This window comes from Apodemus sylvaticus, chromosome 1, assembly GCF_947179515.1.
Source record: "Apodemus sylvaticus chromosome 1, mApoSyl1.1, whole genome shotgun sequence".
In the NCBI taxonomy this organism is placed as follows: Eukaryota; Metazoa; Chordata; class Mammalia; order Rodentia; family Muridae; genus Apodemus; species Apodemus sylvaticus.
Window position 1 is genome coordinate 119988017 of NC_067472.1, and position 144179 is coordinate 120132195.

Here is a 144179-nt window from a genome sequence, read left to right on the forward strand (position 1 = left end):
TCTGGGATACTAATTCCCCCAGAATTTCTTTTACTGTTGAGAATAGTTTTACTTATCCTGGGTTTTTTGTTATTCCAGATAAATTTGAGAATTGCTTTTTCTCACTCTGTGAAGAACTGAGTTGGGATTTTGATGGGGATTACATTGAATCTGTATATTGCATTTGGCAAGATGGCCATTTTAACTATATTAATCCTTCCAATCTATGAGCATGGAAGATTTTTTCATTTTCTGTAGGTCTTCTTTTATTTCCTTCTTCAGAGACCTGAAGTTCTTGTTGTATAGATCTTTCACTTGTTTGATTAGAGTCACACCAAGATACATCATATTGTTTGTGGCTATTGTGAAGGGTATCATTTCCCTAACTTCATTCTCAGACTGCTTATCCTTTGAGTATAGGAATGCAACTGATTAGCTTGAGTTGATTTTATAACCTACCACTTTGCTGAAGTTGTTTATCAGCTATAGGAGTTCTCTGGTGTTTTTTTTTTTTTTTGGTCACTTAAGTATACTATCATGTCATCTGCAAATAGTAATAATTTTTCTTCTTCCTTTCCAATTTGTATCCCTTTGACCTCCTTATATTGTCTAATTGCTCTAGCTAGAACTTCAAGTACTATATTGAAAAGATATGGAGAGAAAAGGCAGCCTTGTCTAGTCCCTGATTTTAATGGGATTGCTTCAAGTTTCTCTCCTAGAAAAGAAACTGGGGAAAACCCTTGAATACATGGGAACAGGGGAAAAGTTCCTGAACAGAACACCAATAGTTTATGCTCTAAGATCAAGAATTGACAAATGGGATCTCATAAAATTACAAAGTTTCTGTAAGGCAAAGGGCACTATCAAAAGGACAAAATGGCAACCAACAAATTGGGAAAAGATCTTCATCAACTCTATATCCCATAGAGGGCTAATATCCAAAATATACAAAGAACTCAAGAAGTTAGACCCCAGGGAACCAAATACTCCTTTTAAAACTGAGGTAGAGATCTAAACAAAAAAGTTTCACCTGAAGAAATTCGGATGGCCGAGAAGCACCTTAAGAAATGCTCAACATCATTAGTTATTAGGGAAATGCAAATCAAAACAACCCTGAGATTTCACCTCACACCAGTCAGAATTGCTAAGGTTAAAAACTCAGGAGACAGAAGGTGTTGGCAAGGATGTGGAGAAAGAGGAATACTCCTTCACTGCTGGTGTGATTGTAAGTTGGTACAACCTCTATGGAAATCAGTCTGGCAGTTCCTAAGAAAACTGAACATGACACTTCTGGAGGACCCTGCTATACCTCTCCTGGGAATATACCCAGAGGATCCCCCAGTATGCAATAAGTACACATGCTCCACTATGTTCATAGCAGCCTTATTTATAATAGCAGAATCTGGAAAGAACACAGATAACCCTCAATGGAGGAATGGATACAGAAAATGTGGTATATATACACAATGGAGTACTATTCAGCAATTAAAAACAATGAATTCATGAATTTTTTAGGCAAATAGTTGGAACTGGAAAATATTATCCTAAGCGATGTAAAGCAATCACAAAAGTATATACATGGGATGCAATCATTGTTAAGTCAATATTAATTAGCCCTGAAACTATGAATACTGAAGATACAATTAGCATATCAAATGATTCTCATGAAGAAGGAAAAAGAGGGCCCTAATCCTGGAAGGGCTTGATCCAGTATTGTAGGGGAGTTCCAGGACAGAGAAAAGGGAGGGGCAATGATAGGAGAATGGATGGAGAGAAGAGGACTTATGGGACATATGTGGAGGGGGGAACTGGGAAAGGGGAAAGCTTTGGATTGTAAACAAAGAATATAGAAAAAAATATAAAACCTCTGGAGACAGCATGTGTTGGCAAGGATGTGCAGAAAGAACACTCTTCCACTGGTGGTGTGCCAGGAGCCATTTTCACTTGGATCTCAAAACCTCCTCCTTTTAGCCATCTTACATGCTCAAACCTGCCTTTATAAGGAAAAAAAATTTGCTTGGCTCCTGAGAGACTGCTCCCCAGAGACAATTTCTTTCCTTTATTGCAGTGTGTAAAACAATAAAGCTTGACAGCTTGATCAGAATACTGTCTTGCTGTCAGTCTCTTATGTCATTTGTCTCTTGTCCTCTCTTAGGTGGTCTGGGGACCCTGTTGACTGTCCTGCTGGTCAGGACACTCTGGTGCCCAACAGTGAGGATCCCATGGAGTCATCAAGGAGAGGAAGGCCATAGGACATGAAGGAAGGGCTCTTCATGCTCAGCTCCAGGAACAGATAGGTAGAGGCTTGGTTTACCTGCTGGTGTTCAGCCTGGGAATAATCTCCATGATGACTGTCTCTGAAAGTGAGACATGGTACAATCATTTACTCATCCTGTTTTAGGTCTTAAGGAATCTCTCAAGAGGCGAGGGGCTAGGGTGAAGAAAAATATCGGACAAATTTGTCACTCGTTCCCGAAGGAAGGAAATATAGATTAGAAAACATGGGCTAGAGTAGGTGATTGCTTTAGAGATTACTATTCAACTTTTGGTCCAGAAAAAATTCCAGTTACTGTCTTTAACTACTGGTCTTTGATTAATGATATTTAGAATTTCTCCTGCTTCTAGGATCTAGTTTCTGAGGGACAGTGTTCTCTGAATAAGCGCTCATCTGGGCACTGTCTCTGTGCTTTCTTACCCCTCCCACCTCTGTGGTGATTGATATGGAGGAGGGACATTTAAAATGGTCTCTGTCTATGTCTGCTTTTCCCCTAATTTCTCAAAAAGACCATGTATCAGGAAAGCCTATCCTCTACAAACTCTGAAATATAGTCATAATTCAGGAGTTGACACTATCTCCCAGGGAGGAAGCCTGCTTGTAGGAGAGAGTTGCCCACTCAGAGAGCCACTGAAGAAACTTCTTCTATCCAACAAAGGGTAGAAAGCTGCAAGGAGCAATTAGCCCTCTTAAAGGCACTATGAGATTTAGAGAGACAGATGGCCACTCTAACTTCAGGATTTAATTCAAAGACAGAAACCCAGAAAAAGCCAGAGCCAAAATCCTTGCAGAAAAGTTTAGTCCTGGCTTTCCCACTCTCTTTATGCAGCTGGTCCCTGTTCCCCATGAAGTCCCTGATGAGAAGAGTCCGGGTGAGAATGAGAGAGAGGAGGGAGAAATAGAACATCAATCTCTAGGTACTCTACTCCCACATTCACTGGATACTCTGACCCTGGATGCGGATGTGGGCAGGGACTGTCATAAATCAAGTTACTCGTATCAGCCCCTTGGATTTAAAATTTTAGAAAAAAATTAAAGTCCGTAGTCACCTCCTGTGGGACTACTGATCCTTTCACTTTGGGAGTCTTCTACCAAGGGCTGGATCACACCTAAGGAATTTATCCAGCTTGCTCGCGCCACACTCTCTTGGTGAAAATTTGTTCTCTGGAAGTCAGAGGTTGCTGAAGTGGCCAGAGAAATTCAAAGTAAAAACCACTCATGGGCAGAGTCTAAATCCTGGATTGCAAAGAAACTCTTGGGCTTTCCTCTCTTCCCACCTGTCTCCACATGATCATGGCAGCCTCAAGATCTAGGAAAAGTGGGAATAGTTAATTCTCCTTGAAACATTTCTACAATGGTGAAGATTGGGTTCAAAGTGCCTTTTCCACTTGAAATTACAAAATAAAAAGAAGAAAAATTTATTTGGTTTAAATTTATGCGATTCGTGTAATTGCTTCATCTTTATTTTTAATTGGTCTTAAAGTATAAATGTTTTACATGTCTTGACTGTAGAGTATTGGCTCATAAGTTATTGGACATGATTTAAAAGGTATAATGTTGGTAACAAAAGTAAGTTTAAAACTGACAATCCAGGGTTAGAGCTATCTTAAGCAACATGTGGCATGACACAACCCAAGAAAAACAGACCTCTAAGAAATTTAAAATTGACATAATGTTTTATGTTGTTCTTATCCTAGAAATTAGACTTATAAGAAATAAGATTTAAAATAATGTCTCTTCAATAAGTTACACTGTCATACATTCAAACACACAAGATGATAGACAAACTTTTCAATATGAAAGTAATGTGTTTGCCATTACTTTTAAGGAGAAATGATTGTTTAAAACTCTGTTTTGCTTTCAAAAACTGTAGTTATGCTTTAATATTACAGGTTCCTTTTGTTATTTGACCTTCATACAAAGGAGTCTGGTTACAGGCTACTCCTTATAGGACTGGTGTGTCTAGGTCTGGCCTTATCTTGCAGGCCTCACCTATAGAGATTCTGGCAAAAAGAATATTTTTGACAGATACATACTGATGTGACTCAAAATACAGTTCAAACTTAGATCTGAGAAAGGTAAATAAGGCTATATAAAATTATGAAGGCATTAAAATTTGGCCTGTCTATTACATAAAAAATTATTATATATTTAAAGGGTTGTTTTTCGATTTGCAAATCCTGATAATTTCAAAAGAGCATACACTAACTTTGAAAAACCAACAAAATAATTTCATTAGAAAGTTCTTCTGCAAAAAAAATGGCTAATAGCCTTACCTTATATGAAAAAAATTGTGTTTTGTCTCTTCTTCAATCCAAGAAGCTAAGATTTTAAATTTTTTAATATATATTGTTTATAGAATTTTATTACAGGCCTTTCCTCTTAACGATGGGCTTTAAAAATTTTAAGTAAATGATTTTCAAAAAGTGTTGAGATAAATTATTTGGCTAAGACACTGCTTTAAGCTTGCCACAAAAGGATTTAAGCCTCTGATCTTCTCAAGGTAAATGCAAAATAAATATTGAAAAAACATAACTTGGAGAAAGTTACTGTAAGTATGTGTCAACAGTTTATGATATACTTTCTTTCCTTGACAAAGAGAACATTAATGTAAAATCTCTTCAAATAAAGCTTTAATCCTCCATTAAATATTTGGTGTGATAATAAAGTGTTGCAAGATAAAATTATAAAAAATATTTTTTAAAGGAATATTTTAAGAGCCTGATGAAACGTTTGTTCCTTGTTTCAAACAGAAATTAAATTGATTATTATTGATTGTTAATTTATTACATGATAAGCCTTTTTGACAAAATTAATAATTATTATCCAAAAGACAAATTGTTAACATTTGATTTCATATATGCTTTTATATTTCTATATATGCATCCCATAAAAAAACACATCTACTGTAGGAATAAAGCTCATATAATTAGATCACATATTAATTCTTTTGAATTTCCCCTTGCTTCAGCACAGATAATTGAATAGGGAGCTGTAGCTTCTATTTTTAAAATGTTAAATATCAAACTTTTAATTTATATATTTATTATATATATATATCTAAGCCATATATAATCATATATCATATAATCATAAGCCATATATATATATAATCATAAGCCATATATATGGTTTATGATTGCTCAAAAATGTTTCTTTTTTAAATTCTGCTATTTCCTAAATTTTACAATTATTTATACTAATACAATTCAAGTTAAAAAATAAAATAAAAATACATTTGACTATTAACATCTTTTCAAGCATTCTAGTTACAACTGATTTATAGAAGAAGCAACTAAAAATAAAATTATATATATATATATATATATATTATATAACATAACATATATATATGTTATGTTATTTTTCTATATTGGATGTTACAACTCAGATTAAGATAAATATTATAACTGACTATTACAGTCAATCATTTGAGATGTTTTATTAACAATTTATTATTAGTCATATTACCTCAAGGACAAGATATTGTGGAACAGACCCATAGAACTTTAAAACAATATTTTTATAAATAAAAGAGGGGAGAATAATACCTCTGTATAGCACCAAAATTTAAAAATTTTAATGCTAGGGAATACTCTGAGTGTGAAGAAGTGGGCATGTTTGTGTTTTTTCTGCAGGATACCAAAGGAAGATGCAAGCTGCAAGAGTATGCTAATGCTGAGACAAAGAATGATTCTGATTATAATCATTAAAAATGGCCACAGTACTCAACATCCTTGGATGCCTCCTACTAATGCTGATATCACAGACATCTGCAGACTCAACATCCATCTTTGCACGGCGATTTTATTTAGCTGAAAATTAGACAAATTATAAATAGATTACAGGGAAGATATTGGCTACTGCTCATTGCCCCTTTTCAGGGTGTCAAAAGGCCATATATTTAAATTTTACAGATTTCAAGCATAGACCAGATAGAACATGGCCTGCCATTTGTTTCCTTTAAGACATCCACAGGATTTACTTTGGTTGTTTGGGACCCTTGGAATAGTTGCTGTTCTTCTTCTAGTGAGAAAGTAAAGCACAATTTTGCACCCCCAGCCAGTTTTCTAATAGATGATGAGTCTTGCAAGGCCTCTAATCCCTCTACAAATGGGTGTTTCTCACCTTTACAAAGTAAGTTTACCACCTATGCAAAATTTCCCAATCTAAATTGGCAAAAAGCTTATGAATGGGGTCTATGCCTCTATCAATTTGGTGTAAATGCAGGAATTATTTTCTCTATTAAGCTCCTTAAAGAGCCTTTACATCATGCCCAACCAGTCCCAATGGGGCCTAATCCTGCGTTGGTACCTCATGCTGTTCCTTCTAAAGGAATTGACCAGGACACTATCCATTCTCTTTCTCTTAAAGGTACCTCCCTACCTTCTGTATTTGCCCTCCAGCCACCAGCTAGGCCAGTAGACACTCTTCTGCCTCTACCACCCCCACAATCAGCTTCCACTAAAATTCTTGCCCTTTCTTTAGTTAATCAGATGTTTCTTACCTTAAATACAACTTCCCTTGAACTTGTTGAAGATTGCTGATTGTGCTACCATTCCAAACCACCCTGTTATGAAGGAATTGCCATTCTCAGCGATCCCCTCCATGTTGATGATCCAAGGCACTGCAGCTGGTAGAAGCGTGCTTGGCCAGGTCTTTCATTAACCCAAATATCTGGCCTGGGACTTTATGTGATCTCTAGTGGAACAAATGTCCCCTCAGTTTATGCTCATTTGTGTAATGAAACCTTTTCTTCCCCTCCTGGCAATTTTTTTATTCTCCCCCTGGACATGCCTTGATGGCATCACACCTTGCCTCTCTGTCTTGGATTTTTAAAATCGGAAGGGTGTAGAGAGCCCTGAGTTTTGCATCCTTATTAAGATGGTTGCTCCTTTAGATTATTATAATTCTGAAGAATTTTTTCACCCGTAGGATCTATCCACATTCACTAGTGGCTCCACCTCTCTGAGAAGCTCCTGCAGAGAACCTATCTCTGCTGTTAGTGTCTCTGTCCTACTTGGCCTTGGAGCTCTGGGAGCAGGGCCAGGTATTTCTTCCTTTGCTCTTTCTAACTCTCAGTACACAGAGCTATATGCCACCATCGATCAAGTTGTCCAAAGCCTTCAGCAGGGGATAATTGATCTCTCCAACTCTGTTGATTCCATAGCTAAGGTTGGCCTCCAAAATAAGCAAGGACTTGATCTCCTGTTCCTTCAACAGGATGGACTTTGTGCAACTTTAAAAGAAGAACGTTGTTTCTATACTAGTAAAACAGGACCTGTAAAAGATAGCATGGACAAACTCAGAGAAGGACTAGAAAAATGAAAGAGAGAAAGAGAACAGGCAGAAAGTTGGTATGAAAATTGGTTTTCCACCTCTCCATGGCTCACTACGCTTTTACCCAGTATCCTAGGACCCTTTGTATGCCTATTATTATTATGTTTTCTTGGATCATGGGCTTCTAAACACCTCATTGCCCTAATTTAAAAGCAGGTAGATGACTTGGCAGCCAAGCCCATTCTGGTAAATTACCATCTTTTGGCTATGGAGGATCAAGAGATGGCTACCTAACCCTCCAGGGCAGTTACAGAACAGCCCAATCAAGTGCCCACTCGAGTGCCCTGGAAGAGAGAGCATTTCTCTCACAGCCATTCCAGTGGGGACTCCAGAAGGAGCCCACAAGCTCAAGGCACCAATAACAATAACAGTGCTGAGTAATTACCGATGACAGGCATCTTCCCAGGGTCATTCCCACCTAAGACAGGAGTCCCTGGTGGCTGTCAGAGACATCCAGACATCGGAACGGGAAGATGAATGATGACTGGGTCGATTTCTAAGACAGGCGCTGCTCCATTTTTTTTTTTTTTTGGTGCCTTGTCTGCTTTCCATCAATGGCTGTCTGACCCCTGCTCTCTGTAATACAGAGAAGGAGAAGATGTCATTCTCACTTAGATCTCAAAACCTTCTCCTTTCAACCATCTTACATGCTCAAGCCTGCCTTTAAAAGGAAAAATATTAGCTTTCATGTTTGCAAATATCAAGTTGGTCAGCACATATAGAGCTCATTTTGGTTAGAACAGAGCTCAGTTAGGTTACTATAACCACTTTCCACTTCACCTCCTTATGATCATTTTGTTTGCCAGCTTCCTTGAAGCCCAAGCCAGCTTTGTCATGAGATTCTGAGAGAAAATTCTAAGAGATTACTTCCTAGAGACAGTGTTTAGAGACCGTGCATGGCCCCTGAGAGACTGTTCCCCAGAGACAATGTTTCCCTCTCATTCTGCTTCCCTACATCCTGCTTGCTTTCCTTTATATTGTGGTGTGTAAAACAATGAAGGTTGACAGCTTGATTAGAATATTTTCTTGCTGTTCATCTCTCACCTCTCTTGTCTCTTGTCCTCAGGGACCCTGCTGACTGTCCTGTAGGTTGGGACACTGGTGGGATTCCTAGCTGGTACAACCACTCTGGAAATCAGTCTGGCAGTTCCTCAGAAAACTGGGCAGGAAACTCCACTTCTGGGAATATATCCAGAAGATTCCTCAGCATGCAATAAGTACACATGCTCCACTATGTTCATAGCAGCCTTATTTATTATAGCCAGAAGATGGAAAGAACCCAGATGTCCCTCAGTGGGAGAATGGATACAGAAGATGTGGTGTATTTACACAGTGTAATACTACTCAGCAATTAAAAACAATGAATTTATGAAATTCTTAGGCAAATTGTTGGAACTGGAAAATATCACACACATGGAATTCAGTCATTGACAAGTGGATATTAGCCAAGAAGCTCAGAATACCGAAAACATAACCCACATATCAAATCATTCCCAAGAAGAAGGAACGAGAGGGCCCAGGTCCTGGAAAGGCTTGATGCAGCATTGTAGGGGATTGACAGGACAGAGGAGTGGGAGGGGGTTGATTGGAGAACTGTGTAGGAAAGAGGGCTTATGTGTCTTAGTGGGAGGGAGAACTGGGAAAGGGAAAATAATTTGGAATATAACCAAAGAATATAGAAAATAAAAACAAAACAAAACAAAATTACACAGTAATGGCACACAAACAAACATGCTGATTACGGGATTGAATGGAAACCCAAAACTAAACCTATGTACCAATGAACATTTGAATTTTGTTAAGCCAGCTGCACAATGGAAAATGAAAGCATTATCAACAAATGTTGCCAATCTTACTGGATGTCTACATGGAGAATAATGAAAATGTGTCCATTGCTTTTCATCCTTTCATAAAACTCTAAATCCAAGTAGTTCAAGGACCTCAACATAAAACGGGATAAAATAAATCTGATAAAAAAGAAAATGAGAAATAGAATGGAATACATTAGTACAAGAGAAAATTTCCTCAATGTAATATCAATGACTTTGGCTCCAAAACCAACAATTGATAAATGGGACCTCATGAAACTCAAAAGATTTTGTAAGACATTTGACATTGGCAATAGAATAAAATGGCAGCCTACTGACTGGGAAAGAATCATTAAGATCCCTATATTGGATAGGAGGCTACTATGCAAAATTTATAAAGAAATTAATTAAGACATGAACCAACCCCCCACACATAATACACATTTATAAAATGAGGCTAAGGGCTTAACAGAGAATTTTCAACAGAGGAGTCTCCAATATCCAAGAAACCGAAAAAGAAGTATTCATATTCCCTATGCTCTAGGGAAAAAGAAATCAAAACAACCAAATGTTCTATCTAACATCATTCAGTATGACTAAGATCAAAACCTCGAAAACTAACACATACCTTTAAGAATATAGAAATAGAAGAACACTCCTATATTGCTAGTGGCAGTGCAAACTTGTACAACCACTTGGGAAGACAATTTGGTGGACTCAAAAAACTTGCAATAGTTCTACCTCAAGACCCATCTACACCACTTCTAGGAATATAACAAAAGATTCTCTACCATCTCAAAAATGTCCTTGCTCAACTATGTTCACAGCAGCTTTATTCATAATATCAGAATCCTGGAAACTATCTAGATTGTCATCAACTGAAGAATGTGAAAAGAAATCTACAGTGGAATACTATTCTGCCATTAAATCAAAGACATCATGAATTTTGGATGGATGGCAAATGTAACTTGAGAATATCATCCTGAGTGTGGTAACCCAGTCCCAAAAGGACAGGAATGGTATGGACTTATTTATAAGTGGATAACAGCCAAGAAACACACAATGCATGCCCATGCTACATCCCACAGATGCAAAGAAGCTAAATAAGAAAGAAAGCACAAGCTAGAACGCTTGGATACTATCTAGAAGGGGGAATAAAACTGTCATAAATGGAAAATAGAGAGAGGAAACTGTATGTTTGATCGGACGTGGAGGTTATTTGAAGGTGTTAAAGATCAGGTGTGGGAAGAAATAGGAGATATGGACAGATGGCCAAGAGAGTGAATGGTGATATGAAATGGATAGGAGTGTGGAGGTAGAGGATAGGACATAGGAACCTGGCATTAGGGAGGTTCCCAAGAAATAATGGCAGTGATCTTAAGTATGATTCAGGGCTTTGTGGATAAGGAACATGAACAGACCACATTCAGTAGCCAGCTATAAACTACAGTGGAAAGATACAGTTACCAAACCACCTACAAAGCTTTCAACCCAAAATTTATTCTATCTGAAAGAAATGCAGAGATTGTGGATGGCCTGGGAGAATGGCCAAACAATAACTGGCCCAACTTGACACCTATACCATGGACAATCACCAGTCTCTGACAATACTAATCATAATCTGATATTCTTGCAGAGAACATGGTTCCACTTCTAGAAGCTCTAGCTAGTAGCAATTCAGATAGATTCAGGCACCCACAGCTAAACAGTTAATGGAGTTTGGAACTATTAAGGAAAAATAGTAGGAATGATTGCAGGCCCCATTGTGGATAGATGAAAAAGGAATTTTTGTGTAAATGGTATATACCTAAAAAGAGAATGTTTCATAGATTTGGGAAAACAGACAGATAAATACAATGATATTTCCACATCTTTTGTAACAATATGGGTGATTGGATAACAAATAATATAAAATATAAACAAACAAATAAACCCACTAGTTATGCTATGTGGTGAGATATGACAAGATTTGAAACCATCACTTGATAGAATAAACTGTTTAGTGCTAAGAGTTTTTTACCTACTTGCCACTTGTCGATAATGGGAAACTATGAAACAATAAAATATATAAAAGCTATTCCTTCTGGTGTTCCTTTTATGCCAGCAATAGATGGAAAAAAAACATTGTCAGGGATCATCATAAGACAAGGTAATTACAGGTGATCTTCCTGAGATGGTCTGCCTCACATTATAATACAAGACATATTTGCTACTATAGAGAATGGCCAGTTAAGAATCATGTTAGTAAAGATTCCCACTATTAATACTCTTTTTCCTATTACTATTATACATTACATGACAATCACTTGGTATTTGCCAAAGCTTTTGAGCAGATCTCTGCATATTTTTGAAGATGTACTTTCTTGTAGTGATGCTATATGTATAGATGACATCTCAATTCTTTTGATGATCTTATAAAAATTCATAAAATTAGTGAGTATTTATTAAGCTCTTTTAGTCTGGGCTGATATTAAGTTATTTTCTGATAGTCGAAACTTCAAAGAATGCTGTCTGTTTCTCATGTGTTACCCGTTAATTGCTTCTAGATAGTACATAGAGTTTCTTCTGCTAAGATTACATTGCAAGAGGTTGTAAAACCATTAACCACAGGTCATAAAAAGGGAGCTTATTTTTTATTATATATGATAGGAAAGAAGATAAAATATTGGCTGAGTATATCTAGGCAAAACTTCACAAATTAAATAGTTATGATTTTTAACATTTGATGAGCCTGTGGAGCTCTGACAATTTAATTTTTAGCATGATAAATACTTTTAATGGATATGCAAGTAAAATGTTTCTGTTGTAAACTTATATTTAAATTTAAGATTTGATTTTGGTTATAAACTTGTAATGAACCATTTACCATGTGATCATGAATTCTGAAAGATGTATAAATGATGAAGACAAGGAGATGTGTCAGAATTAAGCTGAAGAGAACTTTTTGGATGGAACACTTTCTAGTCAGATCTGAACAGAATGTTTTTATAACAGAACTGAGGAGAAGTTTTTTTAAAGAACTTTTTGTCACAGAATCTAACTCATGAAGAATGTAGAAGTACAGGTATAGCATTAGGGAAAAATGCTTTGTGAACAAGAGCATTATTATGACATCAAAACATTAGGAGGAAGCATGATTAAAAGGATAGTTCAGAGTGGAATAAATCAGAACCTACAAGGTAATATAAAAAATAATAGAGCAACATGCAAACTGTAGAGAAAAAAAAGAAAAAGAGTAGAAGCTACAGAGGGAGCAGAAAGATCAGGCAAGCTTCTCTTTATCATGCGACAGAACATGATTTTGGTTTTCGTTTTAATACCAAGGCAGGTTTAGTCTTATTAAATGGAGCAAACCTTTCTTATTACAAACTAGGATATAATTCATTTAGAATTTAAAGAGTAGAATCATTTCCTTTTTCTATGCAATGAAGATTGGAGCTCATTTTTTTAAAAAAAAGAGTGAATTCTTTCTTCACACTTACTTGATCATATGCTCAAAATGCATGTGTAAGTATGGACATTTGTACAAATATGTTATTGTGAGAATGTATGCAAAGTAGACCCAACTGGTCTGAATGAAATGCATATGTATGTATGAATTTGTGTATGAAAATATGTCAAAGTATGCATATTGTCTTATATAATTTGTTTCCATCCATCAGTGTTATTATTTTATCCTGGCTCAATAGAAGTTTATTGAGGATGCCAACAAGTGCTTGCTGACAGGAGCCTGATGTAGCTGTCTCCTGAGAGGCTCTGACAGTACCTGACAAAGAAGTGGGTGCTCTCAGACCACCATTGTACTGAGCACAACATTCCCAATGGAGGAGCTAGAGAAAGGACCAAAGGAACTGATGGAGTTTGCAGCCCCATAGGATGAACGACAATATGAACCAACCAATAACCCAAGAGCTTCCAGGGATTAAATTACCAATCAAAGAGTACACATGGAGGGACCCATAGCTCCAACTGCATATGTAGAAGAGCATGGCCTTGGACATCAAGGGTAGGAGAGGTCCTTGGTCCTAAGAAGGTTCCATGCCCCAGTATAGGGGAATGCCAGGACAGGGAAGGAGGAATGAGTGTGTTGGTGAGCAGGAGAAACAAGGATGTGTTTGGAGGCTTTTGAGGGAAACCAGGAAAGTGGATATCATGTGAAGTGTAAATAAAGAAAATATCAAATAAAAAAATCTTGCTCCAAATTCCCTCCTAGCTTTACAAACAAGAGACATCTGGACAAAATTTACAGTGCTCTAGCAATTAAACTTTACTTAGTCCTGTTGTTTTAGAATGAGATGAGAAATGCCAGAGGCTAAAATATGTCCCCAGCAGACCTTAGAAGGCAGGTCAGCCACAGTAGCAAAGTAACTTAGAAAAAGTGAACGTTTAATTATTGTTCAGCAACCCTAAATATTTACTAAGACAAAAGTTTAACCCTATGCCTATGCTCTTCCCCATCTCTTGCCTAAAGAAGAACCTCTAAGAAATAAACCCTGATATCTCTGGGCTGTTTCCCAGCAAACTATCTGTCTAAAGGTCAAGCAATTACACATTATAACTGTAAGATAGGAGGAATGTAAGTGGTGACTAGATTGAAAAAGATTATGCTGGCTTGCTTTGACATTAGGGGACGAGCATGAATGTTGCTGGTGAACTCTCTCCAACATTCTTTCTTTAATGAGCCAACATGCTAAACAGCAATTATAATAAACAGGTTTTGCCTGCTTGTGCAATAATTGGCCAGTTAATATTGATAAGAACAACTTGCTTTCAATAGAATTCAAGGCACATTGACCAAAAGGGAGTTTTGATGTAAACAAAACAAAAGGCCTGTGGTTATGGAAGCTACTTCTGTGCTTTTGTTAGTTTTTATGTGTTATCCATGTGAAACTGCTTGCACATACACTTAAGTGTCAGAGATTTTCAGAATCAACTCACAACCATTGGTGAAGACCCTGAAACAAAGTGTTTTTTTTTTTTAAACTGGGTTATGGTAGTCTATTTCTTAACAATTCATGGTTATTTAAAATTATTCCCTCCATGGCTCTGGGAATATTGAAGAAGAGGAGGAATAACAAATGTGAGAGTCAGAGGAAGGGCTGGAATATTGTCTAAGAGTTTATGTTGAGATTAAAACTTCCCACTAAGACAAAAACAAAACAAGTCAAAAAATCTCAGATGCAAGAAGTATCTCAGTGAAGAAGAGGTGCAATGAAGACTATGAAACCATGCCACATTCTTAGGAGGAGAAACATACAACTACCGGGAAGATCTTTACATCAGAGCATTTTTGGTATGAACACTTCATCTCTAACCTTGACAAAATCCTGAGATTCATGCTGTATACTCCAGATTCCCAGCTTTGTGTTGTTTCACCCATGATGGTTGGGGCATAACTAAATTAATTATGTCCCTGTAAATAACTTCTCAACCACATTCTGATAAGTGATCACAAAATACTGATTGTTTCAGCAAATAGCAATTAGATGATACAGGTACCTATTAAATTTTTGTGGGTTCTCTATATATGGATAATATATATTCATATTGAATTTCCCCAAGGAAATTTTTGTGATTCAAAAAAAAAAAAACCTCAAGAGTATATGGAACCAATCAAAGGCCAAATCACTATTCTTTACTTTATTCAATCTATACTGCAATGTATAAATGCTAAACATTTAGGTCTTTCATACAATATCTAATGTATTCATACATTCCCCAGCAATTTTTCTTAAAGAATTATTATCTCTAACATGATATCATCATGTTTGTAGTTTAACAAATAGTTATTTCTGTCACAACTTCCTTTAAGAAAATCTATGAGAAAAAAAAAATCCAAGCGGTGGTGACGCATGTCTGTAATCCCAGCACTCTGGGAGGCAGAGGCAGGAGGATTTCTGAGTTCGAGGCCAGCCTGGTCTACAGAGTGAGTTACAGGACAGCCAGGGCTATACATAGAAATCCTGTCTCAAAAAAAACAAAAACAAAAACAAAAAAACAAAAAAACAAAAAAAAAACAAATCCAAGGAAGAAAGAAAGAAAGAAAGAAAGAAAGAAAGAAAGAAAGAAAGAAAGAAAGAAAGAAAGAAAGAAAGAAAGAAAAAAAGAAAATCCATGAGCTTCCTTAAAGGACTTTGTTTCTTTAAATCTTGAATTAAGAAACTATTTGCAAGATCTTTGTAAATTGTAGATTATTCGCCACTTTAAACAGTCCATGACAACTCCATATCTTTTCCAGGAGAATGTCAAAATATTCTTATAGAATATTGGAGTTCTAGATATTTGTCCATGATACTATTGTTACTCTGATTACTCACCTCACTTGGCTACTCCAATTTTGTCCCCTCCCCTTCATTTCTGAGAAAGTAAGAATATCCCCTCCCCAGCAACTAGGGTACCAACTGACATTGAGCTATCAAGTCACTTCAGGACTTGCACAACTTCTTCCAGTGAGGACAGAGAATGTGCCCAGTCATGGAAACAGGTTGCACAGGCAAGGAAGAGTCAGAGAGAAGCCCTGCTCTAGGCGGTTGCATACCCACATTAGTTCCAAGCAACACTTCTGCTACATTTGTGCAGGCAGCTTAGGGCCAGCCCATGTATGATCATTACTTGATAGTGCATCTCTAGGAGCACCCAAAGGTCCAGGTTAATCATCTTTGTTTTTTTGACTTTTGGAGGCCAAGAGTCATTTCGAGTCTCTCAGTCCTTCTCACAATTCTTTCATAGGTTATCCTGAGTTTGTCCAATGTTTAGCTACGATTCTGTTCATCTGTTACTCTGTGTAGCTGAGTTGAGAATCTCAGAGGATAATTATGTTAGGTTTCTTATTGAAAACATAATAGGGTAGCTTAAGTCATTTCGGGGATTGGTTCTTGTCCATGGGATGACTCTTAAATGGGCCCATCCATTGCTTATTTATTTCCTCCATCATTGTCCCTGCACTTCAATGTGGAATTCAGGAATAATTCTGAGTTGAAGATTTTTTAGTTGATGTCCACTTTGAGTCCTGCTAGTCCACAGGAGCATGGCATTTCAGGATCTTAATTGTACACTGTCAGGATCTCAGATAGAACCCCTATACTATATTCCTTGGAGCCACCCCCATCCCAGATCTCTGACATATCACTGAGATGCCTTCTCTGCCTCCTATTTCCAAGTTTTGGTTACTGACCTGGCTTTCTATTCCTAGATTTCTACATCTGTCTTTACATCTGATCTTTGTAATCCTCACACCATTTCTTTCCCAACCAATTTCCTCCTCCATCTACATCCAAATATTTTCTGATTCTTAGTCTGAGTGAGGTTCAAACAACCTCATTTGAGCCTTCCTTTTTATTCTTATTATCCCAAATCCAGGGATACCACCACACATAATTATTTAAGTATGGTTTATCGATTTTCTTTTAGTTCTAGATCAATATATAGGTTTTTCTCATTAAATGCAATCTGAATATATGATCCACATTTTAATAATTTTTCTTGAAAGCTAATAATAATACCAAAATTCTTCTGGACAATATGTATCAAATGAAATAATTTGTATAAAATGGTAAAAATGTTCAGATGTAAGATAATTCAATGATAAAAATCTGATTATGTGGTAAGAACCAATAAACTGACATCCAAATCATTTGTTAGATTTTTATTGTCCATTTGGTTTTCTACATGTTTTAATGGGAGAAACCCACATATTGATATAATACATAGTAAGCAGTGTGGTGACAATGGATATACATTTGGTGTACTAAATAAAAATTGCATTCAATTAATATTTATAGCTTTAGCATATATTTTCCTGAACTCATTAAAAGAATTTATTTGTGGTCTCAACAAAATAATGTAGCACTTTGGCAAAAATATGCAAAGAAGCATTCCTGCACTGGAGGCTAAGATAGAGAAGACTTCCACAGCAACCATAGCCTTGCCCTTACTACTGTAGTAGACAGGAATGAAGGTGATCCAGACACTGCAGAAGACCAGCATGCTGAATGTCAGGAGCTTGGCTTCATTGAATGTGTCAGGCAGATTCCTAGCCAGAAAAGCTACAGTGAAACTTGTGAAAGCAAGAGAGCCCATGTATCCCAGGACACAGAAGTAGGCAATAACTGAACCTTTGTTGCAAGCAATGATGATGTGTCCATGTACCATGTGCAGATCAGAATCAACAAAAGGGGGAGAAGTTCCCAGCCAGATTACACAGATGATCACTTGGATCAGGGTGCATATGGGAATGATGTAATTAGGAGCCCCTGAAAGGAGAAGCCACCTAAGTCTTCTTCCTGGAACAGTGATCTTAAATGCTAGTACTACAGTAATTGTCTTGGCTAAGATAGTAGAGGCAGCCACAGTGAACACAATGGCAAATGTGGTCTGCTGCAGGATGCAGCTAGCCATACTCAGATGACCAATATAGAGCAAGGAACAGATAAAACACAATATGAGGGAGATGAGTAGGACGTAACTGAGAGTTTCATTATTGGCCTTGACAATTGGAGTATCTCGGTGTTTCAAGAAGACACAAAGTACACCAGCTGTGAGAACAGAGAAGCACAGAGCCACACCAGTCAGAGCCATTCCCAAGGGGTCTTCATAATCCAGAAAGGTCACAACTTTCTTGAGGCAGATAGTTTGATCTGTGTTGGCATACTCATCCTCTGGACACCTCACACATTGATCCATGTCTAGTGTAGGAAGGGTAGTATTATCAGATTTAATTTTTCTAGAATGATCACAAGATAAAGTAACACTAATTATTCTTTCATCTTGTGTTAGAAACAAACTTAAATATGGAAGCATTATAAGATATGATCTTAATTTCCAATTTTATTTGTCCATAATACTATGCCTTACATTTATCACCTACAGAATCATACAATTTTCACTTGTTATTGTGTATATTATGAAAACTATCTTACAAGGAGATGTTTCAAAAAACAGTGTGGTTGTATATATGGTCTCAAGCACATATTTTGACATATATACTCTGCCACTCTATGTCTTGGAAAGGAACTTACAGCCAATATTTTACTAAACCATTATAATCTTAACTTTTTTCTACACATTTGTTATTACACATACAAATACTTATAGTCTTTACCATTCATTATAGAAACTTACCTTTGAAAGAGATATCATTAGAGAAAATCATATTCAATAAAAACTTAGAGTTTTGCCTAATGGATACATCATAATCCCATATACCTATAAATACTTGATGTGTGACAAAGAAGCTAAAAATACAGTGAAAAAAAGAAAGCATTTCCAATAAGTGGTACTGGTCTAATTGGTGGTCTCTATATTGGAGAATAAAAATATATCTGTATTTATCATCTTGCATATAGCTTAATTCCAAGTGGATCAAGTACCTCAACTTAACACCATACATACTGAATTTAATATAATTGAAACTGGGAAACAGCCTTAAACTCATTAGCCAGGGGGGAATTTCCTGAACAGTATATCAGTGACTCAGACTCTAAGATCAAGAATTGATAAAGGGGACCTCATAAAGTTGAAATGATTCTGTAAGGCAAAAGAAACCATCAATAGTAAAAATTGAAAACCTACTGATTGGGAAAAAATCATACTAAATCTACTTCTGACAAAGGGCTAACATCAAATATATATAAACAATTCAAGAAGCTAAACTCCAAAGTATCAAAAAAAAAAAAAAAAAGAAACCAAATTAAAAAACGGGGTACATAGATTAATAAATGTTTCCCAACAACTAATATTGAATGGCTTAGAAGCACTTACAGAAATGTTAAGCATCCTTAATCATCAATGAAATGCAAATCAAAATGAACCAGAGACTCTACTTCAAACTAATGAGAATGGTTAACATCAAAAACCCAAATAACAACAAATTCTGTCAATAATGTGGAGGAGCAGGAAAACTCTTTGATTGCTTGTGGGGTTGCAAACTGGTACAAACACTCTGAAATCAATCTAGTGGTTCTCAGAAAATTGGAAATAATTTTACATGAAGATAAAACTAAACTACTCTTGGGCATATACACAAAATATGACACACCCATACTGCAAGGACATTTGTTCCACAATGTTCATAGCAGACTTATTTGTAATAGCCAGAAGCTGGAAACAACCCAGATATCCCTCAAAGAATGGATACAGAAAATGTAGTTCACTTACACAGAGGAATACTATTCACCTATTAAAAAAGAGGACATCATGAAATTTGCAGACAAATTGATGGAACTAGACATATCATCATGGGTGAGATAACTCAGACCCAAAAGAATGTGCCTGGAATGAACTCAATGATAAGTGGATAGTACACAAAAAGCAAAGACTACCTAGGAAACAACCTACAGACCTTGAGAAGTTCAATAAGCAGAAAGGACCAAGTAAGTATATTTCAATTCCACTTAGAAAGGAGAAGGAAGTAATTACAGCAGACAGAGGGAAGGCATAGTGTTAAGAGAAGAGATGGAGGAAAAGGGGGGAACAAGATTAGATATGGGGGTTCAGGAAAAAAGAACACATGACCAATTAAATGAACAGAAAATAGAGTCTGGAAAGGTGGTTGGTGGAGAACGGTTTAGAAAGTACTAGAATTCTGAAAGGTTAGCTGCTCCCAGGACTCATGGGTGGTAACTTTAGCAACAAGGCCCAATGTTGGGTAGAGGAAACTCAAAGAACCCACCTTCAGTAGATCATCATGACCTCAAATATAGAAACATGGTAACTATCCCTCAGACAATATTTCTGATCTAGAATTGTTCAGGTCTAAAATTATTTCAAGGATTATAACTGAGAAGATAATGAAGGAAAGACTATCCAATGACCAAACCAGTATGGTATCCATCTCATGGGAGAGGGGGGCACCAAGGCCTGACACTATTAGTTATGCTCTAATGTACTTATAGACTGGAGCCTGGCATGACTGTCCTCTAAGAGGACCTATAAGCAGCTGATGGAGCTAAAGACAGACTCATTCTCACCACTGTTGGGCTGAAGTCAGAAACTCCTGTGTTTGAATTAGGGGAGGGACTGAAGAAGCTGAATGGGAATGAAACTCCCAAAGAAAGACCAAAAGGACAAATTATCTCCAAGTCCAAGGAGCTGCCAGAGACTGAGTCACCAACCAGCAGCATACACAGCCCAGTGCAAGACCCTGGTGGAGGGGAGAATAATCTAGGAATCATGGAGGAATAGGAACGAATTGAGGATCGGTGGCAGGGGTATTAAGGGGGAAACAACAACAACAGAATAATTAAATAATATAAAAAATGTATTTTCAATATTGTATTGAATTCCTGGAAAAACACACACACACACACACACACACACACACACACACACACACTGCCTTTATACATTTAAGCCTTAGCCAGCATAAGACCTGGACAGCTGCCACCATTTTATGGTGTTAGAATCAAGCTACCACCACTACCTACATTTCATCCATGCTTCTCAGTAGACATTGAAGCAAGTCAAAGAATCATTGAATCTTATGTCAAAAGCCTGTGCTACATGAAATTGAATAATCTATATGTAATTGATTATTTTTTATGTATATACTTCTTACTAATGTTAAATGAAGACTAGCAAAGAATGTAAATATTCCCATAATCCCTAAGGTAATAGATGTGGCCAAAATGCTTCCCATCAATGTAAACCCATGCCCAGATGGTTCTTGCACAGAAATCTACCAGATTTTCAACATAAAGCAAATACCAATGCTCCGTGATATGTACCACAAAATTGAGACAAAAGAAATATTGCCACAGGGGAAATTTTCCTGAACAGAACACCAATGGCTTATGTGCTAAGATCAAGAATCGACAAATGGGGCCTCATAAAATTACAAAGCTTCTGTAAGGCAAAAAACACTGTCAACAGGACAAAAAAAAAAAAAAAACCATAATTGGCAAAGATCTTTACCAATCCTATATCCAACAGAGGGTAGTATCCAATATATACAAAGAACTCAAAACTTTCAGGTCTGAGAAACAAATAACCCTATTTAAAACTGGAGAAGAGAACTAAATAGAGAATTCCCAACTGAGGAAACCTTGAAATGACTAAGGAACACCTAATGAAATGTTCAATATTTTAAGTCATTAGGGAAGTGCAAATCAAAACAACTCTGAGATTCCACATTACACTAATCAGAATGGCTAAGATCAAAATGTCAGGTCACAGCAGATGCCAGCAAGAATGTGAAGAAATAAAAACATTTCTCCATTGCTGATGTTGTAAGTTGGTACAACCACTTGGGAATTCAGTCTGAAGTTTCCTCAGAAAATTGCACATAGAACTACATGAAGACTGAACTATTCCACTCCTGGTAATATACCTAGAAAAATCTCCAACATGTAATAAGAACACATGCTCCACTATGTTCATAGCAGCATCATTTATAACAGCCAGTAGCTAGAAATAACTCAGAGGAATCAACAGAGGAATGGATACAGAAAATGGCGTTCATTTATGAATTGAAGTATTAGATATTAAAAAAGAATGACTTCATGAAATTCCCAGGCAAATGGATGGAACCTGAAAATATCTACCTGAGAGAGTTAACTCAGTCACAAATGAAAACAATGATAGTTACTCATTGATAAGTGGATATTAGTCTAAAAGCTCAGAATTCCCATGATACAATTCACATACCAAATGAAGCTCAATAAGTAGTAAGACCAATGTATATATTCTTCAGTGCTTCATAGAAAGGGAAACAAACTATTCATAGTAGGAATTGTAGAGGTAAAGTGTGGAGGAGAGACAAGAGGAAAGGCCATCCAGAGGCTGCACCATGTTGTGATATATCCCATTACAGTAACAAACCTGGACACTATTAAGGATATCAGGAATTGTTTCCTGACAGGAGCCTGATAGGATTGTCTCCTGAGAGGCACTGCCAGAGTCTGAAAAATACAAAGGCAGAAGCTACTAGCCAACCATTGGACTGAATGTGGGCTCCTTGATGGAGGAGTTGGAAAAGGGACTGAAGCAGGTTAGGGGGTTTAAACATCCATAGGGGGAACAACAGTATCAGTTGGCCATAACCCCTGGAGCTTCATGAGACTAGACCACCAACCAAAGAGTACAAATGGAGAAAATCATGGCTCTGGGCACATATGTAGCAGAGAATGATCTTGTGAGGCTTAAGTGGGAGGAGCATTCCTTGGGCCTGTGAAGGTTCTATGCTCCAGTATTAGAATTAATATGGCAATTAGAGGACAGGAAGTTGGGAATGGGTTGGTGGTTGGGGGAGCACCTTCATAGAGGCAAGAGGAAGGGGAATGGGTTAGGTGGGTCTAGAGGAGAGATCTGGAAAAGGGATAATATTTGAAATGTAAAAATTGAAAATATCCAATAAAAGAAAAAAGAAACACTGCCAAATTATTTTTATGAAGTTATAGAAACCTGGATAACTAAACTACATAATAACTCAGCAAGCAAAGAGAATTTGGGACCAATTTCTTTTATGATCTTTGATGATAATAGTCTTGACTCAAAAACTGTTGTGAGTTTTGTTTTTAGGGAATCAAAATAACACATTAAAAACATCATCCATGATGATAAAGTGGCCTTCAAGTCAGAGATGTTGCATATTAAAAAATTCCATCAGCCTAATAAACCATACAAAAAAGATGAAAAAAGATTTATAGGATTAACTCATTAAACACTGAAAATTTTTGTCCCACATCTAATACACCTTCGTGATTAAATTCTTGGAGTGATAAAGAAGAAGGTGTACACACAAACAAAATAAAATCAAAATACACCGAGCCAAAGACATCACCACATTAAGTGGATAGATCTTAAAGAGATTCTGATAAAATCCCTGATGAGACATCTCTCCTGCATCTCTCCCTGTCTTGTAAACTTAGTACTTGAATTTTCAGCATGAGCAATATGACTATAGGAGATGAAGATGATACAAATTGGAATGGAATAAGTTAAAGGATTTCTATTCACAAATGATATGATAGTATACATTAGTGACTCTGTGAATTCCACCAGAGAAGTACTGCCACTGAAAAACACCTTCAGCAAAGTGACTGGATAAAATATGACCTAAAAAATTATAGTAGTCCCATTTTAAATAAACCATAAGTCAGCTGAGAAATTATGGAAACAATACATTCTATGATACTCACACAAAATAAATCACTAACGAAGCAAGAGAAAGACTTATATGACAAGAATTTAAAGTCTCTGAAGAAAAAAATTGAATAAAATATCAGAAGATGGGAAGATTGCTCATGCTCATGGATTGGTAGGATTAATAGTAAAATAGGCCATTTTGGAAAAACCAACCTATAGATTCAATGCAATTATACCATTCACATCAAAATACTAACACAATTCTTTAGAGATACCTTAAATACAATTCTTAACTTCACACAAAAAAGAAAAAAGGAAGAAGAAAAATAACCAAACAAGATAGTTAAAAAGTCCTGTTCTTGAAAGAACTTCTAGAAGCTAAAGCATCCCTCAAGCTGTTTTACAGAGTAACAGTGATTTAAACATGCATGGTATATTTGTTTTTGAGGGCAGAAGACGACAGACGATCAAGTAGTCTGTTGTGGGTTAAGAAAGGTGGGTGAAAAGTGAACTGCTCAAATTTGAAAATATTAGGATGACCATGTGGAAATGTAGTAGAGTAGAAACATTTTTGAATGTAGAATCTATGAGGATGACCATAGTAAAGACTTCTACTAAAGGAGAATACAGACGATAAACTTGCGATCTTTGGAAACTAGGAAAGTAATAGGCTGGGTTAAGATTGGTTGCGATTTTGGTTTACCAGTTGACAAGAAAAATCTTTAAACAACCCATGTTGGTGCTTGGTCTGAAGATAACCATCTGAAACCTGATAGTGTGACCCCATTCTTGATGATGAGTATGACTTTAGTTTTTGAACAAGAAAAGGTATAGTTTTTATGCACAAGAATTCTTATTCTACAGGCTAAACAAACAAACATAGACATTATACCATCCACTAAACCCTTCAAGTAAAATCTATCCAGGTTTCAAAGTGTACTGGGGCAATTGTAGCTCATAACATTTTGAAATGATGAAACAATGACTGCTTTAAGTTGACATCCACTCCACAAGAGGAATTGAACGCAAACCCTACCTGGATGGTCATAACCTAGAGAATGAATATTCCTGAGAACTAGGAAATCCCAAAAAGTACTTAACATTTCTTTTAAAATGTTAAGGAATGGCTGATGCTCTGCTCCCCTAGATGGCAGCAGACCGTGATCCCTAGTCTGAAGAGTTTGAGATCACAGAATTCACCACAACCTCAGAGTGCGAAAGATTTATATCAAAATTTGAGGAAGTCTTGAATGCCTGGAAACTCTCTGGGAGTTTCCACTGGACAACACTTCTAGTTTCTGGTTAATGACTTCATCCGGAGCTGATCCTGTGCCATAGTGTTCCTTAACCAAATACAGTCAGGTGACAGTTGGTCTCCCAGCGGTGCAGACATACCTGTGAGCACAGGTAAGAGCACCACTTCTGCTCAGAGGGTCCTGCCCAGAACCTTTAAGGAACAGGAACTAATGAGTAGACCAGGACAGGATCCTTTAAGGTTCTGTTTGCTCCTGGAGCTGATACTGTGCTTAAACATTCCATGCCGAAATACTTTCTGGAGAGAACTGGTCTTCCAGAAGTTTTGACTCACCTGTGAGCTCAGGTATAATCACTATTTCTGCTCAAATTTCCTGGTCCAAGAGGGACACACCTTTGCTATCAGGACACAAGAACCAAGGAACAGCCTTGGGACAGGATCCTTCTGGTTTCAGTCTGCATCCCAGAGCTGACTCTGAACCACAGCTCTCCATACACAAATTCTTCCCAGAGCAAACTTGTCTCCCAGGTGTTCTGGCATACAGGTTTGCAAGAGAAACAAGCCACAGTCAGAGATAGCAAGATCTACTAATACCAGAGATAACCAGGTTGTGAAGGTCAAGGGAAAGAATATAAGCAACAAAAACTAAGACTACTTGGCATCATCAGAACTCAGTTCTCCCACCACAGTGAATCCTGGATACCTCAACACACTAGAAAAATAAGACTCTGATTTAAAATCATGTCTCATTATGATCATAGAGAACTTTAAGAAATACATAAATAACTCCATTAAAGAAATACAGGAGAACACAGGTAAACTGCTTAAAATCCTTAAAGAGAAAATACAGGAATCTCTTCAACAATTATAGGAAAACACGGGCAAAAGGTGAAGGGATTGAAAAAAAATCACCTAGGATCTAAAAATGGAAAAATAAAAATAAAAAAAATCACAAAGGGAGACAACCCTGGAGATAGAAAACCTAAGAAAGAAATCAGGAGTTATAGATACAAATACCACCAATAGAATACAATAGATGTAACAGCGAATCTCAGGTGCAGAAGATACCATAGAAAACATTAACACAACAGTTAAAGTAATTGTATAATAGAAAATCCTCCTAACCTAATATATCTAGGAAATCCAGGACAAAATGAAAAGACCAAACAAAAGGATAATAGGTAATGAAGAGAGTGAAGATTCCCATTATAAACATGCAGTAAATATCATCAAAAAATTATACAAAACCTTCCCTAACCTAAAGAAAGAGATGACTATAAACATACAAGAGGCCTACAGAATTCCAAAAAGATGGGCCCAGAAAAAAATTCCTCCTGTCACATAGTAGTCCATACATCAAATGAACAAAACAAAGAATATTAAAAACAGTAAGGGAAATATGGCAAATAACATATAGAGGCAGAACCATCAGAATTGCACCAGACTTCTCACCAGAGAATAGGAAAGCGAGAAGATCCTGGGCAGATGTCATAATACCCTAAGAGAACAAAAGTGCCAGCACAGGCTACTGTACCCAGTAAAACCCCAAAATACAATAGATGGAGAAACCAAGATATTCCTTGACTAAAACAAATTTACACATTATCTTTCCACAAATCCAATCCTACAAAGTATAATAAATGGAAAAACTCCAACACAAGAAGGAAAACTATAACCTAGAAAAAGAAATAAATTAATTTTCTTTCAACAATCTCAAAAGTAGATAGTCAAACAAACATTTAAAAAGACATCAAAAATAAGAGGAAGCAACAGTCACTATTCCTTAATATCTCTTAAAATCAATGGATTCAATTCCTCACTAAAAAGACATGTGTTAACAGAATGGGTACATAAATAGGATGGAACATTTTTCTGCATACAGGATATACAATTCGGTGTCAAACAAAGATACTACATCAGATAAATGAGGAGGAAAACCATTTTCCATGCAAATGGTTCCAAGAAACAAGTTGGATTAGCCACTCTAATACTGAATAAAAGCAACTTTCAACAAAAAGCTATCAAACAGTATAAGGAAGAACACTTTTTAATCATGGAAGGAAAAATTTACCAAGAAGATATCTCAGTTCTTAACTTCTATGCTCCAAAAGCAAGGGAACCTACATTAATAAAAGAAATTTTACTAAAGCTCAAAGCACACATTGCACCTCACCCAATAATGGTGGGAGACTTCAACATCCCACTCCCATCACCAGACAGATCATGGAATCAGAAACCAAATAGAGAAACAGTGAAACTAGCAGAAGTTAAGAACCAAATGGGTATGTATAGAACATTTCATCCTAAAGCAAAAGAATATGCCTTCTTCTTAGGACCTCAGTACCTTTTCCAAAATTCACCATATAATCAGTCACAAAACAGGTCTTAACAGATACAAGAAAATTGAATTCATCCCTTGCATACTATCAGATCATCATGGATTAAGGCTTCAATTGCAACTAAAACAGCAGAAAGCCCACATACACAGGAAAGTTGAACTATGCCCTACTCAATAATATCTTGGTCAAGATAAAATAAAGAGATTAAAGAAATTAAATTTTACAATTTAATAAAAAGGAAGCCACCACATACTTTAACTTGTGGGACACAATGAGTGCAGTGATTGGTGGAAAAAAATCAGCTCTGAGTGCCTCCAAAAAGAAACTAGAGAGTGCATGCACTACTACCTTGAGGGCATATCTGAAAACTCTAGAACAAAATGAAGCAAATACACCCAAGAGGAGTAGATGTCAGGACATTATCAAACTCAGGGCTAGAATTAACCATGTAGAAACAAAAAGAACTATACAAAGTATCAACCAAACTTGGAAGTTGGTATTTGAGAAAATCAACAAGATAGGTAAACCCTTTGCCTAACTACACAGAGGGAGCAGAGACCCAAATTAACAAAATCAGAAATGAATTGGGGGATATGACAACACAAACAAGAAATCCAAAAAATCATCAAATTTTTGGTGAACAAAGGCATTAAAAGCCTATGTTCCACAAACTGGAATATTTGAATGAAATGGGCAATATTCTAAACAGATACCAAGCACCAAAGTTAAATCAGGATCTAATAAATCATCTAAACAGTCCCATAACCCCTAAAGAAATAGAAGCAGTCATTAGAAGTCTCACAACCATACTAAGTGAGGTAACCCAGTCTCAAAAGATCAATCATGGTATGCACTCACTGATAAGTGGATATTAGCATAGAAACTTGGAATACCCAAGACATAATCCACATATCAAATGATGTCCAAGAAGAACTGAGGAGTAGCCTCTGGTTCTGGAAAGGCTCAGTGCAGCAATATAGGGCAATACCAGAACAGGGATATGGGAAGGGGTGGATGGAGGAACAGGGGGACGGAAGAGGGCTTATAGGACTTTTAGGGAGTGGGGAGCCAGAAAAGGGTAAATCATTCAAAATGGAAAAAAATATATCGAATAAAATAAAAAAAGAAGTCTCACAACCACAATAACCCCAGGACCAAATGGTTTTAGTGCAGAATTCTGTCAAACATTTAAAGACCTAATGCCAATACTCTTCAAACTATTACAAAAATAGAAACAAAACGAATACTATCCCATTTGTTCTGTGAAGCCACATTTATACTGAATATTCTCCCTTGGAGATGAAAAATATTCTATCTAATTAGAAACTTGTCACAATTTCCATTCATAGAGATCATCATAAGATATTTTTTTACTTCGTTCATGTTTAATGTTCCAAATAGATTTTAAAATCTTGTTGAGTACTTATTAATTTTAGCTTCAGAAGATATCATGTACATTTAAGAGGCATTTAACTATTAAAATTATTTTGATGACTTAAAATATGTCAATACTGTGTGGTATATTTTAAATATATTTTATTAGTATAATAAGAAATAAAAAATTAAGGAATGATTACTAATTGATATTATGCTACATTGTTTATATAAATATATCAAGAATATACAAATACCAATATATATCAATATATATATCAATATATATATAAATATATATAAATATATATATATAATAGTGTGTATAAAGTACATATAGCAACAGGCATATACATATAAATAAATATATATGTATATGTATATATATGTATATATATACATATAAAAATATATATGTATATGTATATATATATGTGTGTGTATATGTATATATATATATATATGCATATATGTATATATATACATATATATATATATATATATATATATATATATATATATGTGTGTGTGTGTGTGTGTGTGTGTGTGTGTGTGTGTGTGTGTGTAGTTAGTTGTTAGATCAGTTCTGTTCTCTATCATGGAACCACTAGAGAAGATTTGTTAGGAGCAGGTATGTAGAACAATATCTAGGCATGCAGAGAGCGACTAAATTAGACATCTTCATCATATCCTCCTTTTCAGAAGAATACAGTATGAAAAAGTGAAAAATACAGAGGGAATTCAGAGTTGCATGCACAGACACATGTACACACACACACATACACACACACATACACAAACAATCTCGTGTGCCCACAAGTGCAAACATATTCTACCATTTCAACGAGGCAGAACTCTCACAAGGGAGTCAGAAAAACAAAGCATCTTGCAAGAAGCATGAGTAGGACTGCATGAGGTGCTCTTCATGGATGGTATGACTATTAGCTTGAGTTCCTGTGGGACTGCTATCCGTGGGACCAGGTATATCTCTGACTGTTTGGAGGTTCTTGAAATTCCTTTCCAATTATCGGGTTGCCCTTTCTATCCTTGGTATGATTACTCTTGGCTTGACTTATTGTATCTTCTTTTGTCCTGTTTGACTATCTTGTTTTGGAGGCCCATACTTTTTTGGACATAAAATATAGGAAGAATGGTTCTTTGAGAGAGGGATGTGGGAGGAAGCCAAGTAGAGTAGAGGAATTGGAAGTTGAGAATGCTTAAATGCTCTGTATGAAAGAAGACACTTTTTACAATAAAAAGGAAAAACATATAGGAACAAGGCAAATTTAATAAAATTTATTTTGGTGTGCTGGAGTCAACCAATGCAAAAGTCAATAAATTTAACCATTTATTTGATTAGGATATATGTGCTACAATATCCTTTGAATCAATTAAGATTTATCAATTTATTATTTATGTATTATAATAAGTAAGTGGTTTCATTTTATACTGTAGTGTCTGGGTTGTATCCTGAAATTTGGATAATACTTCATTGTATTTTTTTTTAAATGTGTACTTCATCTTCATAATCCTCACATGTAAACCATTTGCAATCATTTATATATTGCCCTGCTTCTTAAACTTTTAGTTATTTGCTTGGCTATTTCTAAGTCCTGAAACTGCAAGTAATTTTTTTTTCATCTTACTGCACTCCTACTTACAGAAATTATTTTCAAAGCTTTTACTAATCTAAATGTAAATACTGGTAACTATTTAAGTATAATATCTCTGTGGAAGCAATATATTAATCTCACCAATCCTACATCAGATAGAGGGCTAATATCCAATATATATAAAGAACTCAAGAAGTTAGACTCCAGAAAACCAAACAACCCTATTAAAAAATGGGGTACAGAGTTAAACAAAGAATTCTCACCTGAAGAATTTTGGATGGCAGAGAAACATCTTAAAAAATGCTCAACTTCATTAGTCATTAGGGAAATGCAAATCAAAACAACCTTGAGATTTCACTTTATACCAGTCAGAATGGCTAAGATTAAAAATCCAGGAGACAGCAGGTGTTGGCAAGGGTGTGGAGAAAGAGGAACACTCCTCCACTGCTCGTGGGGTTGCAAATTGGTACAACCACTCTGGAAATCAGTCTGGCAGTTCCTCCGAAAACTGGGCACCTCACTTCCAGAAGATCCTGCCATACCACTCCTGGGCATATACCCAAAAGATTCCCCAGCATGTAATAAGGATACATGTTCTACTATGTTCATAGCAGCCCTATTTATAATTGCCAGAAGTTGTAAAGAACCCAGGTATCCCTCAACAGAAGAGTGGATGCAAAAAAATGTGGTATATCTACACAATGGAGTACTATTCAGCCATTAGAAACAATGAATTCATGAAATTCTTAGGCAAATGGATGGAGCTGGAGAACATCATACTAAGTGAGGTAACCCAGACTCAAAAGATGAATCATGGTATGCACTCACTAATAACTGGATATTAACCTAGAAAACTGGAATACCCAAAATATAATCTACACATCAAATGAGGTACAAGAAGAACAGTGGCCCCTTGTTCTGGAACGACTCAGTGAAGCAGTATAGAGCAAAATCAAAACAGGGAAGTGGGAAGGGTTGGGTGAGAAAACAGGGGGAGGGAAGGGGACTGATGGGACTTTCGGGGAGTGGGGGTCCAGAAAAGGGGAAATCATTTGAAATGTAAATAAATATATCAATAAATTAAAAAAAAAGAAGTGGAGAAATTGGTAGAGTCAAGGTCATGGTGGAAATTGTGTTGTTTATTAATAAAATGGACATATTTAGATAAAAAAAGCTTTTTATTAAGCGATCCATTTATCGTTCTGAAACTCATCTGTGCACCAAAGGGCAATTGAAAATGCAAACTTCTTAACATTTTATTGATCCACCATATAAAAATAAAAAAAACCCTGCTAAAACATGATATAACATCAAGCAATATCTAGTGACTGCTGTAAAACTCAGAGAATTCAGAAAAACAAAAATACATAGCATCAATGTCTTTAAAAATGAAGTATACAATGATAAAAATGCATTAATATTTATTACTCTGAAGAAATAATTATCATTGGTTCTAGAATTATGAGAGAGAAATGAACTCCAATAAAGAGTAATTATTTCAAATCACAGTGTTATTGGGGTTAATTTTTTAACTTTCATTTGTCATTCCCTTTCCATAATGACTTTGGGAACTAGGTGCATATGGGAGATGTAAGCAATATCAGTGCTTTGAGAAAATATACCCTTACCTGTCATGTTGGAAATTTCATTTTCTGGGCAGGGATAACAATCAAAACAACAGGCAGCCTTTCCTTCGTTAAAATATTTCCTGAGTCCTGGTCTGCAAGGAATACTACATACAGAGGGTAGCATCTAAAGAAAATAAGATACTTAATAGAGAAAACAGTTTTACATATGTGGTAAATGTTGCAGTGATTCGCAATAGAAAGCCACTGAAGAACTTTTCACTCACATGTACCATATTCTAAAGCAAAATTAGACTTTTTATAGATACAACTTTTATGAACAAATGGGGATTTTTATATTGTGAAACATTTATTAAAGAGTAAGAGAGAGAGAAATAGAGATAGAGGAGAGAGAGAGAGAGAGAGAGAGAGAGAGAGAGAGAGAGAGAGAGAGAGAATGAATGAATGAATGAATCTAGGATAGGGGAATTCAGTAAATGAGGAAACGTTAAAATTTTTATCCTATAGCAAACCAACAGTACATATGATTGTAGGTAATTTTTATTCATGTAAATCATTAAAAATTAAAACCAAATTACCTCCTTGATGTCTGTAGCAAACTCGATCATTTCATTAGATATAAAGAGTTGCTGTCCGCTTGGAAGATGACCAGAAAACACTCCTATTTTCATTTTAAGTCCATATTGTTTTAGAATATCAATGATATAGAAAATATCATACTCTGTATCCAGGTTTCTATTCTGATCCATGTTTACCAGGTCTCCAGCAGGATTTACAAATTGCATGTTCTTCAGAAAAGAGAACACCTAAAACACATTTGTCAATTTACTTTTAACTATGCAGAAACATTGCAACAGAAATTATAACGTTTGGAATATCATTCATATCCATTACCCAGTCCTTAAATACTGGATTATCAGAAGTATCCAGTACTGAACAAATACAATTCATTTTTAAAAAAAAATTTATATTATTTATTTATTTATTTATTTAGTTAGTTAGTTAGTTAGTTAGTTAGTTTTTTTGAGACAGGGTTTCTCTGCGTAACCCTGGCTGTCCTTGAACTCACTCGGTAGACCAGGCTGACTTCGAACTCAGAAATCCACCTGCCTCTGCCTCACAAGTGCTGGGATTAAAAATGTGCGCCACCACCGCCTGGCAAAATTCATTTTTATACGTGTAAAATAGTTTCTCTATGCTTTACAAGTACTGTATTCTTACTAGATTTGGTGCCATAACACATGTTCACATGAATTTTCTTATTTGAGAGTAGTAATATATTATCCATTTTTCTGCTCACAATGTTATTTGCTCATAAGAATGCTAAATACACAATAGTTCAAAATATGGCAAAAGTACTTGAAGTATTTCAGATTTATTCATTATACTTTTTAGAAAAAATTTGATCAAATAAAAAAACAAGCTATTTTCTTGATTTCATTTACTAATTTTATGAGAAAAAATTCTAATGATAAAGTCATGAGATGCATGTATGATTAAAATACCAGACGACATGATATGAGAAAAATTTTGAAATGATGACTTGGGTTCCAATGCTGGTTTTCTCATTAATTATGACAATAACATGTTTTGCCTCTTATGCAGTGGCAGAGTACAAAAAGACATATACTTAGGATAAATTTTATTAATTTACATGGATTTTGTACTAAAATTTCCCTTTATGAGTGCCATCTCTTATGATATATATGTCATTTAGTCTAAGATTCATTACCTTCCAGGAGTTATAGTCCAGTACTTTCCCATCATTCACTGAGTATGTGTCCACATGTTGAAAAATCATTTCATGAAGTGAGTGAGCCACAGCATACACAGAATTGTATAAGTTGTAGCATGTTTCACTCATAGACATTCCAAGCGGTGACACAAAAAACCATCTAAATAGTGTTTTGGTTGGACATTTCTTCAGTCCTTTACAATTAGGAGGTGGCAATGAACACTTAAAGTAAGTCCACCATAGTTTAGCGAAAGACATGTCATTACTGTAATTAGATGGGTGTACTGTCTGCATAAATTGTTTAAAAGCAGACATCTCAGAATGCTGATGTGAAAAAATAAGAGTCCCATGCAAGGAATTAAGCATGAAATCTCCTATTGTTGTGATCATATCAAATTGTGAAACACTGACCCAGAGTCTCTGAATGTCTTTAGATTTCCATATTATGAAGTTAAATTGTACAGGAGATTCTTTATCCCCATAGATGATAACAACTTTTGCTGATGACATTATGATTTGGCGATAGTATTTATGAATCATTTTAAAGTATAATAACCGTTCGTATGAGATAAGAGTGACAAATGCTAAGCAGACAGTGCTTCTTTCCATTCCTGTTCTCAATTCAGAAAGGAATTCAATTCCATGCTCATCATCTGTAATTATCACTCCTACCCAGTTCCATCTGAAGTGAACTACTAGGGACACCATGGCTAGTGATAGAGATGTGTCCTTGGGAGTCATCTGGTAGAGATTAGAAAACTGTTCTTGATCATTTAGGAAATGAAAGTAACCACAGTAAATCTGAAAAATATTGAACATAAGCATCGCTATGAAGAAGATTAAATGCATAGTGCACATTCTACGTTCTACATGTGCTAGAGAACATGGTGGAAGTATGGGAAAGTGTGGATTCTTCATCTTATAATTAAAATAGTATCTAAATTCTTGTGAATTGCTATACAAATAGAGATAATTTAAGTCTTCTGGTAAATCATTTCACACTATGCTCTCTCCCACCAATTTGACATAAAATTATTGTGTTTGTGAAAGGAAGTATCTAACTTTCATGTTTAAACAATCAGAATAGATATAAATGAATTCTCTGCCTTTTAGTTATTCTTCGCACTCAGAAATCCAGACTTTAGTAACGTAATCTTTCATTAAATATAACCCTTGGTGACTTACCTCTGGTGTTCTGGAGAAGTATAGGATTGGTCCAAATTTGTATGATGTCATCCATAGAGGTCCCGTAAGTACAATTAAATACCTTCTCTGATTTTTGCAGTGGTAATTAGGAACAATTTCCTTTCTTTTCAAAGACAAACCTCCTTTCATATGATTCAGCATTAAGTTACATTCAATCTTAACTTGTAGGGAAATGTTGGGTAATATATGAATGTTCCTATTGATTTCTTCAATGGCAAAATAAACAGAGGAAATGAAGAGGATGGTCTTAGGTGTCACCCTAAAAACAGAGCACACCAATCACGGTGTATATAGGTTCTATTTATGGTAATCTTAAATAAAGCTCAATGGGCTTTAAGCATCGAATTCTTGGATTTTTGTGACACATTGATTAGGCTATCCAGTTACTTACTATGTATATATATTAGGGTGTGAGACTGGCAAAATAATTTAACAGTTTTTAAAGTTGTTTTATTAAATTAGATGAATTGAAATATATCACTTCTTTTGAACTCTTATGTTCAATATATACACATGTATTAAGCATGTACAGAGTTTGCTGTTATCTTCTATTGACTTCTTTAACTGTGTGCTGAAATTAGACACCATGCACATTTTCTTTTTCTTTTTTATAAACTTTTAAAATATTAATTTTATATTAACAGAATTCTGTCATTTACTCATACAGTTCTTATGTTTTTTGAACATGGTAAAATATCTGTTTCTTCTATGAAGAAAAAATATTTCCAAGACAACTTTTAATCTTCCAAGGCTTTCATTCTATAATTATAAAATATAACATATGTGGAAATAAATGAGAATTATCTAGTATCTGGAATGATATACTTCTTTACAATATCAGCACTAAAAATATCATGACCCTTCATAAACATATAAAGGATAGGAGGCCATATTTGTTTGTTTCAGTAGTTGCAAAAGTCCAATGAGTTCATTGGTAATGTAATGCTTATACTTTCTTTTTTCATTCCACACAGTTCATCTCTTAACATTTTCTATATGACGTTGTACAAAATTGAGTGATATAAGATTGGTTACAACTGTAATTTTCCCTGTTAGGACTATCACTGGCTATCACATAGCTTGCCTTGGGTTATATTTAGTTCAGATTTATCCAGATATACCACATATTTTAGATGTTTCCTTACAAACTTCAGTTTAGAATTACAAAAAAAAATGTATAGACAAAACAACCCTAAATAATGAAATAACTATTAGGACTGCAACCATTTGTGATCTCACATTTTACTAAACAACTCTATTAATAAAATTTGCCAAAAGGGGGTGGGAGTTGATCAATAGAATGCAACTGAAGATATAGAAATAAACATGCCTCTTTGGATGCAAAATATTTTTTATAACGACATCCAGAATACCACACTAGAATAAAAAAAGAAAGGGTGTCTTCAATAAAGTTACTGCGGAAGAAACCCCAACTATGTTTTGTATCCAGCCTTGGGATAAAAAACTCACTGGTGATGCATTTTCAAGGGAATATTGAATGTCATTTGGATAAAAAAGAGAAGATAAACACAGTGACATTTTGGAAACTCTTTATCATATTTTGCCAAGAATTTTACTTTTTAAGTTTATAATTTTTCTGTATTTATTTTATTCCTTCCACACTTTTCTTTTTATTGTCTACTTGATAGTAAGTATGTATATGTCTACTTTTCTATTTGAATACAACCATGTTGATCGTGCCTTTATTTGGCAAGAACTCCTTTTCTGTTTGTTTAATTTTTTTTGAATATCCTGACAATTTTCTTTTATCATATTATAATACTATTCTTTATATGACAAGTTTTCGTCAGTGAATACAAGGATGTGGGCCCATATTGGAGGTAATTAGAACAGGATTTCACAGAAGTTGAGGGATTAAAATTCAAAATGTGAGTATATTATACTAAAAATATATTTTATATAAATAATAAAGGGAATATAAATTTGATTTATGCTAGCCATTTAGTTGGCCTTGGAAAATAATATGCTTAGTACAACAGCATAGTAATGGATGAAGCATATAATCTCATTTATATAAAAAATACAAATGTACAAGTATGGCACAGAAAGTAGATTTAGGAATAAGGTAGGGATGAGGTTATGAAAAGATAGGATTTGAAGGAAACAGCATTCAAGATTACTAATGAAATTTTCTAGGTATTATGTGATGGATTTACACATCTATATATGTTGCAATCATACTTAAACACACAGATCACTTCTGTAAGGCAAAAGACAATATCAATAGGACAAAACAGTAACCTACAGATTGGGAAAAGATGTTTACCAACCCAACATCTATTGAGTGCTGATATCCAATATATACAAAGACCTTAAGTTAGAATCCAAGCATCCAAATACCCTATGTAAAAAGTGGGGTACAGAGCTAACCAAAAATTTCTCAACTGAGAAATCTGGAATAGCCCAGAAGCACCTAAAGAAATGTTCAACATTCCTAATCATCAGAGATATCCAAATCAAAAAACCTTAAGATTCTACCTCACCAGTCATGACATAGGTATATTAGTAATCCAGTATATTACTACAGAAATTTTACTTGCTTTATCAAATTTGATAGTGTGTTAATAATAATTATAGAAATATCTAAACACTGTTGATAAAATAATACTCAATAGCCATATAGCCATCTTAATTATGTAGACACAATATAGGAAGAGAAAAATACACTCTTGTGAAACACATTTGTTATATAATGTACAAGGCTTTATAAAAACTTAGATACAACAATGCCATTTGTAATGAACATCTGCAATGAAGAAAATAAAAAATTATGATGACTACCTAATAATATTTTGCAGCTTAGAATGTATTCATGAGTCAGTGTCTATATTAATAATTTACATTTCATTGCTAAAAATGGAAATGCAGCCGGGCGGTGGTGACACACACCTGTAATCCCAGCTCTCTGAGAGGCAGAGGCAGGCGGATTTCTGAGTTCAAGGCCAGCCTGGTCTACGGAGTGAGTTTCAGGACAGCCAGGGCTATACATAGAAATCCTGTCTCAAAAAAACCAAATCCGAAAAAAAAGAACAACAAAAAATGTAAATGCAGGCATCTTGGAAAGAACAGGGATTCAAGGCCCATACATAAACTTAGTAAAAGCAACATACAGCCAACCAGTAGCCAACATCCAACTAAATGGACAGAAACTTGAAGCAATCCCACTAAAATCAGGATCTAGACAAGGCTGTCTCCTCTATATCTCTTCAATATAGTGCTTGAAGTACTAGCTGGAGCAATTAGACAACATAAGGAGGTCAAAGGGATACAAATTAGAAAGGAAGAAGTCAAACTATCACTATTTGCAGATAATATAGTATACTTAAGTGACCCAAAAAACTTCACCAGAGAACTCTTACAGCTGATAAAAAACTTCAGCAAAGTGGCTGGTTATAAAATCAACTCAAGCAAATCAGTAGCCTTCCTATACTCAAAGGACAAGCAGCCTGAGAAAGAGGAGTTAAAACCCTTCTCTAGAACTTTCTCATTTTATACCACAAAATATGAAAGCATGCTATTGAAAGTTTCAGGAGATTCAATTTTCAGAATTTTAGCCATGAAATGAATAAAAACGAATTATAAGCACCTTCTCTTTGACATCTAAGCTAAGGATTGCCCACCATGAGTCTAGGTTGTGGGAGCAATAACACATTTATTTTAGAAGATTTCTTATTCAAACTGTTCAACTTCTCCTGAATACTTTCTCATCTACATCAGTTCATTGGGACTACTGCATCATATTCTCAATGCTATATTTTACAAGCAAGTATTTATTATTAATAAATCATTACTTTCCATATCTTATCAACCTAGCATTCTACTGCAATTTCCTATTTCTTCTAAAATTTCTGTGGTTTCAACTACTTTTGGAATTATATATATATATATATAATTTGACCTAGATCTGTTTATCTTTTCAATAAATGTAACTGAAACTCTGGCCAGATATATTGAAGTTTGATGTTCAGGTGCTAGGCATCCAAGGAGATGGAAGAAACATTAGCAAATCTATAAAAGAGCACATTCTCTTACGCTTTATGAAATAAATCAAAACCAGTGTTTTTAGTACTTTTCTCAGGAATATCACATGAAGTCCTAAGATGGAATTTGTCATATTAAGGGAATCTCTCTCAGAATAAGGTCAATAATGTGATTCATTCATTCAGCATCTACCTGGATGTTGATTCAAAAATGACAAAAAGCAAGGTACACCTTATAACCACCATAAGAAGGAAAATGACCAGCTGTAAAACATAAAATAAATTTTAGTCATGTCCTAGAGCAGGACAGCCAGAAGGCACAGAGAATCTTATTTGTCATCCAGCATCATGTTGAATGCTTTATGTGCATTTATGTATAAATGTAAGGTGCACTTACTGCTTGTCTAGATTCCCACTGTAGTAATCATTCTTTACATAACCATGCTTTGTAGAAATGAAAAAGAAACAATCAGCCTCTTTATCTCCTAGATAATTTTCATTGTCCTTTATTCTCCAAAAGCACATGGGGTCTCTCAATTGGCAAAAAAGAATGGAAAGCTTCAAAACCAAGATGAAAACAATGACAGACAGCATGCTTGCCATGTCACCAAGATAGGTGCCTGAGCAAAATGCAGTATGAAGTATCAGAGGGCAGAACCTCACGTATCAAATTTTTATGAACACATCCAGGTGTCATTTTTATTAGTGTAGTTTCTATAAAAGAACACATATACTTCTCACAGAATTTACATTTCAGTTCACTGTTTGACTCTGGGGGATTCTGAAGCACATTCTGGCCTGGGGCTCTGCATCTGAGATCCTGTGTCCAGGTGAAAATAGGGGTAATAATTTTTGTCATGATTATGCTTCTCTGTATCCCTTGTGATTACATTCATGTAAACAGACATGAGGTTTCAGATTTGATTCCATTTGGGAATATTTTCTCATAAGCCTAGTTCATCAATCTAGTTTTCTGAAATCAAGTCTAATATTTGACATTGATTACATAGGTTATTTCAATGAGTTTTGCAAGGAATTATGTCAAAGAATCCAAATGAACCCAATTGATCTTAGTAATAAAAAATAATAAAAGTAAGCAACAGCATTATACATTATATGTCTCCAACACTTGCAGACATTAATTTTATATGGTTGCTTTCTGTCTGATTCATGTGTCTTGAATCTATAATTATGATTGAATCATATTAGATCATGACAATGTAAGAATACATAATTTAAAATTAATTTTATTTAACAAATGCTGATTACATGGGAAATCCAAGGCAAGCATTTTTTTTTAATTTCATGGTTCATTAAAGGGCACGTGAAATGACAAGCAGAGAGTGTGCAGAGTGTACTATGCACTGTATTAAGTGTCCTCAAGTGTATTAACCTTAGTTGTGAGTTTTAATAAGAAATACTGTCTTTTAAATGCAAACGTGATTTCCATACAAATGCATTAGGACAATGCATAGATGTCTTGGATTATTTTCAGTTTGACTTAAAATTTAAAGTCAGTTATAACCATTCTTTATTACTTATGATATGTGGTGATTTCCTTTATGGGAAGTTTTCTGGTGGATATAGATAGATATTACAAAGCACAAATTATATCTCCCAAGAAAAATCCTCAAAGTTCATCCTATAAGGCAAAACCTAACTTCATTGTAGGTGGCATGGCATGTAATCAGTGATCATGCTTACAATTAATATCATTTGTATGAATGCATTTTGAAAAATATATATTTGTCATCTTTCATATGCTTTAGGAGTATTTTATAGTTATTGAATTATAGTGCATGGACAGGTATGTCATATGAAGAATATGTTTTATATTCTTCATTTTAGTTCTCTTATAGTCTTTAGTTTTACAAGTCATTTTGATCATAATCACACCATTCTCTAATTCTTTTATTCCTACATTCACTATCCATCCAGCTGTATGTTATTTATTCTTTTAAGCCTTTCAAGATTACTTTTTGCTGCCAAAATAATTTTGGAACAATGGATTTTCCAGTGGATTATAGTCTACTTCTCATGATCTGTGCTCTTATTAAAAATAAAGTTTTATTTTTCATTTTTCATGAGATAAAAATCTTCATTCTCTAATAATGATGTGGGAATTGTGTGTCCATTTCTCATCTTCTTATTAGGATGCAACCTCTCTTCGTCTTGCAAGGTGTTATGTTTGCTACCTCAGTCCCTGGGAGTCAGAGCCTGCTCTGCTGTGTTCAGAGCACTATGTTTCCTTCTAGTCATCTACCATTTCTGGCTGTTCAAATTAATGAAATAAATCCTTGTGCACTGAGGAACCTGTATTAAATATTGTCCCTTCAGTGTCACATATGTTGTTTGAAGTTTCTAATTATCTCTCCTTTGTCCCATGCATTTATGTGTTAATAATCATATAAAAATCTAATAATTACATAGAAAACGTTTCAAGATATGTGTTGAGAGCTCATTTGCATGATGCATATATTTTAAGAAAATTGAATATATTTAAATGTATACTGACTTAGTTGCATAATAGCTTTTGGGTTTTCTTCTACTGCCTATGCCTTTTCTAGCCTGAACCTTACTTGAATGAAGAATGAAATTCAAATATTCATTGCACATATGTATTCTCAATAATGTTCTTCTTGCCTTTAATTGTCTTCATTCTGTATAAAAAACCACCATAACTGTATCCATTCTGTGTGTTCATATATATTAGCACGTGTATGCTGAAATCAGTCATTCATATGTAATGTTTGCTTCAATTATACCCCACTATCCATTCAATGAAACTGCTTCCACAAGTGAAGTCCTCAATATTAAAAGATAAGCATCTCCATAACTGAATCATTTTCTGAGGATGTAACACTTTCGATTTTTGTTTAAGAAGCAACCTTTAATTGCAGAGGTTATATTCATACAAATAGTAATGGAATAATTTTTTGTTAGTAGATATGCTGAGGCATTTTAAATTTAAGACAAGGCCTGTAAGCATGCTGTGCTCAGAGAATGAATAAGATCACTATGATGGATCTAAAATAAACTCAATATATACTCGCTGTCACCTCTTTAAACAAATAAAGCCTCATTAATTTAGAGTTCTGAATATTTTTATGTAAGCTTAGGCCAACTCTATTATGACTACTCATGTACCTTATATAGATTTAAAATCCAAGAAAAATCTAGTGTAAAATTATTCTTTGTTAGTAGAGATATGCTGAGGCATTTTAAAATTAAAACAAGGCTTGTAAGCATGCTGTGCTCAGAGAATGAATAAGAGTATCACTATGATGGATCTTACTATGAGGAAATGTTTCATCCTATAAAGTACTTGCACACAAGCACACATATTTACAATTTTAGATACTATATAAATTAGGTAGAAGTAGAACTTCCTTTTTAGTTATAGTTAAAAATACACATACTCAAAATCAGTCAATGAGAAAAAAATAAAATACTCAAACCAGCCTCCTAAATCTCATTCAAACTACTACAAAAGTCTCAGTGATCATCATGATATAGGCATGAGATATTATATAAGAACAAATATTGTAGATGACTGCACTGAATATGGACTGTTTCAACTATGAAATCAAAGCTGTGTGACAGCTACACACAGGACCTATTCCATATAGAGCCATACAAAAATAGCTTTTAAGTTGATTAAGACACAAAGCCACCCATGATTATGAATCTTCTTGTAGTAACTACTGGACGAAGAGTCAGTTTTCTTAACTATATTTCCTTAACTATATTTCTTAACTATAACTCAATTTTACTGGAAAAATTATGTAGAGCAACATCAACACAACCTGACTATTTAAAAGAAATGATGACAGAAGATCTGTGGACATGTAAAGATGGCATAAATTGAAGGAGCTGGAGAATATTTGAATATGGCAAAAATTAATGTTTGGATTATCAAGATTTAAAATATATGTTGTAATAATTCTTTTTTTTTAATTTATTGATGTATTTATTTACATTACAAAACAATTTAATTCTTTCCCATTCCCTTTCCTTCTGACAATTACTTCTCCACATATTACTATGCTGCCTTTCATATTAATGGCATCATTTAAAAATCCTTTTAGATATTTTTATATAAATATATTCCTAAATATACCAATGCAATTTGCTCAATCCAGATATGGTATATATAGTACATATGGTTGTAGAGTTATCCATTTGATGTTAGATAAAATACCAAGAGACAAAATCTCAAAACTAACCACATGATCCTCTCATTATTACAGTCTTTCTCATCCCTCTTCTAAAAAGGTATTGCGTGTACAATAGTACATGCAAAAACTTTTCTTCTCATAAAATAGAAAAAAGTTGCAATTTGGAAACTCAAAGTATCTGTAGTATAGTGAAGAGTCACTGAGAAAGTCACTGAACATTGGCCTCTTTTCTCTACACTTATATGTAGATGTGTGAACAGGCACAAATACATAAAATATACATGCAAATACAAGTCTATTTTATTACATATAACAATGACTATTCCAGCTTGTCCTTCATCCATTTCCTTGAAAAAACTTTTTCCAGCCCTTTACTCTGAACTGTCTGTCTTTATTATCCTGTTTACATATCCATTTTTTAGTTTGTGTCCTTTTTATTAGAGAATTAAGTCCATTAATGTTGAGATATTAATGAACAGTGTTTGACATGTATGTGTATTTGTTTGCAGCTCGCTTAATTCTGCTGGTATGAGATTATCTTGTGTGTTTTCTTGCATGATTTTGGATGTTGTTATCCTCCTATAGTTGGAGTATTTATTGAATATATTCTTCATTTAAATTTCAAATATTTTACCCTTTCCTGCTTTCCCTCCTCTCAGAAAACCCTCAACAAACCCTCCCACACCCTGCCTCCTAGAAAATGCCCCTCGACACATCCCACCCCACCTACACACCCCCGTCAAGTTCCCCACACTTGGACATCTATCACACCTTCATAGAAACAAGGACCTCTCCTCCCACTGATGCCCAAAAACTAATTCTTCTGCCTCATTCCGTACTTTCTTCAGTTTACCCCTTGGTTGATGGCCTAGTCTCTGGGAGTCCTAGGGTGTCTGGTTGGCTGCATCATCTTTCTTCCCCTGGGGCTGCAAAACCTTTCAGCTCCTCCAATCCTCCCTCCAAGTACTCCATTGTGGACCCTCCACTCAGTCAAATGGTTAGCGGCTAGGATATGCCTCTATATCTGTAAAACTCTGGCAGGGTCCCTCTGTAAACAACCATAACAGGCTCCTTTTGGCACACACTTCTCATCCATAATAGTGACAGGGTTTGGTAACTGCTTATCAGATGAATCCTCAGGTATGACAGTCTCTGGGCAGCCACCTTTCAGTCTCTGCTCCACATTTTTTCTCCATAACTGCTCCTGTTAGTAGTTCCTTTTCTCAGAAAAAACAAAACACTCCAATATTGGTCTTCCTTCTTCTTGAGATTCCTGGGGTCTATGAAAATTAATTTGTTTATTTTGAGCTTATATCCACTTATCAGTGAGTCCATAACATGTGTGTCCTTTTGTGATTGTGTTACTTCACTCAGGATGACACTTTCTAGTTCGATTCATTTGTCTAAAAATTTCATGTGTTCAGTGATTAAAATAGTTGAATCGTGCTGCATTGTGTAGATATACTACATTTTCTGAAACCATTCATCTGTTGAAGGACATCTGGATTCTTTCCAGATTCTGGCTATTATAAATAAGGCTGCTATGAACACAGTAGAGAATGGCTTTATTACATGTTCGAATATCTTCTGGGTATATACCCAGAAGGAATGGTATAGATTGATTCTCATGTAGTATTTTGTCTAATTTTCTGAGGACTGCAAAACTGATATCCAGAGTGGTTTTACCAGCTCACAATCCTGCCAGCAATGGAGAAGTGTTCCTCTTTCTCCACATCCTCACCAGAAGCTCTTTCTTGAGTTTCTCAGTGGTGCGAGGTGGAATCTTAGGGAGGTTTTGGTTTGCATTTCCCTGATAACTAAGGATGCTGAACATTTATTTAGGTTCTTCACAGCCAGTTGAATTTGCATTACCTCGGTGGAATATTCTCTGTTTAACTCTGTACCCCATTTTTAATAGGGTTATTTTACTCTCAGGAGTCTAACTTCTTGAATTCTTTGTATACATTTTATATTAGCCATCTATCAGATGTAGGATTAGTAAAGATCTTTTCCCAATCTGTTGGTTGTCATTTTGTCCAATTGACGTGTTCTTTGCCTTACAGAATCATTGCAGTTTTATGAGATCCCATTTGTCAATTCTTGTTCTTAGAGCATAAGCTGTTAGTGTTTCATTTAGGAAAATTTCCCATGTGTCCATGTGTTCAAGGCTCTTCCCCACTTTCTCTTCTATACACTTCAGTGAATCTGGTTTTATGTGAAAGTCCTTGATCCACTTGGACTTGAGATTTGTACAAGGACATAAAAATTGGTTAATTTGCATTTTTCTACATGGTGATCTCCAGTTGATCCAGCACCATTTGTTAAAAATGCTGCCTTTTTTCCACTGGATGTTTTTAGCTCCTTTGTCAAATATCAAGTTACTGTAGGTGTGTGGACTCATTTCTGGGTTTTCAATTCTATTCCACTGATCTTCCTGCCTGTCTCTGTACCAATACTAAACAGTTTTAATTACTATTGCTCTGTAGTAGAGCTTAAGGTCAGGGATGGTAATTCTTTCAGTAAATCATTTGTTTTGGAGAATAGTTGTGGCTATCCTGGGATTTTGTTACTCCAAGTACATTTGCAGATTGCTCTTTCTAGCTTTATGAACAATTGATTTGGAAATTTGATGGGGTTTGCATTGAATCTGTAGGTTGCTTTGTGAAAGATGGACATTTTTAATATATTAATCGTGCCATCCCATGAGCATGTGAGATCTTTCCATCTTCTGAGTTCTTCTATTTCTTCTTCATTTGCTAGAAGTTCTTGTCAAACAGATCATTTCATTGCCTGGTTAGAGTGATACCAATGTATGTAATATTATTTGTGACTATTGTGAAGAGTGTCATTTCCCTAATTTCTTTCTCAGGTTTTTTATCCATTGAGTAGAGTGAGGCTATAATTTTTATGAGTTAATTTTATATTCAGCCATTTTGCTTTAGTTGTTTATCAGCTTTAGGAGTTCTCTGGTGGATTTTTTGGGGGTAATTTAAGTATACTATCTTATCATCTGCAAATAGTGATATTTTGACTTCTTCCTTTCCAATTTGTATACCTTTGACCTCCTTTTGTTGCCTAATTGCTCTGGCTAGGACTTCAAGTACTAGATTGAATACATAGGGATTGAGTCGGCAGTCTTGTCTGTTCCCTGATTTTAGTGGGATTGCTTCAAGTTTCTGTACATTTACTTTTATGTTGGCTACTGGTTTGCTGTATTTTGCTTTCATTATGTTTAGTTATGTGACTTGAATTCCAAATATCTACAAGATTTATATCGTGAAATGATGCTTAATTTTGTTGAAAGCCTTTTCAGCATCTAATGAAATGACCATATGGTTTATTTCTTTTTGTGTTTGTTTATGTAGTGGATTACATTGATCAATGTGCATATATTGAACCATCCCCACATCCTTGGGGCTGTGGAGATGGTTCATCCTAGTTGAATGTCGAAAATGATTATTTTAATGCATTCATGGATTTGGCTGGTCAGAATTTTATTGGTTATTTGTGCATTAATTTTCATAAGAGAAATTGGCCTGAATTTCTCTTTCCTTGTTTGGTCTTTGTTTGGTTGAGGTGCTTCTCTAGGATATATCAGGCAGTAGTGTCGTCACTGTGGCAGACCCTGCAAGATTTTGCCCAGCAGAGAGGATAGACAGCAGAATGGTGAAATTGGTTGAAGGGGAGTGGCATTCAAGAGGGGAGGGCGTTTTGGTAGTTTCTGGCTAGTGAGTCCTGCTGGACCCCCAGCAACAGCTCTGGGACTCCAGTGGTGGGAGGGGGTTCCTACCAAATGCCCTGAGTAGAGTGGGATCTCTGGGATGAATTGGGAGGTGGTATCTTCACAGTGGCAGGCATGGCAAGGGTCTGCCTCAGCAGACAGAACAGGCAAGAAAGAATGGTTAGAGTTTTTATTTTAGGATTATGTGTGGGGCTTGATTTGTTGACAGATATTGTTTGATTTTGGATCTGTCTTGAAATGTCTGGTTTTCTCCATCTCTGGTGATTGAGAGTTTTTATGAGGTTAGTAGCCTAAGTTAGCATCTGTGATTATTTTTTCAAAGATTCAAGAAATCTGAACAAGTCCTTTTAGCTTGTAGATTCTTTGCTCAAAAATCATGTGAAATTTTGACAGGTCTGCCTTTTTTTATTGCCTGGCCATTTTTCAAGGCTTATCACATTATTTATTATTTTATTCATTTGCATTTTATTTTGAAATAACTTTATTAATTATTTTATGCACTCCATATGTTATTCCCCCCTGCAAACCCCTGTCTACCCTCTGACTGTTCCACAGCCCATATGTCCTCTGTTCCCCATGTCTTCACATGGTTATCTCTACTCCTACTCTCCTGATATCTGGATTCCCTAGGGCCTCCAGTCCCTTGAGGGTTAGGTGCATTATCTCTGAATGAACACAGACCTGGCAGTCCTCTGTTGTATGTGTGGTAGGGGCCACATATCAGCTGGTGAATCCTGCCTGTTTGGTGGTCCAATGTTTGCGAAATCCTGGGAGTCCTGATTAGTTGATATTGCTGGTCCTCCTACAGCGTCACCGTCAGCTCCATTCAGTTTTCCCTAATTCAACAGTGGGGGTCAGCTGATATTCTCTTCCTGGTTACCCCTCCACAACCCCTCTCCTACCTCCACTTTGGCTACATGAGGGTGCTTTTCCATTCACCACGACCTCTCTCTTTCAACATCCTCCTATGCTGAGGCATCTAGCCTCCACAGGACAAAGGGCCTCCCTTCTCATTAATGTCACCTAAGGCTGTCTTCTGCTACATATGTACCTGGAAAGAAGGCTCAGTCTATGTATATTCCTTGGTTGGTGGATTAGTCCCTGGAAGCTCTGGGTTGTTCAGTTGGTTTATTTTATTCTTCCTATCATGCTACAATTCCATTCATCTCCTGCAGTCTGTCCCCTAGCTCTTCCATTGTAGTTCCAAGGCTCAGTCTGAGGTTTGGCTATGAGGATCAGCATCTCTATAGGCCAGGTGCTTGTAGAACATCTAAGGGAACATCCATACAAGGCTCCTGTCAACAAGCACTTCTTGGGGTCAACAATAGTGTGGATGATTGGTGTATAAGGTTAGTTTGGCACAGTCACTGGATGGCCATTTCTTCTGTCTATTCTATTTTTGACCCTTAATATGCATTGTTTTGTTCTAAATTTGGTTATTTTATTTATATAATTTCAAATATTATTTCCTTCATAATTTCCCTTCCAATCCCTACCCTTTCCCCTCTACCTCTATGAGAATATTCCCGTAACTACTGACCTACTTCTGCCTGACCACCATAGTATTTCCATATTCTGGTGCATAGAGCTTGAATAGGACAAAGAGCCTCCTCTCCCATTGATGCCAGATAAGGTTATTCTCTGCTACATTTGTGGCAGGAGTCATGTGTTCCCCATGTGTAAACTTTGGATGCTGTTTTAGACTCTGGGAGCTTTGGGGGAAATCTGGATGGTCCATATTTGTGTTCTTCCTATGGGGTTGCAAACCTTCAACTCCTTCAGTCCTTGTCCTAACTTCTTCATTGGGATCCCGAGACTCAGTCTGATGTTTGGGTATGTGCATATCCATCTATATTGGCCAGACTCTAGCAGAACCTACAGAACACCAAATAGATGGAAACAGAACATAAATTACTTCTGTCACATAATAAGTATAACACACAATGCACTTAACAAAGAAAGAATATTGAAAGCAGTAATAGAATATTATCAAGTGACATATAAAGGTAACCCCATTAGAATTACATGAGACTTCCCAAGAGAGATGCTAAAAGCCAGAGGATCTTGTGAAGATGTCACACAGACCCTAAGAAATAAAAAATGCCACCCAAGCTACTATATCCAGCAAAATTCTCAATTATCACACAGAGAGAAACCAAGATATTCCATGACAAAACCAAATTAAACCAAGATGTTTTTCCCAATCCAACTCTTTGCAGCATAATAAAAGGACAAAACTAACAAAAGAAGGAAACTACACCTAAGAAAAAGCAAGGAGTTAATGTTTTCACAACAAACCCAAAAGAAGAGAACAACACAAACATAATTTCTACTGTAACAACAAAAATGACACGAAGCAAATATCATTAGTCTTTAATATTTCTCAACATCAAGGGAATGCCATTACATTCTTTTCTCAACATCACGTAAATAAAGTTACATATACCTAGAATTTGGGGACATGATGAATTTGGTCAAAATGTGTTGTAAGAAAAATGTTTAGACTCTTGAACATATTACCTAAATCTGCAATTTTAAAAGAGGATATATTTAGCTAGAATTAAAATGTTTAAATATACTATGAAATAGATCATGAATTGGATGAATGGAACAATAATTATAGCAAAAATTGGTTAATGTAATTGATGGTATAAAATAGAATTAACACAAACCTCCATTAGACATGCCACATGCAGACTTTATCAAATTAAAGTTTAATTATATAGCATGTATTTCAACAGCCCTCATATCCAAGCTACAATATTATGAGAGAAAAAAATTCATAGTATTGTTACTTTTCTTTATTTTACCAATTAAATTTCAGGTTTTAATCAATACCTGAAGTCCAAAAGGAAACTCTTATGTACATCCAGAGGTATTTTGATCAGGTAGTACATCAAAGAGTTGGGATCTGTAAAATCTTTGTTAATTGAAACTAAGTATTCTGGCAGAGAAAAAAATCTTGGTTGAAAACATAAGAAACTACAGAGGCTCTCTTCATCAACTGAATAAACCTAATGAAAGAGAGAATCACAGACATTGAAGATACAATCAAAGAAGTGGATAAACGCATCAAAGAAGCAATTAAATTTAAAAAATTCTAATTTAAAATATCTAGAAAATCTGGGAAGTTATGAAAGAACAAACTGAAGTATAGTAGGACTATAGGAAGGAGAAGAATCCAAGTTCAATGGTCAAGAAAATATTCTCAACAGTACCATAGAAGAAAAACATCCTTACCTAAAGCAAAAGATACTCCCATGCCACCTAACAATTAAAACTAAACATAGAGAACAAAGAAAGAATATTAAAACCTGATGTGTATTAAAGCATGTAACATTTAAATACAAATTCATATTACATATGACTTCTCTGTGAATATATATATATATATATATATATATATATATATATATATGCATAATAAGTAACTTCATATGGTGGTTGTTTTTCTTTATCCAATGACAATACATGATCAAAATTATTTTTTAATTTTTTTGAGCAATGCCTGGGTAGTATCTATTAATCCTCTAAGATAATCTGGATACCTGCGATCTAAAAATCTCAAGATACTTGCATTATATTTTTGGTCTGGGTGTGTTCAGATGTGTTTCCATTACATCTCAGTGCATCCCTTGGTGATGACTCCAAACTCCATCACACATCACCTTCTCTCTTTTCCCTGGCTTGAGAAGTTCCACCCTATTATTTTTTTCTGTCCTGCCAGTGTAGGACCAGCTTTTTTTTTAATAAGGCAGAGAATAAATGGTAAGGAATATTCATACAAATTTGAGACAAGAGATTCTTGATTTAAGCATTACTTTGCTATGTCTCAATTGAAACAAGATGTAGAGGCAGAGAAATCAACATTTGAATAATACAAGGATAACTCTTACACAGCATATAAGAACATTATTCCCATACTTTCCCCTTTTCCACTTGAGAAAGTTTCTTTTACTACTAATAATAATTTATATATAAAAATAAAAATAAAAATCATGAATACTATAAGATGAGATTTATATAATAATATGTTGACCATAAATATATCGCAATTATTTTGTCTATGTTATCTTAAAAAAACTTAGACTTTGGTTTCCAAATAATTTTCTATTATAATTTGTATTAACATTAAAAGTTTCTTAGAGTTAAATACATCATCTAGACATAGAAAAGTCTTAAATCTGAAATAGCGTAAAGATTGTGAGATTATAAGTACCTAGTTTTGAACCCTATTAGACACCTGAAAAGGCATAAATATAATTTGAACATGGAAGAAGCTACCAAGTTTTTGAAATGGCAGATATACTTGGTTTTCAGAAAAAATCACAGTGAAATATATCTATAATGTTAGAATATCTATCTTCAACTCTCTGGCCCAGTATATCAGAAAGATATATTGTGAAGCGTAATTATTTTTTTTTAATTTTTATTTGATATATTTTTATTTACATTTCAAATGATTTCCCCTTTTCTAGTTCCCCACTCCCTGAAAGTCCCCTAAACCCTCTTCCCTCCCCTTGTTCACCCATCCACCCCTTCTCACTTCCTTGTTCTTGTATCTCCTTACACTGCTGCACTGAGCCTTTCCAGAACCAGGGGCTACTCTTCCGTTCCTCTTGGACTTCATTTGATATGTGGATTACGTTTTGGGTATTCCAAGTTTCTAGGTTAATATCCACTTATCAGAGAGTACATACCATGATTGATCTTTTGAGACTAGGTTACCTCACTTAGTATGATGCTCTCCAATTCCATCCATTTGTCTAAGAATTTCATGAATTCATTGTTTCTAATGGTTGAATAGTTCTCCATTGAGTATATATAACACATTTTTTGTATCCATTCCTCCATTGATGGACACCTGGGCTTTTTTCCAGCTTATAGCTATTATAAATAGGGCTGCTTTGAACTTAGTGGAGCATGTGTCCTTATTACATGTGGGGGAAATCCTCTGGTTATATGTCCAGGAGTGGTATAGCAGCATTTTCCAGAAGTGATGTGCCCAGTTTTTTGATGAACCGCCAGGCTGATTTCCAGAGTGGTAGTACCAATTTGCAACCCCATCAGCAGTGGAGGAGTGTTCTTCTTTCTTCACATCCTCACCAACACCTCCAGTCTCCTGAGTTTTTAATCTTAGCCATTCTGACTGGTGTAAGGTGAAATCTCAGGGTTGTTTTGATTTGCATTTCCCTAATGACTAATGATGGTGAGCATTTTTTAAGATGTTTCTCAGCCATCTGAAGTTCTTCAGGTGAAAATTTTTTGTTTATCTATGTACCCCCATTTTTAATAGGGTTATTTGGTTTTCTGGGGTCTAACTTCTTGAATTTTTTGTATATATTGGATATTAGCCCTTTGTCGGATGTCGAGTTGGTGAAGATCTTTTCCCAATTTGTTGGTTGATGATTTGTTCATTTGATGGTGTCCTTTGCCTTACAGAATCTTTGTAATTTTATGAGGTCCCATTTGCCAATTCTTGATCTTAGAGCATAAGCTATTCATGTTCTATTCAGGAACTGTCCTCCTGTACCAATGTCCTCAAGGGTCTTCCCCAATTTCTTTTCTATTAGCTTCAATGTTTCTGGCTTTATGTGCAGGTCCTTGATCCATTTGGAGTTGAGCTTAGTACAAGGAGATTAGGATGGATCATTTCGCATTCTTCTACATGCTGACCTCCAGTTGAACCAACACCATTTGTTGAAAACGCTATCTTTTTTCCACTGGATATTTTCAGCCCCTTTGCCAAAGATCAAGTGGCATAGGTGTGTGGGTTCATTTCTGGATCTTCAATCCTATTCCACTGATCCACCTGCCTGTCACTGTACAAATACCATGCAATTTTTTAACACTATTGCTCTGTAATATTGCTTGAAGTCAGGGATACTGATTCCCCCAGAATTTCTTTTGTTGTTGAGAATAGTTGTAGCTATCCTTGGTTTTTTGTTATTCCAGATTAATTTGAGAATTGTTCTTTCTAACTCTATGAAGAACAGAGTTGGGATTTTGATGGGTATTGTGTTGAATCTATATGTTGCTTTTGGCAAGATGGCCATTTTAACTATGTTAGTCCTGCCAATCCACAAGCATGGCAAATTTATCCTGTGTGCTATCCATACCAAACATGTAACAATTATGCTAAAAGATAATGAAATATCATGCCTCATGCAGGGAGAATGTGCTAAAGAGTGCACTATGAGAGGAAACATTTCATTCTCGAGGAAACTTTCTTCCTTTTCTTCCTGTTATTAGTAGTTCTGAATGTTAAATATTTTTCCATGGGGTCAAAGCTACCTAAGTATATGAATGCTAGTGGAAACATAGGGGACAGAATCAGGTATTGGCAGTTTTTCCACTTTCATTTGTGTGTGAATTTTTAATATAAATGCAAGATGTAAAGCATTAATAAAAGCAAAATGCTTCAGTGAACAAATTTTAACAGCTCACCTTTATAACAATTATAAATAAAACTTACTTGGAGTTCCTTAAAAATAAATTTTTAATTAATGGCAAATAATTGGTGTTTGAAGCATTTTTATCATACAATAGTTTCCATCCAGTCACTATACTTTTCTGAGTTGTCTTACATCAAAGTCCATGTTTTTAATGTTGTCTGTCTTCTGTGCTGTACATTTGCAATTAAAAGACATTAAACTATAAAAAGTGAATTTCAGGTACTTCCCGGAATAAAACTGTCACATTGTTGAAAAAATCATTTAATAATGAAATAAATTTATTTGCCTTATCCTGTGGATTTGTGCAGACTTGCCCTATGGTCTCATCCTGAGACAGGATATTCTTGCCAAAATATTTATGATACAATGTTCAGATTTAAATTCCATATAAGTGCAGAGAAGGTAGCATTTTAATAACATAAGGAAAATTTTTACACTGTGCATGAAATCATTATGACTTCATTTCTCAAAGGAGTTTTAAAGTCCAAGAGACTTTAATTGATGTAATACAGATTCTACATGAACAAAGATACAAGCTACTATTATAATATCCAGGAAAAATTTCAATAACACTTGACTCATCCATACCATTGGAAGTGGTGAGAGTTATGAAACCAGCACAGTTGCATGACACAATTCTAGCATGTCTGAGCAGATTGAGATAATTGCTGTTCTTCCATCTCTAATATTGTTTTTGGTTCATTCCTGATGTATTCTTGGTAACTTTCTGCATTATTGTTTACTTATTGTCTTTTCCCAAGGGGGAATAATAAGCCTATATACTTTTTGGAAAATCCTAAATAATCTTTATATAGCCAATGATGGAAATTTTCCTCACTAGATATCATCAAGCACAAAGAAGCACAGAGAATTCCATTAATACCAGAATGTTAGTAAACTATCTGTCTATGAGAAAATGCCAAGAGAAGAATTGGTGTAGGGTAAACAGAGAAAAGTGACAAAACTCTGACAGGTCAGGGGTATAGGTGACAAAATTAAGGTTTCTTTTTATTTTTGCTCATAGATCTCTGAAATGTAGTTTTAAAATGGGGTGTCATACAGGGTAAATCTCTGTGGTTAGGAAACTCATTAAATAAGATAGATTGAGTAATATACACCATTTTCCTCTTTCATACCATAGATCATGAAACATATAGTAAAATAAGCTAGGTACTACTATTGGATATTGATAAAAGGACTTGTTTGCATGATTTCTGTTTATCCGGTGTACTTTAAACCTGCAGACATTGCCAGTATAAAAGTAGGCTGTCAAATATTGAGTGTGTTTTCTTTGGATGAGATATTCTTTAGACTCTTAAATTGGAGGTATTGGAATAATAGTGAGAATAAAATCTGTTTCTTATGTATTTCCCCATTATACTCAACTTATAATCCTGGGCTATACTTCTGGTTTCTGTCTTTGGCTCTGGACCATCCTCTGCCACAGAGCACCATATCCAGGTGGGCCAGGTAGATAGCTGACCACCCAGGTGTGCAGAGAGGCTAGTCAGCATAGGTAGGACATCCCCTGCCTCTCAGAGGATTACATCTGGAAACCTCAGGCAGGATACTTCTGATTTCTGTCTGTGGTATGGGACCATCTTCTGCCAGGTCATGCCATATCCACATGGCACAGGGAGGTAGGTAACCACCCAGGAGTGCAGAGAGACCAGACAGCACAGGTATGACCACCCCAGATGCTCAGAAGAAACAACCTGAAACCCTGAGGTCATAATTGTCTAAAAGCAGACTGGGACAGGAGTCTTCAGATTTCCTTCCCAGGGATGATTCAGGCCAACAGACATACATACCTATATACGACCAAAAAATAACTTGTCTCACATGAGTACCTAAATACCTGTGTACACAGAAAGTTCATGTATCCCAAGAGCATGGATACAGAGTCTTGAAGGAAAAATAAGCCACAGTCAGAGACAACAACACCAGCTAAATCAGAGATACCCAAATGGCAAAAGGCAAACTCGAGAACATTACCAACAGAAAGGAAGGCATCATGGCAACATCTGAACAAAGTTCTCCCACAAAAACATGTCCTGGATACCCAAATACACCATAAAAGCCAGATCTGGATTTAAAATCATATTTCATGATGCCGATAGAGGACTTCAATCAATCAATCAATCAATCAATCAATCAATAAATAAATAAATAAGGAAATGTTAAATTTTATTCCACAAGAAAGCAAAAGTAGACAAGATTATATGTAGTTTTGTTTCAAGTAAAGCACTAAAATTAAAACTACATTACCTACTTGAATCTGTAGCCCACTCTATCATTTCTTCAGTCATAAACAATCATTGACAGTTTGGAAAATTACCAGAAATTCCTCCTATTTTCATTTTAAATCCATAGTGGCTTAGGAAATCCATGATATTGAAAAATCATACTCAATATTCAGTTTTTTATTCTGTTTCAGGTTTATTACAAATTTTATGGTATTCAGAAAAGACAACATCTAAAACACATTTGTCATTTTAGTTTCAGCTATGCATACATATTACTACAGAAGTTAAAATGTTTGGACTGTTCCTCATATCCATTACCTACTCCTAACACCCACTTTTATCAGAAGTATTTAGTGTGGAAAAAGTTAAATATATTCCAAATACATTGAAAATTACACTATGCTTTAAAAATAGAATTTTCTCACTGTATTTCATACCATGATACACACACACAAGAATTCTATGTTTTGAGGGTGATGATAAAATTATTCAGTTCTTTTGCCAAGAGTGTTATTTGATCATAAGGTAGTGAAAATAATTCTCAATTGTTCAGAATATGGGAAAAGGACTTAAAATTATTTGAGGTCTATTAATTACAATAATTGTAAACTTTGTTAAATAAAAGAAATATTCTTAATTACATGAGAAAAATTTAAAGTCATGAGATTCTAGAATGATTGACATATTGGATGGAATTTCATGACTTATTGTGAAATCCTGTCTTGATGCCATTGTTGGCTGTAACAAAATCTTAATCTTAATCTTATAAGCCTCATATACAATGGTAGAGTATAGAAATACATGCATTTAAGATGAAGGTTACTTACAGGATTTTGACTTTATAATACCCATTATGATTGCCATTTTTATCAAACACACACACACACACACACACACACACACACACACACACACATATATATATATGTCATTCAGTGTAAGAATTATTACCATCTAGGAGTTAAACTCCAGTAAGTTTCCATCATATTCTGAGCCTGTGTCTACTTATTGCTGAAGCATCTCTAGAAGTGAGTGAGTCACAGCATACACAGAATTGTATAAGAATTGTAACATGTTTCACTCATAGACATTCCAAAGGGTGGCACATAAAATATTTAAATATGGTTTTGGTTGGACAGTTCTTCAGTGTTGTACAATTAGTTGGTGGCAAAGAACACTGAACATAAGTCCATCAGAGTTTAGCAAAAGAAATGTCATTACTGTAGATATAAGGGTGCACTGTTTGTATAAATTGTTTAAAAGTAGAAATCTTTTAATAATAGACTGCTGATGTCAAAAAATAAGATTCCCATGCAAGGACTTAAGCATGAAATCTCCTATCATTGTGATTATATCACATTGTTATTTGTTCATATCAAAAAGTGATGCACACTTACCTAGAGTCTCTGAATGTTTTTAGATTTCCATAGCATGAAGCTCAATTGTAAAGGAGATTCTTTATTCCCATAGACAATCACAACTTTTGCTGATGACATTATGATTTGGTGATAATATTTGTGAATCATTTTAATGTATAACATCTTATCATATGTGATAATAGTGACAAATTCTAAGTAGACAGTTTTCTTTCCATTCCTGTTCTCAATTCAGAAAGGAATTTAATTCCATGGCCATCATATGTAATGATCATTCCTACTCAGTTTCTTCTGAAGTGAATGGCTATTGGCACAATACCTAGTGGAAGAGATGTATCTTTGGGAGTCATCTGGTAGAGATGAGGAAACTGTTCCTGTTCACTTAGATGGAGATGAAAATAACCTCAGTAAAGCTGAAAGACCTTAAACATAAGCATCACTATATAGAAATTGAATGCACAGAGCTCAGTCTAAGATATACATGTGCTAGAACTCATGCTAGAAGTATGAGAAAGTGTGGATTCTTCATCTTATTATGAAAATTATATCCAACACTTGTGAATTGCTATACAATATAGAAAAACTAAGTCCTCTGGTAAAACATTTTACATTGCAATGTGTCTCTTGCCCATTTGTCATAAAGTCATTATGATTTCTAAGAAAGCATCTAAATTTTATAGTTGATAGACCAGAATAGATATAAATAAATTATCTGCCTTTTAGTCTGCCTTGGTACTCAGAATCTCAGAATGTGGTAAGATAGTATTTCAATAAATGTAACATTCTGTGACTTAGTTCTGGAGTTCTGGAAATGTAGAGGGTTGGTCTAAGTTTTTAAGATGCTATCCATACAGGTCCAGTAAGTACAATTAAATATCTTCTCTGCTTTCTACAGTAGTAATTTGGAATCATTTCCTTTTTTTCAAGGACCAATCTCTTTTCTCATGATTCACAATTAGCCTATATTCAATCTTAACAAGTAGGAAATTATTAGGTAAAATATTGCCCAATAATAATATATTACCTAATGGTAACAGGAATTACCATTCCTATTGATTTTTTTCAATGGCAAAATATACAGAAGAAATCAAGAGGATAGTCTTACTTGTCACCCTATAAAACAGAGCACATCAGTCTTGGTGCAAATTGGTTGTGATTATGGTAATCTTAAATAAAATTCAATGTGGGTGAAGCAAAGTATTCTTGTATTTTGTGACCCATTCATATGCTGACACAGTCCTTTTTGTGAGGTATTAGGATGTGATGCTTTCAAAATTATTTAACAATCCAAATTTTTTAATTTGATGAATCAAACTTTATTTACTTTTGTTTTGGAGTCTTTAACATAATATACATAAATTTATTAAGTATTTATAGAGTTTTCTATTATCTTCTTTTGACCTTTTATTTAGCCATGTTCTGAAATTAGACATCATGTGCTTTTATTCATTTTACTTTTTAATAAAGTTTATAAAATATGAATTTTATATTAACAGGATTCTCTCATTTTTCAAATTTCCTAAAATTCTATTTTTAACACAGTGCAATATCTATTTGTCATCTGTGAATAAAAAAAGATTTGTGAGCCAACAATGAATCTTCCCCTGCCTTCATCTTATAAATCTAATATCTAACACATGGTGAAAAGTAATGAGCAATTCTACTATCTAGAAAGTTACACTTCTTGAAATGTAAAAATGTCATGACTCTTCATAATGGTGAAGAACAGGTCACTAAATTTCTCAGTGTCAACAATCACCAAAACCTAATGTGTTCATAGATAATGTAAGCACCACAATAATTCTTACATTCTTTTCTTCATTCCACACAGTTTTTCTTTTCTATTTGAGGCTGTACAAAATTTAAAATTACTTAAACTACAATATTTCTTTGTTTAGATTAAGCTCTCTCACTTCATATGTACCCCTCAGCTGCACTAATTCATTCTTTCTCTACAATCACTGGATATCACATAACTGGCCTTGGGTTCTATTTGGTTTGGTTTGTCCAGATTTCTTCTGTTTCTAATATGTTTACTTTAACATCTCTATTTTAAGAAATGTATTTTAACTGAATATATCTGCTTTTATATATTTTATAGTTTGATAATTTTATTTAACAATTATATATCATTTCTGTATATTTTACATAAGCGTTTTTGCTATTGCCTCATCTGAATTTTCTGTAATGCTTTGTAACTACAGGAAATGTTTGTGTAACTGGACTTATCTTTTGTTTCTGAAGCTAGTACCGAATAGCCTTAACATTTTTATATTCTCTATTATTTACTACTTTCTTTTTAAAACATTTTTCTAGTCTTATTCCCTTATTTATTAGATATTTTCTTTCTGAAATTGTGCCATTCTTTTTGAAGGAGATTGCTATTCTGTACTGGAAAAAGATATGCATATTGTAAAATGAGTTAACTCGAATTGATCCACTCCAATTGCTGAAGTATCAAGGTTTAATATATCAAGTAATACAGACTTTTCTTTTAAAAGTACAGTTCAGATTAAAATATAGAAAACCTAAAACAATTTTAAATAATAAAAATATAATAGGAGTATCACCATTTCTGATCTTACTTTGTACCCCACACCTCTATTACAAAATTGGCTTAATGGGGTGGTATTTGATCAATAGAATCTAACTGAAGATATATAAACAAACACACACCTTTGGGAACCTGGTGTTTCGGAAATAAATCCAGAGAACTACACTAAAATAAAGAAACTATTTTGAATAATGGTACTGGTCCTAGTCTATGTATTCATTGAGAAGAATAAAAATACAACCATGTCTATAATTTTGAAAAAATCCCAACTCTAAATTTGGTATCACCACTGGGAATACAAAAAACTCACTGGTGATGCTGTTTCAAGGGTATACTGGATATCAAGTACATGAACCAGATAAGATAAACTCAGTGTTATTTTTGAAATTCTTAGTCTTATTATATATTGTCAGCAGATTAATTTTTGAAGTTTGTAGTTTTTTTAGTTTATGTTATAGCTTCTGAACATTTTTCTTTATGAACTACTCTTTTGTAAATATACACATATCTATTTTTCTATTTTTTGCAATATATGTTTATTTACATTTCAAATGATTTCCCCTTTTCTGATTCCCCACTCCCCGAAAGTCCCATATGCCCTCTTCCCTCCCGCTATTCCCCCATCCACCCCTTCCCACTTCCCTGTTCTTATATTCCCCTATACTGTTCAATTTCCATGTGTATGTGGGTTTTCTGTTGTTTTTGTTGCTATTGAAGACCACTTTTACTCCATAGTGATCTGATAGGAGGCATGGGATTAGTTCGATCTTCTTATATTTGTTGAGGTCTGTCTTGTGACCAATTATATGGTCGATTTTGGAGAAGGTACCAATGAGGTGCTGAGAAAAAGGTATATTCCTTTGCTTTAGGATAGAATGTTCTATATATATATATCTGTTACATCTAATTGGTCCAAAGCTTCAATTAGTTTCATTGTGTCCCTGTTTAGTTTCTGTTTTCCTGATCGGTCCATTGAGGAAAGCGCAGTGTTGAAGTCACCCACAATTATTGTGTTCGGTGCAATGTGTGCTTTGAGCTTTAATAAAGTTTCTTTTATGAAAGAGGGTGCCCTTGCATTTGGAGCATAGATGTTCAGGATTGAGAGTTCTTCTTGTTGTATTTTTCCTTTGACCAGCAAGAAGTGTCCCTCAGAGTCTCTTTTGATGACTTTGGTTTGAAAGTCAATTTTATCTGATATTAAAATGGCTATTCCAGCTTGTTTCCTGAGACCATTTGCTTGTAAAATTGTCTTCCAGCCTTTTACTCTAAGGTAGTGTTTGTCTTTGACCCTTAGGTGTGTTTCCTCTAAGCAGCAAAATGTAGGGTCCTGTTTACGTATCCAGTAGGTTACTCTATGTCTTTTTATTGGGGCATTGAGTCCATTGATGTGAAGAGATATTAAGGAATAGTGATTGTTACTTCCTGTCATTTTTGACATTATTTTTATATTTGAGTGGTTATCTTCTTTTGGGTTTGATGAAAGAAGGTAACTATCTTACTTTTTCCAGGGTGTCGTTTCCCTCCTTGGATTGGAGTTTTCCTCCTATTATTCTTTGTAGAGCTGGGTTTGTAGAAAGATATTGTGTAAATTTGGTTTTGTCATGGAATATCTTGGTTTCTCCATCTATTGAGATTGAGAGTTTTGCTGGGTATAGTAGTCTTGGCTGACATTTGTGTTCTCTTAGAGTCTGCATGAGATCTGCCCAGGATCTTCTAGCCTTCATAGTCTCAGGTGAAAAGTCTGCTGTGATTCCGATAGGTCTTCCTTTATATGTTACTTGGCCTTTTTCTCTTACTGTCTTTAATATTCTTTCTTTGTTTAGTACATTTGGTGTTTTGTTTATTATGTGACGGGAGGTATTTCTGTTCTGGTCCAGTCTGTTTGGAGTTCTGTAGGCTTCTTGTATATTCATGGGCATCTCTCTCTTTTGGTTAGGGGAAGTTTTCTTCCATAATTTTATTGAAGATATTTGCTGGCCCTTTAAGTTGTATTTCTTCACTCTCATCTATGCTTATAATCCTTAGGTTTGGTCTTCTCATTGTGTCCTGGATTTCCTGGATATTTTGGGTTACAAGCTTTTTGCTTTTTGCATTTTCTTTAACTGTTGAGTCCATGGTTTCTATGGTATCTTCAGCATCTGAGATTCTTTCTTCTATCTCTTGTATTCTATTGTTGATATTTGCATCTATGGCCACTGATTTCTTCTCAAGGCTTTCTATCTCCAAAGTTGTCTCCCTTTGAGTTTTCTTAGTTGTTTCTTCTTCTGATTTTAGATCCTGGATGGTTTTGTTTAGCTCCTTCACTTGCTTGTTTGTGCTTTCCTGTAATTCTTTAAGAGATTTTTGTGTTTCCTCTTTCATGACCTCAGTCTGTTGACCAAAGTTCTCCTGTATTTCTTTAAGTGTTTTTTGTGTTTCCTCGTTATTGGCTTTTGTGTTCTCCTGGATTTCTTTCAATGATTTTTTTGTTTCCCTTGCAAGGGCTTCTAACTTTTGATCCATTTTCTCCTGAATTTCTTTAAGTATGTCCTTCATGTGTTCCTGTACCAGCATCATGACCAGTGATTTTAAATCCAAATCTTGTTTTACTGGTGTGATGGTGTATCCAGGACATGCTGGTAGAGGAGAATTGGGTTCAGATGTTGCCATATTGCCTTGATTTCTGTTAGTGACGTTCCTGCGTTTGCCTTTTGCCATCTAGTTCTCACTGGTGTTAGTTGGTCTTGTCAATGCTGGACTCACCAGTGCAAGCTGTCCCTTCACAGGTGGCCTCTGGTGCACAGCTTACCTCCTGCACTACCTGTAGACAGGGTGCTGTTGCCCAGGCTGTTCAGACCCCGAAGCAGCCACCTGAAGGCTCCTGCTGGGGCCCGCTGGATTCACTGGAACAGACTGACTTCTCCCCGCTGGCCGCCTGGAAGCCCCACTTGCCTTTTTCAGGACCTGGAGATGTGGTGTTGCCGCCCAGGCTGATCTGGATCCGGAAACGGAGAGGTCTGAGGGCTACCGCCAGAGGCCTCAGGACTGAAGCCTAAGCTCTGTGCCACAGGAACAAGCTGTGCTGTGAGCTCCCAGACTGCCTCTGGGTGCACACCAGGTCTCCCACACTTCCTGGATACTGAGTGCTGTGGCCCAGGCTGTTCAGATCCCAAAGCAGGCGCCTGAAGGTTCCTGCTGGGGCCCGCTGGATACTTGACTCTGTTTTCTAGAGGGCATTTAGCCTTATAGATGTCTTTAGAATCCGGATGCTTCTGCTTTAGGAGGGATTGCAAAGGAGTTAGCATCAATTGTTCTGGTTTGGCAGGCCCTTGATGGGTATCCTAAGGCTGTATGTTTACAGAGGAACAGGTCTAAATATTTCAGGATCCACAGGTATTGTTCATGATCTACATGTCTGATGAAGTTGGGTAGCTACATGCCATGAGAATGGAGGCCTACCTGTTGAAGCAAGCTAGTCATCACTGCTTGGCATTCCTGAGAGGACTCAGCAAACAGGGAAGATTGTTAGAGGTGATTATCTGTGCCAATACCATGCAGTTTTTAACACTATTGCTCTGTAGTATTGCTTGAGGTCAGGGATACTAATTTCCCCCAGAAGTTCTTTTACTGTTGAGAATAGTTTTCGCTATCCTGGGTTTTTTTGTTATTCCAGATGAATTTGAGAATTGCTTTTTCTAACTCTGTGAAGAACTGAGTTGGGATTTTGATGGGGATTGCATTGAATCTGTATATTGCTTTTGGCAAGATGGCCATTTTAACTATATTAATCCTGCCAATCCTCAAGTGTGGAAGAAGTTTCCATTTTCTGAAGTCTTCTTGATTTCCCTCTTCAGAGACCTGAAGTTCTTGTTGTATAGAACCTTCACTTGTTTGGTTAGAGTCACACCAAGATACTTATTATTGTTTGTGGTTATTGTGAAGGGTGTCATTTCCCTAACTTCTTTCTCAGCCTGCTTATCCTTTGAGTATAGGAAGGCAACTGATTTGCTTGAGTTGATTTTATAACCTGCCACTTTGCTGAAGTTGTTTATCAGCTGTAGGAGTTTTCTGGTGGAGTTTTTGGGTCACTTAAGTATACTATCATGTCATCTGCAAAGGTTCCTAAGAAAACTGGACATGACACTTCCAGAGCACCCTGCTATACCTTTCCTGGGTATATACCCAGAGAATTCCCCAGTATGCAATAAGGACACATGCTCCACTATGTTCGTAGCAGCCTTATTTATAATAGCCAGAAGCTGCAAAGACCCCAGATATCCCTCAATGGAGTAATGGATACAGAAAATGTGGTATATATACACAATGGAGTACTATTCAGCAATTAAAAACAATGAATTCATGAATTGTTTAGGCAAATGGTTCGAACTAGAAAATATCATCCTAAGCGAAGTAACGCATTCACAAAAGAATACACTTGGAATGCAATCATTGCTAAGTGGATATTAATTATCCCTGAAACTCTGAATACTGAAGATATAATTAGCATATCAAATGATTCCCATGAATAAGGAAGAAGAGGGCCCTAATCCTGGAAAGGCTTGATCCAGCATTGTAGGGGAGTACCAGGACAGAGAAAAGGGAGGGGGAAAGATAGGAGAATGGATGGAAAGAAGAGGACTTATGGGACACATGTGGAACTGGGAAAGCTTTTGGATTGTAAACAAAGAATATGGAAATATATATAGCTTTTGGATTGTAAACAAAGAATATATATATATATATATATATATATATATATATATATATATATATATATATATATATATGAGGTGATTATCTTCATTATTCTTATTTGTTCCCTGTAGAAGAGCCTCTCAGAGTATAGCCAAGCTAAGGTCCTGTCTTCAAGCACAACATATTATTTTACTAGTGTCAGATATTGGTGCCTGCTGATTGCATGGATCTCAAGTTGGAAAGGTAACTGATGAGCCTTTCCTTCAGTGTCAGTTCCGTTTTTGTCCCTGCACTTCTTTTAGTGAGAACTATTTCTGGGCCAATAATTTTGCATGTAGATTAGTGACCACACCCCTCTAGAAGGGACACTGTCCAAATATTGGAAATGATCTTTTCTGGTTCTATCAATCCACATTGGATATTTCAGCTGCATTGAACCATAATGAATCCTTAGAGTCTCACATGTTCCAGGTATCTGGGAATTTCTAACCTCTGTTTCCAAAATCCCTTAAGGTGAATTGTTCCATTCATTGTCTTAGTTCTCTGGGCTTCTCTTGTCTCTCCACTATACCTTATCCTGTACCCATTTTTCCATATACTTCCATTTTGCTGCTCAGTTTGTTCAGTTTCTCTACATTCTGTGATTGTGTTGTTCCTATTTCTAAGTTTAATTGAATGATCCTCACTTGAGATTTCATTTTTGGTTAATATTTTAGGGTATGTGTGTTTTATTATAGGTATTCTGTATTCCACTAATTAAATGAACCACATTTCAATATCCATTCTTCATTTGATGGACATCTGTGTTATTTCCAGTTTCTGGCTCTTACTAATAATGATGCGATGAAAGTATTTGAGAATGTATACTTGTGTTAAAGTGAACCACCTTTTTGGTAAATGCTCAGGAGTGGTATAGCTCAGTATAATGATAGATCTTCCAATTTTCTGAGGAACCTTCAGATGCATTTCCAGAGTGATTATACCAGTTTTCATTTCAAACAGGAATGTAGAAGTATTCTTCTCCTTCCCCATCCTGTGCAGCACCTGTGATTGCCTGAGATTTTAATTTTAGACATTCAAATTTGATTAAAGTGGACACTCAATGTCATTTGGACTTGCATTTCTTTGAAGACTAAGTATGTTGAGCATTTCTTTAAGGGCATAATAGCCATCTTAACAAAAGCAATCTAAAGATAGATTCACCACAATCCTCATTAAAATTTCAACTAAATTCTTCACAGGGAGAGGAAGAACAATTCTCAACATGGTATGGAATAAAATAAACAAAAGTAAACAAAAATGGAAAAACAAAACCAACTCTCATCAAAAGGAAAAACATCTAGAGGAATCACCATCCCTGACCTTAAGCTGTACTACAGAAGAAAACTGCATAGTATTAATTGGTGCAGAGAGAGACAGATCAATCAAAGGAAGACAATTGAAGACACAGACTACAAGCCACATACCTATGGAAACTTGATCTTTGACAAAGAATCTAAAATTATACAATGGAATAAAGAAGACCTCTTTGATAATTTGTTTAGCTCTAACTAACAAGTAGTTTGCTTGTAAAAATAATGCAAGTTTATTCATATTTATCAGCTTGATAAAGATCAACTCCAATTGGATCAAGGACCTCCACATAAAACCAGGTCCACTGATTCTAACAGCAGAGAAATGGGAGCAAACCTTAAATACATTGGTGCAGATCAAAATTTTCCTTAACATATCGCCAGTTTCTCAGACTCTACGAATAACAATTGACAAATGTGACTGAAAATCTTCTGTAAAGCAAAGGACACTTTCAATAACATGAAGCAGCGTCATAAAGATAGAAAAAAGATTTTCACTAACCATACATTTGATAGAAGGCAGATATCCAAAATATATAAAGCCCTCAAGACGTTAGCCTCCAGAAAACCAAATAATCCAATTTAAAAATGGACTAGAGACATAAAAAAAGAAATTTCAACTAAGGCATCTTGACAGCCCTAAAAGCACTTAAACAAATGGGTGAAAGCTTCAATAGATATGTGTTAGGTCCATTTGATCCATAATATTTGATAGTTTTGCAAGTTCTCTATTTTCTTCTAGATTACCTGTTCATTGATGACTGTGGCATATTGAAGTCTCCCTGTATTAATGTCTATTGTTTAGTGTGCAACTTTAGCTTTAGTATATTCCTTCCCAAATGTGGAAGCCGCTGAATTTTACATAGATATGTTCAGAACTGTGATATCATCTTGGTTGATTTCTGTATCATGAGTATAAAATGCTTTTCTCTGTCTCTTTTGATTAATTTATTTGAAAGTCTATTTTGTTAACTATTAGAATGAATATTCCATCTTGGTTTTATGGGGGAAGGTGGGGAATACAAGGAGTTTGGAATTGAGAGGTAATATGAATATATAAATTATTGAGAAAATATATACTATTTCTAATGATTCTATTGCCTATATGCCAAATACAATTAAATGTACATATTGTTTGACTTCTAAATTCCTTTAACACAAGGATACCAAATTAAATTTAAATCCATTTTGTGTTTATGTTTATCATACCAGACCCCAGAAATATAAGATATTTCCAGGACCCAATGGTGATGCCTTCATAAGAAATTCCAAATACTGGTGAGCTGGAACTAACCCCAGTAGAGAGACAAAGCACTCAATTGAAAGATGGTGCCCCCTACCCATTTTCAAATTTTTTGACCCAGAATAGTTCCTGTCAAAAGGAAATGCAGGGAAAAAATAGAGACTGAAGGAATGGCCATTCAGTGGTTGCCCCAATTTGGGATACATTCCATGTACATGCACCAAACCTTAAGACTATGGCTTATGCCATGTTGGGCTTGCAAGTAGAACTTAATATGGTTGTTCTTTAAATGGTTCTATGAGCAACTGACTGAGACAGATGCATACAAGTACAGCTTACTACTGGACTAAGCTCTGGAACCTGTATGGAAGAATTAGGGGAAAGTCTGTTGCACAGTCGGAAGAACAACATTATCGACTAGCCAGACTCACTCAGGTCTCCATGCGACTAAGACACCAACAAAAGAGCATACATGGGATGGTCCCCTGATACAAATGTAGCTGAGGACTGCTTTGTCTTGTCACAGTGGCAGAGGAGGAGCTTTGTTTGTGCAGGCTTAATTCCCCTGAGAAGAGGGATGCTAGGGGGTGAGGTGGCAGTGAGTGATTTGGTGAGGGAACACCCTCTTAAAATAAGTGGAGGTTAGATGAGGTGGAGGGCATTCTTAGGGCAGCAAGTGGGGTGATAACATTTGAAATGATAATAAATAAAATAATTTTAAAAATATTTTACCCAAACACAAAAGTATATATCTCCTTCTCAGTACCTTATGAATCCTTCCACAAAACTGAGCATATAGTCAGTCATAAAGGAAGCCTCAACAGATAAAATACATTTAAAATATTGCCTTATATCTTAATTGACTACCATGAATTAAAGCTGGACTTCAACAAAAACAGAAAGAGGAGAGTCTATACAGTCTCATGTAAATGGAACAATTATTTACTAAATGATCTCTGAGTCTTGGAAATAATACTGAAAAAAATACTGACTTTTAAGGAATTACATGAAAATAAATGCATTACATACCCAAGTTTATTAAACACCACAATAGTTATGTTAACACAATTGTTGATCTCATTAAGTGCCTCAATTAAGAAAATACAAAGCTCCAATACCAGCAATTTATAAGAACACCTGAAAACTCTGGAAGAAAAGAACCAAGAATATCAAAGAGAAGTAGATAAAAGGAAACAATCAGAAATCTATCATTTAGAAATAACTAAACAATGTAAAGGATCAATGAACCCAAGTGTTGGTTCTTTGGTAAATTTCACAAGACAAACAGAACCTTCTCCAAACTAGTGAAAAGACAGATATATGTTTCAATCAACAAAATCAAAAGTGAACTGAGAGACATGACATATAATGAGGAAATTCAAAGAATCACTAGTTCTTGCTTCAAAAGACTGTATTCCACATTAGAAAGTATTTTCTACTTGTTGTTTTGTTTACTTACATGTCAAATGTTATCTGCCTTCCAAGTTTTCCCTCCACAATCTATTACTTCCCCACTCTTGCTGCCTCTATGAGGATACGATCCCACATGCCCACCCACCACTGTTTCAGCACTTAGCATTCCTTTACTCTGGGTCATCTAGTCTACACAAGATGAGGGGTTCCCCTTCTAGTGATGCCTCATAAGGCAATCAACTGCTACATGTCCAGCTGGGACCATGGGTCCCTCCATGTGTATTCTTTGGTTAGTGGCTGAGTCCCTGGGAATTTTGGGGTGTCTGGATGGCAGATATTGCAGTTCTTCCAATGGAATTGCAAATCTTTTCAGCTTCATAAGTCTTTGCCCTAACTTTTTCATTGAGGTACAGTACTCAGTCTGATATTTGGCTGCATGAGTCCTCATCTGTATTTGTCAGATTTGGCAGACCATCTCAGGGGAGAGCAATATCTGGCTCCTGTCAGGAAGCACTTTTTGGCATCCCCAATAGTTTCTGAGTTTAATGCCCACAAATGGGAAGGATCCCTAGGAGGGACAGTTTCTGGATGACTTTTCCTTTAATTTCCTCTGCACCACTTTCCCCTGCATTTCCTTTTGAAAGGAGGAATTCTGGATTTATATTTTTGATGTCGGTGGATAGCCCCATCACTCAAGCAGGTACTATGCCTATCCACTGGAAATAGTCTCTAAAGGTTCTTTCTCTTCATTGTTTGGTATTTCACCTAATGTTCTCTCTGTTGGATCCTGATATACCATGGGTTCCTTGCATCTGTGACTTTCTAATAACTATTCCAGTTTCCAATTCCCTGCTGCTATACACCTTCTTCCAAATTCCATACCCTTTGTACTTCTTCTACATCTCCTCCTGTATCTAAAAAATCTTTTTTATTTGAATTTGGTTTTTTTCAAGACAAGATTTCTCTGTATAATCCTGGCTCTCCTGGAACTCACTCTGTAGACCAGGCAGGCCTTGAACTCAGAAATCTGCCTGCCTCTGCCTCCCAGAATGCTGGGATTACAGGCATGCACCACCACTGCCTGGCTCAAAATCTTAATGAAATATATAATTTTCTATCTAGCCATATTGATGAAGGTATTCCGCAGCTATAGGACTTCTCTGCCAGAATATTCTAGGGAGCTTATGTATAATATCATATCATTCACAAATAGTGATACTTTGACATCTTGCTTTCTACTTTGTATCTAATTTATCTGCTTTACCTGTCTTTTTGCACTGCCTGGAATGTAATGTACATAGATAAGAAGACAAGACTAGTTAGCCAAATTTTTCCCTGATTTTAGTGAAACTGATTTAAATTTTTCTCCATTTAATTTGATGTTTGCTATTCTCTTAGTGTGTATTGCTTTCATTATGTTTACATATATACTTTATTTTCCTATTCTAGTACTTTTAACAAGCCAAATTATTTTATATTTTCTATTTTTCATTTAATCTTTTTTACATTCCAGACTTATCACCCTTCCGGTATCACCTCTAACAGTACCACATTACTTATCACCTCATTCCTCCCAACCCCATGAGGATCCACATCCACCCCCACAAACACACATCCCATTAGACCTTCCTACCACCTGGTGGCATTTTCTATAATAGTTGCTAATCTAACTGAATGACTACATGTAGAAGAATGAAAATAGATCCCCTTTTCATCCTGCATAAAATACACGTCCAAGTACTTTGAGGACATAAACTTAAAACTCTATATACCAAATCTCAAAGAAAAGTAAATTATAAATAGCCTGGAACATATTGGGACAGTAGAAACATCTCTGAACATAACAACAATGGCTCAGGCTCCAAAATAAACAATTGACAAATGGGACCTTATGAAACTCAAAAATTTCTTCAAGATATTTAATATTGTCAAAAGTACAAGAGGTTAGGACAAAATATCTGACATGAAGCAACTATGCAAAATATATAAATGAATCAAGTCAGATGCTACCCCCCTGCCCCAAATTTTAAAAAAATGGAGCTAAGTACTAAACACAGAATTATGAACAGGGGAGTCACCAATTGTAAAGAAACATTAAAATAAATGGTCAAATTCCTTATGCTCCATGGAAATGGAAATCAAAGTAATAAGATGTTATTTTTTACACAAGTCTGTATGCTAAGTTCATAACCTGAAGAGCTAGTACATATCAGCAAGGATGTAGAACTAGAACAATGCTGCTCCATTGCCTGTGGGAATGCAAACATGGACGACCACTTGAGAAATCAACTTGGTTGATTCCTAAATCTGGGAAAAACTATACCTCAAGACACAGGCATACTGCTCATGTGAATATAACCAAAAGATGCTCCTTCATCTCACATATAGACTTGCTCAACTATGTTCAGAGTAGCTTTATTCATAATATTAGAAACCAGGAAACAAATTAGGTGGTCCTCAACTGAAGAATGTGTAAAGTAATGTGGTACATCGGCAATGGAATACTATTCTGCCATTAAACATGAATTTTGGATGGATTGAAAATGAATGAAACTTGAGAATATCATCCTGAGTGAAATAATCCAGTCTCAAAAGGACAAGCATGGTATGTACTTATAAGTGGATAATAACTGTAAAACATTGGATAACCATGCTACATCCCACAGATCCAAATAAGCTAAACAATAAGGAAGACACAAACTAGAATGCTTGGAAATTACCTAGAATGGGGAAAATTCTGATAAGAGGAAAATGGAGAGAGAGTAGTGGATGGGAGAGTGAATATGTAAAGGTGTTCACAATCAGGTGTTTGGAAAGACAGGGAAGATGAATAGATGACTATGAGAATAAATGGTAATATAAAACTGACAAGGATTTGGAGGTAGATGTTTCCAGGACATAGTAGACCTTGGATAAGGGAGTTCATGAAGAATCATTGGGGGTGAACTAAGCTATGATTCATAGCTTTTTGGATATGGAACATGAACAAAAAGTGACCTTCCGTAGCCAGCTAGGAATGTAAGTGGAAAGATATAGTCATTAAACTACCCACAAAGCTTTCAGCCCAAAATTTATCCTGACTAAAAGAAATGCAAAGATTGGGAATAGACTGATAGAATGGCAAAACAATAACTGGCCAAACTTGAGATTCATACCGTGGGCGAGCACTAAATCACTGACACTATTAATGATACTCTGTTTTTATTGCAGAGAGAAATCAAGAATGGATTTCCTTCCAGAGACTCCACCTGGAAGATGACTCAGATAGATGCAGTTACCCACAGCCAAACAGTGAATGAATCATGGGGATTCTGGAGAAAGAAAAGGAGAAATGATTGCAGGCCCCATTAGGTATAGGGGAAAAAGATTTATTGTGTAAATGGCATATTGCTTAAAACAGAGGGATTTATAGGATTGGGAGACATTGGGCAGACAAAGAAATACAATTACATTTCAAAATATCTTGTAATAGTTTGGGTGTTTTGATAATAAGAAATAATAAAAAATAAAAATAAATAAATCCACAATTTATGCTACTTGGTGAAAAATTACAATTCTTGGAGCCATAACTTTACAAAAGAAACCTTTTAATGCTAGGAATTTGTTACCTACTTGTAACTTGTTGGCAAGGGGAGATTCTGACACAAAACTATCTATAAAATCTATTATCCCTGGTCATCCTTTTATGCCAGTTCTAGATGTTAAATCCATTTTCAGGAGCCATCATAGGCTAAAGTGATAACTAATATGTAAACTTCCTGATCTGGTCTGCTTCATATTATAATAATGCAAGATAAATTTGCTTTTATAGGCAAGGCCAAGATGAACATAATTTTATGAAAAAAATTTTCTATCAATACTCTTTTTTCCTGTTACTATTAAATATATATGACAATCACTGGTTCTTTCCCCCAACTTACAAGCACATCTCTGCAGATTTAAGAACGTTCTTGTGATGATGCTATTTAGACAAATAAGTGAATTATCAACTTTTTATGATGATCTTTTAAGAATTACCAGAATTACATTATTTATTAAGGTCTTTATATTGGTAGTGATATTAGGTTATTTTCTTGTCCCAACCCGCAGGACAGTCAACAGGGTCCCCGGACCACCTAGGAGAGGACGAGAGACAAGAGAGATGAGAAATGGACAGCAAGACAGTATTTTGATCAAGCTGTCAAACTTTATTGTTTTACACACCGCAATATAAATGAAGGCAAGCAAGATGTGGGGAGGGAGTATGACAGGGCAAACATTGTCTCCAGGGAACAGTCTCTCAGGGAACTCGCACTGTCTCTAAACATTGTATCTATGAAGTAGTCTCTCAGAATTTTCTCTCAGAATCTCATGACAAAGGTGTCTTGGCCTTCAAGGAAGCTGGCAAACAAAAATGGTCATGAAGAGGTGAAATGGAAAGAGGTTGTTATAGTAACCTAACTGCAGGTGAGCTCTTTTTGTTCTAATCAACATGAACTCTATATGTACTGACCAACTTGATATTTGCAAACCTGAAAGCTAATATTGTTCCTTCTAAAGGCAGGCTTGAGCATGTAAGATGGCTGAAAGGAGGAGGTTTTGAGATCTAAGTGAGAATGGCTCCTGTGATTTTCTTATAATCAAAACTGCAATGAGAATTTTCAGTTGCTATGTATCACCAGGTATCTTGTTTGATTATCTTAACAAACCTCTTAAGCAGATAATACTGTTATTCTTTTTTTAATTGGTTATATTATTTATTTGTATTTCAAATGGTTTGCCCTTTCCCCATTTTTCCTCTATAAAAACTCTATCACATCCTGTCCTACCTTACACTGCATCTATGAATGTGGTCCCCCACCAACCTACCCATATCCACCTCACTGCCCTAGAATTCTTCTACACTGGGCTATCAAGCCTTCACAGGTCCAAGGGCCTCCCCTCCCATTGTTGCCAGATAAGGCCCATTCAGCTCCTTCAGCTCTTTCCAAATTTCCTCCTGTGGAGTTCCCATGCTCAGTCCTATGGTTGGCTGCAAGGTTCCACATCTGTATTGGTCAGGATCAGGCTCCTGTTAGCAAGCACTTCTTGGCATCCATAATAGTGTCTGGGTTTGCTGTTTGCATGCAGTATATATCCTAAGTCTCTGGATGGCCTTTCCATCAGTCACTATTTCATCCCTTGTTCCCGTATTTCCTTTAGACAGGAGCAATTCTGGGTTAAAATTTGGGATATGGGTGGGTGGCCCTATTCTTCAATAGGGATGAGGCATGGTTAACCTCTCGATATGGTCTCCACGGGTTCTCCCTCCTATTGTGGGGTGTTTCAGCTAATTTCATCCAGAAGTGGTCCTGTGAAGGCTCTTGCTTTCATGACATCTGGGACTTTTTGGCTGCCAACAACAGTTCCCTATCCCCCACTGTTACAGCCCTCTGTTCAATTTCTTCAGCTCTGTGTACATATCCTCCATCTCCTTTCAAATCTGATTCATTCCCTCTTTTCCCCTCCCCCTGTTCTCTTCCTCCATGTCCCTCCCAATCTCTATTTCCCTTGATTTTTTTGTTCCCCCTTCTAAGCATGACTGAAGCATCCACGTTTTGGTCTTCTTTCCTCTTGAGCTTCATGTGGCTCATGAGTTGTATCATGTGAATTCCATGCTCTTTGCCTAATGCCTACATATCAGTGAATGCATAAGTTGTAAGTTCTTTATTTTTTAATTTTATAATCGAATATATTCTTCATGTACATATCAAATGTTATACCCTTTCCCAGTTTCTTCCCTCCCAGAAAAGCCTCAACACATCCTCCCAAATCCTGCCTCCAAGAATATGCTCCTCCACCCACCCCACTGCCACCTACAACCCCCATGGATTTCTCCACACTGGGTTACCTATCTAGTCTTCAGACAATTAAGGACCTCTCCTCCCAATGATGCCCAACAAGACATTCATTGCAAAACTTGTGACTGGAACCATGTGCACCTATTCGATGATGGCTTAGACCGTAGTCCTGGGGTATCTGGTTGGCCGACATCATCATTCATCCTGTGGGGCTGAAAAACCCTTCAGCTCCTCTAGCCTTCCCTCCAGCTCCTCCATTGTGTACCCCACACTCTGTCCAATGGTTGGCTGCTAGCATCTGTGTCTGTATCTGTAAAGCTCTAGTAGGGACCTTCTGGAGACAACCATAACAGGATCTTTTCAGGAAGCACTTCTTGTCATCCATAATAGTGTCATGATTTGGGGATTGTTTATAAGATGAATGCCAAGGTAGGACAGTCTATAGATGGCCTTTCCTTCAGTCTCTGTCCACACTTTGTCTCCATAATTGATCCTCTGAGTACTTTGTTCCCTTTTTAAGAAAAAAAATATACACACACTTTCGTCTTCCTTCTTCTTGAACTTCCTGTGCTCTATGAATTGTATCTTGTTTATTCTGAAGTTTGGGTTAATACCCACTTATCTGTGAGTGCATACAATGTGTGTGCTATTGTGATTGGATTATCTCACTCAACATGACACTTTCTAGTTCCACCCATTTGCCTAAGAATTTCATGAATTTATTAATTTTAATAGCTGAGTAGTAAACCATTGTGTAAATATACTATATTTTCTGTATCCATTCTTCTATTGAATGACATCTGGATCCTATGCAGCTTCTGGCTATTACAAATAAGACTGCTATGAACATAGTGGATCATGTGACCTTATTTCATATTGGAGCATTTTCTGGGTATTTGCCCAGGAGTGGTAAACCTGGGTCCTCAGGTAGTACTATGTCTAATTTTTTTTAGGAACCACCAAACTGATTTCCAGAGTAGGTTTTCCAGCTTGCAATGCAACCAGGAATGGAGGAGTGTTCTGTTTTATCCATATTCTAGAAAGCATGTGCTGTCCCCTGAGTTTTTCATTTTATCCATTCTGACTGGTATGAGGTATTATCTCAGTGTTATCTTTATTTGCATTTTCTGGATAACTAAGGATACTATAATTTCTTTAGGTGCTTCACTGCCATTTTTGTTTCCTTAGTTGAGAATTCTCTGTTTAGGTTTGTACCCCATTTGTAATAGGATTATTTGACTCCTTGGAGTTTAACTTCCTTGTATGCATTGGATATTAGCCATCTATCTGATGTAGAATTGATAAAGATCTTTTCACGATCTGTTGGCTGCTGTTTTTGTTACTGACAGTGTCCTTTGTCTAACAGAAACATTGCAGTTTAATGAGGTTCCTTTTATCGATTTTTCTTCTTAGATCATAAGCCACCAGTAGCTGGATATAAAATTAACTCAAACAAATCAGTAGCCCTTCTCTACTCAAAGGATAAACAAGCTGAGAAATAAATTAGAGAAATGCATACCCTTTACAATCGTTTCAAATAATATTACATACCTTGGTGTGACTCTAACCAAGCAAGTGAAAGATGTGTATGACAAGAACTTCAAGCCTTTGAAGAAAGAAATTGAAGAAGATCTCAGAAGATGGAAAGACCTCCCATGCTCATGGATTGGCAAGATTAATATAGTAAAAATGTCCAAGTTGCCAAAAGTAATCTATAGATTCAATTCACTCCCCATCAAATTTCAAAATCAATTCTTCATAGAGCTAGAAAGAGCAAGGGGCAAATTCATTTAGAAAAAAAAAAAACAGGATAGCAAAAACTATTCTCTTCAACAAAAGATCTTCTGGGGAGAATCACCATCCCTGACCTCAAGCTCTACTACAGAAAAATAGTGATAAAAACTCTTTGGTATTGGTACCAAGACAGGCACGAAGATCAATGGAATAGAAATGAAAACCCAGAAATTAATCCACATGCCTACAGTTACTTGATATTTGACAAAGTATCTCAAAATATCCACTTGAAAAAAGACAGCATTTTTAACAAATGGTGTGGGGTTAACTGGAGGTCAACATGTAGAACAATGGAAATTGACACATTGTTATCTCCTTGTACAAAGTTTAAGTCCAAGTGGATCAAGGACCTTCACATAAAACCAGATACACTGAAACTTATAGAGTGGAAAGTGAGAAAGCCTTGAACACATGGGCACAGGGGAAATTTCCTGAAAAGAACATTTGTATTTCTTTAAGGGAGTTATTTATGTTTTTCTTGAAGTCCTCTATCAGCATCATAAGTTATGGTTTTAAATCCAAATCTTACTTTTCTGGGATGTTGGGGTATCCAGGACTTGCTGTTGTGATAAAACTGTCTTCAGATGATGTCATGTTGCTTTGGATTCTGTTGGTAATGTTCTTATCCTTTTACCTTCTGGCTATCTTTTGTGTTAGCTGGTCTTGCTGTCTCTGTATGTGGCTTTTCTGTCCTTCAAGCCTGTGCATTGGTGTTTCTGGGAGATTAGTTCTCTCTTGGAGAAATTTAGTTATGGAGAGCTGTTGTACAGGCTCAGGTGAGGGCTATAGACAGAAAGCAGAAAAATCCTGTCCCCAGCTGATACTTTGTTCCTGTGTCCTGATGGATGTGAGCAGGTCTCTCTTGGGCCGCAAATTTGAACAGAAGTGGTGGTCTTACCTGTACATGCAGGTTTGTAGGTACTCCTGGGAGAATATTTCTCTAGTGGCAGTATTTGTGTATGTAGCTCTGTGGCTCAGGTTCATCTCTGGGTGCAGACAGATATTGGAAGTTTCCTGTCTCAGGCTGCCCCTAGTTTCTTGTGTTCTCGGGATTTGGGGCAGTTTTCTCCAACCAGCATAAGTGGCCTTACTTGTGCTCTCAGGCCTGTCCACACTCCTGGAATGCTAGCTATCTCCCTGTGCCTAGGAGCCCTGTGGCAGTGGATAGTCTCGAGCAACAGACAGAAACTGGAAGGCTCCCTCCTGATGGTTCCAGGCAGGTTCCTTTGAGCAGCAGACTTGATCCTACCTGTGCTCCCAGGCCTGTCCATGTTCCTAGGAACATTAGTTTGCATTTTCAAATGTAATACTGAACAAAATGCTCTTTTTATTTAGGTACATACATATAAATATAAGGAGGGTATAACTTAAAACTTGGCATTTATTTGTCATCAAAATTAACTAATTAAAAATTAGTATTCTAGATTTTTTTTTTGTTTTTTGTTTTTTCGAGACAGGGTTTCTCTGTGTAGTTCTGGCTGTCCTGGAACTCACTCTGTAGACAAGACTGGCCTCGAACTCAGAAATCCACCTGCCTTTGCCTCTCAAGTGCTGGGATTACAGGTGTGTGCCACCACTCTTGGCAAATATTATTTTAAAATAAAAGTTTGATAGAAACTTATATCTCAGACAAACATGTAATTACTTTGAAAGGTATATAGTATTAAAACCACATAGAAAACTAAAAACACATCATATTATAGACCTATTTGCATCCACAGTCATGAGGTTTTCAACAGCATTACAATATAAGTTATAAAATATCTTCAAGTTATGAAGCATCATATTGAAAGAGGAAGCAGTAATAATGAGCCAATATCATTATTAGTTTTTGTAAGAACTTTCAAGTGATTTATTAGATAATTATTATATTAAGAGATTTTAGAAAAACAAACTCACAATGATATGGTATCTGTTTTTAGGTGCAGAAGTGTTTTTTATTGGGTTTTCCTCTTTGCTTGAATTTTAATTTTCATAAATTAGATATTATTCCTGAGAATAAGGAACACTTAATTTTTCCATTAATGTATTCTTTGAATTTACATGTTGGTAAAAATCTTCCCTCTGATTACTCACCTCACATAGCACCTCCCCATTTTTATCCCCTCCCCTTCCTTTTTGGGATGGGATAGAACCCACTCAGCTCCTTGAGGACCAACTCACATTGAGACATCAAATCAATGAAGGACAAGGTACATGTTCTCCCAGTGCTGCCAGAGAAGATACCCAGTCATGAGAACAGGTTGTACAGGCAAGTAACAGAGTCTGTGACAGTCCCTGCTCCAGAAGCTTGCAGACTTGCATGGTTTCCATGCTGACCTTCTTCCAAATTTGTACAGGAAGTTTATAACCAACCCATAAATAACCATTAATTGATAGTTCATCTCTGGCAGCTCCCAAGTATCCAGGTTAGTTTTCCTTTTTGGAAATTTTCTGTCTTTCAATCCTTCCCTCGATCTTTCAGAGGACATGCTGAACTGTGTACATTGTTTAGCTAGGGTTCTGTGAATCTTTTTCTGTCAATTGCTGAGTGGAAGAATGTAGGGCATTTACCTCAGAAGATAATTATGCTAGGTTTCTGACTGCAAACATGATAGGGTAGCATACACAGTTTCAAGTATTGGTTCTTGCCAGTTGGATGAGTCTTAAGGGGACCTAGTCATTGGTAAGTTATTTCCTCACTCTCTGTTCCATCACTGTCCCTTCACTTCTGTGTTGTTTGAAGGACACCAAATGGGCTGAAGGTTTTGAGATTGGTGTCCACTGGGACACCAATCCTGCTTGTGTATAGGAGATTGTCATTTTAATCTCCAAATATCATGATACCAGAAGTCTAGAATTCCCCCTCCCAAACTTCTGGGACCTTCCCCCATCCCAGATCTCTGACGCATGACCAAGATGCCTCATACCTCTCTTACTGCCAATATTTTTTTTGCTGAAATGGCACTTCCTCTATATGTTCCTACACCTGATATCCTTAATCATCACCACATTCTATCTTGCAAACAAATCCTGCCGTACATTCTCATTCGATGAGTATTCTATTTGTTAGTTTAAGTGAGATTCAAGCATTCTTTGAGCCTTCCTTGTTATTCTTATCATCTCAAGTCCTATAATACCACCTCACATTGAAAATTATTTCAGAATGTTTTATAGATTCCCTTGAAGATCTAAATTAGATCTAAATTATATATATATATATATATATATATATATGATTTAGGATAATGATATGATAGGAGTCATATTTGGGAGAAGGTTTGAACCAATTTTATGGTCGATTTTTGAGAAGGTACCATGAGGTCCTAAGAAAAAGATATATTCTATTCTTTTGCTTTAGGATAAAATGTTCTCTCTCTCTCTCTCTCTCTCTCTCTCTCTCTCTCTCTCTCTCTCTCTCTCTCTCCTCTCTCTCTCTTCATATATATATATATATATATATATATATATATTCCACTTGGCAATATTTTTTCTTGGAATCGAATAATAACAATTTGCACTGGAAAATAAGTATGAAATAAATTAATTTTTACACATAAGTCACAATTGTCAGATACCAGACAATTCAGTGAAAAAAAAAAAAAGCCTTATTACATGGTTTGATCCAAAACACTAATGCAAAGGTCATATGTTATATCTTTATTGTCCAGTTTTCTTTCTACATTTTTAATGCTAGAAACTCAAATAATGATATAACACATAGTAAGTATTTTGATGATCATATGGATATGGTTGATATACTAAATAAGTAGTTACATTTAGTTAATATTTATAGCTCTCACATTTATTTTCCTAAACTCATAAAAAGAATTTATTTGTGGTCTCAACAAAATAATATAACACTTTGGCACAATTATGCATAGAAATATCCCTGCACTGGAGGCTATTATACTGAAGACCTCCACAGCAACCATAGCCTTACCCTTACTGCTGTGGTAGACAGGGAGGAAAGTGATCCAAACACTGCAGAACACCACCATGCTAAATGTCAGGAGCTTTGCTTCATTGAATGTGTCAGGCAGATTCCTGGCCAGGAAAGCTACAATGAAACTTGCTAGAGCAAGAGAGCCCATGTAGCCCAGGACACAGTAGAAGGCAATCACTGAACCTTTGTTGCAAACAATGAGGATGTGTCCATGAATCATGTGTAGTTCAGCATCAACAAATGGAGAAGTTCCTAGCCAAAATCCACAGACAATCATTTGGGTCAGGGTGCATATGGGAATGATGTAATTAGGTGCCCCTGAAAGCAGCATCCACCTCAGTCTTCTTCCCGGAACAGTGATCTTAAAAGCTAGTACTACAGTAATTGTCTTGGCTAAGACACTAGAGGTAGCCACAGTGAACACAATGGCAAAAGTGGTCTGCTGTAGGATGCAGCGTATCATACTGGGATAACCAATGTAGAACAAGGAACAGATAAAGCAAAATATGAGAGAGATGAGTAGGACATAAGTGAGAGTTTCATTATTGGCCTTGACTATGGGAGTGTCACGGTGTTTCAAGAAGACACAGAGAACAAAAACTGCAAGAAAAGAGAAAAACACAGCCAAGCTAGCCAGAGTCATTCCCAAGGGCTCTTCATAACCCAGAAATATCACAACTTTTTTGAGGCAGTTCGTTTTATTTATGTTGGCATATTCATCCTCTGGACATTTCACACATTGATCCATGTCTAGTGCAGGAATGGAAGAACTGTCAGATTTAATTTTTCTAGAATAACCACAAGATGCATTAAACTTATGCTTGAAAAAGTCATAATTAAATTAGACTAGAATCATGTATTCGATACAAACATAAATATGGGGGCTTCATAAGATGTGATCCTAATTTCCAATGCTTTTATTTTTTTTAACTCCAGAATTTTATAAAACTATTTTCAGAGTCTTATTCTTTAAGTAAGTATTTGTTTATATTTATCTAATATACTCAAATTATTTATTATACTGTTCAGAGGCAACATAATTTATATGTTTCTAGAATAATATGCCTGAGATTGATCCCTCACAGAATGACAGAATTACACTTATATTGTGTATAGTATACAAAATAAGAATTTAGAAGGGCGTGTGTTAGCAAAAAGTGTGGTCCACCCAGTGTTTTCAAGCAGACTTTTGGACACAGTATCTCTACCACTTCATGTCTCCTTAAAAACCTTACAGCCAACATTTTACTAAACCATGGTAATCTCTGGCCCTGTTCTACACTCTTGTTCTTACTCACACAATTATTTATAATTTTTTTATTGTGAATTTTTTATTGGATATGATTTTTTATTTACATTTCAAATGATTTCCCCTTTTCTAGCCCCCCACTCCCCGAAAGTCCCATAAGCCCCTTTCTCTTCCCCTGTCCTCCCACACACCCCTTCCCACTTCCCCGTTCTGGTTTTACCGAATACTGCTTCACTGAGTCGTTCCAGAACAAGGGGCCACTCCTCCTTTCTTCTTGTACCTCATTTGATGTGTGGATTATGTTTTGGGTATTCCAGTTATCTAGGTTAATATCCACTTATTAGTGAGTGCATACCATGATTCACCTTTTGAGTCTGGGTTACCTCACTTAGTATGATGTTCTCTAGCTCCATCCATTTGCCTAAGAATTTCATGAATTCATTGTTTCTAATGGCTGAATAGTACTCCATTGTGTAGATATACCACATTTTTTGCATCCACTCTTCTGTTGAGGGATACCTGGGTTCTTTCCAGCATCTGGCAATTATAAATAGGGCTGCTATGAACATAGTAGAGCATGTATCCTTATTACATGGTGGGGAATCCTCTGGGTATATGCCCAGGAGTGGTATAGCAGGATCTTCTGGAAGTGAGGTGCCCAGTTTTCGGAGGAACCGCCAGACTGATTTCCAGAGTGGTTGTACCAATTTGCAACCCCACCAGAAGTGGAGGAATGTTCCTCTTTCTCCACACCCTCTCCAACACCTGCTGTCTCCTGAATTTTTAATCTTAGCCATTCTGACTGGTGTAAGGTGAAATCTCAGGGTTGTTTTGATTTGCATTTCCCTAATGACTAATGAAGTTGAGCATTTTTTAAGATGTTTCTCTGCCATCCGAAGTTCTTCAGGTGAGAATTCTTTGTTTAACTCTGTACCCCATTTTTAATAGGTTTGGGGTGACGCTTACCAAACATGTGAAAGATCTGTATGACAAGAACTTCAAGACTCTGAAGAAGGAAATGGAAGAAAACCTCAAAAAAATGGGGAAAACCTCCCATGCTCATGGATCGGTAGAATCAATATAGTTAAAATGGCCATTTTGCCAAAAGCAATATACAGATTCAATGCAATACCCATCAAAATCCCTACTCAATTCTTCACAGAGTTAGAAAGAGCAATTATCAAATTCATCTGGAGCAACAAAAAACCCAGGATAGCTAAAACTATTCTCAGCAACAAAAGAAAATCTGGGGGAATCAGTATCCCTGACCTCAAGCAATACTACAGAGCAGTAGTGTTAAAAACTGCATGGTATTGGTACAGTGACAGGCAGGAGGATCAATGGAACAGGATTGAAGATCCAGAAATGAACCCACAAACCTATGGCCACTTGATCCTCGACAAAGAGGCTGAAAACATCCAATGGAAAAAAGATAGCCTTTTCAACAAATGGTGCTGGTTCAACTGGAGGTCAGCATGCAGAAGAATGTGAATTGATCCATCCTTGTCTCCTTGTACTAAGCTCAACTCCAAATGGATCAAGGACCTCCACATAAAGCCAGACACTCTGAAGCTAATAGAAAAGAAACTGGGGAAGACCCTTGAGGACATCGGTACAGGGAGAAAGTTTATGAACAGAACACCAATAGCGTATGCTCTAAGATCAAGAATTGACAAATGGGACCTCATAAAATTACAAAGTTTCTGTAAGGCAAAGGACACCATCAAGAAGACAAATCGGCAAGCAACAAATTGGGAAAAGATCTTCACCAATCCTACATCAGATAGAGGGCTAATATCCAATATATATAAAGAACTCAAGAAGTTAGACTCCAGAAAACCAAACAACCCTATTGTTTATAATTTTTACCATTCATTATGGCATCTTACTTTTGAATAAGAAATCATTAGAGAATATCATATTCAATAAAAATTTAGAGTTTTGGATTTGGATACAATGGATACATTTACAAAATTTATTCCTCAGTTAAGGCTAGAAATTTTTGAAATAAATGATTTGAAGAGTTTAAGAGCTAAAGGACCAGAGAATTTTATATTAGTATGTTTTTTTCATATGAAGGTTGCAAGTAGCACACATTAACATCTGACAACCAAATTTTCTTGAGCCAGTGCTGACTAAAAACAAAAACAAAAACAAAAACAATACACATCAGGGAAAGGAAGAACCATCATGCAAAATTTAATCTTAGAGAATTACAGATAACGAAGAAATTTGTAGAGTGAGTAAAATTGTTTTCTCCTGTGAAACATATAGCAATGTGTGTGTGTGTGTGTGTGTATGTGTGTGTGTGTGTGTGTGTGTGTGTGTGTGTGTGTGTGAGAGAGAGAGAGAGAGAGAGAGAGAGAGAAAGCATTTAATAAAAATGCCATAAATATGAAAAAGTTAAAGGCGGGGTGTTAGGCATGTTCATAAGAAAGGTAGGGAAAGAACAAAATGTTATCATATTGTAATATCCAAAATGAAAGTATCATAAAAGGCACTGATAATATCAACAGAAGAATAGATAACAGAAAAAATCATCACCTAACTTCTCCACATTAAAAATATTATGTTCAGTTGTTTTACTCAATGTGCAAATTGTTGTAGTACACAGTAATTGTCAGTTTTACTTATTGAGGTAAGTTTTCCTATGCTGTACTCCCATTATTGTAGTGTTTATTGGATATTAGCCCAGAAGCTTGGAATACCCAAGATCCAATTCACAGACCATAAGAAGCGCAAGAAGAAAGAAGACCAAACTATGGATAATTTGGTCCTTCTTAGAAGGGGGAAGAAAATACCCATAGAAGGAGATATGGAGACAAAGTTTGGATCAGAGAGTGAAGGAAAAGCCATCCAGAGACTGTCATACCTGTTCATTCACCTCATAGATTGTCACCAACCCCAAAATAATGAGGATTCCAACAAAGGTATGCTGCTAGAAGCCTGATATAGCTGTCTCCTGAGAGGTTCAGCTAGTACCTGACAAACACAGAGGTAGGTGCTCTCACTCATGCATTGGACTTAGCACAAGGTTCCCAATGGACCAGCTAGAGAAAGGACCAAAGGTGCTGAAGGAACTTGCAGCCCCATAGGAGGAACAACATTATGAGCTAACCATTACACCCAGAATGCCTAGGGACTAAACTACTATCCAAAGAAAACACATGAAGGGACCCGTGACTCCAGCTGCATATGTATCAGAGGATGGCCTTTTTGGACATTGAAGGGAGGAGAGGATCTTGGCCTTGAGAAAGCTTGATGCCCCAGTTAGGGGAATACCAGGACAGCGAAGGGGGTATAGAAGGTTTGGTGAGCCGCAAGGAGGTTATGGGATAAGGTCTGTTCAGAAGGGAAAACCAGGAAAGGGAATAACATTAAAAATGTAAATAAAGAAAATATCTATTAAAAAAGAACTTTAAAAATGAATATATCCACTAAAAATGGATAGTAATAATGTAGGTGACTGTATATTTTAAATGACCAGTGACATATAAACACCCTAGGTCCACTTCATCATTGAGAATTTTTGTCATTGTCTTCATAGCCATTGTGCTTTTATAGCAACTATGATATTTAGAAATTGCTATATTTTGTAGTAAGATTCATTTTCATAAATAATTGTGATGTCAAGGACATGTATGCATTGAATACATAAAATGCTTTAAGAGGTTTATGAAAAAGAAGGTATTTTTTGTGTTATTTTCTTAGTGTTTGCTCTGCAATTTAAATCGCCACATATGATTGGAGTAGTTTTCTTTATTAACAAATGATTTGTTGTGGAGAGAGAGAGAGAGAGAGAGAGAGAGAGAGAGAGAGAGAGAGAGAGAGAGAGAGAGAGAGAGAGAGAGAGAGATCCATAATCTAAATAATGATAAATTACTCAAAAAACAATATTGACAAAATGCAGAGATGGAGGTTTTTGATATCCCCTTCACACTTATCCATGTGGATTATATAATAGTATATTCATTTTTTTCAATCATATTAAGCCAATAGTTCAAAGTGAAAGTGATGCTCTTTTCCAAGTTCAGAGCCTCTGCATTGAAAACTGTACATTTGGTTTCAGTTTGTGTTTCCTTCTTGAATTTGCCAGACTGTGTTATCTAAATTGGTGAGTAGACATATTCAAATACCCCAATTTTTCCCAGTTAAAAATAATCAAATAGATTTATACTATTCTTATATCTCTTAAATATAGTATTTGTTCTGGCTGTGGCAATGAGCCCACTGAAGGAGATCAAGAGATATAAATTGGAAAAGAAGTACACCAAGTATCACTATTTTCAGAAGATATTTAATTAACTGTCAAAATTCAACCAGAGAACCCTTACAGCTGATGAACAACTTCAACACTTTAGTCTAAATAATGGCAAATGCCTCAAAAATAATATTGACAGAATGCAGAGATGGAGGTTTTTGAGATTCCTTTTACACATATACTTGTGGATTCCACAATAGTGTATTCAAGTTTTTTCAATCACATTAATCTAATAGATCAATGTGAAACGTGATGCTCTCTTGCATGTACAAAGTCTCTGCATTGAAAGATATACATTTGGTTTCAGTTTGCATTTTCTTCTTGAATTTGCCAAACAGTGTTAACTAAATTGGTGAGTAGACATACTCAATACTCCTTTTTGTTTTACCCACTTAAAAATAATCAAGTAGTTGGTATACTACAAAGCAGGATAAATAATTAACTCAAAGAAATTAGTAGTCTTCTTTATACAAAAGAGAAACAGTCTGAGAATGAAATTAGTGAAACAGTACCCTTCGCAATAGGCAAAAATAGTATAAAGCATCTTGGTATAACTCTTTGCAAAAAGTGAACTATCTCTACAACCAGAAATTCAAATCTCTCAGAGAAATCGAGAAAGAACTCTGAAGACAGAAAGATCTCCTATGCTCATGCATTAGCAATATTAACATTGTGAAATGGCCACCTTACCAAAACCAATCTACAGATTCAAGGCACTCACCATCAAAATTCCCAACACAATTATTCGTAGTCAGGAAAACATAAGTTTTCAACTTCATATAGAAAAAAAGAAAACAGGACAGTCAAAATAATTCTTAATAGATAAGTATCCAGTGGAAATCACCATTCTGGAACATAGACTGTACTACTGAGCATTAGTGATAAAACTGGATGGAATTGGTACAGAGATAGTCAGGTTAATCAATTGAATAAAATGAAAAGACACAGAAGCAAACCCCCAAACCTCTAGATTCTTGATCTTTGACAAAGAAACAAAGAAATACAGTGGAAAATACAAAAGAAGGAAGCCTCTTCAATAGATGGTGCTGATATAATTGTTCTCTGTATTGGAAAATGAACATAGATCCATATTTATCAACTTACACCAAACTCTAGTCCAGGTGAGTCAAATACCACAAGTAATATCAGGTACATTGAATTTTATAGAACAGAAAGTTGGAAATAACCTTGAAGTCATTGTCACAAGGGGAGGTTTCCTGAATAAAACACCAATGGTTCAGGTTCTAAGATCAAGATTTGATAAATGTGACTTCATGAACCTGAAGAGCTTGGTTAAGCCAAAAGACAATATCAATATGAAAAACTGACAACCTACTGACTGGAAAAAATTGCTAATCCTATTTCTTACACAGTGCTAATATCCAACACATAAAAAGAACTCAAGAATAGGACCTCCAAAGAACTAAATAACCTAATTAGAAAATGGGGTACAGAGTTGAACAAAGATTTCACAAATTAAAAAAAAATTAAAAAAAAAAGTTAAAAGTACTTAGTCATCAGGGAAAGGGAAATCAAAGTGATTCTGAGAATGGCTAAGATCAAAAACTCAAATGATAGCACATGCTATCTAGAATGTGGAGAAAGAAGAACAGTCTTACATTGCTGGTGGGATTGTAATATGGTATAACCAGTCTGGAAATCAATTTGGTGTTTTCTCATGAAATTGTAAATACTTCTACCTTAATGTTTGTGTCACTATTCATGATGCTATGTTGCACATATACCCTGTAGCATGGCATGGCTGTCATCTGAGGGATCTATCAGCAACTGACTGAGTCATATTGATGCTTATACCCAAACATTGGACTGAAGTTGGGGACTCCTATGTTTGAATAAGGAGAAGGATAGAAGGAGTCTAATCAGAGATTGATCCCATAGGAAGCTAAGTATGCTAATCTAATCGAGTTTCTAGGGAGCAGCTAGAGGCTGAGCCACTAAACACCAACATACAGTGGCTGTTCTGAAGCCCTGGTTAGGTGTGGAGATTCATCAAATGGGCAAGGGCAAAAAATAATTGGAGTAGCATTTTTAGCAAAGAGAATAACAACTTAATTGAGTACTGTAAAATGTATGCAAGCTTAGACTCCTTTTATTTAACCATGGTGACAAATTATAGTTTTTTAAAAGTATTTTTAATCCTGTTTTCAAATTTGATATTTTATTTACTTACATTAAAAATGCTATTCACTTTCCTCCTTTCCCCTCTGAAAACCCCTGTAACTCATCCCCCACTCCCTGCTCACTAATCCACACACTCTAGATTTCCCTGATCTGGCATTTCCATACCCTGAGACAATGAGTCTTTTTGCATCCCAGGGCTCTCTCCTTTCACTGATGTCCAACCACATCAGCCTCTGCTACCCAGGTGGCTGGATCTATGGGTCCCTCCATGTATACTCTGGTTCAATCCATTCCTATCCCCTTATACAAAGCTCAAGTCCAAGTCGATCAAGTACCTCCACATAAAACTAATTACACTGAATCTAATAGAAAAGAAAGCAGGCAAGACCCTGAAGCACATGGACACATGAGAAAATTTCCTGAATAGAACACCAATAGCTTATGCTCTAAGATCAAGAGTTGACAAATGGGACCTCATAAAATTGGAAAGTTTCTGTAAGGCAACGGACAATGTATTTTCAATCTTCAAGAGTGATAAACCCTGCTCTTCCATAGCCCACGCCATCCAGAAGAACAGGTTGGCTCTCTGTAGAATGTTCCTACCCTTTCTATTTCCTCAATCACAATTATAAGTGTCTCTCCCAGTCTCTCAACAGAATTACAAGGGCTGATTCTGCTGTAAAATATACTTAAATCCCTGAGAGATATTTCTACTCCAACTTTTAATATTGAGTTCCAGGGCAAAAACCACACACTGCCTTTATAATTTTAATATGCCTTAATAAGCACATAGCCTGGACAGCTATCTACCCATTGTGGTATTACTGTCTAGTTTCCTATCTAAAACCCCAAGTTACTACATATCACTAACTATGTTTCATCTGGGCTGCTCAGTAGAAATTGAGGAATTTTAATAAAAATCATCAAGTCTTACTCTAAAAGCCTGGACTACAGAAAAATGGAAAATCTACATGAAATAGATGATTTTCTATATACATATCACTTATTAAAGTTAAATGAAATCAGGAGACTATTTAAATAGCCTTAAAGTCCCTAAAGAAATATAAGGGGTCACTTAATGTACTCAACAATGTAAAGCTCATGTCCCTATGGTTTTACAACAGACTTATACAAGACTTTCAATATAAAGTAAATAACCATACTCCACAGTGTACTTCACAAAATTGAAATAAAAGTACAATGCCAAATTACTTTTATAAGACCATAGTAACCTCGATAAATAAACTACATAAAAACTGAACAAAGAGAATTTCAGGCAAATTTCCTTTTAAATAATTGATGTGAAAATTTTCAAATCACAAATTGTTGTGAGGTTTAGCCTTTGAGAATCCAAATAAAGCAATTTCACTAAAATCTGTGATGAAACAAGTGTTCTGGATATTTCTGTATCTCTTCAAGGTAGTATGTGAATTTCTAGCTAGAGCAATATGATGAGAGGAGATGATCATGATACAAATCAGAAGAAAATAAGTCAAAGTATTACTATTCACTAATGATATGATAGTATAAATAAGCGACTCAAAAAAATCCACCAGAGAAGTGCTGAAAAACATATTCAGCAAAATGGATTGATAGAAAATTACCTCAAAGAAAATAGTAGTCACATTTTCAATAAACAATAATTGCACTGATATTGAAATTATGGCAACAATATCATTTATGATACACGCAAAACATAAAAAATGCTAACCAAGCAAGAGAAAGACAAAAAATAAATTTTCTATGGAAAAACATTAAGGAAACTATCAGAAGATGGAAACATCTCCCCTCTCATGGATTAGATGGATTAATAGTAAAATAGGCCATATTGACAATAGCAATCTACAAATTCAAAGAAATTATTCAATTCCCTTCATAATACTCACACAATTCTTTATAAAGGCCTTGAAAACAATTGTTAACTTCACACAGAAAAATAAAAGGGAGGAGGAGAAGAAAAAAATAACCAAAAATGATAGGATAAATAAATCCTGAACATGAAAGTTCTGGAAAAATCAGCATCTCTCAAGCAATTTACATGGTAATAGTAACTTAAAAATGCATGATATTAGTATTTAAAATGACAGATTAATCAAAGGGTTGAAATGTAAACCAACATGTAAAACCAAAGCACTGTGGGCATTTGATTTTTGACAAAGAATACAAAACTATACAATGCAAATATGAATGCATATTTTGCAAATGGTATTGCTCTAACTGGATCTTTATTTAACACCCTGAACAAAACTAAACTGCAAATGGATCAAGGACCTCAGCATAAAACTGTACATACTAAATCAAATGGAAGAGAATGTAATAAATAGCCTTAAATTTGTTGAAACAGGAAACAATTCTTTTTTTCTGAAAAGAACATCTATGGTCCAGGTACAAAGATCAACAATTGTTAAATTGGACCTTATGAAACTGAAAGGCTTATGTAAGGCAAAGGTCAGTGTCAATAGGACAACCTAAAGAATGTAAAACTGTCTTACTCAACCTTACATATGACGTAGGGTTATGATCAACAATATGCAAAGAACTCAGGAAGTTAAACATCAACAAAACAAATAACCCAATTAGAATATGTGGTAAAGAGCTAAACAGATAATTCTCAACAAAGTAAATCTCGAATAGTGGAGAAGCATAAATAAACATTCAACATACTTAGCCATCAGGGAAATGCAAAAGAAAATGACCCAGAGATTGCATCTTACATATATCAAAATGACTGAGATCAAAACATTTATGTGATACCACATTCTGGTAAGTATGTGGTCAAAGGAGAACAATCATCCATTTTTCCCCCTGCAAGAATTTAGAAACTCAGCCATCATATCATCTAAAAGCATACATGAGGTGGGCCAAGACCTACTTGAAATATATAGTAGATATGCAGCTCAAACTCTATTACAGTCTTGTCTCAGTGAGCATGGATGAGCTTAGCTCTGCAGAAACTTTTGTGCCAGGGTAAACGGCCCCCACCTCTCAAAGATGAAGAGGGTGGGTGTAGGGTTAGGACATTCTTGGTCATGGGGATGAGGAAGGGTGCAGCATCCATATTGAATAAATATACAAATTAATAAATTTATTAATTAAATAATTAAAAGATTGACCAAGTCACATCCACTATTTCCTTATCTATTCTTTACACTACTTGGTGGTTTAGCTAGAGCAATAGGAGGATACAATATATAGAAATTAAAGTCAAATCATCATTTACAGGTGGTATGGTTTTAAAAGCTTGTAACCCTAAATATTTCAGTAGAGAACTGCACCTGATATAAATTGTCACCAAAATGGCTGGATGCAAGATGAACACACACACACACACACACACACACACACACACACACACATACACACACAAACACAAAGTCAATTGCTTCCCTATAAAAAACCAAAATGTCTGAAGAAGAAATTATAGAAACAGCACCCTACACAATTTACTCAAATAATATAAAATATCTTATTTAAACTATGAGTAAACAAATGGAAGTCTTGCAAGAAAACCATAAGTCTCAAAACTTTGAAGAGATTAATTTAAGATCTATCAGAAGGTAGAAAGATCTCCCTTTGCCTTGTATCACTTGAATATAACCATCCTTCCAACTTCAAACAATGTCATCAAAATGTGATCCTAAATTTCTACAGAGCTTGAAGATACACTTTCTAACATCATGTAATACCTGAGAATTACTGAACAATATTAGAACTGCTAGATGAATCACCATTTTTTATTTCAAGTTGTGCTATAGAATCATAGTGCTAAAAATTGCATGATATTGGTATAAAACTAGGCCCATTCATCAGTGAAATTGAATTTAGGATGAGAGATAAATTCACATACATATGAACACTTGATATTGCATAAAGAACCCAAAAGTACACACTGGTAGAAAAAGCCTTTTAAAATCAGATACATTATAGAAATGAACAGTTTAACATATGTGTCAAAACAAAACACTGGAGTGATTCACAAGTGAAAACCAATTAAATATTTCCCTTTACATATCGTATCATGTTACAAAGCAAATTTACATTGTTTTGCTTTTTAATGATAATACCTGTATGAATATTTGGTGCTTTTTATATCATGACACAATTATGACAGAGTAAGTAAGACAGAGATCAAATAAGTGGAGAAAGGCACACATACACACAAACACACACACATACACACACACACACACAGAGAGAGAGAGAGAGAGAGAGAGAGAGAGAGAGTGAGAGAGAGAGAGAGAGAGACAGAGAGAGAGAGACAGAGAGAGAGACAGAGACAAAGAGAGAATATATGATGGTGGAAGTCAATAAATGGGGACTTGTTAAAATTTTATTCCACATCAAAACAAATGTACATAAATTTATAGGTAGTTTTGCTTCATGTAAAGTATTTAAATGAAAACTAAATTACCTGGCTGATATCTATAGCCCACTCTATCATTTCATCAGATATAAGTAGTTGTTGGCCATTAGGAAAATGACCAAAAAAACTTCCTATTTTCATTTTAAGTCCTTCCTGTTTTAAAAAATCCATGATGTAGAAAATGTCATACTCTTTATCCAGTTTTCTATTCTGGTTCATGTTCACTAGGTCTCCAGCAGGATTTACAAATCGTATGGTCTTCAGAAAAGAGAACATCTAAAACATATTTGAATTTTAGTTTCAACTATGCAAATACATTAATAAATGAATTATAAAGCTTGTCATATCACTCATATCCATTATTCATATCCTAAACTGTATATTTATCAGAAGTATTCAGTTCTGAAAAATTAAAATGTATTCCATATACACTTAAAGTTTGACTATGCTTAAAAATACATTTTTATCACTATATTTGATGCCATTACACATGCACACATGAATTTTATGTTTGGTGCCTATTGATAAATTATCCATTTTATTTGGCCAATAGTATTATTTGATCATAAGATAAGGAAACTGAATACTTAATGGTACAAAATAAAGAAAAAGTACTTGAAATTATTTGAGTTCTTTTCATGACATTAGAAAAATTTTGATCAAATAAATAAAAGTTATTTTCTGAATTTCATTTATTAAATGTGTAAGAAAAAACTCAGAGAGTAAACTCATGAGATTTTAGTATGATTGAAATAAATGAGGATACTTCATTACTGAGATTGTGAAATGCTGGTACGATTGTTGGCTGTAACCTAAATTATGACACTAATATCATGGGCTTCTTGTGCAGTGGAAGAATACAGGAATATAGGATAAATTTTACTTATTTACAGGATTTTGAATTTATGAATCCCTTATGAATACTACCTCTATGATATACATGCCATTCAGTGTAAAAATTATTACCTTCCAGGAGTTAAATTCCAGTACCTTACCATCATGTTCTGCACCTGTGTCTACTTGTTGCAGAAGCATCTCATGAAGTGAGTGAGCCACAGCATATACAGAATTGTATAAGTTGTAACATGTTTCGCTCATGGACATTCCAAGGGGTGGAACAAAAAGCCATTTAAATAGGGATTTGTTTGCACAATTCTTCAGTGTTGTACAATTAGGTGGTGGCAAAGAACACTTAAAGTAAGTCCACCACAGTTTAGCAAAAGAAATATCATTACTGTAGTTAGAAGGGTGAACTGTCTGCAGAAATTCTTTAAAACCAGACATCTCAGAGTGCTGATGTGAAAAAATAAGAGTCCCATGCATGGAGTTAAGCATGAAATCTCCTATCATTGTGATCATATCAAATTGTGACACACTGATCCAGAGTCTCTGAATATTTTTAAATTTCCAAAGCATGAAGTTCAATTGTACAGGAGAGTCTTTATTTCCGTAGACAATTACAACTTTTGCTGATGTCATTATGATTTGGTGATAATATTTAAGCACCATTTTAAAGTATAATGACTTATCATTTGGGATAATAGTGACAAATTCTAAGCAGACAGTGTTTCTTTCCATTACTGCTCTCAATTCAGAAAGAAATTGGATTCCATGGTCATCATCTGTAATGATCACTCCTACCCAGTTCCATCTGAAGTGAACTGCTAGAGACACCATGGCTAGTGGTAGAGATGTGTCCTTGAGAGACATCTGATAGAGATGAGGAAACTGTTCCTGGTTACTTAGGAAATGAAAATAACCACAGTAAACCTGAAATATATTGACCATACACTTCATTATGAAGAAGAAGGAATGTGCAGGACTCAGTCTAAGACCTAATTATAAAAAAACAATGTGCTAAAAGTGTGAGAAAATATGATCATTCATTTTATTATGAAAATCACTTCCAATGTCTTGTGAATTGCTATACAAGGACAGATAACGTAAGCGACTTGATAAAACATTTCAATTTTTGTTGTCTCTGCTCCCCATTTGTCATAAAGTTGTTGAATTTGCCATAGAAATTGAGTAACCTTTATGTTCAATAGATCAAAATATGTACAAATAAATTCTCATAATTTTTTAAGCCTTGATACTCAGAAACTTAGATTGCAGAAAGATAATATTCCCTTTAAAATAACCCTCTGTGAGTTACTTCTGGAGTTCTGGAGAAGTACTGGAATGGTCCAAGTTTATAAGATGTCATCCATACAGGTCCCGTAAGTACAATTAAATATCTTCTCTGATTTTTACAGTAGTAATTAGGAATAATTTCCTTTTTTCTCAAGGACCAAACATTTTCCACAATATCCTTAATTAGGTTACATTCAACGTTAACTAACAGGGAAATGTTGGGTAAAATATGAACATTCCTATTGATTTCTTCAAAGGCAAAATAAGCAGAGGAAATAAAGTGGATGGTCTTTGGGGTCACCCTGAAATCAGAGCACATCAATGATTATGGATATAGGTTCTCATTATGATACTTTTAAGGAAAACTCAATGTGGGTTAAGCAAAGATTTCTTGTATTTTTGTGACATATTCATACATTGGCATAGTTCATTATTGTGATATATTAGGATGTGAGAAATGCAAAATAGTTTATCAATCTTAATGTTGATTTTTTTATTCAATGAATTGAACTTCACTCTTTTCTTTTTAAGTCTTGTATCTAAATTATACTGGTGTATTAAGCATTGAGCCATGATACGGTTGCTGGGAATTGAACTCAGGACCTCTGGAAGAAGGGTTAGTGCTCTTAATCACTGATCCATTTCTCCAGCCCTATTATATTCTTCTTTTGACGTGTTCTTTAACTGTGTTCTGAGATTAGATACCTTGTGACCTTTTCCTCTTGATATTTTCAATAGTGGCTTTTAAAGTATGAATTTCATATTAAGACATTTCTGTCAGTTTTGAAATTTTCTACAGTTTCATATTGTTTTTCTTTGACACTGTGAAATCTATGTGTTTTCATGAGTAAAAAAAAAAAAAAAGATTTTTGTGGCCCACATTGAATCTGCCCATGACTTTATCTCCTTATTCCTATACTGAACATATGTGGAAGAGAAATAAGAATTATCTCCTATCTAGAATATTATTCTTTTTTACAGAAACAGCACGAAAAATGTCATGACGCTACATAATGGAATGATGCAATGGTAACCAAATTTTTCTGTATCAACAATTGCAAAAGTCTAAAGAATTCATAGCTATTCCAAAACCACCATGATTCTTACATTTATTTCTTTATTTAACACAATTCCTTTCTTTTCATTTTTCTATTTAAGGCTGTACAAAATTGAGTGATATAAGAATGGTTATATCTACAACCGATCTTTTGGTTTGGATTTTACTCCTCTAGCTTCACATGTACTCTTAGCTTTTACTAATTCATTCTTTCTTTAAAATCACTGGGTATTACATAACTGTCCTTGGGTTCTATTTGGTTCAGATTTGTCCAGATATATTCTGTTTCTAATATGTCCACTTTATTTTCTCTTATTTTTAAACATGATTTAACTGGATATATCTGTTTGGTACATTTTTAAAGAGTTTGATAATCTTACTTAGCAGTTACATATTCGGTGTGTAGTACATGAGTTTTTTGCTTTTGCCTCATCTGTATTTTCTGTAATGCTTTGGTTAAACAGTAAATATTTATGTAACTGTTCACAACTTGTGGTTCTGAAGCTGGTGTTGAATTGACTTAACAGTATTATTTTCTCTATTATTGACAAATTCTTATTTTTAAATAACTTTTATTCTAATCTTATTCCCTTATTTGTTGGATTTTTTTCTTTGATTCAGAACTACCTAAAATTGTGTAATAGTTTTTTAAAGCTACTGCTATTCTGTACATGAAAATTGAAACATTTTGAAAATTGAGTTCTCCAATTAATCTACTTTAATTGCTGATTAATGACAGTTTAATATATCAAGTAATATTCACTTTTCTTTACAGACTACTGTATAGAATTTTTTAAAAAGCTAAAACCGTTCTAAATAATAAAATAACTACTAGTTATTTCTGACCTCACTTTGTACTCCACATCTCTCTTAATAAAATTGGCTTGATGGGTGTGGCGATTGATCAATAAAATTTAACCAAAGACCTAGGAAGTGACACACAACTTTGGATACGTGAAATTTTTAGAAAAAAATCCAGAGATCTGCTCTAGAATAAAGAAACTTTCTTGAATATTGATGCTGGTTCAAATGTATGGATTCAGAGAGAAGAATGAAACTACATCTATGTGTATTATTGTGTAGAAATCTTAACTCTATATTGTATATAACTACAGCAGATAGAAAAACTTCACTGGTATTATGGTTTCAAAGGAATACTGATGCCAAGTACATGAACATCAAAAGATAAACTCAGTGACATTTTTGAAAATTCTTTGTCTCATTATATTTTTCGGAGATTATCTTTTAACGATTGCTATTCTTTTGTATTTATGTTATAGCTTCCAATTCTTTAATGGACTTTTTGTTTGTAAAGATGCATATGTTAATTTTTACTTGTATATAAGTGTGTTTCTCATGCTTTTGCATGATCTCATTGTATGGTTTATTGAATAATTTTTATATTCTATAATACTTGTTTTATGCTATAATATTTCTACTATTTACATGATAACCCTTTAGTGGGTAAAAGTAATAAAGTGGGTCCATATGGGAGGTAATTAGTAAATGATCTTTCTGGAGCTGAGGAAGGAAATTGAAAGTTTGTTTATATTGTATTAAAAGTGTATTTGATATAAACAATGATATAAACAACCTTGAATTATGCTGTAATTTAGATAGACTTGAAAATAGTAGGATTCATAAAATGCCTATTAGGACACAAAGCATATTACCTCAATACATTAAAATTCTAATGTCCAAGTATGGAACTGAAAGTAGATTTCAGATTTGGATCCGTAATATGAATTTATAAATGGTTAATTGTTGAGGACATAGCATTCAGTATTCCCACGAAATCTTCTACGTAATTCAAGCTTGACGTGGTGTTAGAGACACCCACATGTACATACATATACACATACACACATATACATGCACAAACATAAACACAAACACACACAGACACACACACACTCACGCACAGACACACACACATATTGCATTCTCACTTTAAAAACATGGATCATAAATTATTTATCTACAAAAATTAAATTGAAAAAATAACCATCTAAATCATATCAACTATAATAAAATTAATGTTCAAATAATGTACTTTAATTTATATTAAATTTTATTATACAACCGTTTTACAGCCAATGGTTTCTATATAAAATATTTAATGCTTTACATTTTAAAAATATTGTTGGTTTTGTTTTGCCATCATCAATGATGCCACATTTTCTAATCAAAATGTTCTCTTCTAAACCATTCTGCGATTTCTCTTTATTCTGTGGAAAGGTTGGAGTATATCTGATTAGAATTTTCTATTCAATGCACCACAAGTTTTCTACTTCTAAGCATGAAAGTGCAGTGACATTTTGCATTTTCAAACTTGATTACTCTATTTAGAAATTAGCCCTTTATTATCCTATATAAAGCCATTAAATACACATATGAAAAATAACAATTCATATCTATCTGTGCATAGAATATGTTAAAAACATAGACTAATAAAGGGAATGAATAGATGTGAATGAGGTAAAATGCTAAATGAGAAAGAATCAGTAATCTTTAAAACTGTATCTTCTTGGTAGTTAAACCTCATGTAATAAAAGGCCATAAATATAAGAGCATATCTGTAGTGCAAAGTAGACTTGTTTGGTTTTTTAAAGGACTGCATGTACTAGCATGAGAGAATGTGTAAATTTCAAAGAACTATTGGAAGGGATTACATATGATGATAATTCATTATATGATACCCACATATATGCTTTTTTTTTTAAAGCAGGTACCACAGGTAGGGAACTTGTGGGAGAAAAATAGGAAAACATTGCGGCATTGTTCAACGAAAGACATTTGAATGATTCATTAAATTACTGTAAATTTCTCTGTAGATGTTCATCAAAACGCCTATTATATGATGTAGGCCTAACACTTATTACTATAATAGGAGAGTTAATTGAAACAGTGTCCCAAGGATTCAAGGTGTGTTCACTATGTAATCTAACCTAATCTAACCTAGATAACTTAATGTAATTTAACCTCAAACAAACTCAAAAATTCACTTGACCATCTCAGTTGCTGAAAAGGCATTTGACAAAATATATTACCTCTTTATGTTAAAATTACTGGAGAGATCATGTATTCAAGGCTCATATCTAAACATAAGAAAACAATATTCAGTGTCTTTAAAAGAAATTTATAACAGTGGTGATAGGGAACTTATAGAGTTCACCTCCAGTAGAAAGAAGGGGCATAATATGAGTGGATGGGATGCTATCCCATAGTCCTACACTCTTACCCTGAATGTTTCTGACTAAAAGAACTACAGTGACATATATGGAGAACAGACTAAGGAAAAGTAGTTTCAATGACCTGGTCAAATTGGGATACATCTCAGTAGAGGCTCCAAGGACTGACACTATTATTTATTCTATGGTGTGTTTATAGACAGGAGTCTATCATGGCTGTCCTTTGAGTGGCCCAACAAGCAGCTGACTGAGACAGATGCAGATGCTTCCACCCAACCATTGGACTGAATTTAGGTATCCCTGTAGCTGATTTATGGAAAGGCAGGAAGAAGCTGAGGAGGAGGGCGACCCCATAAGAAGACTATCAGTCTCAACTAACCTGGACGCCGAGATGTCTCAAGTTATGACACTTAGCCATAAACTAGGCAGCATAGATTAGCATCACATGAAACCATAGAATGGAAATTACCATATAAATGGAATCTCTCTAAGAGCAAGGCCAATAATGTCATTCATTCATCTGCCCTCTAACTAGTTTGTGATTCAAAAACGACAATAAACCAGCTACACCTTAAACTACCATAATTAGCGAAATATCCAGCCATGAAGCAGAATAAATTTTAGTTATATACTAGAAAAGTATAGTCAAAAGACACATAGGATCTTATCTCTCACTCCCTGTTCCTGGAAGGCTTGGTGTGCATTTATGCATAAATGAAAGATGCACTTACTGCTTGTTTAGATTCTCACTGAAGTAATCATTCTTCACATTACCGTGCTCTGTATAAATGGAAAAGAAACAATCATCCTCTTTATCTGCTAGATAATTTTCCATGTCTTTTATTCTCCAAAAGCATCTGGGGTCACTCAAATGGCAAAAACAAAAGGAAAAATTCAGGACCATGGAGAAAACACTCAAAGCGAACATCTTTGCAATGTCATCAATATAGGTGCCCAAGGAAAATGCAGCATTAAGTGTCAGGAAGGCAGATTCTCAAATATCAATTTTTGATGAACACAACCATGTTTCACATTTTATTGATGTAGTTACTAATAAAGAGCATATGTGTTTGTCACAGCATTTACTTTTCAGTTCACTCTTTGCCTCTGGAGGATTCTGAAGTACTCTTTGGCCTGCGGTGCTGCATCTGTGATCCTATGGCCAGGTGAAAAATAGGGGAAATAATTTTCGTCAGTATTATCCTTCTATGTATTCCTTATGTCTGCATTCATGTCAGTAGACATGAAGGTTCCAGACATGATTCCTTTTGGGAATATTTTCTCACAAGTCAAGTTCATCAAACCACTTTTCTGAAATCATTTGCAATAGTTCACTTTTGTTACATAGGTTATTCCTATGAGATTTACAAGCAATTATTACAATGAATCCAATTGAACTTAATTGACCTCAGTAATAAAAATATTAATAAAATTAAGCAATATCGTTATGCATCTTCAACACTTTTAGACATTAACTAAATTGTTGCTTTCTGTCTCATTCTTATTTATTGCATTTATTATTGAATTATCTATAATTGAATTGAATTATGTTTTAACAGGGTTATGAAAAATACAGAATTTGGAATTCATGTTATTCATAAACTGTTAACAAAAACTGATACATGAGAAATCCAAGTCAAGCAAGTTTTTTATTTCGTTGTTCATTAAAGGGCAGGTAAAATAGAAAGTTCAATGTACAGAATATACTGTGTACTGTCTTATGTGACCTCAAGGTGTATTAAACTTAGTAGTGATATTAAATAATAAATCAATTCTATTAATATGCAGGAGCAATTTCATAATGATGTTTCATTACAGGGCATAGTTGTCTTGGGTTATTTTCTGTTTGATTTACAATGTAGTCAGTTCTAAGCATTCTTTATTAGGAGTCATCTGCAGCGATTTCCTTTATGCTAGAGTTCTAATGGATATACATAGATATTACAAAGCACAAATCATCTTTACGAAAATCTTTAAAATTTTAGGCAAGAAAGAAAATAACCCCATTGAATCTCGCTTAGCATATAACTCAGTGAACATGTTTATTACTCATATCTTTTCTAAGAATGCATTTTCAAAGTATTTGTTTCTTGCAGTTAATTTTCTTCAGTTTATTGTTTTGTTTTTTCTTTTGTTTTGTTTTGTTTTTATAGCAATTGAATTATATTGCATGGGCAAGAATGTCACATGTTAAAAGCTTTTATATATTTTTTAGTGCTTTGATAGTCCTTAGTTTTAAAAGGTCATTTCATTGGATGCTGAAAAAGCATTTGACAAAATTCAGCATCCCTTCATGCTTAAAGTCTTGGAGAGAACAGGAATTCAAGGCCCATACCTAAACATAGTAAAAGCAATATACAGCAAACCGGTAGCCAGCATCAAACTAAATGGAGAGAAACTTGAAGCAATCCCACTGAAATCAGGGACCAGACAAGGCTGCCCCCTTTCTCCTTATCTTTTCAATATTGTACTTGAGGTACTAGCTCGGGCAATTCGACAACATAAGGAGGTCAAAGGGATACAAATTGGAAAGGAGGAAGTCAAACTATCATTATTTGCAGACGACATGATCGTCTACCTAAGTGACCCAAAGAACTCCACTAGAGAGCTCCTACAGCTGATAAACAACTTCAGCAAAGTGGCAGGTTACAAAATCAACTCAAGCAAATCAGTGGCCTTCCTATACTCAAAGGATAAGCAGGCTGAGAAAGAAATTAGGGAAATGACCCCCTTCACAATAGCCACAAACAGTATAAAGTATCTTGGGGTGACTCTTACCAAACATGTGAAAGATCTGTATGGCAAGAACTTCAAGACTCTGAAGAAGGAAATGGAAGAAGACCTCAAAAAATGGGAAAACCTCCCATGCTCATGGATCGGTAGAATCAATATAGTTAAAATGGCCATTTTGCCTAAAGCACTATACAGATTCAATGCAATACCCATCAAAATCCCAACTCAATTCTTCACAGAGTTAGAAAGAGCAATTATCAAATTCATCTGGAACAACAAAAAACCCAGGATAGCTAAAACTATTCTCAGCAACAAAAGAAAATCTGGGGGAATCAGTATCCCTGACCTCAAGCAATACTACAGAGCAATAGTGTTAAAAACTGCATGGTATTGGTACAGTGACAGGCAGGAGGATCAATGGAACAGGATTGAAGATCCAGAAATGAACCCACACACCTATGGCCACTTGATCCTCGACAAAGAGGCTGAAAACATCCAATGGAAAAAAGATAGCCTTTTCAACAAATGGTGCTGGTTCAACTGGAGGTCAGCATGCAGAAGAATGCGAATTGATCCATCCTTGTCTCCTTGTACTAAGCTCAAATCCAAATGGATCAAGGACCTCCACATAAAGCCAGACACTCTGAAGCTAATAGAAAAGAAACTGGGGAAGACCCTTGAGGACATCGGTACAGGGAGAAAGTTTCTGAACAGAACACCAATAGCGTATGCTCTAAGAGCAAGAATTGACAAATGGGACCTCATAAGGTTACAGAGTTTCTGTAAGGCAAAGGACACCATCAAGAGGACAGATCGGCAACCAACAAATTGGGAAAAGATCTTCACCAATCCTACATCAGATAGAGGGCTAATATCCAATATATATAAAGAACTCAAGAAGTTAGACTCCAGAAAACCGAACAACCCTATTAAAAAATGGGGTACAGAGTTAAACAAAGAATTCTCACCTGAAGAACTTCGGATGGCGGAGAAGCATCTTAAAAAATGCTCCACTTCATTAGTCATTAGGGAAATGCAAATCAAAACAACCCTAAGATTTCATCTTACACCAGTCAGAATGGCTAAGATTAAAAATTCAGGAGACAGCAGGTGTTGGAGAGGGTGCGGAGAAAGAGGAACACTCCTCCACTGCTGGTGGGGTTGCAAATTGGTACAACCACTCTGGAAAGCAGTCTGGCGGTTCCTCCGAAAACTGGGCACCTCACTTCCAGAAGATCCTGCTATACCACTCCTGGGCATATACCCAGAGGATTCCCCACCATGTAATAAGGATACATGCTCTACTATGTTCATAGCAGCCCTATTTATAATTGCCAGATGCTGGAAAGAACCCAGGTATCCCTCAACAGAAGAGTGGATACAAAAAATGTGGTATATCTACACAATGGAGTATTATTCAGCCACTAGAAACAATGAATTCATGAAATTCTTAGGCAAATGGATGGAGCTAGAGAACATCATACTAAGTGAGGTAACCCAGACTCAAAAGGTGAATCATGGTATGCACTCACTAATAAGTGGTTATTAACCTAGAAAACTGGAATACCCAAAACATAATCCACACATCAAATGAGATACAAGAAGAAAGCAGGAGTGGTCCCTGGTTCTGGAAAGACTCAGTGAAACAGTATTTGGCAAAACCAGAACGGGGAACTGGGAAGGGGTGGGAGGGAGGACAGGGGAAGAGAAGGGGGCTTACGGGACTTTCGGGGAGTGGGGGGGGGCTAGAAAAGGGGAAATCATTTGAAATGTAAATAAATTATATCAAATAAAAAAAAAAGAAGTTAAAAAAAAAATAAAGTTCTTAAGAAAAATAAAAAAAAAAAAAAGAAAACCTTAAAAAAAAAAAAAAAAAGTGATTTTGATCACAATTACACCATTGTCTAATTTTTTGTACCTACATTCACTATCCATCCCACTCTGTTTCCTTTATCTTTTAAGCTCTTCAAACATTTTTACTGCAAAAATATTTATGGAACAAATGATCTTGGAAAGGTCAACTAGTTATGGTTTGGGTTCTCTTTAGAAAAAATATTGTTTTTTTTCCAGGATCTAAAACTTCCATTCACTAATACCAGTGGGGGAATTATGGGTCCACCTCTCATCTTCATATCTGGTGTAATCTCTCTTGGCCTTGAAAGATCATGTTTTTGTTACCTCCGTTCCTGGGAGTTGGAACCTGCTTTCCTTGTGTTCAGAACTTGCGTCCTTCTACTCATCTACCACTTTCAGCACATATATTCAATGTGATCAAACTACTGCAATAGTTCCTTTGTCCTGGGGAACATGTATTAAATATAGTGCTTACAGTCTCATATACTGTCGTTTTTTCCAATTCTTTCCCTTTCAGCCCATACATTTCTCTGTGGTAATAATCTAATAATAAGAAGCACTGAAGCATCCACACTTTTATTTTTCTTCTTCTTGAACTTCATATGATCTGTGAATTGTATCAAGACGAATACAAAACTGGGATAATATCCATTTATTAGTGAGTGCATACCATGTGTCTTATTTTGAGACTGAGTTACCTCACTCAGGAGATTATTTTCAAGATCCATCCATTTACTTATGAATTTCATGAAATCAGTGTTTTTAATTGTTGAATAATGTTCCATTGTGTAAATATACCAGATTTTCAGTATCTATTCCTCTATTGAAGGACATATGGATAGTTTCTAGCTTCTGGCTATAATAAGGCTGCTATGCACATAGTGTATCATCTGTGTTTATTACATGTTGGGGAACCTTCTGGGTATATTCTCATGAGTTAAATAACTGGGTCCTCAGTCAGTACTATGTCTAGTTTTCTGAGGAACCGTCAGAAAGGTTTAGAGAGTGGTTATACCAATTTGCAATACCACCAGTGATAGAGGAGTGTTCCTCTTTCTCTATGCCCTCCACAGAATCTGATGTCACCTAAGTTTTTAATTTTAGGTATTCTGACTGTTTTGAGATGGAATCCCATGTTTGATTTGATTTGCATTACCCTGATGTCTAAAAAGATGTTAATGATTTCTTTAGGTTCTTTTTGACATTTCTACTTTCCTCCCTTAAAGTCATCTCCAGATTGAAGTCCTTCTTTGTTCACCATCTTCTTATTTTATTATTAGATATATTTAATTTCAGATGATTTCTTCATTCCTGGTTCTGCTCTCCCTGAAAATCCCATAACCCTTCTCACCTTATGCAGTAGGATCTGATGACTTTTTTTAATTTCCTCAGTTTCTATCATTATATCTCCCTTATCATTTTTGGTTTTGTTAATTTGGATAATGTCTTTATACCTTCTGGTTAGTCTGGCTAAAATTTCATCTATCTTGTTGATTTACTCGAAGAACCAACTCCTGGTTTTGTTGACTCTTTGTATAGTTCTTTTTATTTCTACTTTCTTGATTTCAGCCCTGAGTTTAATGATTTCTTGTCTTCTAGTTCTCTTGGGTGTATTAGCTTCTTTTTGTTCTAACACATTCTAAAGTGTGTGGTCAGGCTGCTAGTGCATGCTCTCTCCAGCTGCTTTTGGGAGACACTCAGAACTATGAATCTTCCTCTTAGCACTGGTTTCATTGTGTCCCATATATTTTTGTATATTGTGCCTTCATTTTCATTAAATTCTAAAAAGTCTTTGCTTTCTTACTTTATTTCTTCCTTGACCAAGTTATCATTGAGTAGAGCATTGGTCAGCTTCTATCTGTATGTCGGTTTTCTGTTGTTTTTATTATTAGTGAAGAACACACTTACTCCATAGTGATCTGATAGGAAGCATGGGCTTATTTTGATCTTCTTATATCTCTTGAGGTCTGTATTGTGACCAATTATATGGTCAATTTTGGAGAAGGTACTATGAAGTACTCAGAAGAAGATATATTCTTTTGATTTAGGATGTAATGTTCTATAGATATCTATTAAATCCATTAGATCCAAAAGTTCTGTTATTTTCACTGTGTCTCTGTTTAGTTTGTGTTTCCCTGATCTGTCCATTGTAGAGAGTGGGGTATTGAATTCACCAACAATCACTGTGTGAGGTGCAATGTGTGCTTTAAGCTTTAGTAAACTTTCTTTTACAAATGAGGGTGCCCTTGTATTTGGAACATAGATGTTCAGAATTGAAAGTTTTTCTTGGTAGATTTTTTCCTTTGATGAGAATAAAGTCTCCTTCAATGTCTTTTTTGATGACTTTTGGTTGAAAGTCTACTTTATTGGATATTAGAATGGATATTCCAGCTTGTTTTCTGGGACCATTTGCTTGGAAACTGTTTTCCAGACTTTTCCTCCGAGGTAGTGTTTGTCTTTGACACTGAGATGTGTTTCCTTTATGCAACCAAATGTTGGGTACTATTTAAGTATCCAGTCCATTATTCTATCTCTTTTTATTGGGGAATTGAGTCCGTTGATATTAAGAGATATTAAGGAATAGTGATTAGTGCTTTCTGATATTTTTGATTTAATTTTTATATTTGTGTGGTTATCTTCTTTTGGGTTTGTTGAACGAATATTAACTTCTTGTTTTTTCTAGTGTGTAGTTTCCCTCCTTTTGTTGGTGTTTTCCATTCATTATTTTTGAATGGCTCGATTTGTGGAAAGAAGCTGTGTAAATTTGTTTTTATCATGAAATACCTTGGTTTCTCAATTTATGGTAATTGAGATATTTGCTGGATATAGCAGTCTGGGTTGGCATTTGTGTTTCTTTTGGGTCTGTATGACATCTGCCCAGGCCCTTCTGGCTTTCCTAGTCTCTGGTGAGAAGCCTGGTGTAATTCTCATAGGTCTACCTTTATATGTTACTTTACTTTTTCCCTTACTGCTTTTAATATTCTTTCTTTGTTTAGTACATTTGGTGTTTTAATTATTATGTGATGGAAGGAATTTCTTTTCTGGTCAAATCTATTTGGAGTTCTGAAGGGTTATTTTATGTTCACGGGCATCTGTTTTTTAGGTTAGGGAAGTGTTCTATAATTTTGTTGAAGACACTTATTGTCCTGTATGTTGGAAATCTTCATTCTCTTCTATACCTATATCCTTAGGTTTGGTCTTCTCATCTTGTTCTGGATTTTCTGGATGTTTTGGCTTAGCAGCTTTTTGCATTTTACATTTTCTTTGATTGTTGTGTCAATGAGTTGTATGGTGTCTTCTGCATCTGAGATTCTCTCTTATATCTCTTGTAATCTGTTGTTGATGCTTGTGTGTATGTCTCCTGACAACTTTCCGAGGTTTTCTACATCCAGAGTTGTTTCCCTTCATGATTTCTTTATGATTTCTACTTCCAATTTTAGATCCTGGATGCTTTTGTTCAATTCCTTCACCTGTTTTGTTATGTTTTCCTGTACTTCTTTAAAGGTTCTCCCTGTTTACTTGTGTTCTACCGTATTTCTTTAAGTGAGTTATTCATGTCCTTCTTGAAGCCTTCTATCAGCATCATGAGCTGTGCTTTTAAATCCAAATCTTATTTTGCTGTTGTGTTGGGGTATCCATGACTTGCTAGTATAGAAGAATTGGCTGCACATTGTGTCATATTGCCTTGATTTCTGTTAGTAATTTTCCTACATTTGCTTTTTGCCTAACCGTAACCGTAACCGTAACCGTAACCGTAACCCTAACCCTAACCCTAACCCTAACCCTAACCCTAACCCTATCCTTGACCCTGACCCTGACCCTAACCCTAACCCTGGATACCCTTTTGGGGTATCCAGGACTTGCTATTGTAGAAGAATTGGCTTCACATAGTGCCATATTGCCTTGATTTCTTTTAGTAATGTTTCAACATTTGCTTTTTGGTTATCTCTGGTATTAGTTTGTCCTGCTGTCACTGGCTGGTACTTGTCCCTACTCTGTGCATGCAAGCCTATCTCAGTACTGCTGGTTTACTGGCTTTATCCTGGTACAGACTGCTGTGGTGCTGCCCAGCTCCTGGGTTCAGGTGGGGCCCTGGCAGACCAAGTCCCATGGGATCTTACACTTGGGTGTTCTCTGCATACTTGACTGTAAATGTCTGCTCAGTCACAGGAGCCAAGGTGATGGCTTCAACTCTAAACACGGGACTCCCTGTTGGTATTGAGTCCCCAGATGCCTGTGAAATCACATAGGCCACAGTGCAACCTATAGGCCTATTGCTAAGGCAAACGCCATTATGTACCAAGTTCACTGGTCTCACCTTTACCTGTGTCTACATTGCCATCCATATATATAGGGATAGCACCTCCCTTTCTCTTTCTCTCTTTCCTTCTTTCTACTGCCACCTTTGTCCCTCTCCTCCCCAATAAGCCTCAAATGGAACTGTTTGGCTTGGTGTGGTCTCTCTGCTGCTGCTGTAGCTGTTCACTCATGCTGCTGCAGTAGCCTGCTAGTCATAACATTGGTGCAGAAACCTGGGACTCATTACCCAGCAGTGCTGTGGATCCCGATAACCAGTGGTCACCATCCGGCGTGAAGATAGCACTGCTGCTGACAACTGATGCCATCACCATCACTGCCTGCAGACACTATCACACTGAGCAGACTCCATCTGCTAGCACCTGCCATCATCATCTGACTAGTAGATTTCCACCACTGTGCAGACCATCACTGCTGCCACTGCTGCAAGTATCTCAGGCTTCTATCACATGAGCTGTGTGCTATGGCCTACCACGTGGAATTGCCTCCTGGCCAACCAAACCAATGGTTCCACATTCCAGGCTACCGGATTGCAAATTCTGCAAACACACACCTGCTATATTAATTGGTAAGGAGTTTTCCCTGTTGGCAGGAGGGAACCTTAGGCCCAGATAAGTATTTCCAGTCTCTTTTGGGCTAAGGATTGGCTTCCAATGCCCAGTCCATATGACTGGACCCCTGGCTGACATTCATGTTAGGACATTACGCCCTCAGCTGACTCCCTCACTAGGAAGCAACCCAGACCCCTGTTTTAACTCTCTCAGATGCAGAAAATCCTGAACTAGATTGTGTGTTTCTTGACATTCCCTGTAATGGCATAGGAACTGAATTTCTAGCTTGGCTGTAACTGTTCTCCTAATAGTCCTGCAGGATGCTGGTTCAGATTATTTAGCAGCTATCCCTTTGTCCCAATGGGTGCTAAATTGTCTTCCACTGTACCTCCAGACACCCCACTGGGATATCTCCTGGAAAATCTCAAGTCTCTGAAACTAACACCCAATTTGAGGTGCTCAAAACTGATAAACCTCTGCAATAAGGTCTGGATTCAATAGCCATTAGACAATAATTCCAAATGCCCACCAAATGGCACTTTATACCCTATTTGTTTTAAAGAATCTTAATACATATTTTCAGCAATCAGGTAAATGAGGTTTTATATATTCTATCTCCACTCCCTCTGCTCTTTGCGTCCCCAAACCCAGCTTTTCTTAGCCATAAAACCTACATAAGTACAGTCGTGAGGGACTTTGGGCTGTTGATTGCCCTCATGTTGCACAGAAGAGAGGGACATCCCATCTAGGTACTCCCCCTGATGACCTCCTAAGTTTGGCTATGGATGGCTGAACGGGCCAGAGCTACCTCAACCTGACCATGCCCATCACCCTAGGCAGGGAGTCCCAGGTAGCTATCATGGTACTGGGCATTCATTTCCTTCCTCTTGGACACTAGGGCCACTTACTCAGTCCTGACTGAGTTTGGGGGATCCCCTTCACCTTCACGTTTTCTTATTGTTGGAGTAGGAGGGCAACCTTATCTTCATCATTAAAGCCCCACCACTTAGCTGCACTTTTGTACCTTCACCCATTCATTTTTGGTAGCGCCAACTTGTCCTGTTCCCCTATTAGGAAGAGATCTTTTAAATAAATTGGAAGCCTGCATTTCCTTTGCTGCCACCACTCACATGAACCCGAGCTATCCAGCAGTTCCTCTACTACTTCTTCTAGCCAGTCAACCTACTAACACTAACATGTTTTCCTTACCAGCTTGTCAGGTGGTCCCCAGAATTTGGGATGTCCAAAACCCCTCTGTTGCTAAGCATCATTTTCCTGTTGTCATCCAGTAACTGGACTCTACCAGGTACCTCACTCAAGCTCAGTACCCTCTTTCTCTCCAAAGACTCAGTGGGCTTATGCCTATAATTTCTGACCTCTTAAGGAAAAAACACCTTCGCCTCACTTCTTCCCACCTCAACACCCCTATACTAGCAGTTAAAAAACCTAATGGTAACTGTTGCCTGGTTCAAGACCTCAGGAACATTAATTCTGCAGTGATTCACCTCCATCCTGTTGTAGTGAACCTCTACACACTTCCTTCTACTATTCCCTCAGGAAGGTCTCATTTCTCAGTCCTAGATCTCAAGAGCACAGTTTTCTCTATCCCTCTTAACGCCCAGTCACAGAACATATTCCCCTTTACCAGGACAGATCCTGACACCCACTTTTCTACTCAACTAACCTGGACTGTTCTGCATCAGGGATTCCCCTGCCAATCCCAGTTGTAGATATGATAGCTGCCCAACATAAGAGGGCAGTTCAGATCGTGCCACTCTTGGTCACTACAGGAACAGCCATAGGTGTTGGTACTGGTATTACAGGGATAATGACTTATATGTCCCAATATAATGCATCTACTTCCCAGTCTAAAAGCGATCTCCAACTAATGACTGAAACTGTGCTTACTATCCAGAAACAAACTGATTCTCTGGCAGCCATGGTTCTTCAGAACCAATGGGTCCTAGATGTCATGACAGCTAAGAAGATGTTCTTTGCCTCTTCTTCCAAAAAAAAAAAAAAATGCTGTTTCTATGTCAAACAATCCAGGATAGTGAGAAATAAAATCCTGGAGCTACAGTCAGACATAAAGAATTCCAGGGATCATGAGACCTCCAGTTCATTTGAATAATGAAACTATTTTAAATGCCATGTTCTAAGGATCCGTGATTCCCTACTATTTTCTCTCTTCTTGAAACAGGAGACTCTTGACATAAGCATTACAATGACATGTCCAGATTCAAACTATGTATGGGGGCAGAAAAATCAATATTTGGATAACATACATTAACTTTTATACTGTGCAGAAAAAATAAAACCATTATGACTGCATTTCTCTAAGAAGATTTAAATGCTAGGAGGCTTCCCCTGGTGTACTGCAGAGTCTACAAGACCAGGGACAGCAGCCCATATTATAATGTGCAGGAAAATTTTCAATAACTTTTGCCACAGCCATATCCATTAAAAATGGTGAGAGATATGAAGACAGCACAGTTGCTTGACACAAGTCTAGCCTTTCTGGAAGGATTAAGATAATTGTGTCCTTCTATCTTTAACATTGTTTTTTTCTCCTTTACTATTGTATTCTTGGTAACTTTCTGCATTTTTACTTACTTACTTCTCTTTCCTGAAGTAGAAATAATATGTTTAATGTTATTAAGGAAATCCTAAATGATCTTTATTTAACAATTGCTTGGAAACCATCCTCACATCTTAGTGATCATCAAGTACAGAGAAAGACATAGGTAGATGAATCTATTACTAGCAGAATATTAGTGAAGTATCTGTCCCTGCGCAAGCTCAAAAAGAAGAATTCATGTAGGGTAAACAGAGACAAGTGACAATACTCTGATTGCCCAGGAGAATAGTTTACAGAATTCAGGTTTCTTTAAATTATAACACATAGCTCCTGGGAAAATTTTAGTTTAAAGATGACGTGTCATACAGGGTATAGTCTTGGAAGAGGAAAACTCATTAAATAAGAAAGATTTAATAAAATGCACTTTTCCTGCATTATAGCATAGATGATGAGCCATACAGTAAAATAAGTTAGGTACTGCAATTTGTCATTCATTTAAAAAAAAAAGTGTTTGTATGTCTTCTGTTTGGAGTGATTTAAAAATGCAAATAGGGAGACCTGGTGTGGTGTTCACCTTGCTCCGGCAGCATGGAGCTTAGGTTCCAGTCCTGAGGCCTCTGGCAGGAGCCCTCAGATCTCCGCTTCAGGATCCAGAACAGCCTGGGCTGCAATGCCACCTCTCCAGGTCCTGCAAGACACAAGAGGGGCATCCAGGAGGGAAGCTGGGAGGAGTCAGTATGCTCTGGTGAGTCCAGCAGGCCCCAGCGGGAGCCTTCAGGTGTCTGTTTTGGGATCTGAACAGCCTGGGTCACAGCACTCGGTCTCCAGGAAGTGCAAGAGACCTGGTGTGCACCCGGAAGCAGACTGGGAGCACACAGCTTGCTCCTGCAGCACAAAGCTTAGTTTCCAGTCCTGAGGCCTCTGGCAGGAGCCTTCAGATCTCCGCTTTGGGATCCAGAACAGCCTGGGCTGCAACGCTACATCTCCAGGTCCTGCAAGATGCAAGAGGGGCATCCGGGAGGCCGGTTGGGAGGAGTCAATGTGCTCTGGTGAGTCCCCCAGGCCGCTGCGGGAGCCTTTAGGTGTCTGCTTCAGTATCTGAACAGCCTGGCCACAGCACCCTGTCTCCAGGCAATGCAGGAGGTCAGCTGTGCATCAGAGGCCACCTGGGAAGAGGCATCATGCACTGGTGAGTCCAGCATTGACAAGACCAACTAACAGCAGTGAGAACTAGATGGCAAAAGGCAAAGACAGGAACGTCACTAACAGAAATCAAGGCAATATGGCAGCATCTGAACCCAATTCTACTTTATCACCATGTCCTGGATACCCCATCACACCAGTAAAACAAGATTTGGATTTAAAATCACTGGTCATGATGCTGGTACAGGAACACATGAAGGACATACTTAAAGAAATTCAGGAGAAAATGGATCAAAAGTTAGAAGCCCTTACAAGGGAAACACAAAAATCATTGAAAGAAATCCAGGAGAATACAAAAGCCATTAAGGAGGAAATGGAAAAAATCACTTAAAGAAATACAGGAGAACTTTGGTCAACAGGCTGAGGTCATGAAAGAGGAAACACAAAAATCTCTTAAAGAATTACAGGAAAGAACAAACAAGCAAGTGAAGGAGCTAAGCAAAACCATCCAGGATCTAAAATCAGAAGAAGAAACAACTAAGAAAACTCAAAGGGAGACAACATTGGAGATAGAAAACCTTGGGAAGAAATCAGGGGACATAGATGCAAATATCAACAACAGAATACAAGAGATAGAAGAAAGAATCTCAGATGCTGAAGATACCATAGAAACCATGGCATGGACTCAACAGTTAAAGAAAATGCAAAATGCAAAAATCTTGTAACCCAAAATATCCAGGAAATCCAGGACACAATGAGAAGACCAAACGTAAGGATTATAGGCATAGATGAGAGTGAAGATTTACAACTTAAAGGGCCAGCAAATATCTTCAATAAAATTATGGAAGAAAACTTCCCTAACCTAAAGAGAGAGATGCCCATGAATATACAAGAAACCTACAGAACTCCAAAGAGACTGGACCAGAACAGAAATACCTCCTATCACATAATAATCAAAACACCAAATGTACTAAACAAAGAAAGAATATTAAAGGCAGTAAGGGAAAAAGGCCAAGTAACATATAAAGGAAGACCTATCAGAATCTCAGCAGACATTTCACCTGAGATTATGAAAGCTAGAAGATCCTGGGCAGATCTCATGCAGACTCTAAGAGAACACATATGCCAGCCAACACTACTATACCCAGCAAAACTCTCAATCACCATAGATGGAGAAACTAAGATATTCCATGACAAAACCAAGTTTACCCAATATCTATCCACAAACCCAGCCCTCCAAAGGATAATAGGAGGAAAACACCAATACAAAGAGAGAAACTTCACCCTGGAAAAAGCAAGATAGTAACCTTCTCTCGTCAAACCCAAAAGAAGTTAAGCAATCAAATTTAAAAAATAACATCAAAAATGACGGGAAGTAACAATCACTATTCCTTAATATCTCTTAACATCAATGGAATCAATGCCCCAATAAAAAGACATAGACTAACTGACTGGATACTTAAACAGGACCCTACATCTTAGTACATACAGGAAACACACCTCAGGGTCAAAGACAAACACTACCTTAGAGTAAAAGGCTGGAAGACAATTTTACAAGCAAATGGTCTCAGGAAACAAACTGGAGTAGCCATTCTAATATCAGGTAAAATTGACTTTCAACCCAAAGTCATCAAAAGAGACCCTGAGGGACATTTCTTGCTGGTCAAAGGAAAAATACAACAAGAAGAACTCTCAATCCTGAACATCTATGCTCCAAATGCAAGGGCAACCTCATTCATAAAAGAAACTTTACTAAAGCTTAAAGCACAAATTGCACCTAACACAATAATTGTGGGTGACTTCAACACTGCACTTTCCTCCATGGACCGATCAGGAAAACAGAAACTGAACAGGGACACAATGAAACTAATTGAATCTTTGGACGAATTAGATTTAACATGTATATATATATATATATATATATATATATATATATATATATATATATATATATATATATATATATATAACATTCTATCCTAAAGCAAAAGAATATACCTTTTAATCAGCACCTCATGGTACCTTCTCCAAAATCAACTATATAATTGGTCACAAGACAGACCTCAACACATATAAGAAGATTGAACTAATCCCATGCCTCCTATCAGATCGCTATGGAGTAAAAGTGGTCTTCAATAGCAACAAAAACAACAGAAAACACACATACACGTGGAAACTGAACAATATTCTACTCAATGATACCTTGGTCAAGGAAGAAATAAAGAAAGAAATTAAAGACTTTTTAGAACTTAATGAAAATGAAGACACAACATACCCAAATCTATGGGACACAAGGAAAGCAGTGCTAGGAGGAAAGCTCATAGCCCTGAGTGCCTCCAAAAAGAAAATGGAGAGAGCATACACTAACAGCTTAATGACACACCTGAAAGTCCTGGAACAAAAAGAAGCTATTTCACCCAGGAGGAGTAGAAGGTAGGAAATCATCAAAATCAGGGCCAAAATCAATTAAGTAGAAACAAAGAGAACCATACAAAGAATCAACAAAACCAGGAGCTGGTTCTTTGAGAAAATCAACAAGATAGATAAACCCTTAGACAGACTAACCAAAGGGCACAGAGACAGTATCCAGATTAACAAACTTAGAAATGAAAAGGGAGATATAACAGCAGAAACTGAGAAAATTCAAAAAATCATTAGATCCTACTACAAAAGCCTATACTCAACACAACTGGAGAATCTGGAGGAAATGGACAGTTTCCTAGACAGATATCTGACACCAAAACTAAATCAGGATCAAATAGATCAACTAAACAGTCCCATAACACCAGAAGAAATAAAAAGGGTCATAGAAAGTCTTCCAACCAAAAAAAGCACGGGAGCAGATCGCTTCAGTGCAGAATTCTATCGGACCTTCATAGAAGACCTAACACCAATACTCTTCAAACTATTCCACAAAATAGAAACAGAAGGAACTCTACCCAATTCGTTCTATGACACTGATACCAAAACCACACAAAGATCCAACAATGAAAGAGAACTTCAGGCCAATTTCTCTTATGAATATTGATGCAAAAATACTTAATAAAATTCTTGCCAACCGAATCCAAGAACACATCAAAACGATCATCCACCATGATCAAGTAGGCTTCATCCCAGGGATGCAGGGATGGTTCAATATAACTAAATCCATCAATGCTATCCACTACATAAACAAACTCAAAGAAAAAAAATGACCCTGCTATACCTCTCCTGGGCATATACCCAAAGGATTCCCCAGCATTCAATAAAGACACATGCTCCATTATGTTCATAGCAACCTTATTTATAATAGCCAGAAGCTGGAAAGAACCCAGATGCCCCTCAAAGGAGGAATGGATACAGAAAATGTGGTATATTTACACAAAGGAATACTTACTACTCAGCAATTAGAAACAATGAATTCACAAAATTTTAGGTAAATGGTTTGATCTGGAAAATATCATCCTAAGTGAGGTAACCCAGTCACAAAAAATTACACATGGAATGCAATCTCTGACAAGTGGATATTAATTCGCCCAGAAGCCCTGAATACCCAAGGCACAAATCGCATAACAAATGACACCCATGAAGAATTATGGAGAAGGTCCTGATCCTGGAAAGGAATGATCTAGCATTGGAGGGGAATATAAGGACAGAGAAAAAAGGAGGGAGGTGATTGGAGAATGGATGGAGAGAAGATTTAAGGGACATATGGGGGGGGGGGCATCCGGGAAAGGGGAAATCATTTGGAATGTAAACAAAGAATATAGAAAATAAAAATATATAAGAAATAAAGAATCTCAAACAAATTAAAAAAATGCAAATAGTGCCAGCATAAAAGTAGGCAGTGAAATATTGAATGTGTTTGCTTTGGACACGATATTTTTTGATTCATTAAATTGGAGGTTAGGGATAATAATGAGAAAAATATCTGTTCTGTTTGTATTTCCCCATTGTAACTCAACTTGAGTACCTGGCCATATAATGAAAAATCAAATATGTAAGGCCTACAACTTGCATAATAATTAGTCTCTCTTTGTTCTGTGACTATTTTGTAATTTAAAAATATCTATCTGCTAGTTAGTCAAGGCCAGAGAATTTGCCTGATTGCTAGTGACACAGAGATGCTAAGTTCTCTTGACCATCTTCTGACACATTCTCTCCCCTCTCTGTCTCCTAATCTCCTCTGAAGCCATGCTGTAAAAAACAGCTCTAAAAGACTCTGGTAGGAATGCTTTGCATAGGAAGGCTCCCCATGCAACGTGGAGGAAGAAATTAAAATATTTCACAATAAATTCAAATTTAAAAGATATCAATCTCAAAACTCAGTCCTACAAATATGCTAGAGAAAAAGCCATCAAAAGGGTGTAAACAACACACATCAAAAATTATAGCAAATATATTAATTCACACAACCAAAACCAAAAGAAACAATAAACATAAACACACCACACACACACACACACACACACACACACACACACACAGCATTACTACAATGAACAACTTCAAAAAATAATAGATATTAAAAATCAGTGTGCACAGGGCATTGATATCATTCAATAATAATGACCTCAATTCTACTATTCAAATACACAGATTAATGATTGGTTGGATAAGAAATCAGGATTCACCCTCTGCTGCATACAACAAACATACTTCAATATCAAAAGGAGATATTATCTCAGAGTGAAATGTCCAAAAATATATTGTACGCTAATGGTCTTATAAAGCTAATGTTATCTAGCAACATAGACTTATAAAATATTAGTCAAAAGATATGGGCAAAGACACTAACATTTATGAGAAGAAAATTCACAAAGGAAAAAAAAACATGAATTTTCAGTTTTTAACATTTGTCCATTAAATACAGGGAAACCTACTTTTGAGTAGAAACACTACTTCAGCTTAAATAATGTACTGACCTCATACAACGATAATGGGGTACTTCCATACCCCACTCTACTAATGCAGAGTCCATGCAGAGAATTTAACCTGAACAGTGCTGGAGATAATTGACATGAAAAACACAATAATCCTAAGAAATATTTATAGAATATTATATTCAAACCCACAATTGTGATCAGCTCCTTAGATGCTAAAAAAGCATTTAACAAAATATAATACACTTGCACATTGAAAGTAATGGAGAGATAAGGAATTCAAGACACTTACCTAAACATAATAAAGGCAATACATTGGCTCTTTAGATGAAATATTCAACAATAGGTAGAGGGAACTTGTACAATCTACTTCCAGTAGAAAGATATCAAGGGGAGGGATGAGGTTACAATTGCACAGTCCAAAACTCTGACCCAGAAATATTACTGTCTAAAAACACTGCAGAGACAGAAATGGAAAAGATTTTGAGGGAAAGGTGATCCAGTTACCTGCCCAAATTGGGATCCATCCTAAGGGGAAGCTACAAGACCTGACACGATGACTGATTCTGAGGTGTGTTTACAGACAGGAGCCTAGAATGACTGTCCGTCTGTGGAAAGGCTCAACTGACAAGATAGTAGAGGAGTAATTGGGAGGTTTTGGAAAAAGAATGAGTTAATGGAAAATGGAAATGTTTTTAAATCTCAAAAATAAGAGAAACAAAAGAGTATTGATAGTGTAAAAGAAGGCAAAGATAACGTACAAAACATAACACCACAATTATATAAAGGTTGTAAATGTCAATTTCAGTATTTTAAGTCAATATGTGAGTTTTCTTAGTGCCTATTATCTGCCATTTTTACTAACTACTGTAACATATACATACTCAAGATTCACAATTTGAGTATGTACATCTTACAGTAGTTAGTAAAAAAAAGTACATTTCATAAGGAATGTCATATTCAAAATAGTGCTTCCAATCTATTTTAAAACAAAATTCTTTCATTACATTTTATTTATTTACATGCCAAATGTGGCCCCCTCCCATTCACCTTTCCCAGAGATTGTCATCCTATCACAATTCTTTTCATCTCAGAGAGGATGCTCCACACCTCCAGGAATTTCCTTTCCTGGGTCATCATTTCTCTACAGGATTTGACATATACCCTGCCACTGAAGTGAGACAAGGCAGAACTCTCCAATGTATGTCTATGGGGCCTTGGGGCAGCCTATGTATATTCTTTGGTTAATTTTTTAGTCCCTGGAATCTCCCCAGAAACCAGGTTAGTTGACACTTTAAGTCTTCCTCTGGGGTTGAATGACCTTCAGATCATTCATATCTTCCCCTAATTTTTCCAAATGGGGCCTGACCTCAGTCCTGTGGTTGGCTATAAGTGCATGCATTAGTCTCAGTTCATGGTCACCAAGGAAAGTCATGAAATGCTCTTGTCTGTAAGCAGAACATAGTTTCAATAACAGTGTCAGTAACTGGTGCCTTCTGATGAAGTGGAGTTTAACTTGGGATGGTCACTGATGGGCCTTTCCTTTCATTGTCTATTTCATTTTTGTCCCTGCATTAATATTAGACAGGAACATGTCTGGTACAAATATTTTGAAGGTAGATTGGTGTCCCCATCCCTCCAGTGGGAACTCTGTCCAACTTCTGGAGGTGGTCGGTTCAGGTTCAATCAACACACATTGGCATTTCAGCTAAGGTCATCTGCAAGGAATCCTTAGTGTCTATTATATCCAAGATCTCTGGGACTTTCTAGAGTTTGCCCCACAAACTCTGACCTCCAAAATTTCCCATTTATTCTCTTGGACATCTGGGCTTCTCTTTAGTGGGATTGAAGTATCCTCACTTGGACCTTACCTCTTGTATAACATTTTAGGATATGTTGGATGTATTATGACTATTTTGTGTTTCATCATGTAAATAAACAGCATTTTCTATATCTATTCTCTGTTATGGGACATATGGATTATTTCCTACTCTGGCCATTACAACTAAGGCTGCTATGGCTAAGGATGTTCATAAGAGCCATCTAACCAAACACAATCTACAGACAGATTCAGAGTAATCCTAATCAAAATTCCAACTCAATTCTTCACAGAGATGGGAAGATAAATTCTCAAGTTCATACGAAATAACAAAGAAACAAACAAATGGAATAGAAAAAAACATTCTCAACAATGAAAGAACCAAGCAGAAACACCAGCACTGACGTCAAGCTGTACTACAGAACAATAGTGATAAGAACTGCAAGGTGTTGATTGGTACAGAGAGAGACAGCTGGGTCAATGGAATACAATTGGAGACACAGAATTAAACCCACACTCCTATGGACTTTTTGGTTTTCTCAAAGAAATTAAATCAATGCAATGGGAACAGGAAAGCATATCCAATACAACTTTCTTGTCAAATTGGTGGTCTTCATGTAAAAATGAATATTGATCTATATTTCTCAGCTTATACAAAACTCAAGTCCAAGAAGATCAAGGAGCTCCACATAAATCAGTTACACTGATTATAATTGAAGAGAAGGTAAGAAAGCTCCTTAAGCACTTTGGCACAGGAGAACATTTCCTGAACAGAACATCAATGGCTGAGGTGTTAAGATTAACAATTGACAGATGGGACTGAAAATCTTCTGTAAGGCAAAGAATACTCTCAATAATAACAAAGAGCAACATACCCATTGGGAAAAGATTGTCACTAACTTGATATCTGATAGAAGGTTAATATCCAAAATATACAAAGGGCTCAAGAAGTTAGCCTCCAGAATAAAAGCAAATAATGCACTTGACAAATGGGCTACAAAGATAAACAGAAAAATCACAAATGAAGCATCTCAAATGCCCAAAGAGCATGTAAAGAAATGAGTGAAACATTCTATAGATGTCTGTTGGGTCCATTTGACCCATAATGCTTGTTAGTTTCATTATTTCTCTACTTTTTTCTGTATTTATTCTCAATTGGTATGTGTAGGGTGTTCAAACCTTTCACTATTAATGTATGTGGCTCAGTGTGTAATTTAAACATTAATATATGTCTATTCCAAATGTGGGGGCTCTTTCATTTGGGGTATAGATGTTAAGAACTGAGAATCATCTTGGAAGATGGCCTTTTTGTGAGTAAGATGTGTCCTTTTTGTCTGTTTTGATTAGTTTTGTTTAAAAGTCTATGTTATTAACTATTTGAATGGTTATTCAGTCTGAGGGGGTTTGGGGAGGCCAAGGGGAAGAAAAGGATTTTGGTATAAGGATGCAATTTGATTAAATAAATAATTTTTGGAAAATATATATTGCTTCAAATGATTCTGTAGCATAAATATCAAAAGCCTGTATTCTACAAAATTCAAAAATCTTAATTAAATATATGATTTTTCTGACAGATAAGACTTACCAAGTCAAATGAAGTTCAGGAAAACTACTTAAAAATCCCTATAAACTCTGAGCAAATAAATAAAGTTTTTAAAATTCTCACAAACAGCAAGAACAACTACTACAACCAAACCACCAAAAACCCAAGAAAACATATTTTAAGTATTTTATATTACCACCCGTTCAAAGACGACCTGGCATCCTTAACCTTCAAATGATTCCTCAAAATAAAATTAGAAGGAATACTGCCAAACTCATTCTATGATACCACAGTCATCCTGAACCCTAATCCATAAAAAGACTCAATGAAGAATGAGAACTTCATACCCATTTCTCTTTTGAATATGGACACATAAAATAGTCAATAAAATAGTTGAAACTCAAGTCCAGGAACACCAACCACCATGATCATGTAGCCTATATCCCAGTGATGCAAGGATCGTTCAATACAGGAAAAGTGTTCAACTTAATCCACTGAATCAAATGCATATAAACAAACTAATAGAAAAAGGCACATGTTAACAATTTTTTTTGTGTGTGAGAAAAAAGCAATCACAGGAGAGGGAAGGGAGGGACAAGGGTAGGAAAGGAGACAAGGAAGGGAAGAGTTGAATATGATCAGGTATTGGGAGGTGTAGCAAAACTAAAGCCCTAAAGGTAGCAGAAAAATGAAAACAGGCAACCTCAGGAAGTAAGAGTTGAGAGGACCAACAAAAATATTCTCAACAAAATGACGTGAAAGACTCACAGGACTCAAAGGGGGGGACATTAGATGAAATGCTCTACAGTGGGGAGAGGTATCTTGTAGAGTCCACCTCCAGTAGAAAGATAAGGCATCTAGTAGAGGGAAGGGATTGCCATCCCATAGTCAAAAATTCTAACCTAGAATTGTGACTTTCTAAAAAACTGCAGGGAAAATTTGAGAAGAGCAAGAGGGAATAAAAGTCCAACAACAGGTCCAAAGTGGGATCCAGCTCAAGAGATGTGCCAAGGCCCGACACTATTACTGATGCTATGGTATGCTCACATTCAGGTGCCTATCTTGTCTACACTCAAAAATCCCAACAATCCCCTAAAAGAATCAAATGCAGATATTTACACTCAAACAATGGAAAGACGCTAGTGACCTCTGTGGTTGAATTATAGAAGAGTGGGAAGAAGGTGAGGATACTGGTGATTCTCTAAGAAGACTAGAAGTCTCAACAAATCTAGACCCTAGATATCTCTTAAATAAGTCAACTGACACCAAACAGTCAGGATAGACCAGTTTATTTGAGACCCCCAATGTGTTCACAGCAGAGGACTGTTGAATCTGGACTCAGAGAAGATGCACATGACACTAAAGGGACTGGAGGCCACAGGGAATGGGGAGGTCTGATGGAGTGGGTTTGGGGGGTGGAGGTGGGAACATCATCCTGGAGTCTTGAGACCTGTGGGCAGGAGGAGGTTTGGAATTAGGCACTTTCAGAGGGTGGACTAGTAGGGAGATAAATCCCTGGATGGTTAAATAAAAATAGAAAAAAATATATAGACATGTTAACAGTATTAAAGAGAACAGGGAAATAAGGTGTATATCTAAACATGATGAAAGCAATAAACAGCAAGCAACTGGACAACATCAAACTGAAAGGAGAGAAATTTCAACCAATTTCACTACAATGATGGACAAAATAAGGTGGACCACTGTATTCCTGTCTATACATTATAGTACATAACATTCTAAGCAGTTCAAAAAGAAAACTAAAGGAGAACAAGGAGATACAAATTAGAAAGGAAAGAATCAAAGTATCTCTATTAGTGGTTTACACATAAGCTACCCAAAAAGATCTCTGTCTGAGAACTTTTCTAGCTGAAGAACACCTTACTTCATCAAAGTGACTAGATAGAAAATTAAGTCAAAGACAATATGGCCCTTCTTTAAGCAAATTATAAATGGACCAAGAAAGAAATTTCACAAAGAATACCCTTAGCAATAGCTACTAATAATGTAAAATATCTTGCTGCAACTCTATCAAAGCAAGTGAAAGGTCTGTGTGAAAAGAAACTAAAATCATCATTTAATGAAACTGAAGAAGACATGAAAAGATAGAAAGAACACCCATGCTCATGGATAGGTAGGATTGGCAAAGTAAAAGTTAGCTATCTTACCAAAAGCAATCTACAGATTCAATGAACTCCCCATCAATATTCCAACATAATTTTTTTATAGACACTGAAGTTAGAATTCTCCTATGGGAAAATAAAAGACCCTGGAAAGTGAAAACAATCCTGAATATTCAAAGACCTTAGGGATGTACCACCATCTCTGACCTCAAGCTGTATTACAGAGCAATAGTGTTAAAAACTTCATAGGCTTGACAATTAAACAGACATGTAGATAATGGAATTGAATGTAAATCCAAAACTAAAGCCATATATCTATGAACACTTGATTTTTGATAAAGCAGTCACACAATGGAAAAAATAAATCATCTTCAACAAATCTTGCTGATTTAACTGGATATCTGATTGTAGAAGAAGGAAAATAAATCCATTAATTATTTTGCTACACCAAACTCAAGTTCAAGTAGTTCAAGGACCTCAACATAAAACTTGATACACTAAATCTCATGGAAAAGAAAGTGAGAAATAGCCTGTAACATATTAGAACAGAAGACAAATCCCTGAACATAACAAAAATGGCCGTGGATCCAAAACCTACAATAAATGGGACATCATGAAACTCAAATGTTTTTATAAGGCATTTGACATTGCGAGGGGGACAAAATGACAGTCTACTGAATATGAAAGGATTATCAAGAACCCTATACCTGAAAGGAAGCTACTGTCCAAATTTATAAAAAAATCAATTCACACTCTAACCTGTACCCCAAATTTAAAGAACTGAGCTAAGAGCTAAACAGAGAAATATAAACAAAGGATTATCCATTATCCATGAAGCACTAAAAGAAATGGTCAAATTACTTATGCTCTAGGGAAATGGAAATCAAAATAATCAAATATTCTGTCTGTCAATATGGCTAAGATCAAATCCTCAAGAACTAAAACATACCAGTAAGAATGTAGAGCTAGAAGAAAACTCTTCCATTTCTAGTGGGAATGAAAACTTGTACAAACAATTGAGAAATCAATTTGTTGGATTCTCAGAAAATTGGGAATAGCTCTGCCTTAAGACCCATCTGAGCATACCACTTCTGAGCATATAACCAAATGGTACTCCTCCATCTCCCAAATACACTTGTTCAACCATGTTTGTAGCACCTTTATTCATAATTTCAGAAACCTGGACAACCTATATTGTCCTCTACAGAAGAATATATAAAGAATAGTACTCCGTTGTGTATATATACCACAGTTCCTGTATCCATTCCTCTATTGAGGGACATCTGGGCTTTCCCTCTTTCCAGCTTCTGGCTATTATAAATAAGGCAACATTGAACATAGTGCAGCATGTATCCTTATTACGTGTAGGATCATCTTCTGAGTATATGCCCAGGAGTGGTATATATAGGTGGGTCAGCAGGTAGTACTATGTTCAATTTTCTGAGGAATCGCCAAACAGTTTTCCAAAGTGGTTTTACCAGCCTGAAATCCCACGAACAATGGAGAATTTTTCCTTTTCCCCCACATCCTCTCCAGCATCCGCTGTCCCCTGAGTTTTTCATCTTAGCCATTCTGACTGGTGTAAGGTAGAATCTCAGTGATTTTTTTTTTATTCAATATATTTTTTATTTACATTTCAAATGATTTCCCCTTTTCTGGCCCCCCATTCCCGAAAGTCGCATTAACCCTCTTCCCTCCCCCTGTTCTTACACCCACCCCTTCCCACTTCCCTGTTCTGGTTTTGCCCTATACTGCTACACTGAATCTTTCCAGAACAAGGGGCACTCCTCCATTCTTCCTCCTTTGATGTGTGGATTGCGTTTTGGGTATTCCAGTTTTCTAGGTTAATATCCACTTATTAGTGAGTGCATGCCATGATTGATCTTTTGAGACTGGGTTACCTCACTTAGTATGATGTTCTCCAGCTACATCCATTTGCCTAAGAATTTCATGAATTCATTGTTTCTAATGGCTGAATAGTACTACATTGTGTATATATACCACATTTTTGCATCCATTCTTCTATTGAGGGATACCTGGGTTCTTTCCAGCTTCTGGCTATTATAATTAGGGCTGCTATGAACATAGTGGAGCATGTGTTCTTATTACATGCTGGGGAATCCTCTGGGTATATGCCCAGGAGTGGTATAGCAGGATCTTCTGGAACTGAGGTGCCCAGTTTTCTGAGGAACCGCCAGACTGATTTCCAGAGTGGTTGTTCCAATTTGCAACCCCATCAGCAGTGTAGGAGTGTTCCCCTTTCTCCACATCCTCGCCAACACCTGCTGTCTCCTGAGTTTTTAATCTTAGCCATTCTGACTGGTGTAGGGTGAAATCTCATGGTTGTTTTGATATGCATTTCCATAATGACTAATGTAGTTGAACAGTTTTAAGATGTTTCTCCACCATCCGAAGTTCTTCATGTGAAAATTCTTTGTTTAACTCTGTGCCCCATTTTTTAAAAGTGTTATTTGGTTTTCTGGAGTCTAACTTCTCGAGTTCTTTGTATATATTGGATATAAGCCCTCTATCTGATGTAGGGTTGGTGAAGATCTTTTCCCAATTTGTTGGTTGCTGATTTGCCCTTTTGATGTTGTCCTTTGCTTTACAGAAACTTTGTAATTTTATGAGGTCCCATTTGTCAAGTCTTGATCTTAGAGCATACACTATTGGTGACCTCTTCAGAAACCTTCCCCCTGTACCAATGTCCTAAAGGGTCTTCCCCACTCTCTTTTCTATTAGCTTCAGAGTGTCTGGCTTTATGTGGAGGTCCTTGATCCATTTGGAGTTGAGCTTAGTACAAAGAGATAAGGATAGATCAATTCGCATTCTTCTGCATGCTGAACTCCAGTTGAACCAGCACCATTTGTTGAAAAGGCTATCTTTTTTCCATTGGATGTTTTCAGCCCATTTGTCAAGGGTCAAGTGGCCATAGGTGTGTGGGTTCATTTCTGCATCTGCAATCCTGTTCCATTGCTCCACCTACCTGTCACTGTACCAATACCATGCATTTTTAACACTATTGCATTGTAGTATTGCTTGAGGTCAGGGATACTGATTCCCCCAGATTTTCTTTTGTTGTTGAGAATAGCTTTAGCTATCCTGGGTATTTTCTTATTCCAGATGAGTTTGAGAATTGCTCTTTTTAACTATATGAAGAATTGAGTTGGGATTTTGATGGGTATTCTGTTGAATCTGTATATTTCTTTTGGCAAGATGGCCATTTTAACTATATTAATCCTGCCAATCCATGAGCAGGGGAAGTTTTTCCATTTTGTGGGGTCTTCTTCCATTTCCTTCTTCATAGTCTTGAAGTTCTTGTCATACAGATCTTTCACATGTTTGGTAAGAGTCACCCCAAGGTACTTTATACTGTTGGTGGCTATTGTGAAAGGGATCATTTCCCTAATTTCTTTCTCAGCCTGCTTATCCTTTGAGTATAGGAAGATTACTGGTTTGCTTGAGTTGATTTTATAACCTGCCACTTTGCTGAAGTTGTTTATCAGCTGTAGGATTCTCTAGTGGAGTTTTTTGGGTCACTTAGGTAGACTATCATATCATCTGCAAATAATGATAGTTTGACTTCTTCCTTTCCAATTTATATCCCTTTGACCTCCTTATGTTGTCTAATTGCTCGAGCTAGTACCTCCAGTACAATATTGAAAAGATAAGGAGAAAGGGGGCAGCCCTGTCTAGTCCCTGATTTTAGTGGGATTGCTTCAAGTTTGTCTCCATTTAGTTTGATGCTGGCTACCGGTGTGCTGTATATTGCTTTTACTATGTTTAGGTATGGGCCTTGAATTCCTGTTCTTTCCAAGACTTTAAGCATGAAAGGATGCTGAATTTTGTCAAATGTTTTTTCAGCATCCAATGAAATGACCATGTGGCTTTTTTCTTTGAGTTTGTTTATTTAGTGGATTGTATTGATGGATTTCCGTATATTGAACCCACCCTGCACCCCTGGGATAAAGTCTACTTTATCGTAATGGATGATCATTTTTACGTGTTCTTAGATTCGGTTGGCAAGAATTTTATTATTTTGAGTATTTTTGCATCGATGTTCATAAGGGAAATTGGTCTGATGTTCTTTTTTTTTGTTGGATTTTGTGTGGTTTTTGTAGGAGCATAATTGTGGCTCTGTAGAAGGAATTTGGTAGTGTTCCTTCTGTTTCTATTTTGTGGAATAGTTTGAAGAGTATTGGTGTTAGGTCTTCTTTGAAGGTCTGATAGAATTCTGCACTGAAACCATCTGGTCCTGTGCTTTTTTTAGTTGGAAGAGTTTCTATGACCCCTTCTATTTCTTTAGGCATTATGGGACTGTTTAGATGATCTATTTGGTCCTGATTTAATTTTGGTATTTGGTATCTGTCTAGGAAACTGTCCATTTCCTCCAGATTCTCCAGTTGTGTTGAGTGTAGGCTTTTGTAGTAGGATCTGATGATTCTTTGCATTTCCTCAGTTTCTGTTGTTATATCTCCCTTTTCATTTCTAATTTTGTTAATTTGGATACTTTCTCTGTGCCCTTTAGTCAGTCTGGCTAAGGGTTTATCTATCTTGTTGATGTTATCCAAGAACCAGCTCCTCATTTTTCTAATATCTAAGGATGCTTAATATTTCTTTAAGTGCTTTAGGGCCATTCGAGTTTCCTTAGTTGGGAATTTAAATGGATGGAACTAGAAGGTGTCATCCTGAGCTAGGCAAGCCAATCACAAATGATCACACATGGTATGCACACACTAATAAGCAGAAGTTAGCCCAAAAGTTCAGAATAAACAGGTTACAATTCACCCAGCACAGGAAGCTGAAGAAGAAGGAGAACTGAAGTAAGGTTGCTTACAATACTCACAGGAGCAATAAGGAAAACAATTTGTGGAGCAGGGGCTGAAGTAAAGACCACACAGAGACTGCCAATCCCTGGGGATTCATTTTATAAACTGTCAACAAACCCTGACACTACTAAGAACAACAAGAATGTATACCAAAAGGAGCATGCAATGGTTGTCTCAATAGGGGCTCTGCCAGAGATTTACAAATACAAATGTGGATGCTCACATCAACTATTGGACAGTTCATGGGGTCCCCAATGAAGGAGCTGGAAGTTGGTCCAGAAGAACTGAAGGGGCTTATAGCCCCATGGGAAGAACAATGATTTCGGCCCCTCAGATGCCCCCAGACACCCAGGGACTGAACCATCAACCAAAGGGCACACATAGTTCCAGCCAAAAATGTGACAGAGGAAGGACTTGTTGGGCATCAGTGGGAAGAATGGACCTTGGTTAGGTAAAGGCTCAACAGAGGCCCCAACAATGAGAAACTGATGGGGGGGTAGGTGGGAGTGTGTCGGGTGGATGGGACATATATATGGAGGCAGGGGGAAGGAAGAGGAATTGGAGGTCATTGGGGAAAGGGGGCATTGGGAAAGGTTTTATTATGGCAATGTAAATGAAGATGATATTCAATTAAAAAATTTAAAAAAAGAATGTATTAAAAATGCCATACATCTACAAGAGAATAATATTCTGCCATTAAATCAAAGATATCATGAATTTTGGAAGGATGGCAAATGTAATTTGAGAATATCATCCTCAGTGAGGTAATCCAGTCCCAGAAGGACATGCATGGTATGTACTCACTTAAAATTTTATATTAGCCATAAAGTACTGAATATCCATGCTACATCCCACAGATCCAAAGAAGCTAAACAACAAGAACGGCCCAAGCTAGCATGCTTTGCTATTACCTAGAATGGATAATAATTTTTTCTTAACAGAAAAATAGAGGGAGGGAACGGAATGAAAGTGGGGATATGGAGAATATTTGAAGGATTTCATGATAAGGTGTAGGGAGAGATATGGGAGATGGAGAGATGGCCATGAGAATGAGTGGTAATATGAAACTGACAGAGGTGGGGAGGTAGAGGATAGCTCCAGGCATTAGCAGACTTTGTATAAGGAAGGTCAGCAAGAATCAATAGCAGTGAACTTAGACATAATTCATAGCTTTGGAGATTTGAAACATTAATAGACCACACTCTTTAGCCAGCCAGGTAACTCAGTGAAAATATAGTCACAAAACCACCCACAAAAATTTCAATTCAAAATTTATCTGGTATAAGAGATATGCAGAGATTGGGGATGGACTGAGAGAATGGCCAATCAATAACCAGCCCAACTTGAGATTCATACCATGGGCAAGCACCAAGGCTGACAATACTAATGATACTCTTATATTCTTGCAGACAGGAGTCTAACATGACTGCCCTTCTAGAGTATCCACCTAGCAGCTGACTCATATAGATGCCGACACCCACATCCAAGCAGTGAATGGAGCTTTGGGACTATTAGGAAGGACAGGAAAAATGATTGCAGGCCCTGTTATGGATAGAAAATAAAGGAATTATTATTGTAAAAATAGAATATTGCAAAAATGGAGTGATTTATAGGTTTGAAGAAATATTGGAGAGACAAATACAATCATATTACCAATTATCTTGTAATAGTGTACATGCTTAGATAATAATAAATAACTTGAAAAATATAACCTTAAAAATATAACTGAAAAAATTAAACCTGCTAGTTCTACTACATGGTGAAATAAGAAAATTCTTGAAGCCGTAACTTAAATAGAATAAATCTGTTAGTGCTAGGAGATTTTCCTGCATTACTTGTTGATAAGAGGAGACACTGAAACAATACAAACTATAAAAGCTATTACTTCTGGTCTTCCTTTTATGCCAGGATTAGATGGTAAAATCATTGTCAAGAGCAATCCTTGGGCAAGTTGATAAGAAACAGTTGATCTTCCTGGTTTTCTTGGTTTGTTTCAGATTATAAAAATTCAACACAGATTTGCTCCTATAACCAAGGCTCAGACAAAAATCATATTAGCAAAAATGGCTAAATTGCTTTTAATATTCTTTTTTCCTATTATTATTAAATATATATAATAATGGCTAGCTGTTTGTCCACCTCGCTGCAGATTTATGAAGATGTACTCTCTTATAGTGATGCTATATGTACAAATAGATGACTTCTCAATTCTTTATCATGTTCTTATAGGAATTATTAAAATTACATTAGTATTTATTAAGCTATTTTATATGTACTGATATCAAGTTCCTTTGTGGTAGTCAAAACTACAAAGCAAACTCCCATATGTCTCCCATATGTCACCAGTTAATTGTTCTTAGGAAGTAACCAGAGTTTCTACTACTCTTTTCACATTCCAAGAGGTTATAAAACCATTAACCTAAGGTCATAAAAGTGAATTTATGATTTATTATATATGCCAGATCAGAAGACATACTATTGAGTGAGATTATCTAGGCAAAATTTCATAAATAACTTAGTTGTGGTTTTTAACATTTTATGTACCTGTGGAATGATAACAGGTAATTTTTGTTTAGCCAGATAACTAGTTATAATGGCTATGTATTTAAAATTCTGTGTTCTAAAGTTCTATTTTAATTTATGATTTGATTTTTGGTTGTCAACTTGTGGTGAACTTTACCATGTGATCATTTATTCTGATACATATATAAGTGCTGAAGACAAGAATAAGTGTCAGAACTGAGCTGAGGAGGAATTTTTGCATAGAACATGTTTTAGTCAAATCTGAAAGGAAAGTTTTTTATAACAAAAAGGAGGATAGTGTTTTAGTCAGGACACAAGAAAACTTTTTGTCACAGGACCAAACTGAAAAAGAATATAACCACAGGCATAGCATTGGAGAAAACAGGCATTATGAATAAGAGCATTATTTTAACATCAAGGCGGCATCAGGAAAAAGCAAGATTAGAAGGAGAATGTAGTGTGAAAAATGTTAGAAACTATAAGGTAGCATAAAAACAACTAAGAGAGCAATATGCACAATATAGAGGAAAAAAGGAAAAAAGAAGAAACTGAAGAAAGCAGAGGAAGCAGGCAGGTTTCTCCTTACCATGAGACAGAAAAAGTTGTTTTTTAATAAGAAGATAGGTTTAGTCTTATTAAAAGGAGCAATGATTTCTTATGAAAAACTTACGTATAATTTATTTAGAATGAAAAGTTTAGAAGTTATATCTTTCTCTATGCAATGAAGATTAGGGCTCAGTTTTCATCCAAAAACAGTGATCATCTTTTGCTCCAAATGTACATGTAAGTATGGATGTTTGTATAAGTATGTAATTTTGAGAATGTATGCAAAGTGGATCCAAGTGGTTTAAATAGAAAGGTATAAATACACATGCATAATTCTGTATATGAATTTAGGTGAATTTGTGCACATTATCTTATATGCAATTTTTTGTTTCTGCCAGGATTTTTATTTGATCTTGTCTCAACCGAAGTTTATTGCTTCAAACATCCTCCTAGCCTAACAAGCAAAAGACAGGTGGACAAAGAAAAAAATCTCTAGCAATTAAGGTTTTACTTAGACTCTTGCTGTTTTAGGATGAGGTGCTTAGTGACATAGAGTCTAACATAGTCTCAGAAGAACCTAGAAGGCAGGTCAACTACAGTAGGAAAGTAAATTAGACTTAGATAAGTGAACATCTAATTATAACTCAGCAACCATAAGTATCTCCTATGATGAAAGTCTTACCCTCTGTCTATGTACTTTCCATCACTTGTTTCAAGGTGAAACTTCAAGAAATATATGCTGACCACACCTGGGCTGTTCCCCAGCAAAGTATATGCCTAAGGCCCTACAATTACATAGATTGACTGTACAACATGAAGAATTTTACCCATTACTAGAATGAAAATGATCATGCTGGCTTGCTTGATTTTAGGTAAGGGAGCAGCATGAATGCTGCTGGTGAACTCTCTCTAACATTCTAGCTTTAAGAAGCTATCATGCCAGCCCAGGCTACTATACCCAGAAAAACTCTGAATCAACATAGATGGAGACACCAAAATATTTCAGGAAAAAAAAAATTCAAACAGTATCTTATGGAGCCCTGCAGAGGTTCCTAGAAGAAAAAGTTCAACATAAGCAAGGTATCTGCAAAAAAGAAAGGACAAGATATTAAGCATCTCACAACAAAGTGAAGAGGATAAAAAAATATATAACATTAAAGACAACTATAAAAACAAATATATCAGGAACAAACAGTTAACTCACTTTAATATCTCTGAATATTAATGAGCTAAACTCACCTATTAAAAAAAACATAAACTAACAGGCTAGATACACAAACAAGATTCAGCATTTTGCTGTACGCAATAAACACACCTCAATCACAACGACAGACACTATTTCAGAGTAGAAGAATGGAAAAATGTCTTCCAAGGAAATGATCCCAAGAAAAAAAGCAGCAGTTGCCATCATAATGTCCAATAAAATAAACTATCAAGCAAAAGTTAAAAAGCATGATAATGAAGGAAACTTCATATTCATCAAGAAGAAAATACAGAAAGATGAACTCTCAATTATGAACATCAATGCCTCAAATGCAAGAGCATTCACATTCATAAAAGCAACTTTACTAAAGCTCAAAACACACCTTTAATGCCACACAATAATAGTGGGAGACTACAACAACTCACTCTCACCAACTGACAGCATTGAAACAGAAACTAAACAGAGATGCCGTAAAACTTAGAGAGGTTAAGAACCAAGTTGATTTAAGAAATATCTACAGAACATTCTACCCTACAGCAAAAGAATACATCTTCTTCTCAGTACCTCATGGTACCTTCTCCAAAATCAACCATATAATTGGTGACAAAACAACCCTTGACCAATACAAGATTATTGAAATAATCCCATGAATCCTATTAGATCACCATGTACTAAAGCTTGTCTTCAAGAAAAGCAAAAACTACAGAAAGTCCACATGCACATGGCAACTGAACAACTCTTTTCTCAACGATAACTTGGCCAGGGAAGAAATAAATAAAATTAAAGACTTCCTAAAATGTAATGAAAATGTTGACATATCATACCCAATCATAGGACACAATGAAAGCAGTGCTAAGAGGAAAGTTCACAGCACTTAGTGCCCAGGCAAAGAAACTGGAGAGATTTCACACTAACAAAATTAACAGCACAACTGAGAGCTCTAGAATAAAAAAATTCAAACTCACCCAAGAGGAGTGGAAGACAAGAAATAGTCAAACTCAGGTCTGAAATCAACCAAATAGAAACAAAGAATCAACAAAACCAGAAGCTGGTTCTTTTACAGAAACAACAACCCTAGACAAGCTAACTAAAAGGCAGGGAAGCTGTATACAAATTAACAAAATCAGAATTAAAAAGGGAAATGTAACAACAGAAACAGAGGAAATTCAAAAAATCAGTGGATCCTACTGTAAAAGCTGGAACAAAACTGGTAAATCTAGATGTCATAGATACCACATTACAAAGGTGAATCAAGAGCAGGTAAACTATATAAACTGGCCCAAATCAAACAAGGATATAAAGAAGTCATTAAAAACCTTCCAACCACAAAAGGCCCAGCACCAGATGGAGTTAGTGCAGAACTAGAGAAAAGGGGGGGGGGAATTAAGGTTGGTGGGACTCACTAAACAAGGAAATGTTAAGAAGTTTTATTCTATGAAATAACAATAGTAGACAAGATTGTACAAAATTTTGCTTCATGTAAAGCAACACAGATTAAAACTAAATTACCTCCATGATAACTATACCCCACTTGATCATTTCATCAGACATAAATAGTTGCTATCCAAATGGAAAATAACCAGAAAAACTTCCTATTTTCATTTTAAATCCATATTGTTATAGAATATCAAGGTTATCAAAAATGGCATACTCTGTATCCAATTTTCTATCCTGGCTTATATTTAGCAGGTCTCCAGCTGGGTTTACAAATTGTATGCTCTTCAGAAAAGAGAACACCTTTGTAAAAGAAACAATCATCCTCCTTATCTCCTAGATTATTTTCTCTTTTTTTTTTCTCCAAAAGCAACAGGCATCAGTCAAATGACAAAAGAAAGGAAAACTTCAGAAACAGGGAGACAACAGTCAAAAGAGAACATCTTTGACATGTTAACAATATAGGTGCATGACCAAAATGCATCATGAAGTGTCAGGTTGGCAGGATCTCACATATCAAATTTTCAAAAACATAGCCAGGTGTCAATTTTTATTACTGTACTAACTGTTAAAGAACACATGTACTTCTCACAGCCTTTACTTTTCTGTTCACTGTTTGCCTCTGGAGGATTCTGAAGTACCTTCTGGCCTGGGCCCTGAACCTGAGATCCTGTCTCCATGTGAAAAATAGGGGTAATAATTTTTGTCATGTTTTTGTCCTTCTCTGTATTCCTTATTATTACATTCACATAAGCAGACATGAGGTTTCAGACATGATTACATTCAGGAATAGTTTACATAAGCCTAGTTTATCAATCTAGTTTTCTGAAATCAAGTGTAATAGTTGACTTTGATTACAAAGCTTATTCCAATGAGTTTTACAAGGAATTATGTCAATGAATACAAATAAATCTAATTGTCCTCAGTAGTGAAAAGATTAATAAAATTAAGCAATATTTTTATGTGTCTTCAATACATATAGACATTAATTTTATATGGTTGCCTTAGGTCTGAGTCTCATTTCTTGCATTTATAATTATAAATTGAATTATATTAGGTCATGATCATATAAGAATACATAATTTTAAACTAATTTTATTCAGGCTGTTACCAAAACTGATTACATGGGAAATCCAAGGCAGACAAGGTTATATTTGCTATTTCATGGTTTATTAAAGGGCACACGAAATAACAAACTGAGTGTAGAGAGTATACTATGTATTCTATTAAGTGTCCTCAAGGTTTATTAACCTAAGTTGTGATGTTGAATAAGAAACCCTGTCTATTGATTGCAAGAATGATTTCCATAACAATTTATCATTGTAATGCACAAATGTCTTGGATTATTTTCAGTTTGACTTAACATTTAAAGTGATCTCTAAATACTCTTTGTTACTCATCATCTGTGATGATTTTCTGTATGGAACATTTTTGGTAAACATACATGACACAGCACAAATTATATCTGCTGAGGAAAATCCTCAAAGTTCATCCTACAAGGCATAAAATAACCTCATTTTAGGTGGCTGTGCATATAACTTAGGGATAATGCTAATGATTAATATCATTTGTAAGAATGCATTTTCAAAAATATGTGTTTGTTGCCATTCATATGCTTCAGGAAGTTTTTTTATAGTTATTGAATTACATTGCGTGGACAGGTATGTCATTTGTTAAAAATTTTATATTCTGCATTTTAAGTCTTTGATAGTGTTTAGTTTTACAAGTCATTTTCATCATAATTACACTAGTCTATTATTCTTTATTCTTACATTCACTATCCTTCCAACTCAGTATCATTTATTCTTTAGACTTTCAAGATTGCTTTCTGCAGCCAAAATCATTTTGGAACAGTTGATTTTCTAAAGAAGTATGTTCATCTTGTCACTCTATTATTCTTTATTTATTATTAGGCTATTATTCTTTAAAAATAATGTTTCTTTTTCTTTTCCAGGAGCTAAAATTTCCATTCACCAATATCATTAGGGCAATTGTGTGTCCATTTCTCATCTTCATATTTGGATGTAATGTCTCTTAAGCTTGCAAGATATTATGTTTGCTACCTCAATCCCTGGGAGTTGAAGCCTGCTCTGCTGTGTGCAGAGCATTGTTTCCTTCTAGTCATCTTCAACTTCTGGCACTTAAATTCAGTCTGTTCAAATTACTGTAATTAATCCTTGGTGAGTAATGGGAGGGGAAATGGGATAGGGCATTTTCAGAGGGGAAACCAGGAAAGAGTATAAAATTTGAAATGTAAAGAAAGAAAATAATTAAAATTAAAAACCTTGTGCCCTGAGAAATGTATTAAATATTGTTTCCTCAGTCTCACATATTAGATAGCTTCCAATTTTGTCCCCTTCATCAAATTTATTTCTGTTTTATAATTCTATAAAAATCCAATAATCAGATACAAAATATGGCCATATATATATTGATTGCTCATTGGTATGGTGCATATATTTTAAGAAATTTGAATATACTTAAATGTATACTGACTTAGTTGTATAATAAATACTGAGTTTTATTCTACTACTAGGTCTTTGATAGTCTGAAATATACTTGAATGAAGAATAAATTTCAGATATTCGTTGCACATATATATGTTTACTAATGCTCCATATAACCTCTATTAGTCTTCATTTTGTATAAAAAACATCATAACTGTATCCATTCTGTGTGCTCACATACATTAGCAAGAATAGCTGAAATCAGTTATTTATATGTAATGTTTGCTTCAATTACACTCCAGTATCTAATAAATGAAACTTCTTTCCACATGTGAAGTCCCCAGTCTTTAAAGATAAGCATATCAGTAAACGGATGATTTTTCTGAGGTCTTAACTCTTTCTATTTTGGTATAAGAAATGAGCTTTAATAGCAGAGCTTATACCTATACAAATATTGAGGTAAGAATTATTTGTCAATAGATATGCTGGGGTATTTAAAATTTAAATCAAAGTTTATAAGCATGCTATGGTCAAAGAATGGATAAAGTTATCACTATGATGGGTTGAAAACTTAATAAACTCTGGCTGTCTCATCTGTAAGTGGGGCAAATCATTAATTCAAAGAGTTCTGTATACTTTTATGTAAGCATTTTCCAACTCTATTATGACTACCCATGTGCTTTATATGGATTTAAAATCCCAAGAAAAATCTAGCTTAAAATAACTCTTTGAGACTGAGTAGATGTATTATCCTATTATGTGCTTGTCACACAAGAACAAGAACACATATTTACAATTTTAGTTACCATATAAATGAGGTAGAAGAGTTAATTTTTGAATAACACCTAAAATTATACATACTCAAAATTAGTCTATGAGAAAAGAATAAAATACCCAAACTGGCCTCCTAAATCTCATTCAAACTACTGCAAAAGGTTCAGTGATCATCATTAAATAGATATCAGATAGTCTATAACGACAAACATTGTAGATTACTGCACTGAATTTGGATTGTAATATCTATGTACTCAAAGTTGTGTGACACCTACACACAAAAACTATTCCATAATAAGTCATAAAAAATATAGCTTGTAGGTTGAGTAAGACACAAAGTCACCCATTGCTGAGAAAGTTCTTGTAATAACTATTGGATGAAAAGTCAATTTTCATAACTATATTTTGCCTCAATTTTACTAAAACTTTATATAGAGTAACATCAACACAATTTGTCTGTTTAAAGGAAATGATAGTACATTGATTCACGGACATGTAAAGATGGCAGAAATTTAAATAACTAGAGAATATTTGTATATGACAAAAATTAATTTTGAATTATAGAGCTTTAAAATATATATTATAATAATTAATTTGGAGATTATAAAACAATTTCATCCTTTTCCCATTCCCTTTCCTTTTTACAATAACTTTTTCACATATCACTATGCTGTCTTTCATATTACTAGCATCATTTAAAAATTTTATATATATATATATATATGTGTGTGTGTGTGTGAATATATACATCATATACATATACGTATACGTATACGTATACGTATACATACATACACACACATATATATACCAGCACTGTAAACCACTGTAATTTGCTCAATCTGTATAAGGTATTTAGTTGTAGAGCTGTCCCTTTGGTACTGGATAAAAGAATTACTTCTCTTGTATATAACCATTTCTCCTCTCAACATTTTCAGAAGCCTGTAGATATTTATGTAGCATTGCGGTCTTGGTCCAATTTTCAGTACAGGTTTAAGCATTTATGATGGTAAGGTTTCATGGGTACAGCTTCTTACAATATCAGGAGAAACAATCTCAAGAACTACTGCCTGATTATCTGATTATTGCAGTTTTTCTCATCCTCTTCTACATTTGTGTGTGCAAGAGTACATGCAAAGACTTTTCTTCTGTTAAAATAGAAAAAGTCACAATTCTGAAACTCATTAGTGACTCATACTAAAACAATCAAGAATCTTCAACTTCTGTGAAAGACAAAGTGTCAGTAGTATAGTGAAGATTTACAAAGGAAGTCACTGACTATTGGCCCTTTTCCTCTACAATTATATGTAGAAATGAGCACAGGCACAAGAACATGAAATATGTACGAAAACAAAAGTCTATTTTATTACATATTACAATGACTATTCCAGAATGCTTCTTCAGTCCATTTCCTTGAAAAAACTTTCCAGCCCTCAACTCTGGAAACTCTGAATTGTCTGTCTTTTTTGCTATGTGTTTCTTTTATGTAGGAGAATAGATCCTGTTTTCATATCCATTCTGTTAGTCTGTGACTTTTTATTAGGGAATTAAGTTCATTAATATTGAGATATGACCAGTCATTGATGTGTATGTGTATTTGTTTGTGGTTCCCTTATTTCTCCTGGTATGGGATTATATATTTCTTGTGTTTTCTTGGATGTTGTTATATACCTTGGGATGGAGTTGTTATTTTAGTATTTTGTGTGTGGCTGGATTTGTGAATAAATATCTGTTGATTTTGTATCTGTCTTGAAATGTCTTGTTTATTCCATCAGGGGTGATTTAGAGCTTTGTGGAGTTTTGTAGCCTAGTTTAATTAACATCTCTGATTTTTCTTTTAAATTTGTAACAAATCTGACAACGTCCTTCTAGCTTGTAGTGTCTCTGCTGAAAATACATATGAAATTATAACAGGTCTTAATTTTTATATTACCTGGCCTTTTTTCAAAGTTACTTATTTTGTAATGTATAACTTTACTTATTTACATTTTAAATTACATATGCTTCCTGGTTACCCCTCCACAACCCCCTCTCCCACCTACACTTAGGTTCTATGAGGGCTCTCTTCTACCCAGTCTCACACTCACACTTCAATGCTCTAGCATCTTCCAATGCTGGGGAATCAAGGCTCACTGGACCAAGGTCCTCACCTCCAAATGATTCCAAATAAAGCTATCCTCTGCTACATATATGTCTGGAACTATGGGGCCACCAGGTCTACTCTTTGGTTAGTAGTTTAGTCTCTGGGTGCTTTGGAGCTTTGGGCAGGGCTCTAGTTGTTTCACACACATAATTATTTGTGTGTGTGTGTGTGTGTGTGTGTATGTATATATATATATATATATATGTATGTATATATGCATATATATAGTTAAATTTTTTTCTATAATAAATATAGTTATTATATAAATATTATGTAGTCAAATGTCTTCAATTTTTCTTCATATAGCTGTTTATTCATTATATATATATATATATATATATATATATATATATATATATATATATGTATACACACATATATATCTGTAAAGTATTTATGTATTTCTTCAGACAATAAATTATCACATACATATCTCCAAGCCACTAATATATTCTGTTTATATTTTGTATCTACATAGCGATTGTGCTGTGTTGCAATTTAGTGTTAGTTTTCAGGCATCTTGTGATGGTTCCATCAAGATTAGTAACATTATAGCAGTGGAATTCTCTAATTAATGAGACATAAATTCTTCCCTCTTTTTCTGCCAAACCAATTTTGTGTTTTTTTCTTTTCACAAACTTCTTTGAGACCACTTTTTATGGCCCTAATATTCTTCTATGTGTTGTTCTTCACAGTAAATATCCTGCATGGTTCAATTACTCTTGGATAATCTCTATCTTCTTTTATAAGCTCCTAACATTTCCAAGTGTGTAATTTTATGGCCACTTTTTCTTTTCATGGTAGTACTTGGTCTACCAAGCTGAGCTACCAATGGTTATGCATAATATGTCATAGTTTTATACGTCCATATATACAGCTTACATTCTGTGTCCAGAATGTCATCTATTCTTTGTTGTCATCTATGATCTCTGTCTCTGACAATCTTTCTACATCCCATTTTACCAAAGTTCTTTATTCTTAACAAAGAAGTAAAATAGATGTTTTCTCTTAAAGACTGAGTATTCTTTAGAAGAATGTTGGTCTATTTTAGACAGCTGCTGGGTTGAATCTCACAGAGGACAGTTTTGCTACATTCCTGTCTGTAAGCATAACAGACTATCATTAATATTGTCAGGGATTGGTGTTTGCCCACAGCATGTGTCTCTAGTTGGGCTAGCTATTGCTCTTTAGATATTTACTTCTGCCTAGTTTGTTGCCACACAGGAAAGAGGAAAGATATATATTGATTTTTTTCCAAATTAAGTGACTTTCACAATTAATTCATGGCTGTATGTGTTCTTAATAATTTTAGTATCTAAAATTAAATATACTGTTGTCCTAAAAGACTTTCAAAATTATGGTGGTCTCTGCTTTGGAATTTTATTTTCACTTGTTATGAATGTGCTCTATGTTATAGCATGAAGATGACTCCTATTGATATATTGTTTTACTCATAGATTAATGCATCTTTTGGCCTTATTCCAGTAAGCTTCTATTTACAAGATATTGTGTTTTAACAAAGAACAAGGTTGGAGAAAAAAAAGGACTATAATATTTCCAACTCAAATGGGAACATACTTGTATTTATATATCTTTCTCTTTCTAAAATCAGAGATTATTGTTATAGAGAAACAGACTGTCTGAGAATATGAAATTATGGCTACCTACAAAATAGTTTATATTCTGGACCAAGAATGGAAGATGCTTATGTGAAGATAAAGAAGCGTCATTAGCATCAAAAATACGGTGCAATTCTAAACCATATCATATCCCAACATGAAAAGCAAATTCAGAACATAAATTCACACTTACTTGCAACTCCTCTTTGCCCCAAGGAGTTGCGCTATTTTCTTCAAGACTATAGCCCCAATTAATCTTGATATGCTACAGAAGATATACTCAATATATTTCAGCAACATAAATTGTTATGGTGCAAATTCTTGAAAATAACACAAAGTTTTGTAAATAGAGGAAATGACATAAGCAGATTTTCTGGGAGGTGATAAATATGGTCAAAATGGGTTGTAAGAAAATTTTATAGACCCTTGAAAATATTACCAAAAATACAATTTAAAAGTAGGATATATTTAGCTAGAATTATAATTTCTATGTGTTTTATGAAATAGAACATGAAATGGATGAAAGGAATAAGAATTATAGACAAAAAATGGGTAATATAATTATAATGGATGGCATAAAATTTGATTAACACAAACCTCCATTAGACATACTACATGCAGAATTTCCCAATTTAAAGATCAATTATATAGCATGTATTTGGGCAGCCCTCATATCCGAGCTACAATATTACATGAGAAACAAAACATTTATAGTATGGTTACTTCTTTATATTACCAATTAAATTTCAGGTTGTTTTCAATACCTGAAGCCAAAAGAAAACTTGTATGTATATCCATAGATAATTTTTTGAGGTAGTACATCAAATAGTTGAGATCTGTGAAATATTTGTTCATTGAACCTGAGTGTTCTGACAGAGAAAATAATCTTGGTTACAACTATCAAGAACTACAAATGCTATCTGAATCATCATCTGAATAAAATTAATGAAAGAAAATCATGGATTTTGAAAATACAGTTGAGGAAATGGATAAAATCTTCAAAGAAGCAATTAAATTAAAAAAATTCTAATGCAAAATATCTAGGAAATCTGAAAAATTATGGAAAGAAGAAACTGAAGAATAATAGGAATATAGCAAGGACAGGAATCCAAGTTCAAAGGTCCAGAAAATATTTTCAACCTATCCATACAAGAAAAATTTCCAAACCTAACAGAAAAGATACTCCCTTGCAACCAAATAATCAAGACACTCAACATACAGAAAAAAGAAAGTATACTAAAACCTGGTATAGATTAAAGCAAGGAACATTTAAATACAGACAATTAGAATTCTCTATGAAGTCTCTGTAAATATATATTTTAACACAAGCAGTTTTTTACTGATTAGTCAATTCAAATGGTGGGCTTTTTCTATATCCAATGACAACACAAGATCAAGACTGATTTATAAATTTTTTGAGGAATGCTTGGGTAGTTTATCTTAATCCTCGAAGCTAATCTGGCTCCCATCCCATCCAAATTCTCAGGATACTTGCATTGTATTATTGGTCTGGCTTTCTGGGTCTCAGATGTGTTTCCATGACCTCTGTATTCATCCCTTGGTGAGGACTCCAAACTCCAACCCCCTTCTCCTTCTCTGTTTTCTCTGGCTGGGAATTCCACCCTATTGGTTTTTTTTTTTTCCTGCCCATCCAGTGTATGGCCAGTTTTTATTGCTAAGGCAGAGAAAATATGGTAAACTTTTTTCACACAAATTGGAGACTAGAGTTTCTTGATATAAGCACCAAAATACTAATTACTGAATGAAATAAAATATAAACGCAGTGAAATCAACATTTGAATAAAACAATGATTACTGTAACATAATGAATAAAAATATTTTGTCTACACTTCCCTCTTTATGCCCTGAGAAAGATTATTTTACTGCTACTAATAATTTATATAAAATAATAACAAATATGAATACTTGAAGTTAAGATTTATGTTATAGTACCTAGACTATAAATATATGGCAATTCTATAGTCTATCTTTTTTTTTATTCGATATATTTTTTATATTTGAGAAAATGTTTTAGGAATGGTATTAACAGTACAATAAAAACTACAGCAAATGAATAACTTTACACAAGCAAACCAAAAGAAAAAAAATACATGTCACATGCAAAAACCTACAACACTACCTTCATGAATAACAGGAAGGAAATAAGAGAAACTACAGTTAGCAGGTAATAAACACTGATATCTTTAAACAATAATGGCTTCAATTCTACAATCAAAAGACACAGACTAATGCGTTGTATGTAAAATCAGGATCTATACTCTACTGCATGCAACAAACATACTTGAATATTAAGAACTGATAGTACCTCAGAGGAAAGAATTCAAAGATATATTCCATGAAAATGACCCTATGCAGCAAAATCATATCTAAAAATAGACTTGCAACAAAAATTAGTTAAAATGTATGAGGAAGGGAAAACATATTAATAAAAGGAAACATCTATCAAGACCAAAAAAACATGAAATTTTTTTAACATCTGTTCATAAAGCGTAGAGACACTTACTTTTGGAATAGAAACACTACTCCAGATGAAATAACATACTAAACATCACACAATTATAATGGGACATTTCCATACAACACTGTACTAATACATAGCCTATTCAGACAAATTTAACTTGAAATGTTGGAGGTAATGAACATTAGAACCCAAATAATCCTAAAAGGTATATATATATAATCCTAAAAGGTATATATATATAATTACATTCAAACACAAAATAATATACTGTTTTTCAAAATCTCATGGAACTTTCTCTAAAATTTACTATGTTCATTAACAGAAAAAAACAGACTCAATAGAAAGAAATTTGAAATACCTCGTTGTACCTTGTCATAGAAACAGGAATTTAAACTGTATATAAAAGCCATAAACAATATAAATGTTACAAACTCATGGAAACTGAACAATACTTCATCAAATGAAAGTGAGTCAAGACTGATATAAAGAAGCAACTTAAAGACTTTCTAGAAATCAGTGAAAATTCATAAATAACATAGCCAGATTTATGGGAAACAGTGAAAGCAGTTCTGTGAAAAAAGCTCAAAACACAAAATATGTGCAAATAATGTAGAGTTTACAAACTAGAAACTTAGAACATCTGAAAAACTTATAGAACAGGAAATAAGGCCACCCAAGAGGAATTATTATTAAGAAACAATAAACCTGGGGACTGAGATCAATAACATTGAAACAAAAAAATGTACAAAAATCAGGGAAACAAAATGTTCATTATTTGCAGAAGTCAGCAAGATAGACAAACATTTATGCAAAGTAATTAAAACAAAGAGAGTAGATATCTAAATCAATAAACCCAGAAACAATAAAGGAGGCAAAATAAGACACTGAAAAAAACCAAGGGAATCATAAAGACACACATTATAAATCTGTACTCCACTGAATTTTAAAAATACAATAAATATAAATAATTTTCTTGATAAATATTCCTTGCCAAAGTTAAAACAAATTGATAAGCAATTTAAACAAACCTTTGAATTCTACTGACATAGAAGCATCCCTTTTAAATCTTCATACAAAATCAACACAGAGCCAGAGAGTTTTAATGAAGCATGCTACAAGACTTTCAAAGATGAGTTAATACCAAAATTCTTCTTTATTTTCTTACATAATAGCAAGAACATTGTTCAAATATGTTTTATGAGAGCACAGTTGACATAAAACAGAAACAAAAAAAGATTCAATAGAGAAAGCAATGTTTAGACAAATTTTTCTCATGAATATAGTTTCAAAATACTAACAAAACACTTGCAAATGAGATCAAGACAAGATTTAAAAAGATTATCCACTTGAGTTTTATGTAGGCTTTATCCCAGATGTGTAAAGATGGTTCAACATATGAATATCAGCAAATGTAAACTACCATATAAATAAGCTAAAAGAACTAATACACTCTCATTTCATTAGATGCTATAAAAAATCTTTTGTCAAAATGCAACACACATTCATTATGAAAGTCCTAGAAAGATTAGTTATACAAGGGCCATATCTAAACAAAATAAATGTGATTTACAAAAAGCCTGTAGCCTACATTAAATATTTTTTTAATTTTTTTTATTCGATATAATTTATTTACATTTCAAATGATTTCCCCTTTTCTAGCCCCCCCCACTCCCCGAAAGTCCCGTAAGCCCCCTTCCCTTCCCCTGTCCTCCCACCCACCCCTTCCCACTTCCCCGTTCTGGTTTTACCGAATACTGTTTCACTGAGTCTTTCCAGAACCAGGGGCCACTCCTCCTTTCTTCTTGTACCTCATTTGATGTGTGGATTATATTTTGGGTATTCCAGTTTTCTAGGTTAATAACCCCTTTTAGTGAGTGCATACCATGATTCACTTTTTGAGTCTGGGTTACCTCACTTAGTATGATGATCTCTAGCTCCATCCATTTGCCTAAGAATTTCATGAATTCATTGTTTCTAATGGCTGAATAGTACTCCATTGTGTAGATATACCACATTTTTTGCATCCACTCTCCTGTTGAGGGATACCTGGGTTCTTTCCAGCATCTGGCAATTATAAATAGGGCTGCTATGAACGTAGTAGAGCATGTATCCTTATTACATGGTGGAGAGTCCTCTGGGTATATGCCCAGGAGTGGTATAGCAGGATCTTCTGGAAGTGAGGTGCCCAGTTTTCAGAGGAACCGCCAGACTGATTTCCAGAGTGGTTGTACCAATTTGCAACCCCACCAGCAGTGGAGGAGTGTTCCTCTTTCTCCACACCCTCTCCAACACCTGCTGTCTCCTGAATTTTTAATCTTAGACATTCTGACTGGTGTAAGATGAAATCTTAGGGTTGTTTTGATTTGCATTTCCCTAATGACTAATGAAGTTGAGCATTTTTTAAGATGCTTCTCCGCCATCCGAAGTTCTTCAGTTGAGAATTCTTTGTTTAACTCTCTACCCCATTTTTAATAGGGTTGTTCGGTTTTTTGGAGTCTAACTTCTTGAGTTCTTTATATATATTGGATATTAGCCCTCTATCTGATGTAGGATTGGTGAAGATCTTTTCCCAATTTGTTGGTTGCTGATTTGTCCTCTTGATGGTGTCCTTTGCCTTACAGAAACTTTGTAATTTTATGAGGTCCCATTTGTCAATTCTTGCTCTTAGAGCATACGCTATTGGTGTTCTGTTCAGAAACTTTCTCCCTGTACCGATATCCTCAAGTGTTTTCCTCAGTTTCTTTTCTATTAGCTTCAGAGTGTCTGGTTTATGTGGAGGTCCTTGATCCATTTGGATTTGAGCTTAGTACAAGGAGACAAGGATGGATCAATTCGCATTCTTCTGCATGCTGACCTCCAGTTGAACCAGCACCATTTGTTGAAAAGGCTATCTTT

At 35.6% G+C, this 144179-nt stretch overlaps 2 protein-coding genes and 1 pseudogene across 2 annotated transcripts; all 3 read right to left on the reverse strand.

Moving 5' to 3' along the window:
• Window positions 1-17166: 17166 nt before the first annotated feature.
• Window positions 17167-39196, reverse strand: LOC127681454 (vomeronasal type-2 receptor 116-like). The gene is made up of 6 exons (XM_052177719.1): window positions 38991-39196; window positions 34572-34851; window positions 33384-34187; window positions 32230-32457; window positions 31694-31817; window positions 17167-18086 (listed from the first exon to the last, which is right to left on the reverse strand). Exons 1-6 carry the CDS (start codon window positions 39194-39196, stop codon window positions 17167-17169), a joined length of 2562 nt encoding a protein of 853 aa, XP_052033679.1.
• Window positions 39197-55232: 16036 nt separating this feature from the next.
• On the reverse strand, window positions 55233-76710 carry LOC127685872 (vomeronasal type-2 receptor 116-like; annotated as a pseudogene).
• A 2487-nt stretch (window positions 76711-79197) lies between these two features.
• Window positions 79198-98691, reverse strand: LOC127685940 (vomeronasal type-2 receptor 116-like). The gene is made up of 5 exons (XM_052183705.1): window positions 98492-98691; window positions 93535-93814; window positions 92346-93149; window positions 91428-91655; window positions 79198-80184 (listed from the first exon to the last, which is right to left on the reverse strand). Exons 1-5 carry the CDS (start codon window positions 98686-98688, stop codon window positions 79198-79200), a joined length of 2496 nt encoding a protein of 831 aa, XP_052039665.1. The 5' UTR covers window positions 98689-98691.
• Window positions 98692-144179: the final 45488 nt, after the last annotated feature.

What these genes read in the sequence shown, in the direction of transcription:
- LOC127681454 (XM_052177719.1), bottom strand. Translation starts at nt 39,196, where the DNA reads ATGGCAAGCATGCTGTCTGTCATTGTTTTCATCTTGGTTTTGAAGCTT. An exon ending in AGTGGGAATCTAGACAAGCA is followed by an intron (nt 34,852 to 38,990) that starts GTAAGTGCACCT and finishes CTCTGTTTTTAG; the next exon opens with GGTGACACCTAAGACCATCC. An exon ending in TGGACTATAACTCCTGGAAG is followed by an intron (nt 32,458 to 33,383) that starts GTAATGAATCTT and finishes AATGTGTTTTAG; the next exon opens with GTGTTCTCTTTTCTGAAGAA.
- LOC127685940 (XM_052183705.1), bottom strand. Translation starts at nt 98,688, where the DNA reads ATGTTCGCTTTGAGTGTTTTCTCCATGGTCCTGAATTTTTCCTTTTGT. An exon ending in AGTGAGAATCTAAACAAGCA is followed by an intron (nt 93,815 to 98,491) that starts GTAAGTGCATCT and finishes CTCTGATTTCAG; the next exon opens with GGTGACCCCAAAGACCATCC. An exon ending in TGGAATTTAACTCCTGGAAG is followed by an intron (nt 91,656 to 92,345) that starts GTAATAATTTTT and finishes AATATGTTTTAG; the next exon opens with ATGTTCTCTTTTCTGAAGAC.